The 144,179-nt window shown below is 46.6% G+C and overlaps 1 protein-coding gene across 2 annotated transcripts; it reads left to right on the top strand.

The window, feature by feature from the left end:
* The first annotated feature begins 62,966 nt into the window (after window positions 1–62,966).
* Window positions 62,967–105,464, top strand: Wscd1 (WSC domain containing 1). Of its 2 annotated transcripts, none has more exons than XM_078042715.1 (9): window positions 62,967–63,056; window positions 73,350–74,051; window positions 80,795–80,909; window positions 82,401–82,585; window positions 84,786–84,907; window positions 97,523–97,682; window positions 98,565–98,729; window positions 101,774–101,974; window positions 104,457–105,464. In XM_078042715.1, the coding sequence occupies exons 2-9, from the start codon at window positions 73,634–73,636 to the stop codon at window positions 104,807–104,809; spliced, it is 1,719 nt and encodes a 572-aa protein (XP_077898841.1). In that variant the 5' UTR covers window positions 62,967–63,056; window positions 73,350–73,633; the 3' UTR covers window positions 104,810–105,464. The 2 variants fall into 2 exon arrangements, with proteins under 2 accessions (XP_077898841.1, XP_077898840.1); XM_078042714.1 differs by lacking the exon at window positions 62,967–63,056 and adding an exon at window positions 64,165–64,450.
* The last annotated feature ends 38,715 nt before the right edge of the window (window positions 105,465–144,179 follow it).

Raw genomic sequence — 144,179 nt, 5'->3', positions numbered from 1 at the left:
TGAGGTGTTCCTCCAAAGGAGTCTGAAAGAAGGACTGGATTTTCAAAAGTAGAGGCAGAGGGAGGGGCGTTTCGGGCAGACAGAATAGCTCATGAAATGGGCCAACTTTCTGATTTCAGGATTCAGAAGAGCAAGTTTCAGAATGTGGTCTAGAGCTCCCGGGAGTCTTGAAAGGCAAGGGGACCCATGAAGTAAAAATGATTTCCCTAACAATAGTGATATGTCATTTGCCTTTTCCACGGTGAGATATTTGTAGTGCTGTTGCTATAGCAAAGGGGGGGGGTGAGATTGCTTAGTAGGAATCAAGGCAGAGGCAACAAACTGTACAGTCCTCATTGTATTTGTCACTTCCAAACACAGGCAGGGAAAAGCATCAATGACATGTATGGATGTTTTAAATTCGTTGTGAATCTCGTTAGCTCTTGAATCTTAAAAAACGCATCTCTTAATATTCTGTGGAATGAAATGAGAGGTATATCTAAAGCCCTTCTGCTACTTACCAAAGTACAATAGTTTTCTCAAGGAAAAGCCCTTGTGTGATTGTTTGAAGCCCCTTTTCCATGGAAGAACATTTTTACTTGAGACAATGACTGATAGTCAAACTATGATCAGTCAAACTTGAGTATGTTTCATTTGCTTATTGAGATTTGCTAATTTCAAGAGAAACAACTGACAGTGTTTGTTGTCAAGGATAAAAATCAAGTTTTTAAATGAAAATTAGGAATTTGTTGATCTTATAACTGCCATAATGAGCCAAATAATTCTCACTATTTAAAGACTTATTTGATGAAATCTGTGGTGATATTAACAAATGTAAATTTTTGATACTGTATAACGGAATGTGTCAACATTGGAAAGATCTGCAGAGCTCAGTGGACCAATATTTTCCCACTGCATGAGGTTTCAAATGATGCATGAAAAGATACATCCAAAGTTCAAGAGAGGCCAATTACTTTAATGCAACAGAATATAAAAATGTTCATTGATACACTTTCAGATTCTATATTGTGTCTGCCTTTAAGAAGGCTGATAACATCAAAGAAGAATGCCCCTGGTTATCTTTAGATATCATTAAAATATTCTCTTTTCCATCTACATATGTATGGTGATGAATGCACTTAAATCATACATATGATTCATATTGACCTCCCTAAGAGGTCTATAAGGTAAATAGTGGTTTACAGTTTGCCTTTTTCTTATTTTAAATTTACTGTCATTCTTCGACCTGGAACATATAGGAGGGTCCTAGAGAATCTACTGTGTTCACAACTGTAATTGCGTTTGAAATGATAAAACATCCATCCAAACAGCAAGTCAGCCAAAGTCTGGATACTTCTATTGCAACCCAACTTCGATAAAGGGAACTGTCAGCAAGGACTGATGGGTCAAGCATCCTGAGGAAGCTAGAGTTAAATCTTGAAAGACAACAAGGTATGAGTAAAGAATAATTGCTTGGTGCGTGTTCAATCTAAAATAAAGGCTTGGAGGGTAGGGAAGATCTAAAGGACTGAGTTTAGCCTAAGATGATGATCCTCAAAGTATAGTTTCTCTACTAACAGCACCAGTCAGTCGGGATTTGTTAGAAGTGAAGATTCTTAGAGGCTACCACAGACCTACTGTTACAGTTTGGATCTATAATGTCTCCCAGGGCAGCAGTGTTGAGAGGTGGGGCCTTTGGAAGGTGATTGGATAATGAAGACTTTAACTTCATCAAAGTATTAATCCATTGATGGGTTCATAATTTAATGGGTTATTAGTGGGCAGGAGAAACTTAGGCTGTTAGGCCTAGTTGGAGTAAATAGGTCACTGGAGCATTCTCTTAAAGGGTGTATCTTGTCTCCTCCCACCTTTGGCCACCATCAGGTGATTAGTTTTACTCCACTATACCCTTCCACCATGATGTTCTGACCAACCACAGGCCTGGAAACAATGCAGCCAAGTGACCATGGGATGAAACCTTTGAAACCATGAGCCCAAATAAATCTTTCCCCCTTTAAAATTGATTTTTCTCAAGTATTTTGTCACAGTCATGGAAAGCCGACTAACAGCCCCATTGAATCAGAAATTCAGAAACTCTGAGGTGGATCCCAGTGATTTACATATTGACAAAGTCTCCAGGTGATCCTGATGTACAGTCAACTTTGAGACTGACAAATATGAAGAGTTTGGACTTCATGCATAAGGCATTGAGAGGTTACATTGAGTAAAATGATGAAATAATGTTATCATAGTTGGAGAAGAGGAATCCTGAGAAGGAGATAGGGCACCTGTTCTCCCCACCCATTTGAGCCATATGAACAGCAAAAAGGGAGCAAGGACAATAGTTAAGCCAGCATGTATAGTTGCTTCTCCATAATTATAGAGGCAGTTTAATGCTCCTGTTCTAGAATGATACTGAGGCCCAGAACGGTCATGTAAACATCCCCCAAATTAAATGGTGCATGGGTGCTGGAAGAGTCTGGATTCAAACCCAGGCAGTCTGGCTGCAGAGTGTGATCTCTTAAAAGTAGGTTGTCCTTCCTCTCCTTCACCCAGAATCTACAGAAACAAGTAGTGGGGCATTTCAGGCAAAGGGAACAGCATTTGCAAAGGAAGGGTGTGTCATGGAGGGTGGCTGGTCACCATGCCTGGGACATAGAGTGTGCAGAGAAAGTGGCATGAGAAAAAGCTTTCCCATGCCAAAGGACTTTGTTCTTTGCTAAAGGGCTTGAAATGTGCACTGGGGGAAGTGTTTACAGTTGGTCAGTGACATGGTCAAGGAGAAGTCCACTTTGGGCACAACATTGCAGATGGAGAGAGGGTAGACAGACCAGTGAAATATGATGAAAGAGTAGAAATGAGGAACGAGAATAACAGAAGAGAAAGAAAAATACTTAGGTAGTTGAATCAGTGAAGGACTGGAAATGGGAAGTGGGGAGGTAAAGGGGACTTGTAGGTGACCCTCAGGTTTGGTTGACACTAGGTGTCATTTGTGGGGAAGGGGTTTATGGAGGCGCAACAGGATGTTTCGCAAGGACATATGAACTTTTTATTTTATTAATTATTTTTGAGATGAGGTTTCACTCAGGGAGGAAGGAAAGGACAGGCAGACAGTACTGTTTTCAAATCACCTACCTGCAAATCACCATCTTATATGTTGCCCTGGCTAGTCTCAAACTCATGGGCTCAAGTGACCCCCCACCTCAGCTTCCCCATTAAATGGGACTACAGGAACCTAATACCAGGTCTGACTATAAAATTTATTTTTTAAAATTAATTAATTAATTAATTAATTTAGTGGTGCTGGGGATTGAACCCAGGGCCTTTATGCAGAGAAGGCAAGCACTCTACCAACTGAGCTATTTCCCCAGCCCCTATAAAGTGTACTTTTAAACTCAGATTTATTGAAAGTAAAATTACATGCAGTAAAATTCATATTTTTTTGCTGATCTTTGACAAATGTATACAGTTATGTAACCACTGCTGTCATCATCAAGATATAGCATGCTTTCATTACCCCCTAAAGCGCTCTCCCACTCCGTTCATAGTCAATGTCCCATGCCATTTATAGCCCTGGTGACCACTGATGTGATTTTCTGTCTCTAGAGTTTGCACTTTCCCAGATTGTAAAAAAATTAGTAATACAGTATGTAGCCTGTTGTGAGTTGCTTATTTCCATGGAATAACATTTCAACATTCTTCATGTGGCTTCATGTATCTGATTTTGTTCCTTCCATTTGTTGGGTAGTATTTCATTATATGGATGTACTACAATTTATTTATCTAGTTAACTACTGATTGATGTCTTTATTGCTTTTGGGTTTTAGCTGTCATAAACAAAGCTGCTGTGAATATTCATATGTACATCTCTGTGTGAATGGATTTCCATTTCCTTGGGTTAAGTGCATAGAAGTGGTATCACTAGGTCAAATGGTAAAGGTATGTTTAACATCCTAAGAAACCACCAAAAATTGTCATACAAAAGTGATTGTACCATTTTGCACCGCCACCTGTAATAGGTGAGCATTCCAGTTGCTCTGAATCCTTACTAGCTCTTGCTATTGTGTTTTTTTAAAACTGTTTGAACTTGCATTTCTGCATAACTAATGATGTTCAGCAACTCTTCATCTATATATCTTCTTTGGTAAAAGTATGAATCTGTTGCTCATATTGTATTGCTTGTTTTCATCCTTTTGAGTTGCTACAGTTCTTTATACATTCTAGATACAAATCCTTTATTAGATAGACGTCATACAAACATCCTTACCAGAATAAGACTTGTCTTTAAAATTTCTTAGCAATGTATTTCAAAGTCCAGGAGTTTTAAAAAATTTTTATGAAATTCTACTTATCAATATTTTTCTTTTATGGTTTGTGCTTTTTGTAGTCTAACAAATCTTTTCTTAACACAAAGTCCCAAAGGATTTTTCCTATGTTTTCTTCCAGGAGTTTTAAAGTGTTAGCTTTCAACTTTAGATCTATAATCCATGTCAAGCTCATATTTGTTTATGGCATATTAGAATTGGAGTTCATTATTTTGCATACAGAAGTTCAATATTTCTAACATTGCTTGTTGGAAAGAATATTCTCTCTCTTCTGCATTTCCTTGGTAGCTTCATTGGAAATCAGTGGATCTTGTCTCTCTGTGTGGATTTTCTATTCCTACTGAGATGATCGTATTCCATTTTCTTTTTCAGTTTGCTATTATATTTTACAGCTGGTTGAGTCTTGACGCAATCTTGAATTCCTGGGATAATCCCCACCTGATTGTGCCACATTATCCTTTAATGTGCTTTTGATTTTATTTGCTAATATTTTATTAAAGATTTTTGCATCTATGTACACAAAGGACATTGCTCTATAGTTTTCTCATAATTTCTTTGCCTGGTTTAAGTGTTAGGGTAATGCTGGCCTCGTAAACTGACTTAGAAAGTTTTTTTTTCTATTTTCTGGTGAGAAAAAAGAGAGAATATACATTTGTGTTCTCTGATTCTATTATTCAGGTTATATATGTCTTTACTGATGATCTGTCTACATGTTCTACTGATCACTAAATAAGTGGTCCAGTTCCAGTTGTAACCGTGGATTTGTCTCTATCTCCTTGTCATTTGATCAGTTTTTGCTTTATTTATTTTAAAGATCTGTTGTTAAGTGCATATACCTTAAAAGTTGCTATTTTTTTATTGTATTTCTCATCATCTTTGTTATTCTTGTTCTGAGGTCTACTTGGTTTGATGTTGAAACAATCACTTCAGTTTTCTTTTTATTCATTTTCATGTGAGATATCTTTTCTCATTCTTTTTTTAAAAATTTATGACTTCTTATATAATGTGTTTCTGTAGATAGCACAGAGTTGGTTCTTGCCTTTTGTTCATCATAGATAAATTTTCTGTTTTGAATTGGTGGCTTAGGACATTTATATTTAATTCAACTATTATTAATCTCATTTGATTTAATAGACCCATTTATTGCTTTTCTTTTTTTTTCCTTTTAAAAAACACCCGAGTTTATCCTAAAAAATATCTTACACTTCAGATTTCATTTCAGCCTGAAAACTAGCGCATGGGGGATGTGGGATGCCTGATATGAAAAAGGGGACAGGATGGCATTTGAGCCCAAGGTGATGTTTCACCTGCTAAGCAGCTCTATCTTCAGATAACAGGCTTGACTCGGATCCTGCTTTGATACAATCAATAACCTTTTGTAAAGATTCCTTAGAACTTGAAACCTGCTGTGGCTGGGAGATAACTATTGATGGAGGAAGATCCATTTCCCCACCAATGGTGTTGACACTTTAGAAACAGTGCCCAGAATGCTGGGTGCCAATAAGGGTGTCTGGGGCTCAGTAGGCATGCTGCATTCCCTCTGAAATACTGCTCGAGGCTCAGGGGGAGTGGAAGAAACAAGTGCTCTTGGACATTTTTTCATAATTCATTTTTTATCCCCCTGTTGCTTTATATGTAACATCTTTTTAAAAATAATTGTCTCAGGGTTGGTAACACATACCTTTAACGTACCACATTCTTCCTTCATATAATATTATACTACTTCCTATGTAGGGTAAGAATCTTAGAACTCAGCATACTTCCATTTTCTTGCTTCTCTATTGGTCCCATATCTTACATATTTTGTTTCTACATATCCTCTAAACACCAAATATTTTAGTGTTTTTTTTCTTCATGGATTCTATTATATTTTAAAGCCATTTAAAAATCTTTTTTTTTTTTTTTGGTGGTAGGGGTACCAGGGATTGAACCCAGGGGTACTCAACCACTGAGCCATATTTCCAGCTCTATTTTGTATTTTACTTAGAGACACTGAGTTGCTTAGCACCTTGCTTTTGCTGAGCCTGGCTTTGAACTTGTGATCCTCCTGCCTCAGCCTCCTAAGCCTCTGAGATTAAAGGTATGTGCCACTCTGCCCAGCTAAAAATCATTTTTAAAATATCTTTTACACTTACTTATACTTTACACTTTTTAATGTACTTCATTTCTTTGTATAGACCCAAATTTCCATCTGGTATTACATTTCTCAAGAGTTCCTGTTAACATTTCTTGCAGCGCATACCCACAAGTAATGCACTCTTTCAGCTTTTGTTTGTCTGAAAAAAATCTCTATTTTAACCTTGATTTCTAAAATATATTTTTGCTTGGTGTAGAGTTCTAGATTGACAGTATTTTTTTTCTTTCAATACTTTTTAAATGTCACTCCATTTTCTTCTGGCTCATATCATTTTTTTCCAAGAAAATCTGCTGAATTCTTAGGCATTTTTTTCTGTATGTAATGTTTCTCCTTTTTTTTTGCCTCTAAGTAAGTACCTTCAGGATTTTATTTTTGCCTTTGATTTTTAGATTTTCAGCAATTTAACTATGACACATCTATGGGTGTATGTCTGTGTATGTGTTGTAATTTATTCTGCTTGAGATTCTTTGAACTTCTTAGATCTATAATGTTTTAGTCAGCTTTTTCACTGCTGTGACTAAAAAAAAAAATCCAACAAGAACAATTGTACAGGAGGGAACGATTATTTGGGGGCTCACAGTTTCAGAGATCTTAGTCCATGAAAGAACATTCCATTCCTTGGGGCTCATGGTGAGGCAGGACAAGATGGCGGAAGAGTGTGTCGGAGGCAAGCAGCTCAAGTGGTGATCAGGAAGCAGAGAGAGACTCCACCTGTCAGATACAAAAATACATCCCCCAAAGCCACACCCCCCATGCCCACCTCCTCCAGCCACACCCTACCCACCTTCAGTTACCACTCAGTTAATCCCTATTTTGGGATTAAGTCACTGTTTGAGTTAAGGCTATCGCAACCCAATCATTTCTCCTCTGAACCTTCTTGCATTGTGTCACCTGTGAGCTTTTGGGGGGACACCTCAAATCCAGACCATAACATATAGTTTGCTGTATTTCATTAATTTTTGGAAAAAATTTTAGTCATTATCCCTCTAGTAGTTCTTTCCCATTTTCTTTTTTTTTCTTCTTCTTCTTGGACTTCAACCACATATATACTAAACTATTTTAAATCATCTCACAGCTCTTGAAAGATCTCTTTCATTTTTCACTGTGAGTTTCAGTTTGGATAATTTCTATAGACGTGTTCAAATTCACCAATTCTCCCTCGTCTGTATCCACTCTACTAATACACTCACTGAAGGGATTCTTCACCTCTGACATTTTATTGTTGTGTTTGTAGCATTTTAATTTTTCCATTTTTTAAAATAGGTTCCATTCCTCTGCTGAAATTCTCTGTCAGTTTCTGTATCTTCTCCACCTTTACCTATTAAATGCTATATCATCTGAGTCCCTGGGAGTCCCAGTCTGATATTTCCAACATCAATATCATTTCTGAGTCTGCTGTTGCTTTCTCTTTCTTTGGACCATAAATGGGTTTTTCTTCTTTCTTTATATGTCACAATTTTTATTGAAGGTCAGACAATGTGTGCTGAAGAATTGACTGAGGTCAATGAATTTTACTCCTGCGAACTGAGCGCAAAATTCTTCTTCCACCAGAGTCTCAAGGTTGGGGCTGAGTTAATCTAAGGAGGGATTGATCTGGATTGAGGATTTTTGTTGATAATCTTCCTTTCAGAGCATCGCAAGCTCTACATCTCCCCAGAGGTGGTCTAGTGTTATCTGATACTTGGGATTTCTTGGTCTTCCTGCTTCACTCTCAGCTTCCAGCAGATCCTACACACCTGTCCCTAAGAAGAGGACGATCCCAAATCTGTTCCAGCAGCCCTTCACTGCTGCAGTGCTCATATCTCATGATGGTATGGGGACTTTTCTCTCTGCTCCTTGTCCATCGTTAGACTTAGGTGGACCTTATGCACATGGGCAACAACCTTGCCCCCTCCTCTGTGACAACTAAACACTCTTTGAGAGTGAGCCCCTTTCTTCTTCCAGCAGTTGCTTATAGTGCAAGATCCTGGGACTAAAAGCATTAGGAAACCCCTTCCCCAAGGGCAGAAAAGTTTTGCTGCTGCCGGTCCCTCTGGCTCCCACTTCTCTCCCCAGAGTGTCCTTGCTTCAACCCCAGAAAAGGGAGTCTTTTCTATTCCTCCTCCCAGCGTCTTAAGGTTTTTGCCTTGGCGGAGAAAAGTTTGAGGAAATAAAAGCATTTTGGGGTCGAAAACTGTGGTAGTTTGGGTCTTGAATGTCCCCAGAGGCCTAAATGTTGAAGACTTTGTCCCCAGTCTGTAGCATTATTGGGAACTGGTAGAACCTTTTAGACCCAGTGGAAGGTTTTGATCATTGAGAACATGCCCTTGAACCCCAACCCTTTCTCTTCCTTCCACATCTGCTGTGAGCTGAGCAGTTTTGCTCCATGTGTTCCCCACCATGATGTTCTGCGTTACCACGGGCCTCAAGACAATGGGACCAACAAACCATGGACTGAAACCAGGAGGTAAAATAAACTTTTCACTCTATAAGTTGATTATCTCAGGTATTTCATCACAGTGATGAAATGCTAACACAGCAACCCACCTCCAACTGAGCATGCTTGCCTGGCTACTGATTTTAGCCTCTAGTTTCTTGCACTGCTTCTGGTCTGTCTCATAAGTACACAGCTGAGATCTCTGGAAAAGATCTTGCAAATAAGTGATCTTTGTATCGGGAGACCCCCCCCCCATTTTCTATACTGTCATGCTAGCCTACAGTCGGTCTTTAGGGATTCATTACAGTTTAGCTAATTTCTTCTTACCTACTTTTATGGTGGTCATACCTTTTCCTATCGCTTTGCCAAAAGTGAAGCATTTCCTGTGACCCCCTTGCTCCCCAAAGAGGTTGGTCACACTTCAGGATTCAGTTCACTCGACTGCCTTGTAAACCTAGCTTACTGATGAGCTTCCTGATGGGCTCAGACAAAGTTGTGATTTTTGTAGATTATCTGGCTTTTTTTTTTCTTTCTCATAGTTAAGATAGCAATGGCATTTCTGTACCCAAAATGGAAATGGAACTCCCTGTACGCATTAAGTCTGAAGTGATTTGGGGACATTCAAGTGAACATGTGCGGGAGACAGTTGAATATATGAGTTTGGAAAGCAAAAAAGAGGAACTTGTTCCAGTTTGTCTATTGTTGCATAACAAACTACCCCAAAATATTGTAGCCTAAAGCAACGTTTATTTTGCTCATGAATCTGCAGTTTAGACAGAGTTTGGTGAGAAAGACTTGTCTATGCTCCATGTAGCATCAGCTAGGTTGGCCGAGATGGATTTCCAGGATGGCTCATTCACTCTCTGAGCTGGCAAGTTGGCCCCGGCTGCGAGCTGGGATCTCCGCTAGGCCTGAGAATGGAGCAGAGGGGTCTCCGCTCCTGTCCACGTGAGCCTCTCCTCATGGGTCTCTATTAAGAATGTGTGCATCCCTTTGTAGCATGTTGGTAAATTCCAGAGATGAGTATCCCAAAAGAATTATGTGCAAATTGTATTGTCGTATTGGACTTGCCCTGGGAATTCACATAGCAACAAACCCTCCTTGATTTATGGGGCAGACATAGATCTCATCTCTGATTGAGAAGAGTGTCAAAAATGAATACAAGAAGAATGTGTGGGATTGGAGTTATTGATGGGCCACTTATGGGAAATATAATCTGCCTCACAACCAGGATTTAGAAATAGTCTGCTGCTGTCTAGATCATCTATTAGGAAAACTTGGGATCATCTTTGGTTCACATGAGAGAAATTTGGGGATGAAATGCTATCAGTTTTCAATCAGGTTTCAAAGCTATCAGTTTTCTGCTTTCATGAAGGTGATCTTGAACCCCAAAAGGTTGATGTGAAAAGGTGGTAAAGCATACTGGTACCAGAGGTATTTTGCATGGGTTTGAATCTCACCCCCACAGCTTCTTATCTTTTTTTGGCGACATTAAATAACCTCTCTAACCTTGTTGTCTCCATATTTAAAGTGAGGATAATAGCTCCTACTTCTTAGAACTTTTATAAGCATCAAATGAGACAAGTCATGATAAAAGTGTTAGCACAGTGCCTGGCATACAGTCAGGGCTTAATGTATGTTATTTGTATACACTAATATATAATAACAGAGATTGAATCTTGATTCAAAGAGGCTGTGATATATAAGTACTGGCCAACATAGGAACTTTCCAATAAAGTTTCAACACCTTTGAGGTTTGAATAAAAATACAGGAATACGTATTTCTTGGCTAGTATTAAATTGGCATTGAACTTGGCATTTTGTGAGCATCTTCTATATTTCAGCCTTGAAGTTCATCCTCTCATTAACAGTTATAGCAATGCAGGTGAAAGACACAGATATTCAAGGAAGTTAAGAAATCTGCCCATAGGCTCGCAGTCCAGGAAGAGGTGAGCAGGAATTAAAGCCCCTGGTCACAGAAGACCTCTGACTTAGTAGGCAAACCTTTCCCCTAACCTGGAGAGGACCTGCTGAAAAGAAAAGAAGATAACACACCTGAGGTGGTTTTCTCTAGAAATTTCTACCTGTCATTAATTATCTCTCTTAATGCTTCAGGTTTGCACCTTCAACTGAGAAATGCGAGAGTATCCCAAGTTATCACTTTTATTAAAAATGATCAAAAGTATCCAGCAATGTTTAATGAGATTCTTAGGAGAGACAATTACCAAGGCATTCAAAGCTGAGAATAATTCATTATATACTAATGATAAAAGCAGAATCTGCCTTAATAAAAAGTTTATAACTTCCAGCCCTAAAGTGCTAGACTCCACGTCTCTTACATTTTTTTTGCTGTGAGCTTTGAAAGCAGAAAAGAGTGTGTAGCCCCACTTTTGGGGTTGAGGTACAGCGGAGAAACTGGCCAGCGAGTGGGGATGTATGTGAGTGGGATTTGATTTCCTAAAAGGTCTCAGTTTTTTCTATAGAACTAGAAGGCAGTCCTTTAATCCTCTTACGGCTCTTGGAAGAGCGATCACTCACATTGTACATAGTTTTTGGGTTTTTTTTTCCTTTCTTCTCTGACTGTCCCTTGTATGCAAGGAACAAGACAGGGCAGTGGGCAGAATGTAGGGCAGAGGGTAGGGACCTGGGTTAGAATCCCATCTGGACCACTGAACTCTGAAGAGCTCCAGGTTCCTTATCTCATATTAGCCTTCCCAGAGTGGGTATAAGGATCGATGGTGTTAATAGCCAGGCACCAGGGTGTTTTTCTATTCAGAAGTACCCCGGAGAGTGGGACCTTCTTCAGGGTAGAAAGGGGCAGGAAATAACAAAGAGACTGGTGCTAGCAGAATCTGGCTCTGTCTGCCTGCTCTTCCTGTCATTATACAGACACTGGCGATTTCCATGATCATGGGGCTGATCATTCAGGCTCCATGCTCAAAGAGTTGCAGGGTAGATGAAGTCGGGAGGTATCCGTGAACTTGCAGTGATCATTGTTGCAATGGACACTGTTTTAATGGGCAAAGGGACCTGTCGAGTTTAAGTTCTGACCACAGGAACATGGGAGCTGTGTGTGAATATCCACAGTGTCTGGCTCCACCATAGGCCAGCTCCAGCTCCATCTGGAGGGAGGGGTAGTCTGGGATGCCTAGGCCCAAGGCCCATATCAAAATGCACATGTGGAGCCAAGCTTTGGCTTAGATATCGCCTCACTGTATGATCCTGAGTCGGTCATTTGACTTCTAGGAATCTATCTTCTCACCTATAAATTTGACTTATGATCAAAATCTCAAGAACAATAAAAAAGCTAATGTGTAATTACGAACATGGAACTATCTGGTAAGGCAGAACACATGTAGGCCATTGCCTCGTAAAGGGCACCAGTGAAATTGTTGGCTGCACCCTTTTCCCATAATTCCCCTTGCTTATGGCCACCATTTTGTATAAACCAGCATTGCCACCTTGGCTACAGTTGACCTGGCCCTGATTCAACCAGTACCAGCTACAGTCCTTTCTACAGTGTCCACTCCCCTGGTTAGCACAGTTAGCCCAGGGTTGGCCACTGAAGTGAGGTCCCTTTTCTAGGAATTGGGACAACATCCCATCCTGGTTTTAGTTACCCCTAGAGTTGAATTTAACCCAGCAGTTATAGAGACTTGAGTTCTGTCTTGTGGTTTGGGGACAGAAAAAAAAAAAAAAGGAGTATGAATAGACAGAAGTACAGAGGAGAGATGGGGGAGAGTCTGGCAGGCAGTGTCCTTTTCCCTGCTCTGTAGGGGGCCCTGAGGCCCTCATGCCATTCCACTGTTCTGTGATCATCCCTGTGTTCTTTTATGGACTCTTTTTTGACTCAAGCACAAATGGGTCTTGATTTACATCAAGGAAAAATCCTATTTTGGGATTGGCTAACATCACTTAGCATTATATTCTCCATCCATTTACCTGCAAATGCCATGATTTTATTCTCTTTTATTGCTGAGTAGAGGTGAAATGATTCGAATATGATAGCTGTAACCTAATAGTAGTTAATCCACGCATATGGATTAACTGGGCAGTAACTGCAGGCAGGTAGATTGTGGCAGGAGGAGGCCTTCCTTGGGGTTTATATTTTGTCCCTGATAAGAAGAGATCTCTCTGTTTCCTGGTTGCCATGTCTTGGGCTGCTATCCTGTACCATGCCCCTCCACCAGATGTTCTGCCTCATCTCAGGTCCAGAGCTATGGAGCTTGCCAACTATGAACTAAACCCATGACACCCTGAGCCAAAATAAACTTTTCCTTCTCTAGGTTGTCTTGGTGGGTCTTTTGGTTACAGTGATGCAAAGCTGGCTAAAATGGAAGGAAAATTGAAAGGAAATTGTCCCCCGAATCCCTAGCACCAAGAGGATACCTGCAGGACTCCTATAGAACCAGACCTACAACCACCAACTGAAGTTGCTATGCATATGCATACCTCTTGATTTTCTGCCTTGTTTCTTTCCCTGTATAATCCTGGAGCTGTTGTCAGTATGGGGGAAGACAACTTTCTAGAACAGCTGGCTTTCTAATTTGACTAAACCAAAAACAAACTTTTTTTCCTGCTTCACCACCACTTCTCTCTTCGCTAATTGGATTCAAGAGGTGAGTGGTAGTCAGACGTGATACCCCCAGAGTCAAGCATCTGGCCTAAGACTCCAACAATAATCCTTTATTCAAAACACATAGGACCCATTTCTGATTTTGAACTTTTTCAGATTTTGAAACATTTGCATAGACTACTGTTGGGCATCCCTACTCTGAAAATTTGAAATCCTAAAGGCATTGATGCTCAAAAAAAAAAAAGTCTCAGATTTTGGAGCATGTTAGATTTTAAGCCTTTGGATTAGGGATGATCCACCTGTATTTGCTTTTTCCTTATCTTTGACATCCTGTATCTAGGTGTAATTCACTTTTTAAAAAGAACTTCTATCAATCTCTGGACCTTTCAATCTGAGGATTCATGTCTTTCATCAGTTATAGAGCATTCTTCCATGTTCTGCTGTGTGCATCGTTTACTACCTAACCTTTGTTGTGAACTACATCGCACATATAGAAAAGTTTACAAAACAAAACAGTAGAGCCTCATAATTTATCACAAACCATCACAAGTTTATCACCATGTAACCACCACGCAGAAATAGGACATGGCTAGCAACACCTCCAGAAACTGTTCTCAAGTGTCCTCCCACCAAAATTAATTACCATTTGACTTTTATGGTAAACACTTCTTAGATTTTTCTTATGGTTTGAACATTAAAAAAATGCATTGCCAAATGCTGAGATTTAATTTTATCTATTTTTCATGTGGGTCTTTATTTTTGTTTTCCCCAAACAATCTTTTATTCAACAATCTGTCATTCTTTAAAATCAATTAATCCAGGAGCATTTGTATCTTTTATTTTCCTTGCAAACATTTTTTTTCCACAATATTAGTATGGTAATTATTTTTTCTAAGGGCCATTCAGCTTTTTAAAGTAAGCTTTTTATTATAAAATTGTTTGGGATTTACAGAACAATTGCAAAGACAGCACAGAGTGTTCCTGAATATCCCACACTCTGATTCTGCTATTACTGACATCTTGCATTATTACGGTACATTTGCTACAATGCATAAATCAATATTGATATACTTTTATTCACCAAATTCCCTATTTCATTTAGATTTTATTCATTCGTACCAAATGTTCTTTTTATGTTCTAGGATCCTATCCAGAATACCACCTTACACTTGGTTTTGTTTCCTTGGGTCCCTCTATGACAGTTTCATAGACTTTCCTTGTTTCTGGTGACCTTGACAGTCTTGAAGAATTCTGATCAGATATTTTGTAGAGTCTCCTTCAATTTGAGTTTGTCTGATGTTTTTCTCAAAATTAGATTATAATTATGTGCTTGGGGAAGGAAGTCTACAGTGATAAAACCATTCTCCTCAAAATCATCTTGTTACCAGAAGTCCAGGGAGTTCGCAGAGAGGGGGACCTCAACTGAGGACAAGTGTGATCCTTGGAATACATGACAGAAAATAATTTCAGCATGAGCCAGTTAGTGACACAAGACAAATTGGTTTAGGAAAACAGATACACATTCAAAGGAGACTGCTTGCCATCTTGAGAATGAAATTGGTATAAAGCAAGGGCTGTACATTCCAGAGAGAAGGTGGGCCATCTCCAGAGACAGACAGCATGTGTTTGATGTGGAGTGTCAATACTTATAGGGGAAGAGTTGCTGGGGGATGGACTAGAGGTGGAGCCAGAGCAGAATCACACAATTTTGGCCTCAGTTTTTCCAGCACTTTCCCATTGCCCTTCTGACACATTTTGCAGACAGACATGGGTCAAAGGTGCAGACCAAGGGTGCAGGCTAAGGACAGGGACTGGGTGGCTCAGGGACACTTGTTTTGCATTTCAAAGGTTCTTGGGCATTTCCCACACTCCAGTGGCTCATGGTGCTTCTCTTTTGAGACTCAGTCTATCTTTCCTTTCCTGTATCCCCAAATTCCTGTCTCAATATCAAAGCTGCATGTTATCGACCTTATACATCAAACATATTATCCTCAATCACCTGGCTTCAGGTGGTATGTGTTGGGTTTCTGTGCTGTGAATCATTTTTTTTAAACTGCCCTATGTTAGTATTGTTCTTGTTTTAGTCAGGTTTTTCATCACTGTGATCAAAAAAAAAAAAACCTGACAAGAACAACCTAGAGAATAAAAAGTTTATTTGGGGCTCACAGTTTAAGAAGTCTCAGTCCATTGATGGACTCTATTGCTCTGGGCCCAAGGTGAGACAGAACACCATGATGAAGTATGTGGAGAGGAAAGCAGCCATCAGGAAATGAAGAGAGAACCCTACTTATCAGGGTAAACCCTAAAGGCACGCCCCCATGACCCACCTCCTCCAGCTACACCCTACCCGTCTAGAGTTACCACCCAGTGATTCCATATCCATGGATTCATCGACCTATTAGGTTATAACTGTCATAATTGAATTATTTTACCTCTGAATGTTCTTGCAATGTCTCACATGAACTTTGGGGAGGGGACACTTCACATTCAAACCATGACAGTACTCCTTGGAATGAAGCCTATATATTTGCTGTTTAGACTTAAGGATGAGGAGCTGTGATCCACTTTCTTGAGGGCAGGGTATCGACATAAATTATCCGGAATTTTTCTGCCTGAGAGATTTGTCTTTTCACCATTGATTTGGTGAAAGAGTATCCGATCATTTGTTCCTATCAGTATGGACTCATAGAGATTTGTTTCATGCTTTGAGGTTTAATCCAGTACTAGTTTATTGTGTGGCTAAGAATTTCTCTGCTTTCTCTCAGGTTGCTCCTCTATCCCCCCGTCATGTCCCCCTCTTTGTGTGTGTGTCTTGAACATCTCCTCACTTTGACACCACAAGATGCTCCAGACTCATATATTTCTTATTCTAAGTCTACAATCAACCACTTCTCTAAAAAGTCCTTTTTCTATCATTTGAGAATACTAGTACAAACCAAGACCTGGATACTGGTTGTGTTAATTGTTAGTAGGATATATAGTGGTCCCCACCTTATCCAAGGTCTTGGTCTTTATGGTCTTATTTACCAGATCTAAAAATAGTACATGGAAAAATCCAGAAATAAAAAAGTTTGAAAGTTTTAAATTGTGCACTGTTCTGAGTAGGGTGATCCCATGCCATCCTGCCTGGGATGTGAGTCATCTAGTGTACCCATAAACACACATATGTGCATACATAATACTGTGTGAGTGAGTGCATGTTCACATAAATTATAGTATATTATGATTATTCTGTTTTTATCACTATTGTTGTTAATCTCTTATTATGCCTAATTTATAAATTAAATTATATATAATTATATACAATATGTACTGCTTAATTTATAAATTAAGGTATATATATAATTAATATGTAATATAATTTTGTATATATATATATAATTATATGTAATATAATTATATATATATATATATATATATATATGTATATATACACACACACACACATACATATACATATGCATAGATATTTGCAGTTCCAGAAACCCATTGAGGTTCTTGGAACATATTCCCCAGGATAAGAGACGCTAATGTGGTTGCTTCTGGCCCTCTCAGCTAAGAGAACAATAAAAGTTCTTTGTGTATACTAAGCCACCTATAAATATTTGTGTGTCAACCTTTGTATCTCGATTATGCTAAGCGTGAATCCACACGGATGTCTACAGTGCTCATCCATCACCACATGGGTTGTTCTGACTTCCTCCTCTTGCTTATCTGTAACCTCCCACTCTCACAGTGAAAGACCTGACTCCTGCCATCCACTAACTTGATTGCTCGATTTCAATAAATATGCATGGAGGTTTCAGAATTGACACCCCATGGGAAATGACTTTATTCAATGGAGTACTGTTTAAAGTTTCTTTGGCCTCCCCTCTTACAGACTCATTCTGAAGGTGACTTAGGTCAGCACCTCTCCCCACATCTCCGTCAGTGGGGTTGTTGTACACATTTGTACTGTAATTCAATTCTTCTGTCACCTCTTGCATTCTGAGATCTTTAAACTTCTTAAGTCTCTCTGTCTGTCTTGCTTGCTTTCTTTTTCCTTTCCTTTGTATACATTAATAGTTTTAATTTGTGCAGAGTTTTGTGTGTTCATCATTAGAGTATTATATAGAACTATTCACTGCCTCTAAAAATTCTCTTGTGTTTCCCCTATTCGATTCTCCTTCACTCTTCCCCAACTTCCTGCTGACCATCGATCTTGATTTACTGTCTCTAGTTTTGCCTTTCTGGGAATGCCATGTACAGATGCTTCTCAACTCATGATGGGATTACAATAAACACATTATAAATGGAAACTATTGAAAATTGAAAATGCATTTAATATACCCAACCATCACAGTTTATTCTGACCCAGCTCTAATGTGCTCAGAATACTTCCTTTAGCTCACAATTGAGCAAAATCATCCACCTCTCAGTGGAAAGAGCTAAGTATGCGAATATAGACTAACCCATATAACATACATATTCAAAATCATTTCTGCATCCATGTTCATATATTAAATGAACAAGTTTTGTACCGTCTGATTCTAATCCAATATCTACCCTCACTGCCTTGCTTATTTGTAACTTTCTCTGACCAGGAGAAACCTTGCCTCCATGATCTTGCTGTTGATTGGATGAAGTTTGCAAGCAAAGTTAAAGGAAACAAGATATGAAGGAGCACAAGCAATCTGAGTCTCCTTACATAAGTTCAAAATGAGTAAAAACAACCTCCGTCTGAAACTGGGTGATGGATACATAACTGCATTTATCAAAACCCATAGGTCTTTATATCATACAAAATGAACTTTAATGTATACAAAAGTTTTGAAATTTTTCACCAGGGTTCCAGGGGATCCCAGAATAAAGTGTAGTCTCTAACAAATGAATCTGGGTTATTAACTGTTGATTAACTTATTTGTTCAATCCTAGGTGCATTTAATGTAGACTCGGCATTGTTAACTCTTGTCCCTGTGAGAAACAAATTTACCAACTGTAATGCAATCCTAAGGGCTTCTTTCTTTTGTTTTTAGCCTTACACCTTTCAATGAAAACCATTTTCTGACATTTCTTAGGTCATCTCACACCACTCAAACCCTTTGATTTGTTAATGCCCTACATTTGTAACCCAGATTCATTTGTTGGAGACCACACTTTATTCTGGGATCCCCTGGCACCCTGGTGAAAAATTTCAAAAACTTTTGTATACATTAAAGTTCATTTTGTATGATATAAAGTCCTGTGGGTTTTGCTAAATGCACATTATGTATCCATCACCCAGTTTCAGACGGAGGTTGTTTTTACCCATTTTTGAACTTATGTAAGGAGACTTAGATTGCTTATGAGCCTTCATATCTTGTTTCCTTTAACTTTGCTTGCAAACTTCATCCAAGCAGTGTTGTGTAATTATAGTTTTTTTTTCTTATAATTGTCTACAACAGCCCGTTATTTGAACATATCCCTATTTATTCATTATACTTCAGGGGGACATTTGGGCTGTTTCCAATTGGGGGCTTTTAAGGAAAATACAGCTATGAACATTCTTGTATATTTGGGGTGAATATATGTGACCACCTTTTGTTTCCTGAGGATTTTCCCTCTTGTGAATTCTGTGTTTTAAAAAAATTATATTATATTTGTCTAAGTATTTGTAGATGGAAGGATTCTGCATCACTTTGGTCCATCATCTTCCAGAGCTGAAAGTTTCTCCTGGGTCTTTATAAAAGTTTTCTGATCTAGAGGTACTATTATTCCTATTTCATCGATTAAGACATTAAGGTCAGGAAGAGGAATCGCTTTGCCCAGGTTCTTCCTAGTGAGTGCTACAGCCGAGAATCTGTCCAGTTAGCTGTCTCCTAAACCCAGGATTTCCCTTGTCTTTCCAAGCCACAGATTCTGCACCTGTGACCCCAAGCTGTGACCTAAATTTTAAAAATGTCTCCCCCTTCCTCTTAAACTGATCACCTTATAATTCTGCATGGCTGGGGCTTACAAGCTTTTGTGTGACTCTAGGTGGCTTTTCTATGCCTTTGATATTTCACCTAGAGCCTGGGAATTGGAAAAGAGGAAAATGGAAATAGGAAGACTAAGATGATACTGGGCCATCATTCCATGCTTTCCCTACCCCAGGGAATGAAGTCAAGCCCACATTCTAGCACCTGCTGCTTTTCCACAAGGAGTAGTGAGTGCCACTCTTTTTCCAGCCCAAGGGACCCAAGATCCAAATCCTCTTAATCTCCTCCTTTAATGGCATCCTTTAATGTTTTCCTACATTTTGCTGGAAAGTCTGTTGGTAAAGAGGACAACTCCAAGAATGTCTCCAGGGTTGTGTGCCTTTGGTAGACAAAACACAGACTTTACTCAGGAGGGCCCCCCTTTATTCTCTGTGGCCATTACAGAGGGTGGGGCATTTCTGCCAGTCTTTACCTTTCCAGAATTAGAAAGCCATGTCCTCTTCCTGGTCCAAGACTTTAAGAGAGCAGGGATTTGGTGATTATAGGTAATTATGGGATATAGGTGTGAATATCCTATTTTCCAACATCCAAACGGTCTTACCACCCATCAATAACTCTTGTATTATTTTTCAAGCTATGATTATATTATTGGCTGTAAAATGGTGATTTTGAGCATCAGATTTTAAGAGATCTGAGATGAGGAGGCTAAGGTTCAATGAGGCTGAGCGAGAGATCCATGCTTGCAGTCTTCTGACTCAGGGTCCATACTGTTTCCATTTCTCCCTGTTCCAAATAATTCTGCACCTCAAGTCCTTCACCTGTGAACCAGGGGGCAGGGCAGGATCCCTGCATGGTCAGATGCCAGGACACTGAAATCCTCAGCATCCTGCTTGTCTAGGGGAGGGCTGTGAAGGTCTAAACCTCCTCAGGGACTCAGGCTCCTACAAAGAGACAGTGAGAGAAGGAAGGGATGAAGGAGGATGTAGGGCTGATGAGTGACATCCATGACACACATAGCTGTTGGCCATGGTCTCTGAATCTCCACCTGGGTTGGTAAATCAGAATTTGTCATCACAGCTAGTACCTTTGGTCACTTTGAATATCTCAGCCATTACCTTTCCACACACAGGTGTCCTCTTTCCCCAAGGGACTTGTTTTGCACCTAAACATCCTTCAAGGAAGGATCTCAATACATTGGTGCGCATATGTGCCATGCTACTAGTAGTTTGTTACTAACAATAAATCACTGGTATTTGCAAGTGATTGTATCTGTTAAAAAAAAAAAGAAAAAGAAAAAAATTAGACAGGATTCAAGGTTATCCCTAGAATAGTTTCATTTGCTTTCAAGAAAGACGTGCTTTCTTATGTGGAAAGTGGTGAAGTTTGGGCTGTGTGACGGAAATTGCACCTGAGAATTTGTGTCTTGAGTTTCATGGGGGAAGATGGCTAGGAACTGCCATCTCTGTGGATAGCACCTGGATATGTTATATTTTTCTCCCCCCTGGATGCTGATGATCAGTGTTCAGAAACCTCCAGGGTATTAACTGCTAAAAGATTCTGGGAGAATGCTGGTAAGGAAGACCCTCAAGTACACAGAGGAGACAGCTAAGGCAGCAGGAGGGCACTTTGATGGATGAGCTGCAGGCTTGGGGGTCTGAAAAATTGAAAGACTGTGGCCTGAATGAAAAAAGCTGTGCAATGTTCACAGCCTTCACAATCAATCTTCACAAGCATCTGGGGTCAGGCATGACTCTCTCTGGAGTTTTTGAATTACCAGGCTGTTCAGCTTCATGAGGCAAAGTTCGAGGTTAGAGCGATTGGCCATCTTGGTTGGTCCTGGGACCAAGAACTGAAAGTTTTGACTCTTGGGAAATCCCTTAGTCCAAAGCCACCCAGGATGGTTGTATACTGGAGCTATTATATTTGGTCAATCAGGGCCAACTTCCAATTTTGGTCCCACAGGGAAGTATGTCCCAGTGGGACAAAAGATCGCTCGTATGCAATCCAGTCCACACTTCACAGGAATGATATATGGAAGGTTTCTCAGAAAGCACAGAACCTTTAGCAAAATGCCTTACAGTCTAACCTGGGACTTCTGGGTTTTTTTTTTTTTGTTTTTTTCCTGTGGAAGCGGTCTTATTAAGTTCACTGATTTCTCCAAACCTAGTGGCTCTTTGTCATCATCCCAGGTCATTCAACAGTCACATAGGAAACCCAAAGGAATAAGTCTATAAAATAGTTGATAGAATCCATGAGGGCATTTTGCAAGGAAGTGTATTGAAGATCAATAGAAAGCAATTGTATTTCAATATGCTAGCAATAAACAACTATGAAAATGAGTTTTAAAATAACATTAATCAATAACTCACAAAATGTCTCAAAAATAGCCAGAAATAAATTCTAATTAAAAATGTGTAAGATGGGCAGGCACGGTACCACCTGTCTGTGATCCTGGCTACTAAGGAGGCTGAGTCAGTAGAATCACAATTGTTTAGTCAATCTTGTTTTAAAAATAAAAAATAAAAGGGTTGGGGGTGCATAGCTCTGTGGTAGAGTGCCATAGGCTCTTTTCCAAATAAATAAACGATGTGTAAGACAGCAATGTCTAACATTAGAGATTCTCTCTCTCTTTTTTTAAAAACTTCTTTCTGCATTTTTATTGGTGCATTATAGTTGTACATCTTGATGGGATTTGTTTTTACATATTCATATGTGCACACAGAATAACAGTATAATTTGGCCAATATTACTCCTCAGCACTTATCCCCTTAACATCAGAGATTTTTTTAAACTTGAATATGTATGAATTACCTGGAGAGTTTATTAAAACACAGATTGCTAGGCCTCAAGCCCAGAGTTTCTGATTCAGTGGGTTTGGTGTAGGGCCAGAGAAATCTCACATCTAACAAATTGTCAGGTGATCCTGGTGCAGTGGACCACACTTTGAAAACCTCTGCTCAACCCTGAAAACTACAAAACATGCACCTGAGTCTTTCTAAGTGCTCAGTCCTTGAAAGTCTTTCTGCCCTTTGTTCTCAAAACGGTACATACTCCTCTATCCAACTCAGCTCACTCTCAGTCTCTTTCCCCTTCATCTTGCTGATTTTCTCATTTTCTGTCCATCACTCAAATTTGGAGCCCCTGAGGTCTCCATCCGTGGTTCTCATCTCCCCAGGAATATACCCACACCCCTGATGGCTCCTAAATCTCTAGCCTAGGTTTCTCCCAGGAGTTCTAGATGGTTATATCTCCTCCTGCTCCTTGGACACCTCCACCCTGGATGCTCTGCCTGGCCAAAGCTAAATCACTGCTTTCTCTCTAAACCTATTTCTTCTCTCTCCTTTAAAAAAAAATTTTTCCAAAAAGAATAAATTCCTGATCTACCTGACTACCCAAATAAGAAACTGGGGCATCATCCCTGATACCTACTTTCCCCCCATTTCCTCCTTCATTTTTAGGGAATTTGCCTGGGTAGGCCGCAGGGGGACTGGCTACCCTCTACCCACTGCACTGATACTTTTCCCCATGTTGAAGGGGAGGGTGATAATTAATCACAACTCTGAGAATACATATATATAAGAAACCCTGTAAAGATCAAGATACACTATTAACTTTGTTACCAACCCAGGTACATTGATGAACTCACCCTGAAATTAGCCCCAAATATAGCATTCAAGTTCTTTTCTCCTGCATTGTATTTGCCCACCCAGTGAAGGACGGAATATCTGGATCATCTGGACTCCGCCAGGCATGTGTCGGTTGGTGGGTGTAGAAATCCCCACCTCTGAGCCGACTGCATGGGAGGCTGTGGTGTGTTTGAAAAGCTGGGCAATTGCTTGCACAGTAGTTTTTCTGTATACTCATCTCTCCAATCAGATAAGATTTTCCTCTTCTCAGGGGAAGGGGTTGGAAAGAAGGATGGGAAATGTTCTTCTGATACTGTCTCATCCTGGAAATGGAATAGAAAACTCCTTCTTTCCGGAGAAACAGGAGAAAGGAGCAATAAGCCTCCCACCTTACAAAAGCCCTGGGTATTCTTGAATGAGTCACGGTCCTGAGGCTTTGAGCCTCAGTTTCTCCAACTGTAAAGGTCTTTAGAACAAAGGCTGATGAAGGTCCTTCAAGCTTTCAAATTTGATTAAATCCTATGAATATGGAAAGGCTATGCTCCTACAGGTTTTCCAGCTGAGAGCCTGCAGGTAATTTGTCATTTAATTACTCCATGAGAAGTTGGCAGCCCAGCCCTCTCTGGGGGCCCAGAGGATGCTACTGCAAAGATCAGTGTGGCTTGCATCCTACATGGATGAAAAATGAAAGAATCCAGAGTATAATGCAATGCAGCAGATAACAGACACAAAAAGACTTAGGACTGGGGATGTAGCTCAGTGGCAGAGCGCTTGCCTAGCATGATAAGGGTTCTGGGTTCCATCCTCAGAACCACACTCACACACGCACACACACCAAAGGAATTGTGTTCCACTCATTTCTTTATACCTTACATATATGTTGAGCCCCCTGAATAGATCCACCCTGGATGTTCGGCAGCTTCTTGAGACTGTGTGGCCAAAGCTCAGCCCTCGACCTTCTCACCAAACCTACTTCTCTCTACTGTCTATTTTTTCAAAAAGAGCGACGTTCCCATACACCTTGTGACCAAACAAGAAACTGGGGCACCATCTCTGACACCTACTCTTCTCCATTTCCTCCTTCATCTTTAGTGAATTTATTAAAGGTTTTTGACTATTATGAAAAGACTAATGAATAATCTTGTATGAGGCTTTGTGTGACCTATGTTTTTATTTCTCTCATATAAACGCCTACCAGTGACACAGGTCCATGGGACAGGTCGATGTACATTGAACTATTAAAAGAAAGGGTCAGTTTCCCACTGCAGCTCCTTGTCCTTTGTAGACAGGACTATCTCTGTGCTTCAGAAATAACTGGACAGACACACATTTAGAATGCAGCATTCTCTACATAACGGCTCCCTTGATCTCAGGCACCGGTGACTAAACCCCGGAAAATGTCAAAACAAATCTAAAATTAGGTCTCTTTGCAACCTGCACATCCAGCTGTTATGCTTAGCACCAAACCTCCCCTTCCTCAAGGAAACTTAACTCCATGAATATGAAAAGGAATTGGTGTTGCACCCTTGAAGATTGCCTCGACTCAAGCTTCAGTCCCTGCAGAGAGACCCATCATGTAGAACCACATTCAAGTTCAAGTTCAGCCAGTTAGTTCTGAGCTGATCCTTTCAGCTAAAGCCTGGACTCTGAAGCTCTGGTGAAGGGAACAGTGAGGGGAGAGAGACAGAGGAAGAGAGAGAGCCTCTCTTGCTAGTCTGAGTTTTCTGCACACCTGTTTTTATATATCATGTTTATTGGGTTCTTATCCAGTCTCCTTAGATGCCATCTCCATTTTGTAAATAGGGATTTGCAAGTGGAAGTCTGGAGAGAGAAGTGGTTCTGTTCCTGGTTGCCCAGGGAGTTCTGACTTCATCGCTGCACCAACCCATCTCTCTGAGGTTGTTCTGCTTATGTGGACCCTGACTTCTCAGGGTTTGGTAACTGCTAGACCTGAAGCCCAGATCCTGCCCCTAATTATCCCTTGAACATCAGTGCTTCTGTCCTTACCTAAGAGCAAGACCAAGTGGTTGAGGGAGTTTCTTTGCAATGGCAACACAGTAAAAAGGCCCTTCAGGAAACTCCAGTTGGAGACAGTGCTAAATGCAGCACCGGTGATCAATGTCTCCTTTGGCTGTGGTCCCTCAGTGAGAAACAACTCTGATATCACCTAGAATCTCCTTACTCCCAGCCTGGAGGATGTTCCAGAAATCTAGATTCCCCTGAGCCCCAGATAGATAGATATTCTAGAAATCTAGATTCCCCTAATCCCCAGGAGGCAAGTTCTGGCATCTAAGACCTAGTCTCTCTGTGTCCTTCTGGAAATAACAAAAGCCTTTTGGCTGTGACCCGGAGCACAGATGGACCAGCCCTAAGCCTGGTCCAGAATGATGAAGCAGGAGATTGAGCTCATTCGCCCTTGATAGAATAGTTCTGTGTGGAGGTGGCTGAGGCAGGGTCTGCTGAGTGGCTCCTGAGTCTTAAACTGGAGAATATCCACCTCCTGTTGGTATGTTCCCAGTTATCCAGGTATGAGCTTTTCTTCAACCACCTTGACAAGGAAGGGCAGGAGAGGGGAAGGTCAAGATGCCTCTGTGACTTCCTGGAGGGAAGTTCTATCAAAGATGTGCATGTCCAGACAGAGAATGTCTTTCCTTGGTATTATGTCTCCCTGGAGTGCTGATGGAGTTTCACCCACCCCTTTCATTCTTGCCCTTTCTCTTCCTCTATACACAGGATGGTATCAGCTGGGTTGGTGTCAGCTGGAATCCTTTCTTGGTTATTGATGTCATGCGCTAGTCAATTACTTCAAGAAGTCTGTTCAAGGTCAGGGATTGACCGGATAACCTTGGGCAAGCCCCAGCCCCTCACGGCCCCAGCTCCACCTGGTTCTGTGTAACTCAGTGGATTGCGGCAAGACTTCAGTTAGGCCACATGCACGATTGGTGAGGCTTCTCACCTTTGGGAGGAATCTTTGTTGGAGAGAAAAGAGCCCCGAGGGGTCAATTATTAGTGCGCACAGTGAATGTACCCAAGGTCATGGATTTCAGTCAGAAAAGAGCCAATTAGGTTTAGGTCAGTCAACTCTGTGGCCTAACTCCAAGCCGACGGAGCCCTGACTCTGGCCCTTCTGAACCTTGATCCTGACTCTAGAACTAGGAATGAAAGTCAAAGGGAACCTGGTTGATATCAAATGGAGACTCTGACGAGCTCTTTGTAACCTGCCTGGCTCTGAGTATCCCCGTGGACCAAGTCGTATCTATGACTTCCCAGTGTCTGCCTCCCAAGGTAATTTTATTTTATCCTTTAAGTGAAACCTTGTCATGCATTAGAGTCAGGAAATTACAACCTTCACTGAGCAGCTTCTGTGCTGAAAGGAAGCCAAGGAAGCCAGGTAATGTGATGAACTGAGGCCAAGAAAGCGGCATTAATGCAGCTGGTCATGAAAGTCATATGAACGCAGCCAGCTGTCACCGAGACCCACCCCTGGGGCTGTGCAAAGGGTGTTCACATTAGTCCAGGGACTGGCTCCCAAAAGGTGTGCTTTTCACACTCGGCCTTCTCTGGTTCCTGGAATGGGGAGTTTTAAGGAGCCACCCACAGCAGCAAAGGTAGCTGCTTAAAGGAAATGACCATGAGGGCTGGACACTTCAATGACCTCAGGGGTTGGGCAGGCCCTGATGATCCAAAGGGCACTCAGAATTGGGGCTGCTCTTCAGGTAGACGGTGTGGTCCCTTGGCCAGTGACATTGCCAAAGAAATTACAAATGCCCATGGTCCACAGTTAGACCTCTGTGTGCTAAGGTGGGGGATGTTGGGGAAACTTTTCAGCTCTAGGGTTTTGAATGTGTAATGTGGACTCTATGGAAAATAATAATAAATAAATGAATGCATAAGCAGACATTGTATAGACAGCAAGATAGCTGCCCTGGGAACTGTTTGGGAGCCAAAGAAGCAGTGGTGGAGGTGAGGAGGGGCCTGTGTTTCAGAGGCCTGTCCGTTGGGGCCCAGACTGGTTCTTCTAGACCCAAGGCTTTTTGATTTGCCTGTCTTTGTTCTTTGCCTGTGTTTTTGCTTCCTAAAGAAGCAGGAAGAATCTAAGATCCATGGTTGGGGTCTGAAAAAAGATGGAGTCAGAAAAATAAAACCTATCTAGCCCCTTCTTGGTGCCGGTGGGGAAACTGAGGCCAAGAACCTGACAGGAGTTTTTCATTCAGAAAAGTAATACTCAAAGAAGAAGTAGGAAATAACAGGGAGACTTGTGGACTGAATCAGGAAGCCTTTGACAGACAGAGAGACAGAGAGAGAATGCAAGCATGGCACATGCGTGTTTTGGCATAATGTTGAGAAATATCCAGCACTGAGACTCACAGGGAGAGTGGGTCAACGGGTGAAGCAAAGATATCACAAAATCTGTATGCGCTTCCCAGTTGGCTTCACTTTTCTGGATTCCAATTCTAGACATTACTTCGTGATAGAAAGTCATCAGATCAGACCCAATAAACTCCAGTCCTCTATTGATTTTTTTTTTCTCCTCTTCAGCAGCCGCTGTGTTTTGACTACAGTGTGGGGAAACATTTAACTAAGGAAGCAGAAAACAAGAAACAACACCCTCATCTCCCAAGGCAATAAAATCATCATCAATTCACCGGGACGAATATGGGTTTGTTTTTTTTTTTCCTCGCCAAAGAACAAGTTATTAAGGATTTGCTGTGGGTATCAGCCAGCTAATAGTCTGGCTGACAATTTCATCTCCTAGAATTTAGAGGAAAAGATAGAAGAACTACACCCCCTTCCCCATCTCTCCCTTTCCAGCCCACCCCTAAGTAACCTCCACCTGATGGGTGTTTTGTACCAATTTCACAATGCATGGAGACCTTCTTTTTTCTACTCCTTTCTTGTTGGTCGTGCCTCCAGATTAAAATAATAATAATAATAATAATAATAATAATAAGTATATTCTCTGTTTTTAAAGATTATTTTATTGAAGTACAACATATATTCAGAAAAATATACCAATTACAGGTTGATGGTCTGCTAAGGTTTCTTACAATGACTTTATCCATATAAGCTCTATCGGGATCAGGAAGTAGAACACTGTCAGCCCCTGGGACACCCACTTATCTCCTCTCCCTGTCAGTCTTTCCTACTGGCAATTATTATCCTGACTCCCAACACCAGCAGGTAGTTTTGTCTAAATTTTGGTTTTTATATAGCACATGAAATATGTGCTTTTGTGAGTCTGGCTTTTTGTTCGATGTTGCTGTTCGTGGGGGTCATTTGTGCTGTGAGTTTCCAGTTGCTTGTTTATTTTCATGGTTGTTTAATATTTTACGCTACCAATTGGCTACCATTTGTTTGCCCATCTTATTTGAAAGGACATCTGAGAGTGTCTTTCCCTGTTTTTGTTTTATCACAAGTAATATTGCTAAGGACATTCTTGTGCATGTCTTTTATGGCCATAGGTGGGCTTTTCTGTTAATTCTGTGTCCAGGACTAGAATTGCTGGGTGCAGTGTGTGAAGCGTGTCAACTTTAGATAGAAACTCTTTTCTCCCAGGAAAGACATGGAATGAATCTGACATGATTTTTCCTTCCATTTTCGTACATGAAAATAACACAGTGAATCCCACCCCCATGTACATCGGTAAGAATGGAGTCCGAACCTGAATTAGATACAGTTCGTGCTTGTATAATTATATCAAAATGGATTCTGCTATCATGTATAACTAAAAAGAACCAACAAATTTTTAAAAAGATAAAAATAAAGAAATTCTTTCCCAGAGTTGTTGTATGAATTTACATTCCTACAACCCAGTAAGAGAGCTCCAATTTCTACATTTTTTGTCAGCCCCCAGAAGCATTCTGTATTTTAGGCTGTCATGAGGATCTCATTGTGGTTTTAATGTGTGTTTCTCTGATTACCAATGATTTTGAACATGCTTTCATAGTTTATTGGCCATTTAAACATCCTTTTATGTAAAGTGCTGTTCAAATATTTCGCCTAGTTTTTTGTGATCATATTAATTTGCAGGTGTTCTAAGTATATTCTATTAGTCTTTTGTCACTAACCTGCGTTGAGAATACCTTTTCCTACCTTATCTTGCCATTATCTTTTATTCTTTTAATGGTGTCAGTTGATAAACACCATTATTATTAATTTCATTAACCTTAATGCAGTACAATTGATCATTTTCTTTTATGTTTACCGCTTTCGTGAACTGTTTTATATCCTAAGGTCATAAAGATAGTTTCCTTTATTATTTCCCAAGTGCTTTATTGTTATCCGCCCATATTTAAATATATAACCCAGATAGAATTTATTTTGGTGTGTGGTGTAGGATAAGGCAAAGATCAGCATTCATTTTCCCCACATGGATACCCATCATTGACCTGTTATTGGTTAATAAGAAGATTGTCCTTATCCCACTACTGAACATTGCTGTCATTGATACAAATCACTTGTTTGTGAACACATGCACACACAGACATACACATGTGCACATGGATATGTGGGTAATTTTATGGATTTTCTGTTTCTTATTCTTGTACTAATACTATACTGTCTTAATTATTATAGCTTTATAAAATGTTCATATATCAATAATCTTGGAATCTGTAGGGATTGTCTTGGGTGCTCTCAGTCCTTTTTAATTCTACATAAATTTTAGAGTTATCAATATGTACATACTCACAGTACCTTTTGGGATTTTTGTTGGTATTACATTCAATTTATAGATCACTGTGGGGAGAATTGACATCTTTATAATATTGTATCTTCTAGTTCATACGTATGCCCCTACATCTACTTAGGTCTTCTCTAATTGACCTCTGTAGTGTTTTACAGTTTTTAAAGTAGAGATCTTGCACATCTTCTCTTAGATTTATTTCTAAGTATTTGATTTTTAATGCTATTTTAAATGGTATATTTACATTTTCCCTGTTTATTGTTGTCATATAAAAGCATAATTAATTTTTACATATTGATCTGGCTAAATTCACACATTTATTCCATTAATTTATATGTGTTTCTTTTAGAATTTCTATGTATGCACTCATGTTATTGGTGAAAAACAACAATTGGGACCAGCTGTGGTGGTGTACACCTATAATTCCAGCAACTCAGGAGGCTGAGGCAGGAAGATTGCAAGTTCAAAGCCAGCCTCAGCAACTTAGCTAGGCCTTAAGCAACTTAGTGAGAACATGCCTCAAGATAAAAAATTTAAAAATAACTGGGGATGTGGCTTAGTGGTTAAGCACCCCTGGGTTTTTATTCCCTGCTACCAATAAAAGAAAAGAATAATTTAGTATTTTTCTTTCTAACCTTAACATTCAAAAAAATTCTTTCCTTATTGCATTGGCTAGGACCTCTAATACAATGCAGAATAGAACTGTTCATAGCAAACTACCTATAAACTCTTGGGAAAACTAACCTTTTTATAATTAAGTATAATATTTGCTTATCAGATTAAGCAAGTTTTTTTCAATGTTGAATTCTCTATAGGTTTTTAATCATAAATGGATGTTGAATTTTATCATATGCATTTTGCATTTATTGAGATAATTGTCTAACTTTTCTTCTATGTTCTTTTAATGGGGCGATGTGAACCTGGGTTTCAAGCATTTAAAGCCCGGTTTATTTCTGATAGTCATTGCTCCTTTAGTGGGGTCCTTTGGAGTCCCCATATGTAAGTTTGTGAGACTTCTGAGGCTCCACTTCTTTGCATGAAACCACTGAAAGTTCTTCACCAAATATTGGCTATTTTAGACAATGCTTTGATGAGTTATTTTCTTTTGCCTTTGTTGTTTTGCACATGTGATTTGTCTCTTGGGGATAAACTCCCAAATATGGGATTTGCTGATTCCAATTATTATAACTCTTGAAAGTCCCAATTTTCTCTCACCAATATTTATATAAGTACTCTTTATGGATCCTAGGTAAGATTCCAGCACATTCCATCAAAAGAACTCCAGAGAACCCCATACCCATGGCGAAAGGGCAAGACTTCAGGCCTTAGGGAGATACTAGGGGATGAGACTCAGTCATGGGGACAAGCAGAGCAACAACTTGAGTCAACACAGCACAAGATTAAACAACACTAGAATGCCCCTCCTTCTTTCCATTGTGAACTCATGAAAGTCTAATTGAAATAACTAAAAACAGAATAAATTTAGAATAAAATCCAGCTGTCAAATTTGGTTTTGTGTCTCTAACAGTGTGTCATTTCCCCTAACTTCATCAGCTTATTTAGTTTCTCGACCGCTACCTGGACATAAACACTGATGCTTGTTTCTATGAATAATTTAAAAGGAAACTCCAGCGTGGTTAGCAGCAATCAGCTCCTCATCAGCTTCCCGGATGATGCCTCCTCCTTTCTCCTGCCCTTCCTAGACTCAAGAGAGGTCACCTGCATCTGGACTGTGGCTTCAGTAAATGATGAGAATCTGACTCTTGGTGATTGATGAAGGTGAAGTGAAGTTGCTGCAGCTGGTATTTATCAAAATGACCTTCCATTAGAATCCTTGAGAGTACAGGGTTGACTCAGTGAGCCCCCCTGGTTATTGAGAGTTGTCCGTGGGCTGTGTGTGGACTGTGTGATGCATCGTAGCCTAGTGAGGGGATGAGTTTGACATTGGGAACTTCCTGTGGTACCTCCACAGGGATGGACCACCTGATGCAGGTGAACTTCCCCCTCAAGCTCTGCCAAAGATCCCACACAACACCTGAGATGGGTGTGACCTACCAAGATGCCAATCAGCCTGCCAACTACAAAATATCATGAAGCAAGACTCCTTATCCCTTGAAACCATATCCCTGCCTTTAATGTACCCTCTTTTGGGAGAAATGAATTACAGTAGAGGGTGTACCCTCTTAAGTAAACCACTAGAACCATTTCCCCTTTGTCTGCTTCCAGCTCTTTTTTTAAAAAATTTTTTTAGTTGTTAGCAGACCTTTATTTTATTTATTTATATGCAGTGTTGAGGATTGAACCCAGTGCCTTACACATGCTAGGCAAGCGCTCTACCACTGAGCCACAACTCCAGCCCACTGCTTCCAGCTCTTACATGGACTGGATATATCAGGGGCTCCGCTTTTGTAAATATATTTCTGACGATTTATGCTTTGTTCTTCATTAATTATTTTAGACTTTAAGTTTTCAGGGTGGCTTACACCCTCCTCGGCAGGAAGAAGAACCCCCCCACAATGAGACATTGGCTGCCACCCCATTACCTGGTATCAAAAGGAGGTCTTCTATTCTCATGTTAACATAGTCTTTATTCATAGAAGGATCCTGTCCAGAAGGCTAATATGCAGGGCTGCCTTATGCACGGCTCCAGTGGACACCATTCCAATATACAATCCAATGGATTTGTACAGCCTGATAGAAGAGATCTGCATATGCATCCTCGAGTAAGCTACTGGGAATAACTTGTGATCTGCTGGGCGTGGAAATATTAATTGCATCAATGGATTGAAGATGGTTAGAAAAGGGGACCAAGATCTCAACTTAAGCTAGGCATAGTTTGAGGACTAGAATGAGGGCTAGGTAAAGCCCACCTGAGAGTGAAGGGAGATTTCAAGTCTGGACAGCTTAATATGACTCTGAAGAAGATGGTGATCCTTCTGGTTATCAAAAGATGTCAAGGTATTCTAGACTGTCTTCAGAGTGCTCGGGTAGTAGCCATCATGTTGGAAGGGTTATGAGAACAGGAGTCCAGTCATAGAGTCCAGTCCCCAGGGGAAGCAGAAGACAGAGCCAAGACCTGAATCCCTGCATGGATTCTTCAAGTAGCTTGTAGGCAGAGGGGACAAGGCAGTCACTGAACTGTGGGGTAAGCTTGTCCTGACTCTCAAGATCACCAGAATCAGCTCTAGGGCTTTAGGTCAGAGCAAGATCAACATTCCCTGAACTCCTGATTCAAGATCCATCCTTGGATTAGAACAGAGCTGAACCCTGGATAGGATGGGAGTAGACCTGGCCATATGGGAGCAGGGAGGTGGCTCCTAGGTGGGTTTCAATCTTGACAGGAGTCCTGAAATCAGACTCTAGAGGCCATGTTTGAATGTACAGATACTCTCCTGGAAGGCAGCACATTCTTGGGTGGACTTTTTGATTTCTACCTGAAATGTGGGAAATGTGGTTCCTTGGTACATCACTGGTCTTGGAATCACACTGACTATGTTTATATTTTGAGCTCAGACCTATTCAGAAAAATTGTACTGAGTGCCTACCACAAAGCAGTGGGAAAAAATACAAAATATGTAAAAGCAAGAGGTAATCACCATTCAGGTTTGATGTAGCTACTCCTCAATGACATGCTCTGCAAATCCACTGCTGAACCTCCAACTGGAGGGGGGGCAAGTCAGGCCCCAGAGGGGACTCGCAGAGTCACTCTTCTGTGCTTCCGTGTGCATAAAGGCTGTCAAAGCACCTGCTCCAATAGGGGCTCTAAATCACTGTGAGAAGGTGGATGAGCATCAGGGCTCTGACAGAGGCAGCTCAAAATAACTAGAGCAGAGTTCAGGGATGGTAAATGGTTGGAGAGTTGGGGGTGGAACGGAAAAAGCTGGATTCACAGAGTGTGTGTACATTAGCCTCTGCCTTCTCCAGCTCTGTGGCTCCCCGTGGGGACACCTCCAACTCACAGACTCACTGCCCTCTGTTGTCTGTGCCACCCTAGCTAGTGAGTCAGCATCCCTACAGTTCCATACAGTAGCACATAGTCGTCAAGCGAGGCTTCATGCCAGGAGATGGCTGTCCTGGGGACACAGAGCAACCTGATGCTCCTGCCCTCAGGTTGCCCACAGCCTGGTGGACTAGGAGCCCTCACCTCACCAGACTCCACCTCCACCTCCACCAGGAGCTTCTGCGGAGCCAGGGCATCCTATCCTGTCTTGCAGGTGAACCCCAGCAAACACCTACCCAAGCAGCCACTGCCTCCTCCCAGGTCTCACCATGTGCATTGAGTTTCCTGATTTAATCTCCAGGCCCTTCTCTGGGACAGGCTCTTGCTGTGAACTCTGTTCACTGGCCAAACCTTCTTAGCACCATTGGCCTCCAGGTGGGGGAACTGAAGAGGACCTGGTGAGTGGCAGACAAGCCTTCGTGAGGGGCTTTGGCCAGGTACAAGATGCAGAAGAGACAGGCTCCCCTTCTTCCATCCATTGTCCCCTATTTGCTGGTACCAGAAACATAGAGAATTCTTCACATATTGTCCTTATATACTCATGGCAGGGAAGTTAGGTCAAAGCAAATCTGTAATAAAGTAGGAAGTGTTAAAAAGAGAATGCTGGGGTTCAGGGAGTCTCCTTAACTTCAGGAAGTCAGAGATAGGCTCTACAAATCAAGTTAACATTGAAGTTGGGTTTGGAAGGAAGAGTAGGAGTTCTCCAAATGACAAAGGAATCCAGGAAGATCCTCTATGGCAGTTGGCATGAGGGATGGACTGGCAGCAGAAACGTGAGCAGGCAGGGGATGACAAAGTAGCTGATGTGAGGGTCCAGGTTGGAGATGCCTTGAGGTCTGACAGAAGTGTGTGAAGGAGGCGGTGGATACCAGCCCAGGGCCTGTGGGATTCCCGGAGCTTGGCAAAGCCTGGGCAGATGCCAACCTGAAGATTGCACAGGCTTCCCCAAATTGATGCAGAGCCAGGAGGCCTGTGGCCCCCTGTGAATCCCCAGTGTGGGCAGGTGGGGTGTTCAGGCATTTGGAGGACTCTTAGCTGGTGGGAGGGCACTTTGTAAGTGATCTTAAGTGACTAAGTGCATCCCTTATTAAGAGGGACTGTGACGCCTCTGTCTGCTGGCTGTGAGTTTGTTTGTCTGAATCCCCTCTCCTCCCCCAAATGGGACATAACACCCAACTGCAATTATTTTTAAAATGCTAAATTGGCTTCTTTTCTCTTGGAAAATGGCCCTTGATTCAGTTAATCCCTAACCGGGAGAAGCAGTTAGACATCTGATTGGAAGAGCCGTTGAGGGAGAGATGGCTGCTCCCCTTGAGTCTTCACTATAATCCAATTAAACCAACATCTATCAAGTGCCCATCATGAGCATGATGTGGGGCAGAGAGCTGCAGACTCCCCAGTGTGGGAAACCCCTCTGTGCCCTGCAGGAGCTCACCATCTAGCAGGAAGGCAGGAGTGAATGAATAAGCGAATGCATGGCTTGGGTACTGGGGAGGTTGAACAGAGCACCCGGAGACTTGGAGGAACAGCTCTGGAAGCGATGGCTTTTGGAGACTGTAGAAGGGCTGGGCCTTGAGGGAAGGCCCAGGTCTGGGTGGAGTGATCTGGGAAGAAAAGCTTCCAGGCAGAGAGAACAGCTTGATCAAAGGGTTAGGAGTGTGAAGGAAAAAGCACGGGTAGATTGGTGTTGCACAGTGTCACTCACCTTGTCCAAGGTTTGTTTGCAAAAATTTCCTTCAGCTGTGCCCATTTAATCCTCATGACAGGTCTGTATGTTGGTATCACCAGACCCACTTTATGGAGGCAGCAACTGAGGCTTAGAGAAGCAAGAGGTGAAAAGAGCAGCTGCCCTTTGTGGAGCACTGAGTACATGGTACATTCTGCTGAGCACTTTGCGTGTGGCGTCTCATGTAATTTGATTCCTACAGGAAGCGTATGGATTGAGCATTTTTATCCGTATTTTGTGATGAGGGAACTGAGGCTCCGACAGGTGAATTGGTAGCAGAACCAAGGTACTAACTCAGGCCATCTGGCTCCAAGATCGTACTCCCTTTAAAATTCTGCATTAGGAGGGCTGAGGCTGGGAGATGGTTAAGGCCAAATGATGAGGGACTGCTGAGGCTACCGGAGGGCTAAGGTTTTATCCTAGAATGACCGAGCATCTTTGGGCTCGTGAAAGGCATAAAACACAGTTGGAGCTGATCTGACCACAATGTGGCGTGTAGACCACAGGTCTGCTCTGAGGACACGTGGTTATCAGAGCACTGGCTGTCTCTCTTCTACCTCTCTACCACTTTCCAGGTGTCCTGAGTCCCTCTCATTGCTCTGTATCTCCTTAACTTCTTCTAGCATCCTAAGTGATTTCCATGGCTGACATGGTGGGATGGAGTGGCTAACAGTGGCAGCCTGGATTCCCTGATCCGTGCCAGCTCTCCTTACCTCCCTACCCTGTTAGGCCCTAGAGTAGCTCTCCTTTGGGAATATCAGACATCAGGGCCTTAAAACTCCATACCACAAATCTTTTTTTTTAATTTATTTTTTTTAAAGAGAGAGTGAGAGAGGAGAGAGAGAATTTTTAATATTTATTTTTTTTAGTTCTCGGCGGACACAACATCTTTGTTGGTATGTGGTGCTGAGGATCGAACCCGGGCTGCACGCTTGCCAGGCGACCGCGCTACCGCTTCAGCCACATCCCCAGCCCTCCAGACCACAAATCTATTTCTCTCATCTTTCCACCAAACCCTCCCTCTTCCTCCCTATTTGCCCCAAGTGACAAATGAAAGAAAAGAATATATTCCCCTTTCATGCCTTTTAGTGTTAAAAACAAGCAATGCGCAACATCAAATATCTAGAATGTTCATTAGAGGTACTTCATAGTGCCAAAAAGAAAATGTCAGGGAAAGGGGACAAGAAATGTCATGAAGGAGGAGGGCTGCAATTTTAGGGAGGAGAGAGGGAGACTTGAACAGACACTGAATGAAAGGAGCTGAGTCACAGGGACACCAGTCAGGGGGAGCAGTGATTGCAGGAATTCAAGGGGGTACATGCTAGAGTTTCCAGGAAGAGCTGAGGGCCAGGGTGACAGAGGGAGAGAGCAGAGGAGTGGGAAGTTGAGGTCAGAGGCCCAAGGCGGACCAGGATTACCAATCCCAGAAGGCCCTGTAAGGCTTGTCTTCTACTCTGACTTACTTTGATGGGACTCATTGGAGGGATTTGAGCAGAAGAGTAACATGTTCTGACTTACGTTTAAAAAGAATCACTCTGGTCACCATGGAAAGTAGCCTGCAGGCAAGAACCAGTTCAGTGGCTCTTGCAGTAATACAGGGCGAGGTTTGGGTGGCTTAGTTTGGACCAGGTGTGGAGGCACAGAGGGTGGTGAGAAGTGTAAGATCCCAGACCTACTTTGAGAGTAGAGTTGCATGCACTGGCTGATAGCTTTGATGTGAGAGGTAAGAGGAAGGGAAGAGTCAAGGATGGCACAGAGATATTTGGTTGGAGCATATGGGACATGGGGTTGTCATTAAGGGAGACCAGAGTGGCTGCAGCAGGAGCTGGCCTGGAGGCGGAGCCTACTGAACACATAGATGGCGGAAGATGTTGATTGGTCAGATGGGATGCTCCTGGACTCTCTCTCTCTTACTTCTTCTGCTTGCACAGTCTACCAAAATGCCCCACATGCTGTTCCCTCTGCATGCAGAGCTCTTCCCAGCCCTTTCCTCCTCTAGTAGCCTGCCCAGTCCTTGCTGAGGCAGTGGATCCTCCCCCAACTACCCCAGCCAGGTAAGTGGGTTATCTTTGAAAGCCCTTTATTCATTCTTAACATCCCCTGTCTCATTGATTTATAAGTTCTCTCTGTCCCTATTTGTCTCTCAAGACACGGAGCTCTTCAAGGAGGCATGCCTAATCTGTCTTTGGCGGCGGTGGAGGGATGCTTAGTATGGTGTAAAAGTCAAGAATAAAGGCTACAGAGTCAAATGAACTTGTGTTGGAAGCTGAGATTTGATAACTTTGTGGCTGTGATCATTGGAGGCAATTTTCTCAACTGCAATGAGACTCAGTTTCCTCATCTGTAAAACAGGGATTGTCTTCGTCTGTTTCACGTGGCTATGACAGAATACCTGTGACTGGGTGATGTATAAAAAATAAATTTTTATTGTCTCACAGTTCTGGAAATGAGAAATCTAAGATCCGGTCTCTGGCAACTGGTGTGGACCTTCTGACTGCATACTCACATGGCGGAAGGTGGAAGGGCCAGAGAGAGCAAATCCACCACCACAAGCCCTTTGTATAGGGATGTTAATCTATTCATGAGGACAGAGTCTCATGACTTGAACACTTCTTAAATGCCCTACCTCCCAACACTTGGGCTGCTGATATGGATCTAGAATGGTCCTCCAAAGGCCCATGTGTCAAAGGCTTGGTCACCAGCCATGCTGCTATTTGGAGGTGGTGGAACCTTTTATAGGTGAGTCCTAGTGGAAGGAAGCCAGTTGACTGGGGGCATGCTCTTCAAGGGGATATTGGGACCCTGGCTCCTTCCTCTCCCTTTTGACTTACCAGCTGCCAAGAGATGATTAGCTTTACTCTATCTTGTGCTCCTCGCCATGATGTCAGTCCCCCAGATAACAGAGCCAACCAGCTGAAGACTAAAACCTCTGAAACCACGAGGCAAAACAAACCTTTCCTTCATCTAAGTTGACAGTCTCAGGTATTTTGTCACAGTGATAGAAAGCTAAGTAAAATGGTTTCATTGAGAATTCTTTTCCCAGCACATGAACTTGAGGAGGAACATTCAGATCACAAGAGTAGCTTTGTCCTAGGTTGTCTTGAGGAATAAGTGAATTAATACACATAAAGTGCTCAGTGCTGGGCTTGGCATATATTAAGACGTCTGTCAATGCTAACATAACTTGATAATGAGTGTTCTTTAGGCAGATTCTCGAGGGGCCAGTTTGGAGGGTTGGTTGGAGGCCAGGGAGTCCAGTGAGAGAAGAGCTAAGTCATCATCCAGGTGAAATGGGTGAAGCCAGAACTGAGCAGGGGGAGGGCAGGTGGCAGGAGTGGCTGTTCTTGGAGTAGAATAAGAGGACTTGGTGACACTGATCATAAGAGGTCAAGAAAGACAGGAATCCTAAATGACCTAGCTCTATATGAGTGCTTCCCATGATGCCAGTTCTAAGATTCTAAGCAGCCACGCTTTCTCTCTTGGCCAAAGTCACTGCAGGCTGAGATTCCCATGCTGCAAAGCCCCAGGAGGCTTGACCTTTTGGCAGCATTGACAGCATCGACCAGCCAAGTTAGACCCTCACAGCAGCAGGATGACAGGGCAAAAGGCCACCATGGCAGGTCTGGTCCAGCAAGTTTCTCCCCAAGAGAATGTTACTCCTGGATAAAGCAGCTCAGTGGGTGCCAACTTTGACCTGAGTAGGCACCCATGGGTGTGTGGACAAAAAGCCTGTCCTTAACTGCACAGCAGGGGGAAATGCACTTTAAGGGACAGTAGCCCTCAGATTTCTGGTCTAGACCTTCTTCTGACTGCATATTGACTTTCCAAGTGACCTCACCCACTCTCCTTCCCATACCCCTTCAGCACACCCTGTCGCCCAGGGTGCTCCAACCTTGGTCTCAACAGCCCTTTCTCCAAAGTTTTTCTGAGACTGGGCTCAAAGCTTGGCGGGGCTATCCAGAGCAAGAAAGGAAGAGCCAGAGGTGGCATGGCAGTGCCCCTGGATGGCACCCTGTAGTCACCGGACAAAGCCAAGGTGGGTTGAATGTGGGAACTGCTGGTGGGAGGGGCAGGAGCTGCCTCTCCTTCTTGAGCACTTTACCCAGCCAAGGCGCTGACAGATTGGACACTTCTGTCTCCTCAGTGTGTTGGAAGCCATGAGCGTCCTGCAGAGCTGCATGACATGGCTCTTCAGGGACTTCCCTCCCCATTTCTGTCCCTAGAACACGCTTGAGCCTTTGTCTGAGCTTGGACACCTTCTTTCCTCTCCTCGATCGTCCAAGGACTCATTCACCTTAAAACAGTCGAGACACAAATGTCCTCCATGCAGATTCTAAACTTAGTAGGATAAAGGGTCAACCTGGCCATTTTGGCAGGGACGGAGATAGGTTAAATCATGGAGGGACCCTTAAGGCTTTATCTCTCCCTGGACAAGATGAAGCCTGGTAGACCCCAGTTCCAACATCTTGGCTTTGGCATTTACTTCCCCTCCTTTGTCCTCCTCTGTCTTTGAGTCTGAACTCTGACAGGCCAAAGGAAGAAATGACGATGGGGGCGGGCATGTTGGCAGGAGGTAATTCTGCTGGCCATCCAGGAGAGCTGCTTGCAGCCGGCCTTCTCATTATTAACTAGAACGACCCTAACAACACGCCCATCCACTTATGAGCACTTGGTGGCTTATAATGAACTTCCATAATCATTCCTTCATTTGATATTTGCAAGAGACACAGCAAGGAATTAATTAGTTAATCCATGCATTCATTCAGTTATAGAATCCTTATTAGAAGCAAGACAGGTACTTGGAAGTTAGCTTAGTATCATTAGCCCCCTTTCAGTCAGGAAACTGGGGGCCCAAAGAGGAAAAGATCTCACCTCTAACCCCATTGCTGGAAAGTCATGAGTACTGGGACTGTGAACTCATTCATCTCTGCTCAGTGCCCCGGGGCTCAGCTGCAGAGCTGAATCTAGCTGGTGCTGCCCACAAGGAGCTCACAGTCTCCTGATACTCCTGGACTAGGGAGCTGAATCAGTTTGGAGGAGATTCATGGGACAAAACCGGCCACCCATAAGAAGAGGACTGTGACTGCCCTCGTTATATTTGTTGCCGCAATTACATTCCCTGATTAGATACACTACAGGGATCTCTGGGCTCCATACCTGATGCTTCCAGCCAATGAGCCACTTGGAAAAAGAATGATCTGACACATAACGTAGGCAGTAGAGGGGATGTGGGCTCAAGGTTATGAATTGGAGGGAAAAGGTTCCCCTTGGAGCAGATTTCAGACCTTCCTGTTGACTTTTATTCCTGATTTGAGGAAAGGTTTCTGTTGCAAAAAGATTTAGCTCCAAGATATAATAAAACTGCACGCTTAAAAATTCAGCGAACCTTGGACCATCCAAACATGAAAGAAAAGAGAACTTTCTGATAAAGTAACAATAATCCTGCTTGGAAGACAGTTACCATGGTTACCCCCAAAGTCTCTGGGGCCGTTTTTTTCATTTGGCAAGAGATGGTAGATGTTTTCCAGGGTGAACCTAATGGGCCAAGATGGCCTGCAGGGGGTGGTGAATCCTGGGGCCCAGATCCAATACTCCCTTGGCAGCTCAAGAAAGAACAGGTCACCCCATGGAGGGCCTGATACTCTGGGGAGGGTTTTCTCCATTCATCTCTCGAGGGATTGGGGCAAATTGAGCTCACATGCCTGCAGTCATTTGGTAGCCACCATTGAGGCAGCTCTGCTTACCCAGTGCTGAGCAGACACTGACAGACACATGCTTCACATGCCTTATTCCCTTTGACCCTCACAACAACTTTTTGAAGAAGGTACCATTCTCTTGGGGGGAGAGGTACTGAGGATTGAATCCTGGGGTGTTTTATCACTGAGCTACATACCCATACATCCTCAGTCTCCCCCCTTTTTTTTTTCTTGAGAGAGGGTCTTGCTAAATTGCATCATCTGGCATTGAACTTGTGATCCTCCTGCCTTAGCATCCTAAGTATCTGAGATTATAGGCGTGCACCACCATTCCCTGCTGAAGGAGGTACCATTCTTATGTTCCAGATGAGGCCATTGAGGCAGGGAAGTTAAGATACTAGTTAAATCTCACAGAAAATGGTGGAGCTGGAATTCCAACCCAAATCATCAGGACTCCAAAGTCCAGGGGATGAGGCGTGGACCTCACTTTTCAACCAAAGGGAATAGGAACATTGCGGGTAACCCTTCCTCTGCCTCGCCTCACCCCAGTAGCATCCTATTGCGTTTCCTTCTCTTAAGGTGATGCTGAGCATTATTCTCCAACCGGTGACACCTCTCTCCCTTACCTGGCCTTCATAAACACCTCAAGATGAGCTGCCAAATGTCCCCTGCTCCATGCCTGATGTTCCCACCCAGTGAGCTTCCTGGGAAAAGTGTGATCTCTTCAATCAGCGGCAGAAGGGGATGTGAGTTCAGGCAGCTGTTGGCTCTCCTGTCTGATAGACCATCAGGTGTCCCCCTGGGGTGGTGGGCAAGACAGGACAGGTGGGGATTTTTCTTGCTATGCCCACCCTCTCCATCCCACTGGGCCTGAGCGCTCTCCACACATTCCACTGAGAGCAGAGGATCAGGTCCTTTCCAGCCTGTGTCTTCCATGTCCTGGGCCCCTTGTACATAAATACTTTCCAGCCATCATCCATCCAGGCAGCATACCTGTGTCCAGGCCCTATGAGGGTCAGGCCCTATGCCAGTCCTGGGAACACCAAGACAAAGGAACATCCCTGTCTTCAAGTTTCCCACCGTCTGGAGAAAGAGCATTCCAAGGCCCTCATAGATTTACTCTGTGATACAGTGAGTCACAGGATGTCTTGGGGACTCAGAATCCATGAACTAATTTTACCTGGGAGGTTAAGAGAGCGTGTGACCTTTGAGTGAGGGGAGAGGGTGGTGCAGGGATAACATGGCAAAGCAAACTCAAAGCTTCTGCCTTTAGAAGCACTTGCTTGTGAGGTTGGCCCTGGGCTAGAACTTGGCTTTTGAAATATTCCCCAACTCATTTTGCCTGGACTGTTATATGGAGCGCACGTTTTCCTTCAGGGAACCCGAAATTATGGTAGTTTCTAGGCCAAGAAAATGTAAATGATCAGCCCCCAATAAAACCCCTAAAATTCTAGTTTGAAGCAGGCTTCTCTGGGCAGAAACACAGCCCACCTAGGGCTGTATATTCACTCTTAGAGAAAGGAGGGCTGTTCAGCATGCCCCTCCCTCTGTGTGCCATGGGAGAGAGAGCATAGGAAGCCTGAGCCTGGATTTCTCCAGGGTCCCCCTTCCTCTATAGATACACTATAGCTACGAGGACATCTATATGTTGATGAACTTGAAAAAGTTCGGAGGAGGAAAAGGGTCCGAGTGCTAGACAACGGGTGTGGATTTTATCTTAAGAGCAACAGGAGGTGCTGAGTATAGTTAGAAAGCAGTCAAGGATATTTCTGTTCCAAAGATCACCCTGGGGGCTGGGAAGCTATGGAGGAGGCGCTACTGCAGAGGTCACCTGTGTGAGCCGGCTGTTCCCGTCAGCTTCCTGATCTTCCTGCTCCCTGCCTTTCTCCACTTCCAACTGACCGTTAACTCTAAGGGACTTGCTCAGTTCATTCTGATGGGGACAACTGTGCATTCTCTTGTTCCCATCCACAGGCACCAAAGACTACTGGTCTAGCCCAGTTGTATTTGTGTCCACCACCCCTGAGCAATGCCCACAGTGGTCTGTGTGGTCTAGCCTGGTAGTTTCCAATGGAGGTGGTTTTGCCATGTTAAAGAAATATTTAGCTGGGTGCAGTGGTGCATGCCTGAAATTGGGAGGCTGAGGCAGGAGGATCTCAAGTTCAAACCCAGCCTCAGCAATTTAATGAGATCTTAAACAGCTCAGTGAGACCCAGTCTCTAATAAAATATATATATAAAAAAAGGGCTGGGGATGTGGCTTGGTGGTTAGGTGCTCCTGGGTTCAATCCCTGGTATGGAGAAAGAAAAAAAAAAGGAGACATTTAAATATCTGAAAACATTTTTGTGGTCACAACTAGGGGCAGGATACTACTGGCATCTGGTGGGTGAATGTCAGGATGCTGCTTATCACCCACAATGCACGGGAGCATTCCCCACTACACACGGTTTTGGGGCCCCAAGTGTCAGGAGTGGCCACGCTGGGGGGCCATCTTTCAGGTCAGCACGGGGCCGTACCACTTTTACCTTGTTGGAAACGCTGCACCGTTTCATGCTGTCCACTGACACCACCAACCACACGTCGCCATGGAGCCCTTGAAATGTGGCCAGTTGTGACTGAGGAACTAAAGTTTCAAGTTTATTTCACTCTAATTAATTTAATTTTAATCTTAAATAGCCCTGTGTAGTTGGCGAATGGCTGCTGTGTCCAGCAGAGCACATCTCTATTCTCCGCAGGCCACAGAGATTGTTCCTCAGGATAATCTCCTTCATTTACTGGCTCCAGCTCCAGTGTTTCCTCCAGGGCACATTCCCTGGGAAGAGGGGTTCATAAAGGGGGGATTCTGGCTATAGCCACCTCCAGCCAGACAAACCCATAACCCAGGCTTGGAGCCTGAGCCCAGCTCACTACCTTCCCTAGAGGAGGGGTCTCCTGGGACCAGAGCCAGGACCATCTCAAACTGTGTCACTGAACCCCAGATGCAAGGATTGGGATCTTAAAACATTCTTTTCCCCAAGAGGCCTCCAACTTGCCCACTTTCCTCTCGGTCACCAGCTCTGGAATATTGGGAGGCACAGCCATGGTCAAATCTCAGAAAAGTCCCTCTGTCCCTTCTTTTTAGAACAGTGAGCTCTGTGTGGTCCCTAATTCTATTGCTCTGGGGGTTCCTTTCAGTAACTCTTTCCAAAAAGGAGGAAATCTGCTCGAAGATGACTTGATGTCCTTCTACAGGCAGAGAAGCTGTTGACAAATCCAAACAACAGCTCCTCTGGCTTAAAAGAAGCAAACAAACAAAAACCCAAGAAATTAAGTCCTGTGTAACCAGACACAAACCTTAGAGAAGTCCTGATAAGGTCTGTACGTCAACCATGGCCGTAGCATGAAACAGATACACATCACGGGTTTTCATAAATGAGAGTGGAATTATGGAGGACAAACCTTCCCAACAAAGGTATGGTAAGGTTTCAAATATTATTCCTATTTTAGAATCGAAGAAAGTGAAGCACAGAAAGTACAATAGTTAATTTGAATTGTCAACTTGATTGAATTAAGAGATGCAGAAGATTAGGAGGATTCGGGGTGGGCCAATGAGGGTGTGTCTAGGAATGATTGGCGTGTGGAATAGCGAACTGAAGTAAAGACCCTCCCCAAAGTGTGGGGCAGCACTGTCCAATAGGCTGGAGGCTTGGATGGAATAAAAATTGGAAGAGGGTTGGGATTGTGGCTCAGCGGTAGAGCACTTGCTTAGCACGGTGGGGATCTGGGTTTGATCCTCAGAACCACATAAAAATAAAGACATTGTGTTGTGTCCATCTACACCTAAAAAATAAATTTAAAAAAATTGGAAGAAAAAGGAAGCAGCAGCAGATGCAAGCTCAATTCTTTTTGAAGGGGTTCTTGATTGCTGCTGGGATTGCCCGAGGATATCAGACTCTCTCTCCTTCACTCTTCCAAAGCGGACTCTGCCAAAGATTCTCCGGGGAGGTTCCAGAAGCCTTCAGTCTTGGACTGGAATTGCATTGTTGATTCCCCTTGTTCTGAGGCTTGGGCATCCCGGAATGCACAGCTACTGAATGCACAGCAATGGTCACCCTGCAGGTGGCCATTGTGGACTATCTAGCTTTTGGTTGTGTAAACCAATCTAATAAATCCCCATACCTTCCATTCCCAATGGAAGGTATGGGGATTTATTAGATTGGTTTATTGAGAACCCTGACTAATGCAGAGAGGCTAAGCCACAACCCAAAGTAACACAGCAAGTACATGATAGAATTAAGATCTGAACTCAAATCTATCAGGCTCTAAATCCTACTCTTAACACCTGTGGAAAGGTGTGGTCCCATTGGTCAGGCAGGATGGCAGGGAAATCTCCTGAGGTCACTTGTCCAAGGAGGTCTCCTAGATTTTCTGGAGACCTAGACAGGTTGGGATGTGGAATCCCAGCATCCTGCAAACACCAAAGAAGGGATGAAACAGACCTTCTCCCTCCCAGTTCTGCTTGGGAAGCCAGCTGTGCCTCTAATTGGCTTCAGGGAGAAAGATGTGGTTGGGGGATGGCTATTTACTTCACAGTGGGAAACATACATTCTGATTTGCTTGATCAAAACTTAGTCTGGAGCTCTGGGGGCCTGTTTGGGGAGGGGGTGGAGACTTGGAAGCTGGCAAGCATAGGTACTGGGCTGGGGTGCCTGGGGAACAGCTTATCTTTGAAGTGTTTGCAGAGCCTCCTAATTAAAGGACAGGCCCACAAAAAAGCAAGTTGAAAAATGTTAGCGAATTAGAATCTGGATGCTGCAAATCTCCATATTGAAAATTAATCCCTTTTCTGGTTTAAAGATGATGTACTTGGGTATTCTCTTAGATGCATGTGGCTTTACCACTGTTATCCAATCAGGCTCTTCAGAGTGAAAGTTCGTGTCCTGGAACAAGCCAGGATGGATGGTCAATGTGGGGCAGATGTCTGCCAGCGACTAGCCCACACCCTGACAGACATCAGTAATCAATCACAGCACTGTTTCCTGTGGAGTCTAAACAAAGCTTTAGGATTATTTTTAGAGCAGGTCTCAAGGCAGCCACTGTGGATTGAATCAAATTGAAACATAAAGTGAATTGATATTCCACTCTTGCACTAAAAGTCGGGTGTGATCTGCAGGCCTTGTAAATGTGGCTTATAGGACAGGTCAATCTTGTTTAAAGTAAGCACATGGGTCCAAAGCCATTGTCTCAAAAACTTTTATGATGTTAGGGTGGACCCAATGGAAGAGTGGGGTGAATTCACAGTCCAGGAACCAGAGAGACTCCAGTCCAGTGTGTCCTTTTGGCTGTATCCTATAGTCTCTCTTATCTTAGTGATTGATTAAGCCTTAGTGATTGATGAAGCCTCTCCTTGATCAGCTCCAATAATGGGGAGCTCATTACCTTATCAGGTGGATCATACCTTTTTTTGAAGAGCCCTCAATAGTGTAGGTTATGGAACCAGCAGGTCCTGAGATTGCAATCTGGCTTGGGCTGTTATACCTGTGACTTTGAGAAAGCCACACCATCTCTCATGTATCAAGTATGGGAATGGTGCCTGCTTCAGGCAAGCGTAAATGTAACTGAGTACACGTCGAACAACTTGCTCCACGTTCAACAGCATGCCCCAAACGTGGTTGGTGCACAAAGCATCTGGGTTTTCATTTTTCAACTGTGCCAAAATTTGCCTTACCAAATCTTCCTCCGTAAGTTCCTGGGGAATTCCAGAATATATCTGCTTCTTCCTCCCCATGACAACCTGACAGATGTTTAAAGACACATTTGAAGACAGAGTGTCACATCTCTTCCACTTCTTTCAACATGGACAGCAATCTTTTACCTAATGCTCTCCTCCTCTATACTTGCTCTTAACATGTGGGCCCAACTCTTGGATAATCCCTGACCACAACCAGTCATGACTGTCATCTTCCTCATCCTGAACCTTAGGCGGGTATTCATTCATTCACTCATTTATTCTCACACACTCAATTCACTTCAATATTTCTCTGAGTCCCTATTGGGTAACAGACCCTTTTGCTTGGAATAGAGAAGACAATAAAGAACCCAACATGACCCCTGTCCCTCACTGATTCATTCACAAATGGTTCTTTTAATTCATTGATTGAACAAATATTTCATTGTGTCAAGCCCTCTGACACGGGTTGTAGATGCAGCAGAAAATAAGGCCGGATGCTTCTCATTCATTCAACCAGTATTTATTTATTTATTGAGCATCTAAGTCAGCTAAGAAGTCAGACAAAAAGAGGCAGCTGGCTAAATATTATGACATTCAGGCTTACTCTCCATCAATATTATATGTTTCTGATCCTTTTTTTTTTTTACTTAAAAGATTATTATAATGCGTCAGGTGAAAAAATAAAGGGGAAACAAGAGAATGAACCAGTAGAGCAAACTGCATATGTAAAGGTCCTGGGGCAGGAAAGACAGGATACATTGGAGGCCCCAAGGGATGGTTAGTCTATATTTGGAGCACAGGCTAAGGGACAAGTGAGAGATGGGATTGGAGAGGAAGCCAGGGCTGTCGGGAAAACAAGGATTCTAAGAAAGAAATCAATATAACCAACCTTTCATTCTAGAAGGACTTCTCTGATATATGGAAGAACAAACTGGGAAAGGGAGCAGAACAGAGACAAGGAGACAGGTGAGGAGGCTATTGCTAGGGTCCAGGAGAGAGAGAACTGGCTTAGACCAGGGTGTCCAGAGTGGTGGACGGATCTGAAGTTTATTTAGCAGTAAATTGGAATCAAAGGACTTGGCGGGTGTTTCCATGTGTGAGAGGGACAAACAGGGGAGAGAATGATGTCCCAGTTTGTGGTTGGAGCAGCTGGGCCAACAGAGTTTCCAACTACTGGTTCCCAGGAGGAGGGAGTCTCTCTGGGCACATGTGGTCTTTGTCCATCTTTCCACACACTTAAGAAGAATAACTGTGTGTTCTCTGCTGGGCTTTGACCTTCACCTTGGGGTCAAGTCTAACTTCAAAGGGCGAACGTTCTCTGCTCCTCCAAGCTGCGTCCCTGGGGCAGGCCCTCCACAGGGGAAGCCTGTTGCAGTCTGGCACTGCCTGCAATACGCTGCCAGGTTTGGGGTTCAGCGCCAGTAAGCCACTGGTCTTTCAGGCCTAACGTCACATCTTCCACCTGGTGTCCAGCAGACCTAAACCTGATATTTCGGCCTTTATTTTTACCTTTTTTCTTTTATCACAACTTGTTCAAAACCTGGGAGGAAGACTAGGGTACCATTTACTAGGGATCTCCTTATAATTTCTCAAAATTTGATGTATTAAGGAATAAAAAAAAATTAGAAATCAGGAAGGCAAATCTGCCCATGGAATCATTTTGGGGTGGCTAGAGTCTCTGCCTGTGACCCTGGTATCTTAGGTTTCCATTTCTGTAACAAAATACCTGAGATAATCAAATGAAAGGAGAAAAGGTTCATTTGGGCTCATGGTTTCAGCGGCATCAGTCCATCATCAGTTAGCCTTATTGTTTGGGGACCAAAGCAGTTCACCTTATGGTGGCTGGGAGGTGAAGAAAGAAAGAGGAGGCACTGGGGTCCCAATACTTCCCTCAAGGACATGATCCCATAGGGCAGGAAGACTTCCACCAGGGCCCCACCTCTTAGCAATTCTACTACCTCGAAACAGCACCATAGGCTGGGGAGCAAGCCTTCAACACCTGGACCCTTGGGGGGGACACTTATTCAATCCTGGGTGGGGCATTTTTTACTCAGCTCAGGCCTCCTGGGTTTTTCATTGTGGTATGATTGTCTTCCAGCAGTTCTGGTGTGGGCAGGAAGATTGCACCCTGGTCTGAGTGCTATGTTGACCTTGAAGGGTGCCTGGAACTTTTAAAACCTTCAGCAAAAATCAGGGTCTCTGAGAAGCCCCCTTTCCAATAAATAGCACCCCCTATTTGCAACCTGAGCTTTGCAATGAACAAAAAAATAAAGATCAAGGTGCAGAAATCTTGCACCACTGCCTTAAGCCAGGCTGAAGGACCTACCTACGTGCGGTCTGCTAGCTGGACCCCAGCAGGCCATCCTCCTGTAGGGATGCAGCAGCATAAGGCCCATTCCCTATAGCCAGCTCACTCTGGAGAGGACGGAGGGACAGAGAGACCAGAGGGAGCTTTGGAAAAGCCTTCTGCTTAGAAACCAGGAAAGGGGAGAATGCATTCCCTTCTAGCACCATTCTTGGAGATGGGGACTTGGAAAGAGAAACATTAAGCTGTGTTTATAGAAGCCAGACAATCCACAGAGCACTTTGTGACAGCTCTAAATTCAATAGTTGATTGGGTTACTTAGTCTGAGGAGACCTGACCAGACTCACCTTTTCCTCTCTTTTGCATTCTCTCCCAGCCCTATTCTGCTCTGCAAAGGAGCTAGGAAGGAGTCCGCACAGTTCAGTAGGTGCCCATTGCTCTGAGAATCCCTTAGGTACTGAGACCCCTTGACCACCACATGTCCTGAGCTCATGGGGTCACCAGTTCAGGAGCAGCTTCTGTTATTTTCTTTGGTATTAAGGCCCAAGTAAATAATTCAGCAGCGTTTCTGCTCCTCCAGCACGTCCGGCAGCAGCAATTAGCTGAGGTTCTGCTGGGATCGCCTTGTTTCCAGTTACCCCTTGACCTCTGATGCTAGTGGATTTAATTCTGCTCCTTTAATAATTTCTGAGAGTGTGAATTCTGTCGAGTGAGCAGGTTGCCTCTTGCAGAAATCAACTTAAATCCTGAAGCAACGCACTGCATATTCAGGAAGACCAAGTCCTGGTTTGTTTGGGGGACAAGCAGGAGTTGCTTTGGATGCAAGTTGAGAAACCCAGGAAAAGCCATGCCTCCTCAGTGTGTGGGCTTGTGGGCTCTCCAGCACCCTTAAGATGAATTGCTACCTCTAGGCTTTTGGTACTAAGGTTTCCTTCGGTGGATGTGTGTGTATGTGTGTGTGTGTGTGTGTGTGTGTGTACCAGGGATTACACCTAGGGGTGCTTAACCACTGAGCCACATCCCCAGCCATTTTTTATATTTTGTTTAGAGACAGGGTCTCACTGAATGGCTTAGGGCCTTGCTAAGTTGCTGAGTCTGGCCTTGAACTCGCCATCCTCCCTCCATTGCCTCCAGAGCTGCTGCGATTCGTGGCGTGCAGCTGTGCCCAGCCTCCTCCAGTGGATTATTGAAGGGAAGAGACTAGCTGGGAGACCACATAGGGCTCAAACTTGGAAATGCAAGCCCCTTTTCTATTGTTCATTCCTTCCTTTATTCAACAACGATTTATATTCTGGTCACTGGACCAAGTACTGTAGGAAGCCAAGATGAGAACTGTGTGGTTCTTTAGGGGAAGAGAGACATGTGTGGTAAGCAGGTACAGAGAAATTGAGCCAAGCTAGAGTGTCAGGTTATCCCGTAGCTCAGGTGCCACTACACCCCAGGGTACCTGAACCTGGAGGAATGGATTAGGCCTCTGTCTGCAGAACTTGGGAACCGAATCAAGAAATGCTTGACTTCCCAGCATCTGGAACCATAAAGGTAAAGTTAGAAGGCTGTGGGGTGAGCTCACCTTGTGATTTAGTTCTCCATCTGAAAAATGGGGGGGAGAGAGAGAGAGAGAGAGAGAGAGAGAGAGAGAGAGAGAGAGAGAGAGAGAGATAAATGCCAATGCCTAAATAAAAGCAAAAGGGAATGGGAGAAGTTGGCATGGCCTGCATTTCCAGAGCTTTTCCAAGTTTATATTGCAGGCTTTTTAGAGGCCCGGTGTATTTTTTGTCCCTGGGGTTCTGTGAGACACCCCTTCCATAGCCAGGCCCTCTTTTCTTGCCTAAGCTAGCTTGAGTGAGTTCCTAACACTTGCATACAAAAGTGATTTTAAACTATTATGACAGACAGTTGTGACATACTGGTGTAATTGTAATTCTGACAGGAGAGGGTGCTGTGGGGCACAGACTAGGGGGGTGCGACTTCAGGTGAAGGTTTCATGCCACCTAGGAAAGGCTTCACAAGGGGCCAACATGAGATCACAGCAAATTAGGACTAACAGCAGTGACCTACATCATCGTCTTCTCCCTATGCTGGGCATTCTCATACTTGCTGTGTGCTTATCTCTCATTTAGTTTTTGTAGCAACCTAACAATACAGACAAGGAGGATCCCATTTTTCAGATGGGAAAACCAACAGTTGATTGTCCAGCGTCAGAAATGATGGAGTTTGAAATTGGAACTCTGGACTCCGGCATTTTTCAAGTCCTCCTCCCTTGCCCACTGTGCCCCTCACCAAGGTCTACCAAATGGATAAGGGTCAGCAGGGCGGGGCTGGGGCTGCCATTTCATATAAAATAAACAGCATATGCCAAAAAAGGTAAAGAGGAGGAGAATGAGAGTATCTGGGTATGAACAGCTATGTGATCCATGACCCAGCATAAAATGAGAATGTGAGGTCTCTTATTCATTAATTATTAAGAATTTTGCAATGATAATAGTAGGACACTAAACCAGGTGTGGATCTCTCTGGATACCAGGACATGTAAGCCTGCAAATGTCCCATCACCATGAAAACAGCCATAAGTTTGGGCCACCATCACCATGGTTTCCTGCCTGGGGTTCAAGAGGGAGCGTGGTGGGTATTCAGGACACACATGCCTTTTTTTTTTTGCAAAGCTTAAAGTTTGAATTTAATCCTATAGGGGTTGGGTAGCCACTGAAAGATTTTAAGAAACCTAGATCTAACCTAGGATTGTGGTTACATATAAAAGATGATTATAAGCATGCACAGGAGATGGGTGGCCGTCATTATTCCCCTAGGGAATTCCAACAGGGGTTTAACACAGCGTGCTTGGGACCTCTTGACCATTGAGAGGATCTGGCCAAGGATGTTCAGAGGCTACAATGGGAAAATCCTCACTGAGGGGATGTTGAATCCATTAACACAGTATTTTTTAAAAAAATGTCTCAGCTGGAGGAAAATATTTAAATAGAAGTCATTAGCGAGCATATATTTGAAGCCAACAGTGCCTAATAAGTCAAAATTGCTTTCCCTAAAAATGAAACCTATTGAAGACTTTCAGCTCCCCCCTTTCTGAAGTGCTCAATTAGGATCAGGAAAAAAAGAAAAGGAAAAAAAAAAAAAAACCCATCGCTCTTCCTAGATTGAAACTGTTGAGCGGCAGGAGTGCTTTCTGGTTAGGCATTGTCCAACCACAGTGATACAAATCAGCCCTTTAGGATAATTTATGTCTGGGAGAGGAGTTTGGAAATGGGTCCGCTTGGAGCTAAAAGCATCGTAAATAAGCTGGGCTGAGAGACTCTGCCGACGGCAGCCGGGAGCTATAGAGTGGTCGCCCAGCTGCCCCCACCAGACACAGAGAGCCTGCTGCCTCCTGGGCTGCGTGGATTGGGAGATGGCCGTGGGGGGCAGTCCTAGATGGTCCACCAACCTGATCTCTGGGAGACCCTCAACCTCAGAGAGGGGCAAGGACCTGGCCGCTGTCCTGCAGTGGAGCCAAGGCCAAGTCAGCACGAGGGCCACTCTTCTTGACTACTGACCGTACTACTAATCTCTCGTTGGGCCAGGAGTTGAGCTGAGGAGGGAAAGGCCAGTTTCAGAGGATCCAAAGACATTTTTGTAAGTACAAGGTCATGTCCCTCAGGATAATGATGAAAACAAACACCTAAACCAAAATGCATGCGTGTGTATGTGTGTACGCGCGTGCACACTCTACATGTGCACATGGATGCACCTGTGTGTGTGCATGTGTGTCGGTGGATGTTCAAACCACTGAACAGCCTCAGCGTGTATGTGTGCATTTATGTGTGTTCATACATGTGCACGTGACCTCGTATAGGTATGTGTGCCTGTGTGTGTGCTAGTATGTGAATATGTGTGTGCTTATATGTGTCTGTGTTTGGATTGGGAACCATCTAACTCAGTCTGGGGGAGTCAGAGAATGTCATCCAGGGACTGAGGGTAATGTTTTCAGCAAAGCGGACAAAATATAGATGGTGAATTTGATTGGATGTGGCAGGGCCTGGGGAGGGAGTTTGTACCTAATCTTGTGGGGTCTTGAAGAATCAAAAGAAATGGGGTGACTCGGGGAGATGCCTTAAGTGCCAACATACAAGATGAAAGGATTTTTCTCAAAATTTTTTCCCTCTGGAACGATTCCTTCCCAAGTCTGTCATGTAACAAGCAGGCCAGTGGGCAGATGACTTCAAAAAGTGATGCAGTAGCCTGAAACCCCCTCAATCTGTTGGTGAAAATAAAAGGAGACCAAGAAATTGAACACAGATGGAGTAATTCATTATTCCTGGGAGTCTGACCCCATAATCGTCAGATGTTATTGTAAGCAAACCTTTTAAAGGTTATCTTAAAAAAGCAATAAACAGGGTTATTTATTCCGAGGAGACATTCCTCAAGGTGGGTAAAGAGGTGCTTGTGGTTTGCCTGCAGAGGAACCAGCTCTGTCTTTATGGAAGATAAATCGTGGTTCTGATGAGATGTGGAGGATGGGCCTGGGTAACGGGGAGCTGTGACTGGACCCAGGGGCCTGGGGTTCAGGATCCAGGAGTCAGCTGAACCTGTAGGCGTGGGGAAGGACAATAGGGATAAGTGGGGGTAGGAGTGTCACAGGGCTCACAGAGGCAGAGAGGAGACTTGGGGGCAAAGCCTCACTTGTCTCAGGTGGATCCCACAGAGACAAGGGTGTCGCTGAATGCCGCCTTCACTTGGAGCCAGTTCTGTCTGCCTGGAAATCGAGGTGACAGAGACTTAGTGACTCCTGGCACTTGCTGTCACTTCCCATTTTTCTGCTCCTCACAGCTTGGTTGGAACTGCATGGAGGTTGGTCAGAGAGCCTGATGCACACCTGAGCCCTGTCATCCCTCAGGTGTGAGGAACCAAGAGGGGTGCAAGGCCCCACAATCCAGGCTTTTGTTAGCTAGGAGGGGGGACAGGAGGATAGGCAGGTGCTGATACTGCTTCCTCACCAGGGGACCCAAAGGGGGAAATAAGTAACCCCAGCTATTTGTTCCAAACTCAGCCTGAGATTCTGAGGATCAAACTCCGAGAGAAAAGTTAAAACATACTTCTCCATGCTCCCCAGCGCTGGTTGCTATGGCAACAGGCAGGCAGGCCCCTGAGTGATGGTCAGGATCCACCACCCTCCCTTGTCCAGCTCATAGCTCCTGTCCATTGGTGAAAGACTTTCAGTGGCCCTTAGGGTTTCCTAACATGCCTCCAGCCTTCTGTCCCACTCCTGTGCCACTGAAGAGGACTCCTCCCCTCCCCTAAGCATTCCAAGTGTGATTTCTCTCGAGACTTGGCTGAAACATCCCAGACCTTCCTCACCCCAGAGCGGTCTTCTCCATCCACTCCTGAATTCTTCTTCAAAGTGTTCTTAAACTCTACTCCTAGTCCTCTACATCACATTATGGGCTCTTCTGAGCTGCCTGCCCTGAGGAAAGTGTGGTATGCAGGGCCCTTCTGAAGGTATGGACAATTTCTGTGCCCCCGGGGTTTCCTGCCTGCCCTCCACCACAGTCCTCACCCACTAACCTCCCCCGAAATTCTCCATTCTGGCAGGCACTCAAATGCTGTGTCTCCCAGGTGCAGGGGATATGTCCCCGTGCACACATAATCCCAGACAGGGACAGAGCAGATGAATAAAGAGAGAAGGGACCCTGAACCATGGGCCACATGTTTCCTGAGCCATGCCCTTGGAAAGCAGCTAAGTTGCAGGCAGTGAGAACATCATGAAGGGACATAAGGAGAGCTGTTTGAGACCACATCCATGATGTCAGACAGGCTAGGGCTGGGCTGGAAGAGCAGGGCTGTGGGGGACAGTCTGGACCAGTTGAGAGGTGGTCAGGATGGAAGAGAAGAGAGCCATCTGAACAGAATTTAGGGGTGTGGAGTGGTTGAGGGTTTGCAATGAGGTGGGCTGAGGTGAGAGAGAGGGAAATCCAAAGACCAACAACACCCACATGTCTAGCTCAGGTCCTTGATGGATGGGAGAACCCAGGGAGGTAGGATCCTGGGCAGAAGATGCTCAGGGATGGGAAAGGGAGATATGTTGTCGGGTGACTGACAAACGCTCAGAAGCCATCTGGGGCTGAAAAGACATCTGGGGCTGAAGTCAGAGATCAAACAGAGAAGAGGCAGGATCTAGAGAAGGAGAACAAGAATAAACGAGGCCTGGGGACAGAACTTCCATTTGGTTTAAGGTGTGGGACAGGAAAAGGAGGAGGCTGTGAGTGAGATAGTGAGCTGAGAGGAGGAGGGAAGGCAAGGAGATTGGAGGCTTCTGGGGCTGTAGAGTGAGGGAATGGACCACAGAGGTGGGTCAGATAGGGACGGAGAGGTGGCCTCTGAAATTGGCAGTCAGGACGTTGTCGCTGACATCTGGGAGGAGCTCTTTCAAGCAAGTGGTGCAGGTGAGGGGCAGACTTGGAGGTAGTGGAAGAAATGAAGGCGGCCAGAGCATGACTAGATGTTGCAGATGAGGAGGAAGAGGAGTGGGGGCTCACATGGACAGATGTACTGGTGGAAGGCCTCCATAATGTGGAGATGCAAGGAAGAGCAGGGGTCAGGGGAAAGGAGGGACAGATTGTGACACAAATGGCTGGACAGAGGAAGGAGGGAAGAAGCAGGGTCTGGAATGTCTGGGAAAGATTCTTTTTGGATGGGGAGAGGGACACAGGAAGTCTAAAGACACAGACAGTCCTAAGGTGAGGGGTGAGGAGGGTTATGAACGCGTCAGCCTCATCAGTGAAATTGGAGACTTGGGAGAGCAATTCTCTAGAGGTGGGGGTTAGGAGGCACAGGGAAGAGGATCATTGGAGAGAGAGGTAGGAGGTGCTTGGCCTGCAGCTGCACTGATGTGTGGACACACTGTGCGCAGAACTCAAAATAGAACTAGACCTATGAGGTTGGATGAAGCTGATGGGCATCTGGAAGGCTCTCTGCTCAGGGCAGACTCCAAATACCCAACTGAAGAGCCAGGGACATTCTGGGAAATCTAGGTGCTATTTGAAGCTCAGAGACAAGGCATGTTGAAGGACAGGGCCATGCTCCTGCCACTCCTTTTGATATCCCAGCATTTTCTGCCAAAAGCTGTGAGGTGGGTGCTCAGGGTACACAAGAGGAACGTTGCTCTCTTGGGTGGGCTGTGGAAGAGCAGGTGAGATAGGGGCCTTTAAGAAGTTGGCAGTGTCAAAAGAGGATCTTTAAATCCTGTGTGGAACACCCCTCTGGGTGTCTCCAATCAGCCCACCATTAAGAAATCAGTGTTCCCCTTGAATGCAGGCAGGGGAACCTGTGGCTTGCTTCTTACCAGGAAAATAGGCAAATATGATAAGATGCCATTCCTGTGAATGTAGCCCTGTTGCAGGGAACTGTGGATGACTTCTAGGAACTGAAGGTGGCCTCCCAGTCACTAATTAGTAAGGAACCAGGGTGTCAGTCATCCAGCTGAATGGAAATGAGTTCTGCAAAAAAATCCAAATCAGCTTGGAACTGATTCTTCCCAGTGGAGACTCCACATGAGAAAGCAGCTCTGCTGATCTTCACCTGCAGCCGGATGAGTCCCTGAGCAGAAGACCCAGTTAAGCTATGCCCAGAATTCTGGTGTATACAGGGACTCAGATAATAAATGTGAATCATTTTAAGCCACTAAGATTGTGGTAATTTCTTATGCAGTAACAGGAAATGAATATGATACCCCAGTATTCACCTATCCATTCACCCAGAAGTCTACCCATCCATGTGTCACCCATTTTCTCCTTTATCTCCTCATTCATCCATCCACACTTGCTTCTTTGCTATCAAACCAGTCTTTAATTCAATCAATCGATAGTTATTGAGGATCTGCTGGCTGCAGACTGTCTTTTAGGTGCTGGGTATCAGCAACTGTGAAGACCAACAAGCTTCCTGTTTTCTCAGCACACGGTCTATATATTCACACCTGCTCTTACCCATCCAGCCCCTGGGTACCTACTGCCCCTTATGCCCATCTGCACAAAACCTGGTCCTTTCATCCACCTCTTATCATCCATTTGCTTGTATACTGATCCTTCCAGAAGGCAGAAGACCCCCATATGGAAGTATGACTTCTAAAGGGTTCCATGCACTTGGCCAGCAGACATTTGTCAGGAATCTACTGGTTCTATGCTGAATATTGGAGGGAAATTTGTAGCGGAAAAAAAAAATCACATGAAGGCACCCAGGTGAGTAGGATTTTTTCCCCTATACAAAAACGCCTTATTTTCTGATAAGTGTTCAGAAAACGCTGTACTTCCATTGGGACAGCAGCTCAGGGCTGCCATGGAGGACTTAGGCTTCCTTGTGCTTTGTGCTCTGCCCCTTGAGGGTTAGCTTGTCACCTTATGATCCCAAAGTGACATAAAGAATAAGACAGCTGAATTTAGGTGCCCTGATGGAGACCCTCAGAAAGAAAGGGTAAGGAAAAGAATTAGAATGGACTAAAACTGTTTTTCTTACTTAAAAGCATTTCTAAACAAAGGATCAATTTGCCTTGAAAAGAACATTTATGGCACATTTATTGTGCACACTGACACCAATGTGCTGTTTTTGTCGTAAGGGAGGGGGGAGTGGCTTTTAAATGGATGAACCTTTCCATCTAGGGTGAAGGGGCAGGTGGAGGCTGAGGGAAAGCCAACCATCTCTCAAAGTAACCCTTCCTGTGCCCTCAAGACCCCTAGGATGAGGAACAGCCCAGGTAAAAATGAGCGGCCCTTGTGTACCAAGTGCGCCTCTGGTAATCTTTCAGAAGCACATTTAAACTTGCCACTGACTTTTTTCCAGAATTTTCTTTCAACCACCAGCCATCGGCCAGCCCCCATTCTGTTGGAATTTCTACCACGGCAGCTTCTCCCCCACCCTCTGCCTTTCCTTGGGATATCAACCAGCTCTCCCTCCCTGGAGGTCAGCCAATGGGTCTCACTCCCTGAGAGACAGCATCTGTAGTCACGTGATGCTACCAGTTTCAAAAAGTCCTCTAGTTTTCGCCTACTGGACATTCTATCTTGCCAGTGCTTCTTGAGACTGTCAAAGTCATGAAAAGCAAGGGAAGAAATAAGAAGCCTCCACAGACCAGAAGAGACACACCTTCTGTCTAGAGTGTAATTAACGGCAGTGTACCAATATCAGCCAATGTCTTGGTTTTGACAAAAGTACCATAAGATGTTACCCATGGGGAAAACTAATGAGAATGCTGTTCTCTTTGCAACTTTAAGTTTATTCCAACGTGAAAAGTTTATTTAAGTGAACCCATGCTTGTATAAATGCTATGTATACACTTGAGGTTCTCCCGTAGCTCGATTTAGATGACTTTCAAGTTCAAGGTCTTGGATGAGTGACGAACAGAGAAATTCATAAAAATGGGGCAAAGATGAGGTGCTTTGCCCTCATCTGTGTCTGCCAGCTGGTGCACACAGGTTGGCAGAGGGAACATAGCAGGGGCCACTTCCACCGTCCCTCTGCACCATGGCTTACTTGCCCCCCTCACCCCTTCCCACCGATGGCTGATTCCACGGGCTTCACATCTACCTCAACCCAGTTCTGCACACTTGGCCGTTCTTCAAAGCTTTCTGTTCCTCAGTCCCAGCCAACTGCCAAGTTGGTGCCAATGGCAGTGGTGGGGGATCGGGCAGTTACAATTCCCAGTACAACAACCCTTATTCTAGCCACCTGCCATGTCAGACCCTATGCCAGGGCTAGATCATGGTTATTGTTTATTACAATCTCTGTGCTAGAAACAATGCCCTGGAAATGAAACACTTTCCCTATTTTGCAAGGATGTGAGAAATGACATCTTAGCATTCTTTTTATTAGTTGCTCAAGACAATACAATGATCTTGACATATCATACATTTGATTCAAATGGGGTATGAATTCTCATTTTTCCACGTGTACAGATTGCAAGCATTTTACCCACAGTAGAACTTCTTCCAAAACGGGACTCCATCCTCTCAAGCCCTGCTTTATTGGCTGAGCTTATGTAACATTCTAAATCCTTCGTTGTCATTTCAATAACATTCACAGCATCTTCACCACGGTAGGTCCTGTCTCAAGAAACCACTATCTTTGTTCATCCCTAAGAAGCAGCTCCTCATCTGTTCAAGTTTTATCATGAGATTGCAGCAATTCAGTCACACCTTCTAATTCTTGCTATTTCCACCAAATCTGCAGTTACTTCCTCCACTGAAGTCTTGAACCCCTCTCAAAATCACCCATGAGGGTTGGAATCAACTTCTCCCAAACTCTTTTGTTAGTGTTAATATTTTGACCTTTTCCCCCTGAATCACAAATGTTCTTTGTGATATCTAGAATAGCAAATCTATTCCAGAAGGTTTTCAATTCACTTTGCCCAGATCCATCAGAGGAATCACTATCTATGGTGGGGCTATAGTCTTACAAAAAAAGTGTTTGTTAAATAATAAGACTTGAAAGTTGAACCTTGATTCATGGACTGCAGAATGGACCTTGTATTAGCAGGCAGGAAAAGCAAAACAAGACCAAAAACTCCCCAAACCCAAACAAACAAAAACAAAACTACCTCTGGGAGAAATGGCATAATTTGCCCAACCAGAGAAACAGACTGGACCCCCAAAGCACTTTCCTCTTATTCTCCTGCCTCCCTTAAACAAGCTCTTCCAGGGTGATCAAACTGGCCATTTGACAAAGAGGTAAACCAGGATTATGGTAAGTAAATTTTGCATGAGGCCACACAGCATAGCTAGGTTTGGTTAAAAAAGAAACTCAGATTTCTTCACTGTTTCCCCCCGGCCCCCCCACCACCTTATACCTCTGCCTCTAAATTCCTAATACTTTCTGAGTGCCTCTGGCCCATGCTTCTGGAGTCCAGCCGCTCCCAGATCAGTCGAGTGCTCAGGGAATTTCTGCTATCCCAGGTAGGTACAGATTCTCTGCTCTGCTTCACACCTCCCCCCATCATCACCTTGGTGTCTGCAGGCCCAGCTCAGCAGGGGGTTGCAATTACCATCTGTGTCACTGGCATCTTTACAGAGGCATATTTAAGTCGCTGCAGCACTCACAGGAGAGAGCAAGTAAATACACAGCCCAGCAAAGCGCTGAACCCAGCCTCAGGTCTGACTGCATGGAGCAGACATCAAAGAGTTCACAGCACTCTGGAAAAAATGCAAAGGAAGAAAGAGGAAACTGCTTCTCCCCTTCTGAGACGCTGCCAAAGGTTCTCTTGGTCTCTGAATGATGGATGCTCAGATGACACACAGAGTGAAAAGTAACCTCCCAGAATATTCTAGGATGGTCAAGTCTGTGTTACCCTGCAGGACAGGGTAGTAGAGGAGCAGCAGCCAAGAGCTGTGTGGGTAAAGATGGAGGTGCTCAGATGCAGCCCTACTCTGCATGCTGATGGGCCATGTACTTCTTCACCCCACCACAAGTCCCTGGCAGAGGGGATAGGGCAATACCGTGCAGTGAAACCCACACTGTCCCTCAGGGTCTCCCTTGTGGCCGATAGAATCCTATGGACAATAAGATGATGGCTCCATACAACAGGGATCTATTTTGTGACCAGAGCAAGAGCAAGCAGATTTTGGAGTTCTTGAAAAGAAACATGGGATCCATTGGGAACCTGTCTGGGTTCATTAAAAATATTTCATGCTAGACACATTGCATCTTAAAAATCAATTATTTATTTAATAAATGTTTAGTGAGCATGCCTATGTGCCAAGAATAAGCTTAGCACTAAGGATATAGCTCTAAATGAGATGGAAAGTTCTCTGGCTATGTGGGGGCTCAGAGGACTGAGGAGGAGAAGACAGACAATAAACCAGATTATGCACAAGGTGCTGGTGGGGGGGACAAATATCATGAGGACTGAGAACTGGACAGCAGGGTGGGTGCTGTAGCTGGAATGTCAGGGAAGGCCTCTTGGGGAGGTGGCATTTAGAGAAAGAGAAGGTACCCTGAGCCTAGTGGATCAGCATTGGGATGAATCCCTCTTCCCTAGCAATGGTGATAGGTAAGAGGACTTTGCAGTGTATGAGACATCTGGATTTCAGCAAAGCCTTTGGAAGAACCCCTCCATGGAATATTGACTAAAATACGTGCTTGCTCTGTGGCAGATGCTGTTTTATTTATGCACTCATCAGCTCAGACTTTGGGTCTGTTTTATGACCAGTTCTCTACCCTGGGAACTCCTTAAGGGTTCTGATTCTTCCCATCAAGAGTCTCCTGTGTTTGTGGCAAAATATGACACACAGTGGGTGCTTGCTCAGTGAATAGATGGAAGGATGGCTGGAAGAAAGTAAGGAAGGAAAGAAGGAAGGAAGGAAGGAAGGAAGGAAGGAAGGAAGGAAGGAAGGAAGGCAAGCAGGCGGGCCAGCAGGTGATCTGAAGTTAGGAGATAGTGTAAATTCTTGAGATCCAATGATCAAGGTCCACCAAGAGATGAGATCATGAAGTCAAGAGCCAAACAGAGACAGATGTGAGGTAATATCAGACCATCTGATTCTTAGACCCAGACTTGCCGGGAGGGGTACCTTACCCATTTGTAACTGGACATACATCAGCACCATGGTGGGACCACTGTAGAAGCCCTGGTGACATTAGAATCTCTTCCCACAAGTGCTTTTGGGATATGGACAGGGGTAATATGCAAATGACTACCAATGGTCCTGGCTATCTGGAGAAGAGATGGGGTCAGGGATTGGTGTGGCTTGGGAGCAACTCTGTTATCAGGCCTGGCCCTGACACCCTCACACCCTGTTACCTGTCACCATTGCTAGGGAAGAGGGATTCATCCCAATGCTGAAATGCTCCTGACCATTTTGACACCTAAGCTGCTTTTCCTTTCTCAATACCCCATGGGTCCCTTCATGTGTCTCCTCTCTCAACATGCCTCCTTATAGTCAGCAGGTACACCTACCTGTCTTCCACACAGAGGTCTGTGCAGGTGCTTCACTGGAGGACTTTGCAATGCAGGTGCAGTGAGACATGAGTTTCTGTCCTTGAGACTTCTCTCTTTCCCTGGTGGCAAACCCATGGACTCCTCAGCTTGAGTCCTATGGCCCAGGTAGCTGTCCAAGGTGGTCTCCTCGCCCAAATAGCAGCTGTGGGGCTGCATCTGACCTCCCAGAGAAACTGGGCTTCAGTTCCCCTGGGCTGTCTTTGATGCAAGCCTTGGGCCATCATCTAACTTTGGGTGTCAAGAGTTTCATCTGTTAAGTGGATACACCAAGACAGTTTATTGGGAGTTTTAAGTGGAACAATGGGAATAAAATGGCCAGGGCTGGCTTCATAGGCATGAGACTTTGCAAGGCACAGGAGACTGCAGTTTCATCTCTTGAAATTCATGATAATTTTTGAACATGGAGCCCACATTTTTATTTTGCACTGGGCCCTGCAAATTATGTAGCTGGTCATAGAGAGGGCTTTGAAAACCCAAAAAGTGTTGTAAAGCACAGTTAGTGTTATTGATTACAGTGATACAAATTTGTCTGTAAAGGATATGGATACTTATGGTGGGGAGGGGTGTGTACATTTCTGCAAGCCTGGAATGTTGGGATAGCATAGAATTTGTCACTGTGTCCTCACCCAGGTCCTCCAAAGACTCCAGAAAACCTTCATTCCCAGGCCATGGACACTGTTCTAATTCTGGATTTGGCTTGATTAGCTGTGCAAACTTCAGCAGTCTCTTCCCTCTCTGGATGTCACTGATCTGCACCAAGCCAGCTCCCACTAGTCCCATCTAATCCTCTCCTGCTGCCCTGCACCTGTTGAAAGCCTGCTCTAAGCCTGGCTGAGCAGCTCTGCCCCTAGTGGGAGTTGGAGGCATGAAACTCCCTTTCAGGAAGCCAGAGTTAAGAGCCACGCCACCTGCTTCTCCACCTCTACTGTCCTCAGACTCTGGGAGCGTCTTAACAGCCCGCCCTGGGTGAGATCTGGGCCCACTGGTATAGCTGGTGCTGTGACTTGAGGATTCTGGGGAGCCATGGGGGACTCCTTAATGGGGGTAATTCCTTAAGAGTGGATCCAGCCTTTATCTGAAGAGAAGGTTGCCTAAGAACTATGGGAGTGTTCCACATCTGTCCGTATGTGTGTGTCTGTGAGGCAATGCCCAGTATGTCCCTCTATACAAGTGCATCTGCTAATGGACTCCATTCAGTGTGCGGCATTGCTTCTGTGGGTAACTATATCAAGGAGTGAGTGGGTCTGTCACTGTGTGTCAGTGTGGGGCAGAGTAATAATAAGCTAATGGCAGAGCCCTGAATGCATAGGCAGATGGTGTCAGTGATTTGTCTGTGGGGCTATCATTCTGTGTGGGACTGTTTCAGATTCTGTGGGTGGGTGTGTTGTAACATGTGCTTGTTTCTGAGTGTTCGTGTGGGTCTGTGCCGGTGTCTATGCCTGTAGATGTGGTGATCAGTATCCAGCTCTGCATGGGACAGTGATCCAGCTTGTGCCTGACTCTGTGTATTTGTAAGAGATCGCTACAAACTGCGTGATTCTATGTGTGTGTGCACGCCTGTTACAGTGTCCTAGCTTGTTTCTGTGTGAGTAGAGCAGAGCCCAGAGTGTGTGCGTATGTGTGAGTGTGGGTGTCAGTGTATCTATCTGTGAAGCCGTGATTCAGTGTGTATTTGTATCCGATGGTGTGTGTCTGTCACCGTGTCTGCATCTGAGTGAGTTGTGGGGGCGTGCTCCTCTGGGTGACGGTGCACAGTGTGTTTGTGTGTGTGTGTGTGTGTGTCGTGTGAGCACCATGATGTGTGTATTAGATCCAACAGAGGCTCCGACGCAAGGCTGTGGCTGAGTGTGTATATATCAGTGAGTGTCAGGGTCTTTGCTTGGCAGTGGCGTGTGTGGCTCGCAGCGTGTGCGTATGTCGCGGGCCAGGGCAGGTGTGGACCCCCGCCCGCGAAACAGAGACCCCTCCAGCGAGCTGAGCGGCGGGCACAAGCGCCGGCGCCTCTAGGACCCGGCGGCGGCCGGCCGCTGTCCCCGGGCCGCGCGAGTGAGCATGTGCAGAGCCGGGCGCCCGCTCGCCCGCTCGCCGCCCGCCGCCCGCTCAGCGCCCGCAACCAGCTCCGCGCCCGCACGCCCGCTCCGTCGCCCGCTCCGCCGCGGCTTAGCCGGGACAGCCGCAGCTCCGGATTGCTGAGCGGCGGGGCCGTGCCGGGAGAAGTCGGTCAGCTTGCAGCGGGCGCCGGGGGCGTGCGGGCGCCGGGGGCGCCTCTGCTCCGGGCACTGCGGGGCTGCGGGCTCCGCGCCCCGGGAGGCGGGCGCGTGGCCGGCGGTGCGGACGCCCCAGCCGGCGGCGATCGCGGGGTGAGTCCTGTCTCCCAGGTGCCTCAGCCGGGACCCCCGCGCGGGCTGCAAGTCGGATTTCCCCCAGCCGTGGGCAAACAAGTTTTTGTAGCCCGGACTGGGAGCGCGCCGGGGCTGCACCTGCTCGGGCTTCGGGGCGGGTTTTCGCAGGGTGCCTTTCCGGGGGGCTGGGGAGCGGGAGCGTGTGCGTGTGTGGGGAGCGCTTGGAAACAATCGGGCTGAGCTGGTGGTGCTTTAGCCAGTTGCACAAGCCAGGTCCCCCGCCAGGGTCCGGAGAGACCGTCCGTTTCCCAGGAGGGCTCCGCGGTTCGGGCCCAGGGAGGGGGCAAGGGCAAGATTTGGGGTGCGCACTGTCTCCCTCCTAGTCGGGGACGTTCAGCAGAAGCAGCTCCCTCTCGTTCCGCTACCAAGCCAGGCTTCCGGTCAGCGGAGGTTCCCCCCCCCCTGCCCCCAGCCCCGTTTCTTGGTGAACTTGAACAGAGACTGAAGCAAAGGCAAAAATCAATCGAAACGTATGTATTTTGTCCCGAAAATTACCCAGCAGAGAGCTTTGCATCTTCCTAGGTGTGGACGGAGACTCACGACTGGACGCTGTTTATTCCGTTTTTCTTTGATACTCAGAAGCATCCCTGGTTTGGATCACCTGTCTCAGGATAACCCCGATGACTGCTTTACTTGAGCATATGAGCCCCACAGAAGATACCTGGTCGTGGCTGGCTCACTGGCGGGGAGGTGGGGGCAGGGACTGGGACCTCTGGCCTTTCTTCTGACTCCTAGGAGGGCTGATGTAGGGGTTTCGACCCCAAAGCCCTGCCCTGTGATCCAGTCTCTGATCATTCTTGGGGTCCCAGATGCTCCCAAATGGACAGACTCAGGACTCCACCGTACTTCTGTGACCCTAGATGCTAGCAACCCTCCTGTTGCTGGAAGAGGGAGGCATTTGGGCCAACCCATGTTGGGACCCATGGTTGGGATCAGGAGTAGGGGCATTTTCTCCAGAGAATTACTGGGTTATCCGACACAGGAAGTGAGGGCTAGTGGGTAGTTAAAGAATTAGAGGAGGCCTCAAGCTGGCTGGCCCTGCTCTGACTGCAGCCTCCCACTACTTGGCTGCAAGTGCTAGAGGAGGGCAGGGGGAAGGTTTCTTTGGGGTACGAAGACATTTATTTCTCCTAAGCATGCTCCCCACCACCACCACCACCACCACCACACAGTCAGCATGGCCCGTGGCAATTGTGTGGAGAAGGTGCTTTGAGGGCTGCAAGAGCTCAGGGTTTCTGTAAAGAAGAGCAGGACCTTTCCAGAGTGCAGTGGCTGAAGCTAATGTGGCAGGCCACCAGGCTGGTGGGCTGAGCCTGACTGCCTCATCTTACCCACCAGAAACCCCTTGGCCCTCATCTGATCAGAAGTGAAGAGAAGCCTAGATTGAGCAGAAGGCTGGTCTCACCAGGCAGAGGGGATGTTATGGGTCACCAGTTGGCCTCCTGTTAAGCCTGAGTCTCCAGCCCAGCTGGTTCAGCCCAGGCACTGCAGAGCAAGTCAGTGCTTCACAGAGCTGGGTTCCTTGTAGAGTCAGCTTAAAAATGTGACTGAGAGCCTCCAAATTCAGAGCCTCCAGGCCCAGACAGAGTCTAGCCTCTCAAGAAGGTGTATTTCTCTTTGTGGACATTCTCATCTGGCTTCGACCCTGGTCAGTCTTGTTGAGATCAGATCCTCTCCCTGGAGCTTCAATGAGTTCAAGTCCAAGGACTTTGGGGCAGCTCCGAGTTTATGCCTTTAGGGATTTATCCATAAAATGTGAGTGGTAATCCTGAGAAATAGCAGGGCCAGAGCTGGGTCCTAATATCAGGGGCCAGGCTGGGCTAGAGGCTGTCGCTGCTCATTTGGGGAAGGAGTGAGTGAGCATGGCCTTCCACTATCTTCTCCCTGGGCCTCATAGTTTCACCTTCTCATTGCTTCCCCTAATCTTTCCTCCTCTCGGCTTTTATAATCACCATGTTGATTTATGGCCTACAAAATTATCACAGGTGTGCCACTTTGAGGGGAATGTGGTCAGGGAGAAGCTCTACTTTTACACACCATCTCCTTGCATGACTGTGAGAAGTGTGTGAAGGAATGAGCTGGATTTATTTTGTAAGCCATACAATACGGTGCACCTCTTGGTGGGTGTTGAGACCTCCTTCCCTCCATTTGGCTTCCCTTTCCTTAGAAAGTCCTGGGGATGTGAGCCCCCTTGGCATGAGGGGATAGGGGGCTTCTGAGGACAGGAATGCCCAGGGTTTCTTGGCCCCCATTCAACAGCACAAGCCCCTATCCCAGAGGTGAGAATGGAGCCAGAGAAGAGCAAGCCTGACTTTGACTCAGTGTTCCACTCCCTGGTCCATATTGACCCAAGTCACTCAAAACCCGTTTACCTGCTACCCTCCGAGCTAGACAGTCTTTAAGGATTCACCACCAGGTGGAAGAAATGAATAAACACAAATGAATAAATTAAGATACTATTAAAGGAATAGTTCAGCAATAGTTCAGAAGAGATTATGATTGCTGGTTTGAAGAGTGGACTGGACTCCAAATCAATCAACCCAAACAGGGAAACAAATGCCAGTCCCCAGCCCCCATAACCATTGTCAGCCCCTAGCACGGTGCTTGGAAGTCTCCCCATCTGGTATTGAGCAAATGAAGGCCCTATGATCCAGCAGATCATACCACACACTTGGAATCGGAAAACTTGAGTTCAGTCTAGCAAAAGCTGTTTCTTTGTTTCAATTAATTGGTTTGCTTTCTGTCTCAGATTCTGCATCTATATAATGGGGATCCTAATTCGTAACATAATAACTTTGTAAGTTTATAGGAGGATTACTCATTTACTGTTCTGCTCATTCACTCAACGCACTTGATAGTACATGAAAGTGCCTTGCGCTCTTTAGTGTGGTATAAAATATTTATTATTTATATGAACTTCAGCGGTAGGTTTACTGAAGGGGTTTTCCAAGTTGGCATTAAACGTTTGGGCCTTACTATAATTTATTTTTATGTTTTTATTATTTGTGATTGACAAAGCATAACTGTATACACTAAGGGGGGGGTGCAACTTGATGTTTGATACCTATACAACATGAGGAGTGGTTACACTTATTGACTATTATGTTTTGCATCTTTTTAAAGCAACATTTTAAAAAATTTTGAACCCTTTCTTTTTAAGTTTTAAAGTTCAGAAGATCAAAGATTTGCCTCTTCAAAGACAGGGACCCCACGCCATTTCCGTTTCCTAGAACTTGTCCCTTTCCAGGGTCCAGCAGGTTTATATTTAATAGGTTCCTTGTTCCTTTTCTCAGCCTTTAAGACCCAGGGGTGTGGACCCTGGAGTGAGGGCTTCATACACAGAGGACAGAGGCACCTCTGTGTCTGCAAGGATCTGGGCAGGATGGGGAGGAAGTTGGGATGACAGCAGGAAGCCTAACTCAAGGGAGAACACAAAACCCAGGCACACGGCAGTATCCAGCTCACCATCAGCACTGGGGAATGGCTCTGCTCTGGGGACCAGGGGAGCCTCATGGAAGAGGTGGCATGGGGGCTGAGCCTTGGTGGCTAGAAAGCATTTCAGAGCTCTGAGATGAGGCACAGTCAGAGGTGGCTATAGGGAGAGCATGCTTAAAAGGGCTTGAAGCTTCTCAGGGAGGGAGCAGGAGCCTAGAGCAGGTGGGACTCAGAAAATCTGGGTCCCAGGGAGGAAGAGGTTGGGGGGAGGCAGGTGGTACCTGGCCAGGGACACAACACTGGTTGGGACACAGGGTTCTAGAAGGAATAGTCAGGGAAGGGCACTGAATACTGGGCTAAGGAGCTTAGATTTGTTCATTCAAGCCCGGGGCACCCACTATAGGCAGTAGCAGTATGATCTTTACATCAGAAAGATCATTTTCTTAGGCTGCTGGAAGGGGACAGTCTCTTAGAGAGGAGACGAGGTCTGATGACAGGCAGTGAGCTTGAGCAGGTGCTGAGGCAGGGGATGGAGAGGGGAAAGTAACCAAGGGCCCCTGAACCCAGCTGGAGGCTCCCATACATGGCTTTCCTGAGGTCCCAAGGCTGAAGACTCCCTGGCTGCTGGTCACTGAGGCTGGGGGCTCTGAGCTGTTGGGACATAGGTGCCCATTTTCTTGTGTGGAGAACAACAGGCTGGGCCATGTTCTTTGTCTTCAGTGTCCCTGTCCTGCTCAGAGCTCTGGGTCTTAAGAGCTCTGAGCATTGCTGCAGTGGCCACCATGGCTGAGATCCTTCGGGGGGAGTGGGGGTGTCAGGAGTTTCATCTCTGGGCAGACAGTTGAAAGGAGAGGTGGTCACATGCCTGAACTCCAGTGGCCACTGGTCAGCCAGCTGCAGAGACTGACTCTTGTGCTGTCTTCTCTTCCTGCTGCCACCCCTCGGTCTCTAACTCCCAGCTTAACTGGGAGGTAGGTATCCCCAACACCTGTCCCTCACCTCCTCCTTCTTGGGGCTCAGGAAGGAGACCCACTTGCTCTAGGCTCCTTCTCACTCCTTGAGGCTTCCAGAAACTCCTCTGTTTGAGTATTCTCTCATTCCTAAGAGGGAACTCAGGGTGTCCCTCCTTAGGCCATGCTTGAGTGACCTGAGACCTCTAGAAGACACTAATGGGATGGCAAGTGTGCATTTTCGTCCATTCTGGATGTCCCTTCCCAGCGGGGCTGAGCCTCAGGCAGTGGGGGGAGTTGGAGAGAACCCACCAACCTCCTACTGAAGCACTTTGCATGGTTACAAACGGGAGTGCACCTGGAAGGCAGGCCTTGGGGAAGAAGGATAGAGACTTCCAGAAGAGGGGAGAAACTCTGAGGCTGTCTCTCAGCCAGGCCCAGAAGGCTGGAACACTTACCCACATGGCTGTGTCTGGAAGGTTTGGCTCAGGAGATGCCATGTGTCGCATCATCTCCAGGAGCTTTGGCCTGGCATGATTTCAAAAAGGTGCTGACGGAGGCACACTAAACTCCTTTCAAGAATAAATCTTGCCTGGGCAAAGCCAGGACCGAGGGGGAGAAAACAGGCAGGGAGCTCAGTGGTAGCCAGGTGGGTTCTGGGAGTGGGTGGGCTGGGCCTCTAGGCTGGCCCTGCATGACTGCCCTTAGGCCCTGAGCTTCACCTGGTTGACATTCAGGGACAGATCTGAGCTCTCAAATGTGGGGAAGCAGAGCCTCTGTCTTGGCAAGCGGCAGGGAGGAAATGAGATGGTGCCGGTGAAGTACACAACCCATGTAGCCTATTTATTAATGCTGCAAGGGCTTCCTAAGTGATGGCATTGAGAAATAAAGCGGTTGCTAACGGCAGTCTTAGCTGAGATCAGCTTCAAGCTAGAGTGGGATATCGGGCCCATCTCAGGGAGCAGGGGGCTAACAAGGAGATTGCCTGCTACTTGAGACTGATTCTGCCGGTGTGTTATAGGCCTGTCCTCCAATGCTCCTTGTTTGCCTTTTTTTTTTTTTTTGGTACCAGGGATTGAACTCAGGGGCACTTGACCACTGAGCCACATCCCCAGCCCTATTTTGTATTTTATTTAGAGACAAGGTCTCACTGAATCGCTTAGCATCTCACCATTGCTGGGGCTGGCTTTGAACTCGTGATCCTCCTGTCTCAGTCTCGCGAGCCACTGAGATTGCAGGCATGTGCCACCAAGCCTGGCCTTGTTCCCCTCTTTTGCATTCATAACCAGAGCATTGCATAGTCTGTAGGTAACAGAAGTGTCATATCCACTCCCCTCCTTCAGTCCCATAGCAATACCCCATTGAACAAATAAGAAGCCTGAGGCCCTGTCCTGGGCAATGATTTGCCCATGGTAGATGTGCTCCCCCGGAGGGCCCGCTGGCTCTGGGATGCACTGGGCACCGCCGATAGCCTCCCAGGCCCGATGCAGACAGGCAGTGGCCAGACACTTGCCCAGGTATCTGCTGGTTTCACTGTGGCTCACCTGTGAGCCCCCTCTTTGGAAGTAAGTCACTCAACCAACATTTACCATCACTGCCCTGCTAGCTGTGAGTTGGGGTTTGGGGGTACGGAGGTCTATTGGGCATGATCCGTGTCCGAAGGGGCTGTATCCCTGTGGAGAGGTGAGCGTGGCAGAGTGAGGGACCATTGGCAAATATTGTCGGTCAAGGATGGCTGAAGTCTGGGGTAAGGGAACAAGTTTCTGATGCTTTGGGCAGAACATCTTCATAGCCCACCTTTAGCAAGCACCCTGTCCACCTCATAGTGCCCAGAAGCCTCTTCCCCAGGCCAGGGGGAGACCCTGTGGAGTTGGGGAGTGCCAGGGAAGGCATTGTAGGGTCTTGGGGAACTGAGTGAGAGTGAATCCTGATGAGTTCTGGGGCCCCACAGCACCCCGGTCCTACTTAGTGCCCTGTATCCAAATCCTACCTCTAAAATGCACGTGCAGTTCATGCCGTACCTGGCCTTCAGAATTGGAATCGTAGAATCATTGCCCACTTTTCTGCTCCATTGCCCCAGGAACTTCCTCTCCACGCACGGCCAAGGTACCACCTCTCGCCTTTTATTTTAGTTGTGTGGGATTTTTCAGTGATCCCAACCTCCTTTCACCAGAACCTTTTGCAAACACATCTGGAAAGCCCTGTCTGTGGCATTATATCAGATAAAAGGCTCAGGTACTCTAGTTCATATGCATGTGACCTCAACTCTGCAAAGTTGCGTCCTTTGATGACCCACGCAACATTCCATCTCTCCCACCTTTCAGCCTTCATCTCTGGCTCTGGGTAGGTGGAATGTGAGCTTAGACTGCTCCAGGATCCTACAGGAATAGGTTTCTGGTAGTCTCTCCATTCATCTGGCTTCTTGCTTAGTATAAAAATTGTATTCATAAACAGGATCACTGAGCAGTTACACTGTGCCAGGCTTCTGGCTGGGGACCAGAGTTACAAAAATAAATAGGAGATGGCTTTCCATCACTGAGGTTGATGGAAAAACACAGGAACAATGCTAATTGTCACAGGATGGTGAGTACTGGGATAGGGGTCAGCACAGGCTGTGAGAAGACCAAAGAAATTCTACCGGTAGGTGGGTGATGGGCAGGGAAAGCTGCTTGGAGGAGGTGACTTCTGGGATGATCCCTGGGAAAATGCAGGGATTCTCCAGACATAGAGGGAAGAGAAAACAGGCGGCATGTGCAAAGGCACTGGGGCTCGGTGTGCTGTGGCTACTGAGTCTCTGCTGGAAGGTGATTGGGTGTGTGTGTGTGATGGGGAAGCGGAAGTGGAAGAAAAAGGCTTGGCAGAAGATGAGGCTGGACAGGCTGGATCACGAAGGGGGCCTTGTATGTCATGCTAAGGAGCTTGGAGTTTATCCTCAAAGCCTCGGGGAGCTATTGAAAGGGGTTTTAAGCAGGGGAGTGCCATGATGAGATTTGCGAGTTAGGAGGATCACCCTGGCGGCCTTGTGGAAGATGGATTGGAGGGGCCAAAGCTGGAGGCAGAGAGATCAGTCAGGATTTGGGGGGATTTTCTCTCTGGTTTTACAAATCTGACGAGAGAGACTGGGTGGGGTAGGCCTGGCAGATGCACCAGCTTACAGAGAAAGGAAAGGCTCTGGGGCCATGGGAATGGCTTCCTGACTCAGGGCTGATCCACCTCCATTTGCTGATTACCCGGATCTGGGGGCCCTCACCACTCCATCAGGAAGGGCCAGGCTGGTCTGGGCCCCTTTGAAGTTTCCCTGAGCCCCCAGCCTCCAGGGGCCTGGAATGCAGGCCTTGGAGCCCAGACAATGTCTCTCTGCTCACACCGGCTGACTGTCCCAGGCACACAGACAGGCCATTGAGGGGCCCTGGCGGACCTGGCAGGAGTCCCAGGCCACGTTAGTTATGGGCAGTGGCTTAGTCAGGCTTCTGGGGGCCTTTCTTCTGAGACAAGCCTGTCCTTGTGCTAAGGGCCTTCCTCACATGCAGCCCAGCCTGGCTGGGCAGCTGCAGAGCCCTCGGCCAACCCTAACAGAGCACTTCAGAGGCACCGCTGAGGGAATCAAAGCCCTTCGGGAGTGCCCGCGTCCCTGGGAGTGGAAGGCACCATGGAGGGCTGCTCAAAGGCCCCTCCACCTTCTCCACACCCCGTGCTCTGGCCTCTGGTGCTGTCCCCGCCCTTTGGCCCTGGAAGGAAGCCAACTGAAACACACTCCCTCCCCTGGGCCCCCTTTTTTGTGAAAGGCAGTGACCAGCTCTGCAGGAGCTCTTCCAGAACATAGTTCACAGTCCCATCGCACCCCTGGAAGTCAGCTGAATGCATGCATGTATCGAGTACCTGCTGTATGCACCTACCCAGGCTAGGTGCACTTTATATGATAGTGACTCATCACAGGTTGGACCGTGGAGTAGTTGAGGGGATAGGATCTGAATAGAGACTGATCAAAGGCTTGGTGCTTGTGTTTGCCGACTGTGTGACTTTAGGAAAATTGCTCTGCTCTATTTGCCCATTTCCTCACCTGTAAAGTGAGGATGTTACAATATCCCCTCTATTGGATGGATGCAAGGTTAAATGAGATAATGCACAATGAATTTTGCCGAGTGCTTGGCATGTAAGGACTCAGTAAAAAGCCGCTGTTGTGTTTCCTCCTGCTGTTTATTGCTACTGCTATTATCTCTGGATCTTCACTGCTCCTCAAGAGCAGAGTGTATCCCCATTTCACAGAGGAGGAAGCTGAGACCCAGAGAGATTAAGCAATCACACAGCTGGCCAGTGGCAGAGCTGAGGTCTGAACCCCTCTGTCCAGGGTTTCTGCCATACCCACAGTCCTTTTGATAAGTCAATCCCAGGGTTGGGGGTATCCTGGACCCCAGGGAAGGTGGTGGCAGATCCTCCTATTGCATCTAAGTGCCCTTTCTCCATTTTTCCAGGTTTTCAAGCCAGGAGAGGAGGGTTGGTAGCGTTTAGCGATGGGGAAGACGGTGCCATCCGCACAGAAGCTGCAGCCTCGGGGCCCTGTGGCTGCTGGAGATAAATGATGGCGCCATTTGAACACCTGCTGGAAATGGTGCAGAAACCGTAGCCCCAGGAGAGCACGGGCAGGTGCTGGGAGCCAGGATGCGAGGATGACGCCTCCGGAGGCTCCAGCCTCCCTCCTGCCCGCGCGCTAGGAGCCGTCCCCAGGCCCCAGCCGGGAGCCCAGCTGCCCAGGGGCATGGCCAAACCTTTCTTCCGACTCCAGAAGTTTCTCCGCAGAACACAGTTCCTGCTCTTCTTCCTCACGGCTGCCTACTTGATGACCGGCAGTCTGCTGCTCCTGCAGCGGGCCCGAGTGGCCCTCCCACCGGGCCCCCGGGCGCCCGGCACCCTGCAGGCCCTGCCGGTGGCCACCGTGGCGCTGGGCGTGGGCTTGCCCGACGGCAGAGCCCTGCGCGATCCCCGTGTCAGCCCGGATCCGCTGCTCCACGAGGACGCGCTGCGGAGTCCCCTGGCTCGGTCGCCGCCGGTCCCCCTGCGCTGGCCCCGGAGGAACCGCAACACCGAGCTGCGCCAGCTGCGGCGCCGCTGGTTTCACCACCAGGGGTCGCCCACCCTGGGCCCCGAGGCCCCCAGGCCAGCCGCACTCAGCAGAGGTAGGTGCTCAGCCGAGAATCTTGGGGGGCCCCTCCCAGGAGCCCTGCTCAGGCTCCCAGGTTTGATGTTCCCTTTCTCTGTCGCTAAGGCAGCTGGAGAAATAGGTCCTACCGGCTTATGGGCTTCCCAGATCCCTCCTTTACTCCTGCAGAGCCCGAGACAGAGAGGAGCTGTGATGTGAAGTCCTTTAGCATTTCACTCACTCACCAGCCCGGATTTCATAGGGCTCAAGGTCGAGATGGGTGAACCCAAAGCTCCAACTCTCGGTTCAGAATAACTTTCTGTATTGGCTCAGTTGTACCTTGCTGGGTGACCTTGGGCAGATCAACTTAACCTCTCTGGATCCCCCTTGAAATGGAGATAGACACCCACCCCAGGTTTATTGTGAGGATTGCTTGTGTTAGTATAGAGCAGCAGGTCCCACGCCCATTTTGATACATGCTTCAGCCAAGAGCCACTAAGAGAGGGGGCCCAGTATATCCTTTGGCCCTCTCACTCGCAGCTTTTGCTATTTAGTAAAACTAATTTATATAGTGTTTCCTGTGCATCTGTATATCTACTATGTATAGATACTAGAATTATCTCTAAATGTTCTGATGAAGAAATTGAGGCACAGAGAAGATCATTAAGTTACCAAGGTCATCCTCTTTGCTTAGGTTCCCTGGAAGCAAACCCTGAGACCGGGATTCAGATGCACACAGTAGATTTGGGGTGTGATCCCAGCAAACACTAGTGGGAGAGTGGGAAAGAGACCAAGAAGAGAAGCAGCCATAAAGGTGCATTATCGAGCAGGTTACTACTGGGCAACCAGAGCTTGACCAGCTCGGAAGGGTCTGGAGTCAGAATATATCACACAGCTCCTGGTGACCTGGAAGCAGCAGGCCTGAGAGACAGGGGAGGCACAGCAGGATTGGCCATGGTTACAAGGCTGGGTTTCCCACCTGGAGACACTGAGTTATGCAGATTGTCTGTGCAGGGCTCAGTCAATTGTTGGGTGCTTGGTGAGTACCCAGTAAGTGCTGAAGTTGCTCTTGAATGGGGACTGGGCTCAGTCAGTTCCTCAGCATCCCTGTCACCTCCTCATTTGGTCCTGTGCCCTAAGTCACAAGAAGAACTGCTTTCTTGAGTGTAAAAGGTGTAGTTGGAACATTGGGTCCTATATGGAAACGTGTAGAAGGAGATAGGTCAGGGTGGGCACCAAATCTGAGTTAGGAGAGCTATGAGTGCCAGGCCTTGGAGTTAAGCTGTATTCTTGTGGGGGGGTGGTGGTGGTGGTGGTGCTGGGATCTGAGGATGGTGAGAAGAGTCCAAGGAAGAGAAAGGAGCCCAAGCTTCTCTTGCCTTAGGAAGATGATTCTGGTAGCCCCAAAGAATAAAAACTAGAGGAAAGACGTTTTCTCAGAAATCATCTAGTTCCTAGTCCTTGCTATAGGATTTCTTCACATTAGAAGAAAGAAATAGCTGATGGTTTCTCATTAGCTTATTTTGCAAACAGGTGTGCTTTCTGTAAACTCACCCAAACACACCAAGAGACTGTCTCTATGCAGTTTTCACTGATGCAAATTGTTTAGACTAAGGTGTAAATGACCCACAGAAGGCAACATAGACTTCTCGAGAGGAAGTCATGATAAAAGCACAAGTTTGGGGTTTTTTTTTTTTTTTTTTGAGAGAGAGAGAGAGAGAGAAAGAGAGAGAATTTTTTTAAAAAAATATTTATTTTTTAGTTTTCGGCAGACACAACATCTTTGTATGTGGTGCTGAGGATCGAACCTGGGCCTCACGCATGCCAGGCGAGCGCGTTACTGCTTGAGCCACATCCCCAGCCCCAAGAGCACAAGTTATGAAAATAGACCTGGGTTCCTTTCTTGGTATTGCCATCTATTGACCCTGCAAATTGGCCTTAATTCCTCTTTTCATTTCTCACTGTTCTCACTGAGGATCTGCTATATGGATCTACACATGTGTTTGTTTTTTTAAAGAGAGAGAGAGAATTTTTTGATATTTGTTTTTCAGTTTTCGGTGGTCACAACATCTTTTTTATTTTATGTGGTGCTGAGGATCGAATCCAGTGCCCCATGCATGCCAGGCGAGCGTGTTATCGCTTGAGCCACATCCCGAGCCCTACACATGTGTTTTTCACTGTGCCCTTGAGAGGCCAGTCTGGTGGTGGAATCAGACTTGTGCCCAAGTGATTACTGCACAGCATGACCCAGGTATGATAGAGGCATGGCAAAGGGCTTGCAGACTCATTAGACAAAAGTGACCTCTAGCCTGGTGTGGTGGCATACAACTGGAATCCTAGTAACTAAGGGAGGCTGAGGCAGGAGGATCACAAGTTCAAAGCCATCCTCAGCAACTTAACCAGAGCCTGTCTCAAAAAAAAAAAAAAAAAAAAAAAAAAAAAGGTCTGAGAATGTGGCTCAGTGGTTAAATGCCCCTGGGTTTAATTCCTGGTGCATATTGACCATCAGAAAAGAGGACTCAGGGTGACCAGCTGTGACCCTGAGTATAGAATATGTATACCCAAGAGAACCAATAAGCATCCTTTAACTTACTTCTAGTAATAAAAGCTGAAGAAATTGTGCCTAGGTATAAGCAGGACTGATATTCAACTGTTATCTAACAGCATGGTCTTATTGAGAGCTAAAAAAAATTGAAATACTTCCATACCTATTGATAGTTACTGCCCAGAGCCTCTGGGGTGCCCTCTGTACTCTGGCTGCTTCCCCAGTGACCATCAAACCTCCTCATTATTCAGCAAAGAAAGGATTAATTCCTGGGACCACAGGGGGTATTCGGAATCCAGTTCCAGCAGGATGGTGACAATTTTGAATGGTCTGCCCCAACCATGGGTTGTTAAATATTTTGAATATGCCCCACAGTTTCAGGACGAATTTGCTCTCCCTGCAGAATAACAAACTCGTCTCTGTTGTCCCTTGGCGGGAGGTCTTCAGTGAAAGCAGGGGAAGCCAGAGCACTGGCCCCAAGGCTCTCTGGGAGCCCCTCCTGCTCCCTTCCCGTTGTAGGGCTCGGGAGGGCCTGCAGAGCCAGGCCGGCCTCACTCATGGAGAGTGGCCACAGTGCAGCCCTCTGGACAGCTGCTGGGGCCACAGACAAAGCAAGCATCTCTTTGCGGCCTGGGCATCCCGCCATCCTCCTGAAAGGGGATCCTGCAAGGCGCGGAAGCTGCAGGAGGCTCCATCAATCACTGAGCATTTCATTATACCTTGGACAACATCCATAATGGAATAAAATGTCAGTAAGTTTACTGGGGGAAAAAATAGTAACTTCTCCATAGCCAGTTTGTTTTTTATTGATAGTAATTTCCAAAGACATTCCAATATCTCCAAAGCCATCGTTAATAGCCTCACGGCTTGTCCATTTTGATGTGCAAATGAACAGATGCAGAGTCACAGACAATAATGCATCGCCTCCATTTCAGCCGAAAGTAATAAATCCGCAGCAGGATGGGTCCCAGCGCATCCCTTGAAAGTTCTCTTCTTTCCTGCACATTCTCGCCTCTGTCGGCGAGTTAGAGAGAACATTTGTGGTGTTTCGGGGATGGAAGAGCTCACCTGCTCTTCACAAATCAGAGTGGCCATCTGCATCTGAGGCCCGGGGCTTCCTCTCCACGTTGATCAGGTCCGTAACCGGCCAGCTGGTAACTGCTAGCCACTCCTTGTTTGAAGAAGAACTGGAGTCTGACTGCTGGGAACCAGATTTTCCCCCCTCCTCTTTTAATGGCATGCTCATTATTTGGCTAATATTTACGGATCCATTGTCACGCTAGGTCCCAGGTTAGAGGGGAGGATCAGAATGATAATAGCTGTTGCTTACTTGAACATCTGTCAAGTACCAGGCACAGCTCTATACAGGCATACATCTGTTTTCTCATTTAATTTAATCATAGCCTTCTGATGGTGCCCTCACCGTTTTCATGGCAAAGAATATGAGTTTCAGGAAAGTAAAATCATTGAGAAATTTTCATGATTAATAATGATCTAGAAACCTGGGTAGTTCCTGTGTCAGGCCTTGCATTTGACCCTTCATGTGTGTTATCTTCTGCAGTCTTCAAAACCAGCCTGTGGAATTGGCACCCCATGCCTATTTTACAGATGGGAAAGCTGAGATTCAGAGAGGGGGAAGCTGCACATCCCAGGTCACACAGCCAGGTCGTGGTGGAGCAGGGATTTGAACCTAAGTCAACCCGTTGCCCAAGGCTGTTTCCATCCGGTTGCCCAAAAACCTTGGAACCTCAGCCTTGGAAGGTCTTGAGACGGGCCACTTTTAAAACCTTGTGGCTAATGTCCCAGCTACAGTGATAAATGTTTAACATTCCCTGAGCTCATGTTTTGGATTTTTAATTGAAAGCTTTAATGGACATTTTTCTTTGCTGGGCAACACATCAAAAATTTCTCAGATACGAGCTTTCTTTTGCTAAGTAGGTGGGCAGAGGAGGGAAATTCATGCGCACCGTCCTGGGAGAAAGTTCTCTGCAGTGAAGCATGATGGTTGCAATCATCCTGAGGCTGATAGAACAGAGAAGCTTGTGGGGCCTGGGTCTCAGGGAAGCAGGCAGTGCCCGGTGGTGCCAGGGGATGGCCTGCTGGGAGTGACCGCGGGAGGCCAGGAGGGCTTGGAAGATGGCCAGACACTTTGGCAGACATTGAAGATGCCTGTCAGCTTCTTCCTCAGCCCTGTGTCCTCTGACCCTAAGGCTCTTGGAGTCCTGGCGTGGTGAGGAGTGCAGTCTTCTCTCGTCTTGGTCATTCTCTGCTTCCTCTCTCTTAAACTAGAGCCTCAAGAATTGCACCTTGGTGCCGTCAGCAGGACCATCCCTCCCTGGATCTGAGCTCTCAGCTCCTGTTCTTGCACCCATAGGGAACATCATGGGTTTTTAGGAACTGTAACCCACTGTTCAGAGTTGGATGTTGATGTTGACACTGGGCCTAACCTTGCTGAGTCAGGGTGGGTCACCAGCGAGGGTAAAGGTCTGGCCCCAGCCCTCCAGGAGGGCTGCCTCAGTAGAGAAGACCCACAGACTTGCAAGATGGTGAAGGGCAACAGTTAATGACAAGAACTTGGCTAACCGATGAGTTTTCCAGGTATAACTTGTAAGAATCCAAAGAAGAGACATGTTGCCGTGGGCTGGAATAAGCAGGTGTGTGACCTTGGTCTTCAGGACAGGCAGGGAGAACAGGGTGGATGTGTCAGGGGAGCAGCGATGGAGTGCGGCAGGAGAATTGAGCTTGAACAAGGGGAGGCGGTGAGGGTGGGTGTCTATCCATTTGACAGTTGGGGAAACTGAGGCCCAGTTGAAGTGATTCAGCCAGATCAGAGATGGACAGAAAAACCACTTTGGGCTTCAGGCCTCAAGCATGAGGTTGGTGGACCCATTTCTCCAGATCACTTAGCACAGGGCTCCTGAGTCCCTGCTTTGGACTAGCTCCTTGGCCAAGAATAAAAATGAGTCTCTCCTGCTCTCGGGGAGCCCATGAAGCAGTAGACCATCAGGACTTTCCATCGGGAAGCCAGCAGGCTACTGAGAGGCCTTGGGTGTGCAGCTTCCGGAGAGCCTCATTCCCTGGAGGTGGTGGTGCCCGCTGCCAGTGGCACGGGAGAGGAGCAAGATGCAGGAAGAGGTGCAGCTTCACAGGTGCCCCATCCAGATCTCAGCACAGCTATTGTGGGTGTGCATTCACAGCTTGGGGACCGTGCGATGGGTGTTTGCAAACTCCCAGCATTCTGTTTCTTCAAAACACAGTGGTGTGCATGACATTTACCTGCCCAGTGCTGCGTTTGCATGGTGTTTGTGATCACTGTGTTGCTCGGTGTGTCTCTGGGAGCTTCTCCTTCCCTTAGGGGAAGAGAATAGGCAGTCACAGACTCCCACCCAATGGTGGAGCTGTCCCCCAGTGTCCCCTCATGAAGCTGTCCCCCAGTGTCCCCATCCATGAATGTGCTGGCGTGACCAGAGAAGGCTCTGTGGTCAGTTGGTCCCATTGATTGCCACATAGGACACCTATCTTATTACCCCCTTAACAGATGCTGCTTGCACCAGCAGAGGACAGTGGATTTGTTGTTGTTTTTTTTTTTTTTAATTTCTTGGCCTGTTGGAAAGCTCTTCCTTATGTAACCTGACATCAGATTTTCCCGGAGTCCCGTCTTCTCTCTGGCCTCACATGGAAGCAGCAAAACTTTCTCTTGAGACCTTGTGGAGGCAGAGGGGCCTCTCTGAGCCTAGAGAGATTAAGGAGGAGGAGGAGGGGGTATTGGCCATGGGAAGTCATTAAATTATCCAGTTACATTGCAAGTCAATAATTTTTAAAAAGTTTAATGAGATGGAAATGCTCACTACCCTGATTTATACGATACGTCCTATATGTCTATTGAATTATCACGCTGTAATGTATAATTAAAATCATAATAATGAATAAAAACAAATCCACATGTGAGTATTTCAGTGTAGTGGATAACGCAGTAGTCAGCATGAGCCTGGCTCCTCACAGGGCTGCCCTGGTGGACAGTGGGCTGTTTACTAAAGAGGGGCAGGCAGTGAACAAGACGGAGCTGTCCAGATGCCCACTTTTGGCTCCTGCACTGAGCGGGCATTGGGCTGCAGCCCTCACCCTCTGCTCTTCCCTGACTGAGCCTGGCAGGGCTAGAGACTCCTTGGCTTTTCCTAAGCCTGAGCCCCACGGTTTGGACCCCTCCCTCCCTGATCTTATCCTCCCTCCCACAGGAACTTACCTTGGCTGCTTCCGTGACGAAGGCCAGGAGAGAACTCTGAAAGGGGTAGTGTTTTATGACTTGAGGAAGATGACCGTCACCCACTGCCAGGACGCATGCGCTGAGCGGTAAGTGCTGGGACCCTGTGCTGTTGAGTCCCCTGGATAAGGTCAGAAAAGAGTCCCAGAAGAGTGATGCCGTGGCTGCCAATATATTTAGGCCTCAATTGATGAGATCAGATCCCCATCATCCAGAACAAAGGTGCTGGGCCAATGTCCAGAGACCTGCTTTCTAATCCAGCTGTGCCAGGGACTTGCTGTGTGACTTTGGTGAGATTTTTTTTTCCTTCCATGAGCCTCCGTTTACCCACCTTTTAAAAATAAAATGAGACGTTTTAATCTAGATTTCTCCAAGGACCTTTCCAGCTCCATTAGCAAAAGTGTTTCTATTTTGCGTTTATAACAAGTTTTGCTTTTTCGGATACTGCCAGCTCTCTTAATACTTAGCAGACATTTGTCATGTGCCAAGCGAGGGTCCACTGTGCATGTGTGCGTGTGCATGAGTAGAGGACAGGCAAGGCAGCATGAGAGGACGCTGTCATCTATTTCTATGGCCTTAGATCCTCTTACAATCTTGATGTCACCTAGAGCCCCACAATGCCCTATCAGGTAGCAAATTAATTTGTCCCCTTTTTCACCTGGAGAAACTGAGGCTGAGGAAAGGCAGGACAAGACCCTCCTGCCTTGCATGCACTTTGCAGCTTAGATAAAGCTGAAACTGAAGATGGCAGCATCTCATTTTAGTTTCTTAACAGTGAAAGAAACTGAGACTTGGAGGTAGGAAGTGATGTTCAGCATCTCAGAGCTACTAAGTGGCCAAACGAGGACTAGATGCTTCTGTCTGGATTTTTAGTCTGGGGCTTTTTTTTTATACCAGGATCCACTGAAAGGGGAGTTTGAAAACACTTACCACTTTCTGTAGTTGCAATCCCATGTGAAACTTAATACATTCCATTTCCCATCTCTTTTTGTTTACAGCTGCAATTACAACGGGGAGAAAGTAGGTAGAGAAATGACCGGAGCCAAGGGCTGGGCAGACGGCCCCTTTATAATATGACAAGCGGCAGGTGCTTTTGGCCTGGGACACACTTAAAATTTTTTGAGTTGTGCAACTGTAACATTGCTAGCTTGACATTGTCTGCAGTGAGAGTATTTACACCACAGAAATGGGCAAGCACTCCATATCAGGGCTCTCCCTGTCCCCTGCTGAGAACTGGGTTCCCAGCCCATGGCTGATCCAGCCCCATGTATCTCTTTATAACATGAGGTCACTAAAGCTCAGGGCTGAGGACAGAACAATGGGGCTAATCACTTATTACAAAGGGAAAATGGTCCCCTAGACTTACCTAGATGACTTTTAATTCTGGATGAACACTGACTCCTAAGGCCAGCCACAGGCTGTGGGCCATCCCCCCTGCCTCCTCACCCAGACCTAACCTCGGCTTCACGTCCAACCCTTATCCTGGCTCAAGGCCCAGCTGTGGATGCCTGACCCGGACCTTTCTGCACTTAGGGCTCTGAGCCAAGGTCTGGACTCATCCAGTCTCCGTCTCCCTGCAGGTCCTACATGTACGCAGGCTTGGAGGCCGGTGCGGACTGTTACTGCGGGAACCGGCTGCCAGCCCTGCGCGTCGGGCTAAAGGAGTGCAACCAGGAGTGCAAGGGGGAGAAGGGCACCGTGTGCGGGGCTGTGGACCGGCTCTCCGTGTATCGTGTGGACGCATTGCTGTCCAGCTCCAGGAAGCGTGAGTGTGCCCGCCTCTCCCTGAACTGTGCATGCTCCACATGCTCAGGTGTCCCCTACCTGTAGCCTCTCAACCTCACTATGTGGGACAGATCCTGTGTCTTCCCTTCTCTCTCATCTTCATTATATGGTGCTATGTCATGGTAGGTTGCAGGGCCCATGGAAGACTCAACTGCTTGAGTTCCGTGACTGAGACATGCCTTGCAGGAGGGAAGGATTAGGAGGCCTAGATATGCCTCACACATGCTGTGTGACCTTAGACAGCCCCCTTACCCTCTCTTGGTTCTATCTATGTTGTAAACTGCCACTGAGGAGACCTAGATTTCTAGCAATAGGAAGAACAGAGAATCTGAAAGTTCCCTAGCTAGAAAACATCTGGAAATGTTGGGTAAGTTTAGCCAATATCATTTTAAATGGACAGCTTCACTAGCAGGAAAGTAAGGCGATCCATGGGTCCACAAAGAAGAGGAAATGAAGAACCACGGTGGTCGGAGGAGGGGATGATGTTGTGTAGCCCTGGGTCTCAGGGCCCTGGGTCATCAGTCTTGGTAAACCTAAAGTCTAGGTTTTTCCTGTTTAAGCAGAGCAGGAAAATGAGGCCTTGGTCCTATCATTCAACAGGAGAGTGGATTAAAACCTCTGCATCAAGTGGAACTCAATTTCAATGAAGTATAAAGCAGTGGAAATTTCAATGAAAAAATAATTAATAATAAGTCACCCACCAGTTCAGGGAGATAGAAAGGAAGCTTCTCTATTTTGATTTGAACTTCAGTTGAAATTCAACTTTTTCTACAAATTAGTCCTTATGCATTTTTACAAGTTCTGGGATTCAAATTTATACTGTGTGTTCCTAAAAATTCTAAAAGTTGGTTCTGGGATGCGTGGAGTATCTGGCAGAGACAAATGCAAAATCAAGAGAGAGAGAGAGAGAGAGAGAGAGAGAGAGAGAGAGCGAGCTGGACCATCACTCAGAGTTCCCACAGGTAAATTCTCAATGAAGATGAATTTACAATTCAAAATTACAGAACTCAAGAGAAAATAATCAACCATAAGGTAGAATAAGCTGATAACTCCAAACAAGAATTTCAAGGAGAGTGCTGTCAATTAGAGATGACACCTGAGGGGCCCCAATTAGATAAATTTGAAACTCAAGGTTGTCCTTATTACAAGATGATGGGCCTCAGATTTACTTAACCAGATTACAAAAGGTTCCTCTATAAAATATAACAGGGTTGTGCACATTCACGTGTGCTGGGGGTGATTCTTTTTTTTTTTTTTTTGGTACCAGGGATTGAACTCAGGAGCACTCAACCACTGAGCCACACACACCCCCAGCCCTATTTGGTATTTTATTTAGAGACGGGGTCTCACTGAGTTGCTTAGGGCCTCACTAAGTTGCTGAGGCTGGCTTTGAACTTGAGAGGCAGAGCCGCCTGGTAGAGAGACTGAGCCCTGGGAGACCTTTTGTTCAAGGGAGTGTGGGATGAGAAACAGGATGTTTCCTAGAGAAACTCTGATGAGTTTGGAAGAAATAAGAACAGTTGGTGCCGGAACATTCCAGAAGGTTTGTTCAGCACCAAGGGAGCCAACAAGGGAGCTGGGCTTTTCCACCAGAAGGTCTAGAGAACAACTTGGCAGGAAGCTTCCTTGGTGACACAGGTGTTAGGAGTATTCCTAGAATTCGGGTGGGAGTTCAAGATCAGAGGGAGGCAAAACTTGCTCAGAAGCAGAGAAGCCTTGTGGTCCCAGCAGCACAGCAGGATTGCAAACTTCCAAGTCTACTTTTCTTTTTAATGCCTATATTCAGAGGGCATAGAGTTTTCCAGAATATCAGCTTCTCAGGTCACCTGTCATGGACTCCGACACATAGTATTTGCCCAATCCAGGAAAGAAAGGAGAGAAGAAAGGAAAGACAGAGGGACACCATCTGCAGAGATCTGGTAGAAGCAAACCCTGAGCTTAGCAATTTCAGCCAAATGGTCCCTTGTCAGTGACCCTGGACGACCAAGGTCCTATGCCTGGTTTCCTTCAGGATCTTGACTGCACCCTCTCCAGGTCTGTCTCTCTGCCTGACTTGAGTTCTGCCCCTCCTGAGCATGTCTACACCTTTCTCAAGATCCAAAGTCATCATTTGCCCTTGTGACAGGCACCAGCACCCGTGGACACCATTTCTCACCACAAACCCATTTCCTTCCTCTCAGGGCGGACTGCTACCTACCGAGGGTGCTTCCGACTGCCAGAGAATGTCACGCAAACCTTCCCCACCTCCCTGGTGGAGGCCAATGTGACCGTGGAGATGTGCTCAGGATTTTGTTCCCAGAAAGTAAGATCTGTGATAATCTCTCAGCCCTTTAAGGATCCAGCATGTGTGGTGGTCTGCGGAGAAAGGGCAGGTGCCTGTGCTGAGCTGCCCTTGTCTGCGCTGGCCCAGGTGGGAGGGTACAGGAGGGAGGCAGACCAGCCACCTGATGCACAGAGGATGCCAGTTGTTTGAGGCCAGGTAGGGAATTGTCGGTGAAGGCTATAAAGCTGGAAGGAATGCGCCTTTCTGGATGCGAGCTCTGCACAAGTGTCAGGTGTTGAATTGACTTGGTTTGGATGCGTGAAGATGCTGGCTTGGGACTTGGGGATAGATGATGGATTTTCTGTTGTTTGCACTGATGATGTTGGGCTGCAAATCTGACTGCAGGGGTCATGGTCACACCTGCTCCTTTGGTTGGATCCAGACTGTGGAATGGAGGGTGATTCTGCTAGCACTGGGCCAAGCACCCAAGGTCACTGTGCCCACTTTGCATGCTAGCTCAGGAGTAGAAGGAGTTGAACAAGGGCATAGGGGGCTTGCAAAAGGCAGGGCCAGAAGTGTGTGACAAAAGGCTGGGAGACCCAGCAGACAGTGTCCAGGGAACAATGAGGTCTTGAGATGGGGTCCGGGCCTACCTGGGTGTGCTGGGTTTCAGTAGTCTTGACAGGACTGTGGTACTTAACTACATAATAGAACAGGACTAAGGAGAGAAGAAGGCTGGGTTGGGCGACTTTCTCATTGCTGCCACCAAAAGACCTGATGAGAACAACGTAGAGGAGGGAAAGTCTATTTGGGGCTCCTGATTTCAGAGGTCTCAGTCCATAGATGGCCAACTCCATAGCTCTGGGCCCAAAGTGAGACAGCACAGCATGGAGCAGAGGCATGGTGGAGGAAGGGGGTTCAAGGAGGCAGAGAGAGGGCTTTGCTCACCAGGGACAAAATAAAAGCCCCAAGGGCATGGCCTAGTGACCTACCTTCTCCAGCTCCACCTGACCTGCCTACAGCTGCCCTGGGTTAACCCATATCGATGTATTGATCCTCTGATAAGGTTACAACTCTCATACAATCATTTCACCTCTGAACATTCTTGCACGTGAGCTTTGGGGGACACCTCATATCCAAACCTCACAAGGGCCTTCACTATGACGATGATGGTGACAATGATGATCAAGAGAAGGGGACATTTACTGATCACGTATTTCATGCCAGGTACCATCCCAAGCACTTTATGTGGCTAACTCCTTTACTCCTTCTAAGAATCCTATGGGGTGAGGACTGAGGTCAGCTCCATTTTGCAGGTGAGGAAACTGAGGCAGAGAGCCCGAGTAGTCTGCTCAAGGTCACCCAGCCAGTAAGTGGTGGAGCCCGGGCTTGACGTCAGCCAGCTCCTCCGTCAGCTGATGGTTCAGTAGGTACAGGGGAGGGGCTTCAGTGAAGTAGATGTCCTCAGGCCTATATGAGCACATCCTCTGCTGCACCCCACCCCCACATGCCCTGGGAGCTGCCTTCTTCCTGCTTCCTGTGTTCCTCAGTTGCCTGGAGAGCTTTCCTCCGAGGCTGCATGGAGAACAAAGCTTCCACTGGGGCTTCTTTCTTGCCCGAGTGCATCCTTTGAAGCAGCTCTACTGAGTCACTAGCATTTCCAAAGCCACTGCCGAGGATGCCTTGGGGATCAGAGTCTGAAGGTCACAATGCACCCAGCCCTGCACCCAGGCAGTTTATTGATTTGCAGACATCTGGCCTGCAGACCTGTGGAGGCAGACCTCTGGGGGAGGCAATCGGGATGCATGCTCAGCTGTCAGCTCCTGTCTGTACCCTCAGGGGAACAAACCACCCCCTCAAGGTGAACCTCACATCTGCAGTTCTGAGTAGTTCCCCAGAGAGAATCCTCCACTGGGATCAAGGAGCTGGTCACACAGGCTGAGGCTGGCTCCCTCCATCAGCAGCCCTGCAGGGCTCCTGCTGAGGGCTGGGTGCTGGGCATGAGTCATCTGCCTCAGTCCTCCCAGGGGCTCTGCCAGGGAGACATTCTCCTTTCTGTTTGCTGCCAGAGGCAGCACAGGCTTGCAAGGTGGGAGTGTCCACACCCAGGCACCGAGCAGCTAGCTTCACAGCCCTGTCTCCTGACACCAGGGCCTCACTGCCACTCTGAATAAGTGGCAGAAAATATGAGAAGAAACAGGAGATGGAATGGGCTGTCGCCATGGCTGTGTGCCCTGAGCACTTCAGATGGCTCTGAGTGGATAATCTGTTCACATGTAACACAATGAAAAGATACCAGAGGGCCTGGCGGGAAGCTCCTGACTCCTGAGTCCTTCCGCTCACGTCCATCCTCCCAGGCAGCCTACAGCTGTCTGCTTTCCGAGACGGAATATTCAAGCAATTGCATCCTCTTCAATGTCATTACGAACCCCCCGGATGGTATAGAGCCCCGCACACGATTCTGCACCAAACCCGTTCCACTGGACTATCCATCTTCAGGATGGTTCCATATCAGCAGAGAAAGTGATTTCTCAATCTTCTTTTTTTCCTCATTACACAGATGGCCTATAATTTATTTAACCCATCCCTGCCTGTTCAACATTTAGGTGATTTCTAGTCTTTTGCTCTTACAAACAACACAGCATTGGCTATCCTGGGGTCATTTTGTCTGAGTGAATCTGTAAGGAAAAAAAAAAAACAACCCTAGGAGTGTTCAAGAATGTGTCTTTCATTGTAGTCAGAGTTGCCAGGTTGCCCTTAGCAAAGGTTATACTAACTGTATCTCCCTTCTGGTGATGAGCGAGGAGAACCGTGCCACCCTGGTAACCCTCATCTAGGGGAAGGGTGGATTCCAATCCTAGGCAGATGCCCCAGGGGCACCACGGATTGGCCAGCCCGAGAAGGTTCTGCCTTGTGGTCACAGGCAAGAATTTCAAGATCTAGAACTCTTCAACTTCTATTTTCAGCCTTCCTTCCTATTTACTGGCACAAATCCAGGTTGCTACAACTTCACAGCGGAGCCTGTGCCAAAAGATACCCGCAGGCTCTTGGGGATCTTAAGCCATTTGAGACCTTAGCACCTTGTCCAGTTCCCCTTCGTGATACCTTTCAAGAACGAGTTACCTGCTCAGCTCTGGCACATGTGTCTGGGAATCATTCTGGTCAGACCGTAGGGAAAGGCATCTCCAAAGAGGCCTGTGCCCTCCGTGCCTGCAGCATTGGATTCCATGTGACAGCGTCTCCCTCATCCGGCCCATCTGTATTGTCGGATGGGAGGGTGGGTGTTTCCTCGGGTCCCATTGTTTAGAGCTGCAGGATTTTGCAGCTGTAGGAAGAGTCACTATTTCCAGTTTGAGAGTTGAAAGCCCGTCTTAGTAAACGCATGTGGAGTGAAATTTGGCAAAACACATACGCTGATATTTATAGTGGGTGAAGCCAGATGCTGGGTGCCCACAGAGTCTAGTGATCAGTGATCACTGGCCCCACTCATCACACCCAGCTCATGTCTGAGGAGGGGCTGGGATGGGAACTCGGGGGACTCACTCCTGGCAGAGCAAGGCCAGTGCTTGAAGCAGGTGAAGGAAGCTGAGAGGGAGGCTTAGAAGGGAGGAGGATGGCCCCTTTTAGGGAGGTTGGAGCTGGAGCAGTTGGGCAAGGTCAGCAGGTTGCGTGAGTGGAGCAGGGAGTGCCTTGTGAGAGGTGGCACCTGTGGAGCAGGATCAAGGTGGCAGGGAAGCTGCCCAGTCCTGCCAGAGTGGAGGGCTACCGGGGGGGTGGCGTGAAACGAAGGGTGGGGACAAGTTGCAGAGAACTTGAGATGTCTGCTTTAAAGTTCAGACTTTTTTTCAGGGGGGGAGTTCCTGAGGGTGTGGCAGGGAAGGAGTCATAAGACCCACATGACACTGCACAGCTGCCGGAAGGTTATTCTGGAACACGGAGAGGGGTAGAGCTGATGAAGGAGGGAGTCGATCGGAGAGATGCTGCAGGAGCAGAATCCACGTGAGACGTGGGCATCAGCTGGGGGGATGAGGAGGCATGTGGGGGGTGGGGGGAAACATCTGGCCAGAGGAGAAGGGGAGTTTCCCGTGGATCCCTTTGGAAGGCAGCATTCCTTAGAGAGCCCTTGACAAAGCGGCCACAGAAGTCAACCGATGACCTGGCTATAAAGGGAGGGATTCCAGGAAGGGCATGAATGGTACCCAGATATCGTGCATCCCACGACAATGACCGCTGTCCCAGCAGTGTCAGCCTTTGGTTCCCAGACCAGCTATCCCTGCTCCCTTGTCTAGCCTTTGGATGTTGCTATAACTTAGACTCGAGCCTTCTGGGCTGGCAGCCCCTGAGCCCTGCAGATTCCTGGTGGGGGCTTTGCTTTACCCTAGGCAGGGTGGAGGAAAGACTGACATTTCAGGTTGGAGAATTCTTTGTTTCAGGATCTGCCTGTGCATTAGAGGATACTTAAACAGTCTCCCTAGCCCCTGCCCACCAGATACCAACTGCAACTCTCCTCTCACTTGTGACAATTTTAGACTCCAGACTTTGGCTAAGGGCCCTGGGGTGGGGAAATCGCCCCTGGTGGAGACCCATGGCTTGCTTGAAGGTGTTGGTTAGCAATGCCCAGGCCTGGCCCACTTTCCCCCAGGTTTGAATTCTACCTCTAGCCTTGAGGTCTGGGGATATGAAAGCAATTGGAAATTCACCTGACCTTGGTCTCCTGAACATCGAGGGTGGTGAAAGCGGTGCATTCTGGGATGTCTGGGGTGCTTTCCTGTTCTGAAGGCCAAGCCCTCTTCTCCAGGAAGGCCGGGGGGTACGGAGGCTGCAGGGCAGTCCCCGTGGAAGCTTTATCTCATGCTCATTTGGCCAAAAAAGCAGGCTCCGATACCCTGTGAGGTGGGAATGGCTAAATTATGCCAGGGTCATACCGTGGTCTATAATAGAGCCATTGAAAATGTTTTCCAAAGACTCGAGTGAGGGAAAATGTTCACAGCAGAATGTTCGGTGGGGGTAGGGGAGGGGACCAGAAGCTTAATTGGGGCCAGCTGGGTAGAAGTGCTGCTGGGTGTGACAGATGTAGAGGTGGGGCTTGGCAGCAGGAGAAGAGGGGGAGTCCTCCTTGCAGCACCCCCACTTTAGAGCTGCCCTCTGAAGCTTCTTTGTGCCCCCCCCATAAAAATCTCTACTCTGTTTTTTGCTTGTGGGTGAAAATGGATTTGGGGAGCTCCAGGAGTGCAGTTGAACAAAAAAAAAAAAAAAAAGAAGAACATTTGGGGCAATATTAGCATCTTAATGATCTGATTCTCTGCCAGCGAGAGGGACTGGACCCGTGTAACGTGTTTTTAAAGCCTCCTGAAATGATCCTGCCTAATTTCCGGTGGTGATCATATTGAGGTGGGAGGAGACCTGCTCACCCTCTTTCGCCTTCAAGATCCTATCAGCTCCTTCGTTGGTATGCAAAGTTCGAATGAGGCAGAGGGGCAGGTAGATATTTGCATTGCTACCAGTTCCGATCGGGGGTCATTGATTTTGAAGCCTGATATTTGTCCACAAGCAAACGCATAGACCATTTTTGGGAGTGAGCATTCCAAAATGGGGCTGATAGGTGAAATCTCACACCCTTTGCAGACAGATCACCAAGGAGGGAGGCTTCACCAGCTAGTATACCTTGGGACCTGAGCTTTGTTCTCAGTGGCTGTGCTGACAAAGGAAGGAGGGTGGGTAGAAAGGGGAATCACATTTTTCTTTTACCTTCTTTTAGCCACTTCTTTTGATGTCTAGGTTTGCTTGCAGAATATTAATCACCTGGATGGTTTCCCATTGACATTTCTTAAGGGCTTTTTCTTTGGCCATTTAATGGTGGTGCTAACAGGGCCACCTGTGAACTGGAAAGGCACGCACTCATGTGGAGCCTGCTTGTTCTCTGCTAGGTAGCTGCTCTCACTAAGTCCACATAGATCTGGGCAGATGCAATCCATCCTGGTTAGATGCTTGGTCTCTGTGGATGGGCACCCTATCTCACATCTTTGCCCAGGGTGGGGTTTTCAGAACTGGTACCTTGATATGAAGAGTCTTCCCTTGTCCAAAGACTGTCTCGCCAATAGGTGGCTGAAGTAATACTTTGGAAGAGTCCATAGAGAAGCTGTCAATATTGAACCTTGTGTGTGCTTTTAAGAACACAGGTTTGTGTTTTGCAATATCTGTTTTAGAAAATTTGGAAGCATAAAAATAAAAATAAAATTCATCCGTAACTTTACCACCTCAGAGAAAACAGCTAACATTTTACAGCCTTTGGGTCTTTTATTGTAGGTATAGTGTAGGGAATTTGTGTTATGGACATTGACTCTTCCCTCCTTACATCTGTTCCCTTTTCTTTGTGTTTTATGTCCTGGACATTTTTTTATGTTTTCATGCTTTGCCTCCCATGACTGCATGCATTCCACTCTCTCCTGGTGGACACTGAGTTCACTTCCTCTTTTCTTTTCCTTTCCTTTTTAAAATGCTCATTATTTATTATTTCCTTGGACTGTGCTAGCAGATATGGAATCGTTGGGACTCAGGATATGTACGTTTTTAGGTGTGTGCTTCTCAGACTTCTGATACATTTTTTGGAGTACGTCTCTTAGCTTCACCCTTCAGTTGATAGAAAGGAGGATTTGGACTTGTAGTATTCTGGGTTCATATCCCTGCCCTGAACCTTGGTTTTTCTCATCTGCTAGGTGGGACTGTCAGAGGTGAAACTGCCTCACCAGATTAGGATAAGGACTCTGTAATTTGTGTTCTTGAGTGTCTCTTGAGTAACAAGTGTTCCAGATGTGGATCATGATGATTGCTATCATTCAACTTCCCCTGGTTCTTTTGCTCTATGGGGGGGATGTTTGAGAAACTGCCTAAGATGCAGAGCTGGTCCTTTCCCAGGTTGGTGGAAACCCAGGTGCCCTGGGATCTCGATGGTGGGATGGGTCCATCACAGTGTTTTTGCGGACTTTTGTCTGATGGATGGGTGGCTTTGCTGGGAAGGTGTTCCCTGGAAGTGGGATTGGCAGGTCAGCTGGGGGGTGGGGGTGGGGGGAGTTCAGGTTTTCAGAAAGCTACCCACCCAAGGGGACAATCCCATATGGTACCTGGAGACTCTAACCTTTGCCCCAAACCTTCATACTTAACCTTTTCTCCAAATCCAAAGGACAGATGGCTCAGTATCTGTTTAGAGTGAGGCTGGACACATGGAAGGGGAGTCAGCTCTTGACATGGAGAAGAGAAGACACTGGGGTTGTGAGGGCGAAGCTTCTGGCCCCGTGCATTTAATCTCCCCCAGACTCAGACCGTCCAAGTTGCTCAGTATCTACTGTATGAAAAGTACCCGAGAGCATTTCAATGCTCAAATCCCTCTTCGGAATGGAGATATCAATTCAGCCCACCTAAATTTAAAAGCACGCCTGCGTTCCCCAGAGCCCTCATCGCTGAACCCTGCCCCTTTTATAGATGATAAAACCAAGGCTCAGAGATACCCAGTGGACTTTTTTGGAGACCACATACGGGATTCAGACCTGAGGTTCCTGATGGCAAGCCTTGGGCTGTCTCCACCTCCCAGAGCCGCCTCTCAGAGCCCCACAGCCCTGATGTCAGTCACAACATCACTGGATGCGTTTTCCTTCAACCTGTCATTTTCCTGACAGCAGGAGTCCGCTCGGCATCCCTCATCCCTGCAGCTACCCTTGCAGACATCTTCTTTCCTTCCCACATCTTAAATGTTCAGAGCTGCCTCTGGAATGAAGCGAAGGCCCCGGAGATGAGAGACGGGCTCACAGATTTCTCTGGGAATCCTCCACCCTGCTCTCCTTGGTTCACCCCCAAGGAGTCAAGTCACGGTGATTGGGCAAAGCACGGGTCTCGGAATCCAGGAGGCTGACTCTGTGCCCACTCACCTGACAGACTGGAGATCTCGGGCTATGGGTCACCTGCCTTTTTTGCTTCCATTTCCCCTCTGCGCTCTCTCAAATCTCTATAATTCTGCACAGTTTGGGAGATCCTGAGAACGGTGCTCAGAGAAGGATGGAGTTGCAGGAGGCAAGGCCTGGTCAGGCCTGCTGGGACCCTGGCTCCATGTGTGCTGGAATGTCCACTCCTTGATCCCTTGGCCATGGGCTAAGCTTTTGCATGTGCATCCTCACCATCTACAGAGCCCAGCCTTTGCTGTTTCAAGACCTGGCTCCAAGCCGAAAGCCCACCCTCCTGTCAGGCTCAGATGCAGACCCCCCAAAACCCCCAGCTGAGCTCCCATCCTGCCCCCTGCCCTGCCTCCAGCCGCAGGTGCAATATCAAGGTGTGTCTCTGCCCTGCCCAGGATGGGCGAGGTGCTTCCATTGAATCCCCTTCTTGGGTTTGTTTGAAACCACCCCACACCTGCTTTCTTTATCTGCCTTTCTTTCTCCGAATCCTCTTCTCCTCCTCTCTGCCCTTTCTCTCCTCACTGAAGCTTGGAATGGTGGCGGGGTAGGGGGGGAATGTAAGTTGGCAGAGAGATAAGATTCATCAATATTTAATTTTTATGGAAATCATGTCCTAGAAATCCCCAAGGGGCTGAAAATTGTTCTGTGTTTTCAGAATCCAGTGATGTTGCTGAAGCGGTTATGTTGTAAATAAAACCACATTACTGTCTGCAGTTCTCCCGCCGCTCTGCAAACACCCGGAAACTTGACAGTTTAATCCACTCAGGGAAGCAAAAAAAAGGTTCGGGTCACTGGTGGGGGCAGCTCATTCTGCAGCCCTGGGATATAAGATTGTGAGGCATCAGCGTTGGCAGTGCTGGTGCTGCTGGGGAGGGAGACGGAGCCCATGTGCGCACAGCGGATTTCCCATGCCTGCCTCTGAACGGGAATCCCAAGACAGCACAGCCCCCAACCCCAAGGTTCCTGAGCTTGGGGAGGCTTTGCTTAGCAGTAGCAGGATTTTTGTCTCCTCCTTCACACCCAGTGAGGCTATTGGCATTAGTGTTTGAGGTGGTTGGAATGGCGTTTGAGGGGCTTGGGATCTGGAAAGGAGTTCGATCATCCATCCATCCATCCATCCATCCATCCATCCATCCATTTATCTATCAATTCATCCATATATCTATCCATCCATATATCTATCCATCCATCCATCTATTCATCCATCCATCCATTCATCCATCCATCCATCTGTCCATTCATCTATCCATTCATCCATCTATCTATCCATCCATCCATCCATCTATCCTCCATCTATCCATCCATCCATCTATTCATCTATCAATCTATTCAATAAAAAATTTATTCATCTATCCATTCATCCATCCATCCATCTATCCATCCATCCATCTATCCATCCATTCATCTATTCATCCATCCATCCATCCATCATCCATCCATCTATCCATCCATTCATCTATTCATCCATCCATCCATTCATCCATCCATCCATTCATCCATCCATCCATTCATCTATCTATCCATACATCCATCTGTCCATTCGTTCATTCATTCATGCATTCATACATCAAACATTTATTGAGTATCTGCCACAGGAGAGACACTACTTTAGGTGCTGAAGATATAGCAAAGCATACAAAGCTCACAAGAAACCCTTCCCTGCTTGCATCCTCCTGGGTAGAGGCAGGCAGTCAACCAGATAAATATGTAAAGTACATAGTATGTTGTGTTGATAAGCTCAGGAAAGAAAAATGAGGCAAGCTTCGTAGGTGTTTACCCATGAGAAATGAAAACATCTATCCACTAAAAGCCTTGTACGAGGATATTTAATGCAGCTTTATTCACAATAGCTAGAAGCTGGAAACAGCCCAGATGTCCATCAACAAGTGGATGAATCAACAAACTGTCCTGTCTACACATAGAATACTATGTGCCAATGAAAAGGACCCATCTACAGACACGTAAAAAAAACAGGGATGAATTTGACAAATATTTTTCCGAATGAAAGAAGCCAGACACACAAAAATAGGAACTGAGTGATTCTATTTGTATGATGTTTTAGAACAGGTCAGTGGTGATAGAAATCAGAGGAGTGGTTGCTTTGGATGAGAGAGGGATGAGGGCAAAGGGGCAGAGGACCCTCTGGTGTGATGGACATGCTGCCGGTCTTGGTGTGTATTCACCAAAACTGATTAAGCGCTACACCAGGGGGGTTATTTAACAAAATTAGAAAGCAGAGCACGGGTATGTTGAGGAAGATGGGAGGGGCACTGCAACTTGTAAAGGAGTGGCGCTGAGACAGTGACTTGAAGATGGTGAGGGGGAGAGAGCCACAAGGGTATCTGGAGAACATTCCAAGAGGATAGAACAGCAAATGCAAATGTCCTGAGGTAGGAGCCGGAACAGAGTGGTCAGGAACAACAGGAAGGCCATTGTCTGAGTGTGTACAGGCTGCTGTGACACAGGGTGGCTTAAATGACACACATTTACCCTCAGAGATCTGGAAGCTGAGACTCCAAGATGGAGGTGTCAGAAGGTTTCTCCTGAGACCTCTCTCGGCCTGCAGGTGGTCGATTCCCAGTGGGTCTTCAGATAGTTGTCCCTAGGTCTGTGTGCTGTCTGTCTTAACCTCCTCTCTGCACGAGGACACCAGTCATCTTGCATTAGGGCCCCTCCTAATGGCTTCGTCTTAATTATCTCCATTAAAGCTCATCTTTTCAATAAGGTCATATTTTGAGGTACTGGGGTTAGAGCTTCAGGGCTTGAATTTGGGGGACACAGTTCCACTCATTATAGTTAATATGAATGGAAGTGGAGGGTGGGGCACAGCCAGGCCCCTGTGTGAGCTCTCAAGTTGCACCTTGGGAGCTGGGCTGCTGGTTTCTCCCTGGGCATGAGGTGTCCATGTGGGACAAGGTGTTGTTGTTGTTGTTGTTTTGGGGGTTTTTTGACTGGTTTTTGTTTGGGGTACTAGCCATCAACCCCAGGGCCCGTGCATGCCAGGCAGGCCTCCACCACTGAGCTCCATTCCCAGCTCTCAACGAGGTCTCTGTGAGAGGGGTCAGAGGTCACCCTTCTTGAGATCTCTTTTCCTGAATTCACATCACAGTGGACACTTGCTTCCAGCAAAGCCAGCCAGGGTTCTGGTTGAGGGTCAGGTCCCAGATGGCGCTTTCCGTTGGGAAGGAAGTAGCCGTGGAATCTAGCTGCGGAGACGTGGGGCTCCATGGCCTCTTGTACTCTCCCCGCGAGCGCAGAGGCCTCCTTGGTTTAAGGAAGGGTGAGGGACGTGGGGGACCTTTCCCAGGGGCTGCCGGGCCTGGGAGAGGATCCAACCTGGGGTTCAAGAAGCACTGGGCAGCATTTCCTCCCACTGCCCGGGGGCTCTGCCTGGCCATCCCTGTCTGCATCTTCACTGTTGTCTTACGGGAGTGCTGAGATCCTCAGCTTTAGCAAGCCGTGCATAGTAAATGCTATCGATTTTCTTTTATTTATTTATTTATGAGATTTCTCGCTGTGGGCAAAAAAATAAATAAAAAGGTTTGTGCAGCGATTCCCTCGGCGGTGAGCAGTTCCCTCCACCCACTGCCTTCCTCCCTTGCACACGCTCACGGACGGCTCCCTCATCCCTCCACGCTCCAGGGGACCCAGCATCTCTGGTGGAAAGACACAGGAAGGAGTGGAGATGAAACGGGGTTAAATGTCCCTACCCAGTGCCTGGTGCATAGTAGGTGCTCAAACAAAAAAAAATAGGCGGAAAAGGTGGGTAGATGCATTTTTGAGTGAGCTGTGGCAGGTGCCCAAAGGGGTGAGGCTGAGGATGGTTCATTCCTCGGTGAAGCAGCTCCTGTGGACCAGGCCCAGTGCTGGGTAGTTTGTACCTGTCTCGTCTAGCCATCACCATATACCTACAAGATGGATTTGATGACCTTTTCTCAATGGTGAGATTCAGAGAGGTTCAGTTTCTTACCCAAGTTACCCAGCAAGTGTGTAAGTAGCTTTCCAGTCTTCAGGAACCAGCCCACTCCACTGGATGGTGCAGCCACACCAAATTGGAACCAGAACCCCCTGAGAGACTGCCAGGAGCTGGCTGGGTCTCCACAGGGAGGCATTTCCTCTCTCCTAACCCAGAAGGGTCCCTCCTTTTTCAGGAAACCCCCCATCACATGGGGGGCCACCTTGGACAAGGAACAAGGACTGTGTTTCCCCACCTGTTCCATCTTTGAAAACAATGACTATGTGGAAATATGTCCCCACTCTGCAGTGGGACATCAAGCCCAAGGGTTGGCTTCAGTCTCTTTCTGGGAAATGACAGGCCAAGGTGTGACTGCGACCCCTGAGCTCATGTGAAGCCCCCTCTCTGCATTGCCCTTCCCCTGCCCACACCCCTGGCAAACTCCTCTCAAAGCTCACTTCCTGGCCCTGCTTCCTGCTTCCTGCCCTTTGCCCACCTCTCTGCCTGAGTGCCACTGACACCGTGCTGACGGGTGCCTGTCACCCACTCAGAGATCCTAGAGGGCAGAAGTCACGTCTTGTTGAGTTTGTCTCCCTGGATTTGAGCACAGAACCTGCTCATGGAAGGAGAACAGTCACCCCTGTTGGCCAAGGCATCAGGCGGTCCCCACATCTGTCCCACCTGGAGCCTGAGCTGCGGGAAGGCGGGACCCTTGTGTTCACCCCAGTTCCTCCTCTTCTCCTTCCCCGGCAGGAGTTCCCCTTGGCTGTCCTCCGGGGCTGGGAATGCTACTGTGCTTACCCCACCCCACAGTTCAATCTGCGGGATGCTGCGGACAGCTCGCTGTGTGGCCAGGTCCCCGAGGCGCAGAGGCTGGCGGGTTACTGCGAGGTCTACCAGACGCCCGTGCAAGGTGAGATCCGCAGCCATCACTGGGTGTGGTGGCTTTGGGTCTGGGATGGGGAGAGTTCCCAGGATTGGAGATGCCGACCATCCCCCCCGGAACTGGGTGGGGAAGGTGTGTGTGTTGAGTCTCCACCATCTGAGCCAGTAAGAGATGGACACCAGGGCTCAGTTTCAGGAACCCCTGTTCCTTTATCTGAGTCTCTCTGGAGATGATGGGGTAACAGGAGGATGAGAAGAGTGGGGAAGAAGGGCAGGCCCAGAGGGACATCAATGGCAGGTGGTGGGCTTGGGGGGCTTGGGGAGAAGAGAGCTCCATCTCTAAGGCCTCTAGACCCTGGTATCCTCCTTGGTGTGAGCATCACATCTGCCCTAGCTGACTTTAAGAACTGAGAGGGGACAAGCAGGTGGAGAGGAAGATTCCCAACTTCTGGGGCACCAGCTCAGACTAGCACAGCCCTGAGGGCCTGAGGGTCTGGGGACTTTCTCCTGGCCATGTCACGTGCTAGAAAAGGAAGATGAGCTCCAAAGAATTGCTCGCCTTCAATGAGGCCAGCCCTGGTTCCCTGTGGTCTGTGACATGGCTCAGCCCGGCTAGACCTCCTGTCCACCTCAGCTATTAGAATCTGGAGTCATCTGGGCAATGCTACAAGCCAGAGTTTGGCTGTGGCCGTAGACATGAAGTGGGGTGAAAGTCGATAGAGCAGCCTTGTCATGGGGCTTTCTTCGTCCAGCTACAGACCTGTACACCCCAGGTTCAGGTGGCAAATGCCTTCACCTCACTGGGTCCTGGTTTTCCCATCTGTTAAATGGAAATCTTGGACCATCAGTTCTCATCCTGGGGAATCTGGCATGGAGGGGAGTAACCCTGTGATGACTTCTGGACTTTCAGATACTCGGTGCACGGACAGGAGGTTCCTGCCCAACAAATCCAAGGTGTTTGTGGCTTTGTCCAGCTTCCCAGGAGCCGGGAACACGTGGGCCAGGCACCTGATCGAGCACGCCACCGGCTTCTATACAGGGAGCTACTACTTTGACGGGACCCTCTACAACAAAGGCAAGTTGAAGCTGCAGGGAGGGGCAAAGGAGCTCCCAGAGGTTAGACTGTCCCCTTCTGGGGCATGAGAGCGGTGCCTGTCAACCTTGAGCATACATGGGAATCGCCTGACTGCCTTGGAATACAGATTCCTGGACCACACCCCAGAGTTTGATTCAGTTTGTCTGGGTAGAGGCCTGGGAATGTGCATTTCTAACCAGCTTCCAGGGGAGGCTCATGCCGCCAGTCGTGGGACCACTTAGGGCGGAACTTCATGAGACAGATTCAAAGGGTCAGACGCGCAGTTTGGATTCCCTCTCTATAAACATTTTTTGAATTTCCCTTTTTTTTTTTTTTTTTTAGGCAAGGGGTAGCTCATCAAAATGCAATTTTCTTTAAATAGGTCCAAAAATCTCGAAGAGTTTTATGATTTCTAATCTTTTCCTTGTAGAAATAAGAGGCCTCATTATGCCAAGTAAATTAACTTAAATGGTTCAAGACTGTGTGCTGTTTAGGAATGAAGAGCCTCAGACAAGTCAAGTGGCATCTAAATTCGGCAAAATGTATTTATCTGTTGTCAAGTGTTATGGCATTTTTGCTGGGTTTCTTAACCAGAATTTGGTTTAGGGAAAAAGATGATGACTGTCAGTAACCTCCTAGAGAAACAGAAACATCCTGAGCTTAGCAGAAGGTTCTGGAATCATAACAATCTCTCTGGTTGGGGAAAAGCCACAATTGCCCCTGTCATCCAGCCCCAGGAGTGCTAGGACCCCCTGCAGATGGGGGAGGAAGTGGTCAGATAAGTTTGTGGTCCTTCCCACTCTGGCCTGTCACCTCTGCTCAGGCTGCTGTTACCTGAGTGTTCCTCTAGAAGGCCTCCCCTTACGGAAGCACCGTATGTTTTGGTCTCCCTATGACTGTCTGACCCAGAGACTGGAATAGCGAGCCACGAGGATTGGTGAGATATTGAGTCGAACATACTTTAGAGATACCCAGTGGATTTTTGAGCCTTTTAGGACTGGATGTGGCCGCTGACCTCAGAGCACTGAGTGATGACACGCACACATTCAGAATTCACAAGACAGCACCGAATGCCCGAATCCCCACCTGTTGTGGCAAGTGAATGTGGTCTGAGCTACAAGGCAGAATAGCTGCTGATGGAATGGGCTAAAGCACCAAGGAAGGAACCCAGGGTCTCAGGATTGTCAGAAACTCAAGCTTATTTAGCTGGTGTTTTGATGCTTCCTTTTGTGGCATTTCCCAGCTACTTTGAGAAAACAAATCAAAGCAAAGGCTCTTGCCGTTTGACCCAAGGCAGCGATGAGTTTTGTGGTGAGCCACATGGGCCGTGTATGTGATCTCTGTGCATTTGAGGGGACTGGACTGACGTGGCTGCTCTGACTGGGCTGTGCGACACGTGTGTCCTTTTCGCTCTCTCTACCTATGATCCCACCCAGCGGCTGAGATGGGTGTGGCTTTCCAAGATGTCAGTCAATCTGATGACTGCAAGACATCATCAGGCCACCCCCTGAAACCCAGTTCCTTGCCTTATTTGGGTGGAACTTTCTCTAGTGTCTTTCCCCCAATAAAGAGGGTTTCAGGCATGCTCTCTCTCTCTCTCTCTTTGCCTGCCTCTCTTGCCTCCTTTATGGAAGCTGAGGTCGAAGAACCATCACTGAACCCCCCAAAAGGTATTTTCTGTCTCTGTGTGGTTAGTTAGTAGCCAGCCCAGTTCCCCTGGAGTGACCCTGACTGATTCAGTCGAGTGTCGCGGCAGAGTTGGAAACATGCGTTGGGTTTCATGGGTAAACCTAGACTTCCAAATTCAGGAGATTTACATTTCCCCAGCATCAGAGAAACCTCTGCTGCTTACTGTAGACTTAAGGGCTTCCCAGCCATTTATGAAGAAGGTGCAGATGGAAGGACTCATTTCGTTTCTGAGAGCCCAAGATAAGTTCAGGTGAGATCTTTCTAGGAATCCTTCTATGACATCCTGCTCCTTGATCTCCCCTTCTCCCCTACTCTTTATTATCCCCATAAGTCCTTATGCTCTGTGCTTGGGCCATTTCACCTACTAAAGTGTAAGCTAAAAGGCAGGGGCTGTCCTATCCCTATATCATAGAGGGAAAGGCCAACACAGTGGGCATACCACAGCCCTCAGGGAATCATGTGACCCTCTGTGGGTGGACGGGTAGAGTCTTGTTTTCTCAGCCAGTTTTCATTCAGTCTCTGAGCACTCAAGTGGCCCCAGAGAGGTTGGTCAATGGGAGTTAAGTCTCCATTTCTAGAAACTGAGCCTTGGGTTCTTCTGGGCCAGGCTCAAACACTGTGGACGAGACCTTGACCAGACCTGCTTTGAGTCCTAAGCTGAAGAATCTCCTTACATCTAAGGCTGGACCTTGTTACAGGCTCTGGCATAATGTCAGAGGGTGGGACGACAGTTGCTCAAAGCAGTTAAGCCTGATGGCATTCCTGCCCCGACTCTGGGGAGGTGGATGGAAGCTGAGGGCCTCACAGAGACATACAAAGGCACGTGGTGAGAGCCATGGCACTGGTTTCATGTGCTGTGTGATCTTGGGTTCATCATATACCCACTCTGAGCCTAAATCTCTTCATCCAGCTCTGCCTGCAGCTATGATTAACTCAAAAGGCTATTTACAAGGCTCATGTGAAGTTATCTCCAGGAAAAGCCCCATATGTATGTGTGCATCTGAGAGTCCATAAGGGTACGTGGTTAGGCCTTCTGCCTCCTGACCCCTGGGGGCTACAGGAGGTGACTTGCTTTATTTCTTAAGCAGATATCATCCTTCTCGACTCTTAAACACCTCCTGCTCCCTCCTTCCCTGGGATAGGGCTACTCCTGTGGATTCCTTTCCTATTCCCATCTATAGGTCCTTTCCGGGTCCCCTGCCGTGCCACCCATGGTCCTCTCTTGCCCCTGATGCTGACTTTCCCTCAGAAAGGCCTTTCCCTGCATCAGACCTTTGCCGCCATGTACCTACGGCGCCCCCTGGGGGAGCAGAGGTGCCTCTCTCTACCTGTGCTCTCGCGCTTCTCCTGGGCAGGGTTCAAGGGTGAGAAGGACCACTGGCGGAGCCGGCGCACCATCTGCGTGAAGACCCACGAGAGTGGAAAGAGGGAGATTGAGATGTTCGACTCAGCCATCCTGCTCATCCGAAATCCCTACAGGTCTCTGGTGGCCGAATTCAACAGGAAATGTGCCGGGCACCTGGGCTACGCACCTGACCGCAACTGGAAGAGCAAAGGTAAGTGGTTGCTCAGGTAGAGGGGTCTCAAAGGTATGGACAGGATGCCCATAGGGATTCAGGATCAGTACATACAGTCCTGAGGGCTTGTTGCTGCTGTGCCTGGCTTGAGCTGGCCACCTCTCTGTCCCCTCTGAGCCTGCTCAGTTCATACATCCCAGTGTTTTTATATGGATACCAACTGGACATCCAAGAATCTCTGCCCACTCTGAGCGGGTAGTGGGGTAATCTGCACCCCTTTTCTATCCCTACTCATATTCTGAAGACTCACACAGAGCTGGAAGAAGAACATTGGCTTTGGATCCACCTGGGCCTGATCTGTGCCCTCCTCTGCGTTCAGGACCAGGGTCCTCCATTATAAAATGAGGCCAAGACCCACAGCTCATGGGGATTCGGTGATCAGTGAGATAAAGAGCATGCCCATTCTGTGGTCAGTGTTCAGCATGCCACTCGCCTCCTATACTGTCCCCCATGACTCTTCACAGTGTCCTAGAGGGGAATAGCCACCCATGTGACTTTCCAGATGAGCCCTGAAAATGTGGCTAAGGGACTTGACCAGCAGACCTGGGTGGTGGGTGGCAGAGACGGGTCACAAGCCCTGAATCTTCGTCAGCTGGGGCTGCCACGACAGTACCACAGGCTGGATAGCCAAAACAACAGTTCTGGAGACCAGAAGTCCAAAGCCAGAGTGCCTGCCCATTCAGTGCCTGGTGAGGCCACTCTTCCTGGCTTGTGGAGAGCCACCGCCTCCCTATGTCCTCACAGTGCCGAGAGGGAAGCTCTCTGGAGGCTCATTACGGGGACTCCATCCTCATGACCTCATCTAACCCAAATCACCTCCCAAAGCCCATCTTCAAATACCATCATATGAGGGATGAAGGCTTTAACATGTGATTTTGGGGAAACTACAAACTTTCTGTCCCTGGCACCCAGATTCAGAATGACTTGTTTTTCATGGAGTCAGTCTGCCAACTCAGAGTTTCTGAAATTGTACTATTCCAGGCCCTGGGGCCCAGGCTGAAGGGATTAGGATCTCTTCCGTGCCTTGAGGGACTTTCCAGATGAGCCCTGAAAATGTCCGGCTTTTGACATTGAAGAGTAGAGATGCCGGTCTGATGGTTAAATGATGCAAATGTCGTCAGAAATGAAACTGGCGATCCTACAGGCTGAGCCTGGATCCCTCCTCTGCCTCTTGCAAACCGTTTGACCCTAGGCAAGCGACGTACCTTCTCTTCAGAACTGTTTTCCCATCTAGAAACTAGGTTAGACCCTATATCATAGGGTCATAGGGAAAAAATGAGAGAAAGTAAGCTCCAGAATTCGAGGTGTATCAGTAACCCAATTATGGAAATTATTTTTGTCATGATGAAATTTGTATCCTCGCCCCTCCTCCCTCCAAAAAATTAATTTCTTAATTTTCTGGAAAAGGGCATCTCATCGAATAAATCATCTGAAGAAGTTTGAGGCCACTTCCTTCTGTGGTGTCATTGTATATGCTACTTTCCCAGCGGGGTCACGGGTTCAAATTTTGGCAAACAAATTCACAAGACACCATACGCATCCATCAAGTACCACATTAACCTAGTTTCACAGGCGGACCCCACACAGGACACAGAGCTGCATCTCACCCGGAGGCCCAGCAGCTTCCCAATGCTGCTCAGTCACAAAAAAGGGTCTTTCTTTTTTTTAAATTTTTTTTTTAGTTGTAGATGAACACAATACCTTTATTTCATGTATTTATTTTACGTGGTGCTGAGGATCGAACCTAGTGCCTCAAACTCGCTAGGCAAGTGCTCTATCACTGAGCCGCAACCCCAGCCCCCCAGTCTTTCTTCATGGGGGATCCTGGCAAGTTGGCCCTAGGTAGTGGGCAGTAGAAAAAACCTGGTTACCTGTTTCTCCTTGAGGTTGGATGTGCAGAACATCCAAAGACAGGCCAAGGTGTTTGTGGTTCATCTGAACAGAGATGCCCTGCTTGGGTTCCCCATCAGTCTTTTTTTTTTTTTTTTTTTTTTTTAGTTATACACAACAGTAGAAGGTATTTTGATGTATACATAAAAGGAATGTTGTTGCTGTGTCATGATGACCTGAGACCTGAGGGTCCACCCACATCCCTCCCTATCCAGATACAGTCCCTGAAGTCAAAGAGCTCATAGTACAATAGAAGAGATAACTAGTTCTTGGCACACAGCAGGCCACATTTGTCTTCACTTGGTATGTTTCCAAGGAAACGCTGCTGGGCGAAGGCAGACTCAAGGTCACTATCCCTCAGGCAGACCTGGGACTCCTTCCTCAGAGCCCAGTTTGATATTCACCCTTTATTCACGCAAGATCACCGAAGGATCTTGCTCCCACAGGGACCCAGGAAGGTGGGCCCTGGGCAGTGGGCAGTGGAAAATCCTGGCCACTTCTCTCTCTTGAGTGGGGTCAGCTACCCCTGGCAGGGCAGCTCCTGACTGTGTCCCTTCTGTGCCCATCCTAGAGTGGCCAGACTTTGTGAACAGCTACGCCTCGTGGTGGTCCTCGCATGTCCTGGACTGGCTCAAGTATGGGAAGCGGCTGCTGGTGGTGCATTATGAGGAGCTACGGCGCAGCCTGGTACCCACGCTGCGGGAGATGGTGGCCTTCCTCAACGTGTCCGTCAGTGAGGAGCGGCTGCTCTGTGTGGAGAACAACAAGGAGGGCAGCTTCCGGAGGCGTGGACGGCGCCCTCAGGACCCAGAGCCCTTCACCCCCGAGATGAAGGACTTGATCAATGGCTACATCCGGACAGTAGACCAGGCCCTGCGTGATCACAACTGGGCGGGGCTGCCCAGGGAGTATGTGCCCAGATGATAGGCCTTGGCCCCAGCTACCTGCTGCTGAGAATAGACTGTCACCCCTCGGGGCTCACCACTGCTCTGAGGCCCAGGCTGGAGGACCCCTGGGACACATGGCTGCTTGTGCAGCCAGCAGGGAGGCCCAATTGGGTGCTGCCCTCCATGCAGGGAGACCTGGACACAGCATCTGTCCAGACACACCTCACAAGACAGACAAAAAATGGGACACATTGCAAGCCAGACACTTTTGTTCTCAGACACACACAGACATGACGCTCACAGTGCCTGTTTGGATGTGACCGAACCACCCGCACAAGGTGCGCCAGACACCCCCAGCCTGGCAGATGCAGCCAGAGATGTGTACACAGATGTGATGTGCCAGGGTGTGTGCCACCAGAGGTCGTCTGTTTGTCTCGCACACCCATGTGCACATACATGCATCCTGGCCTCTAAGAAGCCTAGGCTTCCTGTGTGCAGCCCCAGCACTGACTTGCCTGCCAGGCCCTGGACTGTGGAACGCCAGGAGGGCCAGGTATTAGTGCTCTGAGCAGCATGGACCATGGGGATGGAGGTGGACCTACAGGTCATTGCTGTTGGGCCGTGGAGACCTGACCACATGTCTGACATCTCATAAACGTGTGTGCTGTGACTACCAGGCACCGCCAACTGTAGCTCTGCCTCTCTCTGCTCTGTGGGTGGGCTGGCGGCACTGTGAGTAGGGTAGATCCCACCCCTTCCCCTGGCCAGGGCACACGCTGACCTCAGGCAGCTGCAACAGCTCCTGAGCTGCCACCCGCTTCCAGTTCACCCAAATCAGTGCACCTTGGAGTCTTGGAGTGGGGCCCTCTTGCCCGTCTTCCACGGTCTCTGGGGAAGCTGGGGATTCATCCTGCCCCAGAAAGCAGGTTGTGAGTGCCAGGGGGCAGGGCAGGGCAGGGATGAGCCTCTAAGGGAGCCTGAGATCAGGGGGTTCATGTGCCAACAAGAGGGGGCTGGGGGCAGGCATGGGGACTTCAGGGGTGTATCTTGGGGACCCCTGGAACTGATTACCCACATGTTTTGACAAACTCCTGCTCTCTCTGGGGATCATAAGGATGGTGTGCTATGTGACCTTTGGAGGAGAGGCTGTGGCACAGCTTCTGCCTGAGCCCTGGTGGCAGAGCCCTCCCTGTCACTCATTCCCCCCTGACACTTCCTGTCACTGTTGCATTGTGACAGCATCTTCACCACACCCTCTGTCTGTTTCTGTGAGGCTGACATTGTTCCCACTTGTTCATCCGTTTCCTCCAAAGGGAAAGGAAGTCAGACACACTGACGCCTGCTGTGTGCTGTCCACCAGGGAAGGCGGAGGCCAAAGGCCCCTCTTGCCTCCTACCGCCCATCTCACTATCTAATGGGGCAGAGGAGGCCCTGCCACAAGAGAACAGAGCACTGTCACAGAGGAGCACGTGTGCTGTGTGACTCAGAGAGGACTCAGCCCTTGTACCCAGGGTCTTTGGGGAGTGCCTCGTAGCTGCTTTGAAGTGTCTTGAGGAATCTGTAGGAATTATCCCCACAAAGGACAGGGGAAGGGCCCACTAGGCAGAGAGCAGCAGCTACAAAGGCTCAGGGGCTGGAGGTGGGGCACTCTGTCCTCAGTCACTCAGTGTTCTACCCTGCCAGCCTGAGACCAGAGTGCTGCTGATGCTAATGACCTGCGTGGCTCACCCTCTGCCACATGTCTTGGGCTTAGGAGAGGTTGGTGACTGGGTGCAAGACACTGGGTGGTCCATGTGCCGGCAGGAATGTGGAGATGGGATTGCACTCTGGCCTTGGCAGGGAGAGGAGCCTGGGTGGGCCTATCCTGGGAAAGCCATAGGGGAGGCCTCCCTTAGCCAGAGCCAAGCTGCATCAAGAGAAGGTTCAGGATGAGGAGTTTGGGAGCACTGGGCACTGGAGCACTCCAAATCTTTGTTCCCTGGCCCCCGCTGTCTCCAAGTAAGAACAAGCCAGGGTACAGGACCCAGGGGAGCTGCCCTTCCGGCCATCAGGGGGGCTTGAGGCATCCTGGTAGCCTCCAGGTCTTTCCCGATGCCAGGCTGTTCTTGGTCCTCTGTCAGCATCACTCAGTTTATCTGAATATTTGGAACAGCAAGGTCATTCATTATTGGCTCAGGATGGCTCTGCCCATCGGTTCTGTGAGGGTTCCTCCTGAGGTTGTTTCCCTTGGGTTGCAGGAGGAGTTGAGGCCCACAGGACTTTCCTTGCTGCCTGGGCCCATGTGCATCCCAGAGCAAACCTGGAGTCTCACAAAAAGGAATAGGCTTAGCATCAGACTGCTGAGGAATAAGAATGCTGGCCTCCTCCCAAGGTGGGCTTCCTGACTCAGGCCTTCATCTCCCATGTCATCCAGAAGACTGAATCCATGGAGGCTGGGAAGGGCAAAGATGGAGTGAGAATACTTAACTGGGCCTGTAGCCAGGGCATGACCCTTTGTGTTTCTCCTACCATCACAGGAGTCTGGGACGAGCAAAGGCCCCAGAAGTTTCTCCTGAGTTAGTACATTCACTGTTGCCATATGCCCCAAAGCATCATCTGCTTTCAGGTGGCATGCCACCAGCTTGCATGGCCTGTGGTAGATGGTGCACACAGCTAGTAGTACAGGTGAGTAGAGCAATGATGTCTGGGTCCATCCAGTTCACACTGAATCACTCCAAATAGCAAAGCACCTGACACTTGATAGATGATGCTTCTGGATGTTGGATGAACAAGGAAGCACAGAGACTCTGCGGCAGCTGCTGGTCCTCAGTAGCCTTCATCCTAAGTATAACTCATTAACAGGATGGGGGATTTGCTCATCCTTTTGGGAAAGTTCATTTGACTCCAAGTTAAGTCTGATCTACAGCCCAATAAAGAAGACACGGTCCCAACCAGCCAAGGGTAAAAGCTGACCTGTTTATTGGGCAGAAGTGTGGCAAATGCATCAGGATCCAATTAGAACAGAAGAGAAAAATACTGACTTCAGATTCTATCTTCAACAGCAAAGCTATGGAGCGACACAAACCTGTGTTAAAACATGTAATTTTCATGGATTTTATCTCCTGTTGTGGATCAATTTGGAAAAACCAAAATATATAATTTTAAAAAACTAAAACACATTCTGATAATCCCAGTGATGTGTAAATGAGGGAGAAGAATAGACAGACTCCCAAATCCTGGGAAGAAAGCTGCTTAATTATGTGAGCATCTTATAATGAAGCTTCTTGCAGCTAAAATTAGATTTTGAGTGCATGAATATGCGATAATGTTTGCACATCAGAATGCAGTTTTTCCTCTTAAAAGTAGCAAGAGCTACTTGGTTCTGAGGAGGCCTCACAGGGGGAGAAGGAAGTGTTGAAGATGACCCTTATGATAGTAAGAATCCTTGGGGCCCAGGTTTGATTTCTTCTGACCTGGAAACTTAGTGAAGGCGTTTGAAACTCAGTGATTCCAAAGACATTCATGAGGGTTAGGGAGAAATCAGTTGGTCTGACCTCACACTGGTCCTCAATCATGGGTGCACTGGCCTGAACAAGAGAAAAGTGGGGTGGGAATAGCAGAGAGTCTGTGATGGCCAGACTGGGTTGTGCTTCTCAGCTCTGCTGCCATCTTGAACAAGTCCATCTCTGTTCCATTTCAGTCTCTGACCCACAAACCGAGAGATATGATAGATATTGGTTGCATCCCCAGTATCCATTCCCCATTTCCTCGTTTATGCTGGGGCCCCATGTCATCTGGTAGAGCTGTCTCTTTGGGGGAGGAACACTTGACTTAGGATAAGCCAACAGCACATTCCTTTTCCCGGGCTGAAGAACAGGTCCAGATGTGAGCTAAGTCTGTGCCACCAGAGGGAATTCTAAGATGTTTCTGGGAATGTTGGGTAGCAACCTACTGGATGGGAAGAAGGAAGCATGGGTTGAAATGGTGCCATGGTGAGGAATCACTCTCAGCCTGAAGCTGGCAGTACAGGAGGAGAGTCCAAGAAGCGGAAATAAACCAGTCCTTGGTGACCCTGTTCACGTCCAGGGTCAAACCTTGCTTGAGAGTGGCCCTATCTCTGGACTTTTTTGATACATGATCCAATAAAGTCTCTTTATTGTTTGAGTGGGGTTGAGTGGGCTTCTGTGGTTCACAACCCAGAGCAATGTACAAAGAGCTGGGATTGAAAAGCCCTGAAGCATTGACTTTCTGTCTCTGTAGCTAATGTAGGTAACACCTGGAACTCAGACGGCCGGTAGGACTGGGAGGTTACTTTCACAGGAATGGAGCTGGGTGTGAAGTGCTCAATAAAAAGCCGTGCTCAGTCAGCCCAGACGTGTCAGACTTTTAAGTCAGTATGTGGATGTCACCCCAGATACCCTCAGGAAATAATTCCTCTGGGTGCTCAGCCCCGATCATCACTTGTCTCATCCGATCTTTATCCACCCAAGGGTGAGGTTATTATTTGATCATTGTCTTTGCTTGACAGAGGAGAGGACTGGGATGCCAAGCTTTCATGGTTATTCCAGTATGGCCCTTTCATGGAGGATACATGGTGGTATTGGAAGGAGTTTGATATGCTTCTTGGACTGGGGGTGAAGAGTTGTAGGGGATAGCAGAGACTGATGGCAGCAGATCAGCAACAAACTGCCTTCTGAGGAGGGCGGTTATAGTGAACCACACAACTTTGATTTTTGTTTTGAATGGAACATGCAAGCTTGGGGGCAGAGTCGAATTGTCACCGGAGGAGAGCTGATGTGGTGCCACCAAGGAGTCCCGTCCTGTCTTTCCCTCTCTAACCCCACTGGGTGGCAGAAATTGGAGGAACAAAGAGAGTTAGTGATGTGGGGTCCCTATCTTCAAGGTCTCATTGGATTGACTGTCATGTTGTATGCCAGGTGGAGGTCTGTGCAATATAGAGAGATCGATGAGGATCCCAGGACATCTGTGTAAGTGTATTTGCCAGTTACAGCAATTGTGGCTGAAGATCGCCAACCGTGGCTCCTCTAGAGAACTTCAAGGGTTCAGGAACATTGTAGAAAAACTCAGGCCTCTGCCATGGGAAATATGAGCAGATCCACCTTAAATTGTAAACAAGATTGCTTCTCTAGTATGAAGAAACTTGATATTAATCAAAAGTGAAAAGAATTTCAGCAAAACCACAAACTGAATGAATTAACTTTCCAGGGTATCTTCAGTATCTGAGACATCTTTTTTTCCCCCCATATTTAGGTATCATGGTGACAAATCCATACCTTAAAGGTGTGGCCCCTGATGATCAGTGAACAGTCAATAGTGTCCCTATGGGTCACAGAGTTCCATGGTATGATCATTCCACACGTGTCTCGGTGAGGTAGACATTATTATTTCCACTGGGAGAGAAGAGAACGTTTAGTTTTTGAGATTGAGTTGGCCAAAGTTTAGCACTTTATTTTACAGATTATAAAAACGAGACTCAGCATGGAGAGGGTCTTGTACAAGGTGATGCTCTAAGAATGAGTGATGGAGCTAGGACTGGAATATTGGCTCTATTAGACCACCTGATTGTCCCTGTCACTATGCATCCCTGTAACTCTTCACAAAGTTGCTAGAAATGAGACAAATGTGAATGTTCAGCTCATTTGGAAATGACCCCATAAATTTCACTGCTAATTCTTTGCCTAAATACTTTTTGGTGGGCCCTTGAATTCACTTTTTTTTTTTAAGAGAGAAAGACAGAGAATTTTCTAGTATTTATTTTTTAGTTTTTGATGGACACAACATCTTTATTTTATTTTTATGTGGTGCTGAGGATCCAACCCAGCGCCCCGCGCATGCCAGGCGAGCGCACTACCGCTTGAGTCACATCCTCAGCCCCCGAGTTCACTTTTAAAGGTCATTTATCAAGCATCCTCAGTACTTGGAATCCTGATCAGAAGTGAAGTCAAAGAGACAGACCATAGCTTGCAGTTAGTCCGCTTTCTGTTACTGAGACAAAACACGAGATGACCTTTAAAAAGGAAAGGTTTATTTTGACTCATGGTTTTGGAAGTTTCAGTCTATGGTAGGTTGGACCTGTTGCTCCGGGGACTATGATGAAGTGGCACACCATGGCAGAGGTGTGTGGCAGAACAAGCCCTTTCATCTCATAGCCAGGAATGAAAGAGAAGGAGAAGGACTCGGGTGCTAATAGCCCCCTCTGAAGTCAGGCCCACAATGACCAGAAGACCCCACTTCTTATAGTTTCCACCACCTCCCAACAGTGCTGTGGGCTGGAGTTGAGGGGAAACTTATCCAAATAATTGTACTTTTCCAGAGTTTTCATCCTGAGTCACAAACATCACAGGTGGCCTAAAGTCCTATCATTCCAAGATATTAGGAGGCAAACATCTCTGATGGAGCTGAGTCCAAGAGCATGTGTATGTTTCCAGGTGCACTGGCAGTCTGGTGTGAGCTCCAGTTGCCAACAGACAAATGCCCTTTGAATCAGATGCCAGCCAGCCAAAACATTACAAGGGACCAGAGCCCAGTCACCTGGCCTTTGGAATTAAGTCACTTGGATATCTAACCTTCCCACAGTCAACTGTGGAATATGGCATAGTAATCCACTCCCACTCTTGGAAGGCAGAGCACATATTTGGTGTGTTGGAGGAGATCGAGGAGAGCAGAGAAGTAGAACAAAGTGCAGATACTTCTCCAGCGTTCAGCCAACCAATTGTGCCGTGGCATTGCCAAAGGTTGGAATGATACCTTACCAGAATCACCTGCACTCGTTTTCTCTTGCTGCATAACAAATGAGCACATACTGAACAACTTAAAACAACCTCCAGTTTCCACATAGAGGCTCTTTTCTCATACTTTCCATCTCTCAATCCCATTGTTCTGGGTTCTGAGAGAATTTTTCACTTTGATAGTCAAGTATCATAATTTGCTCTTTGCTGTGTACATTCCAGTCTCCAACCCATATTTTTATTTCTATAATGATATATATATTTTTTATTCCTGAGACTGCTAGTAGATTTTTTGTAACAATCAGAACTTGTTTCATAAGTACATACCCTTCCTTATCTCTCCAAGGTTCCTGAATATTCTTCTGTTAATGTTCTGTGCTGCTTGCTCTGTTAACTCAGTTTCCTTGAGTGTAAATTTTTCCCTTTGTTGATTCTGCCATCTCTTCTATGTTTTGAATGCTTTAAATTAAAAAAAAAAGATGACTGTATATTGATGAAAGGTGAGGAAAATTATACAGGTGTCAATCATCCCAGCTGTCTTAAATAGGGTGCCTTAATTAATAACCAAGTTAATTATCCTGGGCCACTCCATGCTCCCAAATTCTGTCAACTCTCTGCAGAAGGCAGCGATATTTCTGAGGCAGAATTCCCACCTGTGTCCTTGGTACTGGCTTTCTCCTAATTTTGCTCAGTTTGGGGTTCACTCTAGTGCCCCCTACCCCCTCGTTTCCAAGCATGATTATGTCATTGTATAGATTTGATTCAGGGTACAAAGGGAGTACTTGCCTTACCTACCATCATGAAAAACACATCCTTGGTGATTAACCTATCACAAGGTCTTTGTGCATAAAAACCAGATCTTCAATGCTCTCAATGCTGGATTAGAGCAAGAAGAACTGGATTCTCTTCTGGAAGTGTAACTTACTAGGTGACCTTAGGCAAGTGTCCCTCCCTGATCTCAATTTCTTCACAAAAAAAAAAAGAAAGAAAGAAAGAAAAGAAAAAGAAAAAAAAATTAAAATAAGAATTGTCTGAATCCTCATCTGGCTTGGTCATTCTAAAATATCACTGATCTCATCCACATAATCCCATGAAAAGGAATGGTTATTGTACCTTCTCCAAATAGGCCCTCAACAATGATATCAGAGCAGACAGAATTTCATGTCACAAAGATTGGTTTCCCAGTATTGATTATGTTTTCCCATCTCCTGAATGAATAGTGTCCTGAGCAAAAGAAAAAGCCCTGAAAATATTTTTGTTGTTCTTTTCATCCTTGGTCATTTAAAAAAATCAATGAACAATTTCCCAATATTTTTATCTGCTTGAAAAACTATATTTATACATTTCCTTCATTAGAATTTTAAATCAGTGGAGGCAGAGATAGTAAGGTGTTGCTTATCTGGGTAAATAGTTACTAAGGTTGGGGCTGGTGTACTGGAGGCATAAGAAAGGTCAGCAAAATAGGAGAGTTGGAGAACTCCAAATCGCCTGGCTTTTAAAGTTTTCCAAGAAAATAATATTATCCTGGGACATAAATACCATGCTTTTTCTATTTAGGAAATGTAGCTGAAGACACTTGGTTGTGTTTTTCCATCAGCTGTTTATCGACTAGCTCAGGGACTGAGTTCAGCTATAACTGTTTGGTGCCGCAGGTACATAAGGTGAAGAAATATGGCAGCCACCAAATTCTCCTGGAGAATTGTTCTGAGCCACCACTCCAGTTCTTAGTCAACCATCTGCTCCCAACCCTTGGAGAAGAACAGGATACAAATTGGCAGGATATCTGTCAAAATCCCTGTTTGTGGATGTTCAGAACAATAGTTTAGTGTTGCAATCCAAACCTTGGCTTATATCAGAGTCTCTACTGTAGATGGGCACTGTTCTGATCTGCCCTGGGTTAAGGATGGGAAAAACAGATTCTCTACCTCCCCTGGCTCTGTAGCTCCTTACCTAAAGCTAATTATTAAGTCTATAGTGAAATTTGTTGTTTGTTTTAACATAAACCTTCCTTCTGTATTAGGCTCAAAAGTGAAACAGAGACCCCACTCCCAGGTTTGGTGCAGAAAGAGCCTTGCTTTCTGTGTGATGGAGCAAGGGTGAGAACACAGAGACACTGCAAGAAACCTACCTACTGGTCAGCCTGGGGCCTCCCACCCGAGGAGCATCAAACATTCTCAAACCACTTATGTGTAACAAGTTCTCCTACAATTAAAAGAAACATTTATTAACTGAGAGTTTCTGTAGGTAGAGTCCAGGCACAGGGCCCACCAGCTCAGGGACTCTTCTCAGGCTGCGGTCAAGGAGTTGGGCTGGGCAGCTGCAGTCTCATTGGAAAGCTTGACTTGGGGACACTGACTCCCAGGTTCATGTCACAGAGCTGCAGGATCCTATTCCTGGTGGGCTATTGGCCTGAGGTCCTTATCTCTTGCTGGCTGTTGGTCAGAAGCCACCCTCAGTGCCTTGCCATCTGGGTCTCTCCACAGGACATCTCCCAACATGGCAGCTTGCCTCATCGAACTGAGCAAATGCCAAGAGCTAGAGAGAGTGTCAGCGAGATAGAAGTCACAGGCTTTTGTAACCTAATCTTGGAAGTGATGTCACTGTTGTGTTTGTTGGTAGCAAGTCACTCAGTCCAGCCCACATCCAGAGGAGGGCGTGAATCAAGATGAATCCTCAAAGGCGGGGGGGGGGGGGCATCAGGAATTTTCCTAGCTGCCTTCCATATACCCATTGAGGGTCTCTTCTGCTAGAGTTGCCATCTACCCTGCAGCTAGCGGCTGCACTCCCCCAGCCTGCGCGCAGCCACATCACAGCCTTCCTCGTCCCCAGCAAAGCTTCTCCAGACCTGTAGTGCACTGGACTTCCGCCTGCATCATTGCCAGTCTCCTTTCTGACAATGGTGGCCCTCAGTTCTTCACACCAAGAGCGCTGTTCTGGTCCCCACATGCAGCCTGTTGAACAACCAGCAAGGTAGGAAAACTCTGGCCAGATATCCTAATGGAACGGCTCACTCCATGACTCACCCAAGAAACCTGTTCTTCACAGAATCCTTTATTCCCTCCTATGCCCAGGCTTTCCCTGTTCCATGGCCACATTAACCTCCATCAGATAATTAAGGGCTTGGCTTACCATGAGAGACCTTAAATGTCACCTTTCTGCCACCCAATAAGTCTTCAAATGACATAGACTCTAATGAGATGTTCAAATATAGAAAACGGAACGACTCCTTGCTTTCACTGTGACATTTATTCAGCTGGAGTGAACTGTCTACACCACTACATTACTTACAATTTCTACCTGACCTTGGGTGGTGAAGTGTAATCTTTAAGGATACTATCCATTTAATCTCACTCGCCTTGTTAGCATTTAATTAATATGACAAATTTCCAGATGTACAAAGGATGTTAGGATTAGAATTCAATTTTCCCCTCAAACGGCCAGTAGCCAAGGGCAGTGAGGCCATCTCTGGCACCGTTGAGCTGGGAAGTCACCCGGACCTGGTGCTGCTTCCCTTCCCTCGAAGCACTGAGCAGGGATCATTCCAACTTTTGCTCCACAGGGAACAGCCAGGTCCTCTGCCAAGACCTGTTCTCCCACCGACTCTCTCTCCTTGACCCCTCTCTTAGAGGTCTGAGTTTTGCTTTGCTGCTCAAGGTCAATCTAAGGCTTGGGGCTACAAAGAGAATCTTCTATGCACTGGATGCCAGCCAGCAAACTCTCAGTCTGACTGACCTGTAGACGCCATATGCAAAATGTTTTATGCAGATTTTCAGTTTCAAAAAAAAAAAAAAAAACAACAGATGGAAATAAACCAGAGATCTCCTCATCTATAGTTATATTCTGCTTTCCCAGAATGTAATTTACTCTCCCATTTTCCCAGAGATGCCCTATTTTGATATCTCTAGCTCATTCTAATCCCATAAGTCACTCAACCAGACCAGTCCCTAGGTGTAGAGAATATTGCAACTCCAAGGAATGGAAAGAACATCCAACCTGGGATCAGGGAGACTCGGGGTCCACAACCACTAACTGGCTGTGCATCTTTGGAAGACACCATCTCCTCCCTGAGAACTGTCACTCAAACATGGTAGTGGAGCTGACACCTGAATATGACCTCATGACTTTTTCTCGCTGGCTAGAGATCAATGGACCACTGGAGTCCCATGACCTAAGCCGAGGCAGTACGAATCTGAATCTCTCTTTTGGTCACTGGGATTTGAGCCTGAGAGCTCCTGACCTGTCTGCCGGGTGTTTGGAATGAAGACATGTGAATGAGGGGCCCATGGAGCAGGCACATGGGCATGCTGAGGTCTCTGCAGAGAGCAACAGATGGCCTCACTGTGCTGAGAAAAGGAGGACCAAGCGGTAAATAATCCAGAGAGAATGAGACAGTGTTTGTCAATATGAATGTTATAAGGACAACCACAATCTAAGAGGAAAGTTCTGCACCTGATCAAATCAGTTCCCTCAGTTGTCTATGCTATCTTCTGGCCCCTTTTCAGGCTCATTTACTTTTTAACCTACATAAGTGAATAAATGACTTTCACTCTTTTTTGACATGATACATCATGATTGTTTTCCCATTTTTCCAGTCTTTTTTTTACATAATTTTCCTCAATTTCTTTCCTTTTTCTACTTTCCTTTCCAGGCCCCTGATATTGAATGGCTATAAAAAGTAGAGTACGATCATTTTTTTTTTCTTTTTTTGTAAAAAAAAAAAAAGTGATCATACAATGCACAGACTTTTTTCTTTGTAGTTGTTTGTTTTTAAATGTCTTTATGGTAAATGATGCACTATATTCATCTCTTTAGAAGGCAGCATAATATTATCCAGTAGGGACCTCTAAAATGGGAAAATATACCCCACTGCACAAGGAAAAATATATTCAAGTGTCTATCTCTGTTTATCTCATCTTTTAAAAATTTATATTATTTATTTATCTTATGCTTAAGATATTAATACATGCAAATAAATATCTGTATTTTGAAGGGAGATGTTATTATTAAGTGAGCAATCAAAAGTGCCTAGAGACCACTAGTCCACAAACTCAGGAAACAATTTATTCATACATTTTCCTTTTAATGAAGATCCAGGATATTTCTAGATGCTAAAACAAGCATCCCTACAAACTATGACACAACAAGCATCACTCTACATGGACATTTATAATATTTCGTGTTTTGAATTCTATAGGATAGATTTCCAGAAGTAAAATTTCTGATTCAAAGGGCATGCATAGTTTTAATGTTAATCAATATTTCTGATCTGCTCTCCAAAGCATCTGTAGCAATTCACATTTCCACCAGCAAAGAAAATATGAGTCTCATTGAAATTCATATTTCCATGAAATATGAATGCTTATTCTTCTGCATCTTTACAGACTTCAGGAGTTATTACTCTTTTCAATTTTTTCCAATCCAACAGAAGGGTTGGAAAATGGCATGCAATTTGAAAGCATCTTTAAGAGTATCTTCATCTATGAGAAGGGGCATTGGACAAAGTGACCTCCCTTCTAGCTAAAGTATTCATGATTCTCTAATTGCCTGTTTCTGAGCTCACCTGTTAGAAGGTGTGAGTTAGTCCCCCTTCACCACGTGTTTGTGAATCTCAGAGACATCTTGGGAAAATCTGCTTGAAACTTTAACAAATCCAGGGCTAGAAAGAAAGTTGAATGTGGTCCAGAAGATCATCTTGCCAATACTGTTCAGCTTGTAAGAAACATTGAGGCCAAATCCCTGTGATTTCATCCAGAACAAATAATAAAAAATAGTATGCAAAATCTCTAGGATGAGCATATTCATAGTAAATATTTTAAGATCAATGGCTGCATGAGATGCATTTTCCTTAGAGGTTCACTTTTTTCAAAGAGCTTTGTATTAAAAGTGCTAGTTCAATAAATATTCATGGGGAAATTCATTGATGTGTTTTACACTTAGAGCTAAAATTTCAAAGGTCCTGGAAAAAAAAAAAAGATGCATGATACATTTCTTACCCTGTTAGGAGAAGTGGTAAAAACATGATCTGCTTGGGTTTTATCACTATAAATCCTCCCAGGAAGGGATCTGCGTGTTTTTTTTTTCTTTTCATTCCCACTCTCTTCTAGCTCATCCTGGGACAAATCACAGCCTGGTCAGGACACAATTTTGGCAATAAGTACTGAGCGGGGAAGGGGAGATGTGAGGTTAGGAAGGTTTATGTACTGAGCCTTTTTAAAGTCTCCAGAGCTGTCCCCAACAGTTACCATTTAACAAGCACTTCCTGCCTGATATGTACTCTCTCCCTAGAGCCATGTGATATAGGCGCCATTATGATTTCTATTTTGCAGATAAGAAAACCAGGCTTCCAAAAAGGTAAAGCTGTTTTCCCCCAAGATCACACAGGTATAGTTCAGAGAGAGACAGATTGAAAACCAAGCCCATCTAGCTCCAGTTCACTCCATTATTAGTCCCTATGCACCAATCTACAATTCCCCAGGTCTCTAGGTACTCACTGCAAAGTTTGGAGAAATCTTGGTGTGGTGCTGAATGCTTTCTCCGTTGTCTCCCCTGCTTCGTGCCTACTCTGGTCATGAAGCATCCCACAGTCCCTGTGACATCATTCTTCTTGGCCCTTTTGCCTGTGGCAGGAAACAAATCCACACAGGCAAAAAGAATTGGAGATCTGGCCACTTATTCCTGCCAATATTTCTCCGTCTTGAGTAAACGTATTTATTTTTAGAATGGCAAGTTTTTACCCTTGGCCATGGTCAGATCCAATTGTTTCCTTGCTTAAGATGCTGAAATCACTTCCAGGGACAGAAGAATAAAACCCAAAGCATTTGGCTTGGCTTTCAGGGCCCTCTGCATCCTGCCCATACAACCCTCTTTTCCATGGCTGTAATCCTCCATTTATGCTTCAGTCACTGTATATGATAGCTCTTTCATCTGCTTGGAATGTCTTTTTCCCTCTCTGACTATTCGAGTCTTAAATAGCCTTCAAGGCCAATTTGGATGGGCCTACCTCCTCTAGGGAGTCTTTGCTATTCTCCCAGGCAGAATTGATGGGCTTCTCCTCTTAAATCCCCACAGTTCCATCTCCTCATCCTTCTGCTGGGAGCCATCTTTGGTGATTCTTCCTATCTACCTTTGTGACTGGACTGTGATGTGAGCTCCTTATAGCAGGGGGCTGTGTCACGCTCCTTTTTCTACAGCATCCCACTTGTTAATTGTCTCCAAGTAGTAGCAACAGGGACATCAACCTCAGTAATAATAGTGAACATTCATGGAGGACTTAAAAAGCGATTTTACTCAATCCCCAGAAGAATCTCATGAGGCAGATTAACAGATAAGGAAATGGGTTTTCTGAGAAACCCAGAAAAATGGCAATTCCCAACCTAACCACGCTGACCCACTGGCTTTATATGGTGCCCATTAAATGTCTATTGAATGAAAGAGTAAACACATTAATAATTAAATGAGTAGTAAGGGGGGGGAAAGTCATGTGGTTCCAGAAAAATCATCCAGTCCATTGACTAAAATTAGTCCAATGACTCAAATAAAGCGTTCCCTAGAATCCAAGCAATGATAGCTTTCTCTTCCACCAGTCAGTGGTTGCCTTCTCCCTCTCAGGAAAACTCGCATGGCATACTTATGATAGAAGCCACACCAATGGGTGTCCTTCTGGACACACTTCCAAGAGATGCAAAACACCATTCAGGGTCCAGGACAAACTCTGACTACCCTCAGGAGGACAGGGCCTTAGAACTGCACCCAGGCCAGTGCAGGTAGGTGACCAGACTCATTTATACCTCCTCACGTAGTTCTCTGGGGCAAACACTAATCCTAAGGCTGCCACTTAGTGCTAGAGAGCAGAACAGGCAGGAGAAAGCCAAGTGGATGTAGGAAACAAGAGAAAGGGTGGAGAGTGAGCAGGCCACGGTAGGTGGACACAGGCTTCAGGAGTCACAGGTACAGACAGAACTGAGGGCATGGAAGAGAAAATGGAAGCGATTCAGCCCTAACCAAGTGTCTCTGTCCCAGAGAAGCTATGGTGCTGGGAGAGCAGATGTGCTAATTCAGGGAAAGGACACATCACCTGGGCCTCAGCCAGAGACAAACAGACAGGGTGCTGCCCACCCACCTGCTGGTGGTCACCCAGCCTTCCCAGTATTCTGAAGAGGGAGAGAGCCCTGCAGCATCCCCAAGATCCCTTCTTCCCTCTTGCCCCTCCTAGAGAAGATTTAGGGACATAGGAAAACAGGGACACTCAGGGGCACCACACACATAAACACACTTTCTTAAACATACATAAACATTCATACATGTACAAAACTTCACATGCACACTCACACTTACGTACACATGCTTTTATCTCACACCTAAAGACATAAACACATTTGTTCCCACATTTCCCAAACACATAAACCTGTACACACACACACACATATATATACTATACATGAATATACACAAGTGTGTAAATGTGTATGCACATACAGAAAAGGAGACACAATTTCTACCTTACACATACACATACGGACACATGAACACGCACACAGGCCGCATGGACACATACATAATCATACATGTATGCACACATACTTACACACTCCACATTCTTGACAGTTTGTCAGGCTTCCAAAGCACAAGTAAATGGATGGATTTCATTTCTGGAGAGAAACCAGCATGTTCCAAAGGTCACTGAACTAGGTTCTTCCCTCTGAGGGGCTGCTAATTAGCTCCTTAATCCTAATTTTCATTTTTGATGGCTTGCTGGCCTGGCACATGATAGGAAAGTTGACCTTGAGGCCAGCAGTCAGTGAGGGGCCAGAGAAAAGAGTTACATGGCCAAAAAGGGCATGAAGGAAAAGAAAATGCATTTCATGCAGAGGATTTAATTTTCAGTTAGAAAAATTGAAATAATCTCCTAAAGTGTTTTTGGAAATACATGAAAGTATTTTTCTTTTTGAACTCAAGAGACAGCTCTAGAGCTGTTAACTATCTCGTGGAGTGTTCGAGAATCTGGTCCTCTCTCCAAAAAAGCTGAGAACCAGTGGCAGTGGGGTCTGAAGTGTCTGCCAAAATCTCAAAGCATAGGATGGAGAAGTTTCATCCAATTCAACTGAATTCACCCATCTGGTCATCTGTCCATCCATCCATCCATCCACCCATCCATTTATCCATTATCCATCTAACCATTCATTCACACATACAGCCTCTGTTCATTCATTCATGTAGTTACCATTTATTATCCTTTGGCCTAGCCTTGGGGTCCAGGTCCCCTGAAAGGACTTCCAGCATCCTCTGGATTATCCATGAAAAGGGAGGGCTACAGGCTCATCCTTTCCTAATTCAAATACAAACCAGAGGATAAAGCCTCTCAGGTGTGAAACTCCCTAAACTTGAGAATAATGCAGCAGTTAGCACTGGGCCTGGCCCAGCCAGACTGTCTGGAAAGACCTGCTGATTCAGGATTTACTGGTGCCCCATGTTTTAATGCCCTCAACAAAACTCCACACTTTCTGTCTTTGAAAGTCTTTCATGATGGAAGCCAGACTGAACGATTATGTAAGAGTGCTTTTTTGCGACAAGTTTATGGGTGTACTCTGAAAGAAGCAAACATATGCCTATTAAGCATGGGGAGAATTATCAGCGAATGCTTTTAAATGACCAATAAAAATGAAATTATCATTGCTCATTGTTTTTTATGGATCATAATGTGGGTTTTTTTTTCCTTATAGAAATATCTAACAAACTCCTTTCCTAGACGCAGGCCCTAATTACATAGTTAGCACACAGTAATACATGCAAGTGGGTTCTCGCCTGTCGTAATTCATCTTCATAAATGTAATTGGCCCAATGAAAGGGACCACAAAATAATTCTGTAAAGAAGAGATGGATTCAATTTAAAAAAAAAAAAGGTTTTTACTCTTCTCTTTTCCTATCTATGGGATAGGAATTTTTAAGAACATATCAGATTTCCCCCCCACCGGGGGGGGAAAATCCCTATCCCAATTCCTTGCTCCACGATTTATTGATTTATTGAGACCTTGCTCTAGTCAAACCCATTGGCAAAACACTGGAGGAAATCAAAACTTGAAACAAACTCCCCACTGCATGGAAATGGCAATCAATTAAGGAAGTAGGTCTATAAGCAGTAGGCAGAAATGGGAATGGGGGGTGATACAAGGTCAACAGCAAGAGATGCAGAGCAGGGCTAAGAGAGTTCAGAGGTGATGTGGTTGCTTCCTGCTGGGGAATCCGGGAAGGCATGATGGGAGAAGTGGAATCTGAGCTTAACTGTGAAGTATGAAGGGATGGGTGGTGTGTAGGAAGGTAAATGGTCACTTTGAGGAGCTGAAGCAGAAGTGGGCTCACTCAGACTGACATGGCAATGATTTTGGCATGGTGCGGACAAGGGAAAGATGGAGTGGATAAAAGTTGAAGGTTGCTATGAAGTAGGGGAAACATTTAAAAAATTTTTTTAGCTCAAGGCTGAGCATGCCTTCCCTTCTACCTATACAATAAAGATGAATGGACACAATCAGTGTGGCCAGACCCTGTGCTGGGGCTATGTAGAGATCCAGGTGATTTAGGCTTCCAGCCTACCCCCCAGCTACCCAGAAGGGAAGGGAAGAAATGATGATGTGGCCAACACTGGCTTGAACTTATCTCTGTACTTATTATCGGGGGATGGAGGGGGTCACTGTTTCAATGTGGCTGTCCGTCCCAGATGAGCTCACCATCCCTCGTCTCTATCGCAGCAGGCATCATTTGCAGGAGGCTCTAGTTGCTTCCAAGGCAAAGACTTTGGGACCATTTACTGCCAAATACTTCTTTTTTTTTTTTTCTCTAACTCAGTCACCAGCATTTTCCTTCTTGAAATTCTGAATGAGCCTAGAAAAGATGCTGAGAAGAACTGCTCAGGGAGGCAGGAGGGGAATGCAAATGAGGATCACAAAGCAGAATCCAAGAGAACGGGAAAATTCAGGAAGAAAGTAGGTGACAGTGTCACAAGCTATAGACAATTAAAATAAGAGAAGGTTTGGGAAGTGTCCATTGGATTTGGCATGGAGAAAACCATTACTGGCTGGATGAGAGCCAGAGGGCAGAGGTCAGGGGCAATAGTACAGGAATGAGTGGGGCTAGAGAGGCTGAGCCACACAGCGCGTGCACGGACTTAGTCAATGCCCGCGGTCCACACCTCTGCTTAATGTTTTTGGTCTTTATTCTCATTAACAGACCTAATAACTCTTAGGAAATTATATCAGCTTTTTACATTGGACAAGTTTTGTGATGGCTTGGACCAAGTCTACCATGGTGTTTCCCAACCTTTCATGGGACACATAGTCCAACTCAGTCACCTAGACGCAGAGTACTTTCCTTCTCTCTTTACCCTGCAATGTCTGCTTATTCTCTCTGCTTATCTCATTTTTCTGTCCCCGCCTTTTTATCTCTATGGCTTTCTTTGTGGTTGACTGAAATTTTGTTTCCAATTCTTAACTGCTTTTTTTTTTTTTTTTGGTATTGGGGATTGAACTCAGAGACATTCAACCCCTGAGCCACATCCCCAGCTCTACTTTTGTATTTTATTTATAGACAGGGTCTCACTGACTGCTTAGCAGCCTTTCTTTTGCTTTTGCTGAGACTGGCTTTGAACTCACGATCCTCCTGTCTCACTCAGCCTCTGGAGCCACTAGGATTACAGGCATGTGCTACCTCTCGCAGCTCTTCACTGCTTTTAATAGGATTTTACTTGCATGCCCTTTCCATGGTCCAGTGGTCTAAAGAGGATCCTTTCCTCCTCCTTGACTTTTGGGTTGACTGTAGGACTTGTTTGAGCTAATGAGATGTTAGTGAATCGATGCAATCAGAGATTTCAAAGGTTCTTGTGTAATTGAATTTTCTCTTTCTATACTCTGGTAATCCACCATGAGATTATGTGCCAGGGAGATGCTGCTTCTTCAGACTGGGTCCCAGAAGAAACATGTGAATAGACCCAAGTCTGTCCTGTAGCCTGGAGCCCTGTCAGCCAACCTGTAGTATGAAGCAAATCCACCCAGCTGAGCCCAGCTAGATCAGCCATACTGAAAACACTAAAAAAGCCAAGCCCAGCTAGATCAGCTATACTGTAAACCATTTTTTTTAAAAAAAAGGCATACTTATTTTAAGCCACTGAGTTTGGGGTTGGTTTTTTGGGTAGCATTTCTGCAGAATCAGCAGAATCAGCTAACTAATCCATCTTGCTTCTTCAAGTACTTGAAACCTAGCAAGACCAACTATTAATACAGAGTTAGAGAACTTCAACCATCATTACAAATAAGGAAAACCTTCCCTTCAAGGTTTTAAAATACTTATTCCAGAAGGTTTATTTCTTCTTCCACTCATTTGTTCATATATTCAACAAATGACTACTTGTGTTAAATCTTAGCAAAGGCACTGGGGCCAGGTAAGGGGTAGTTATATTTTTGAAAGAGATACATTTCACCCCTTTCCATGACAGTGAAAGCCATATACACAAATATTTACACCCCAAGATACCTGCCATATTTCTTACCCTAAAGCAAGCCAAGTGGAGATAAAATGATCATTCTTGCAAAAGCCCTTGTTTATACTTAAAAGCAATTATCTGTGAGTATGTTAAAAAAAATCTATAGTAATTATGAGCTTGTCTTTTTCTTTTGCACAGATCACATCAGCCAGTGAAGAAGTGCAATGCAAGACAGTCTTACCATATGTCAATATCAAATACATTTTCCTTTAAAGTGTGCTTTGTGCATCCTTCTGGAAGATGGGGAACGAAATGCACTTGTAAACAGGCAGAAATGATTCACAGGATCGTGATTGCTTTTCATCAGCTGCATCAATTATATACAGCAATGGGACTTGGTGAAATACATTTACAACTTGCTAAAAACACTCCTTGAAACAATTCAGACCTTGTTAAATCCTGGTGTGCTCAGCCGAGCATGGCTAGGCTAGCAATCGGCAGAACTTAGTCCAAGCTGACTTAACGCCAAGAGGAATGGCATGCTGGGCAGATTCCTTCTGATCTCTCTTTCCATTGTCATGAGACAAAGGACCAGGAAGAATAGATTTTCATTAGAATTTTTATAAAGCATTCAAATCAATCATCAAACCAATTGACCACATTATCCCAGGTGATAGAGACATAGGGATATAAGTAAAACAATAAATAAATGGTCCTGCCCTCAGGTCTCATAGGAGATACAGATAAACATGCCATTCCCAGCTCCTCTATCTACTAAGGATGTATACTTTATGTGCAAGTACTTAACGTATCGGTCTCTCATGTATCCCATCCGTATTCCATTAATAATAACTATAACAAATGACTGCTGAGAGAGCTAGATAAATTAATACATGATATGGCAGACCTCACTGGTTGTCCGCTCAATATCCACATATTCCATTAGAGTGCAATGCACCCTGACAAAGTACTCACTTTCCCAGACTCCCTTGCTGTGAGAGCTGGTCACATGTCTCAGATCTAGCCATTGAAAAGTAGATGGAACTCTTGGTGAGCTCATCATTTCCTGAATAAAAGGACATAGTTTTACAAAAGACACCTCTTTTATCATCTCTCCAGAAACACTTCTATGGAAGAGCCAGCCAACTTGAGACTGTGAGGGTGAAGCTTGGGACAATGAAGCAGGTAACTGGAAGGAGCTTGATTTTCAAATGACATCCTTGGGCACCTGCATAAACTTCATTTAATCCCAACTCTTTGTCTTGGGAGGAATAGCTCTTACATAAGCCACATTCCTCCTTAAACTACTCTTTGTGTTTCTGTACTATACAGGAAAACACATGCATAACCCAAAACAAGCAAAGTGGCTGGAGTAGAGGAGGAATTTAATAAATGCCATTGATGTCACAACATTTAGTCACAACATTGATGCTGTGACCAAAGTGGCATGATGAGAGAAACACAGGGGACCATCAGACCCCTGAGGAGGATGTCTAAGCCTTACTACATGTGGAAACCTCTTGGAGAAGGAGAGCACTGAGACAGAAATATGGAAGGTTAGGCAGGGGTGCTGTTAATTCTAATGTTGAAGTCTTTTAAAATAATTTCTTTTTTTTGTCTGACCTGTCTTCCCATTCCACAGACCCTCAACCTAGAATGTTCCAACCTTTAGTCTTGCCCAAGCCATCTTTCATTCTTGTTTCCAGAGAAGGTTTTCTCAACAAAGCATGACATGTCTCACCGGTGAATGAAAACATCCTAAGAGTGACCCTTCTTTTACACAGGGCCTCTGAAAGTGTCCATCAGAGATCCTGTAAGAACAAACCTGTGTCTCCAAGGAGGCTGTTGCAAGACCTGAAAAGCTAAAAGATATATTTGATCTTTTATGCTAAAAAGTATCATAGCATTTTTGTGTGTTTTTATTTTATGACATATTCTTAATTGGTTTTTACGTGAAAATGTTTTACTTACTTCCTAATGGATTTAATTCGCATCTGGGAAGATTTGCTATCTTTAGTCAGCAGTTCTGAGTCCCCTCTCCATCCAGAGCGTGTGCCAGAGCTCCCTGTTCCTACATGGAGATGGCACCTATTTGGCCTGGGACACCTCCTTGCTTTCTCCAGCCCAATTTCTCTTCACTTAGCATCTTTTATTCCTGGCCATCTGTCCAAATTCTCTGCTTGTACCTGTGTTATGGAGCCTACCATGGCACAGTTGGAGCCATACAGTCTGCAGTCTCTGATTAAATTGTGAATCTTTCAAGGGCCGGGGTTGAATTTGATTCAGTTTTCCATTTATTATTATGTAACAAATTACCCCCAAACTTAAAAGCTTTAAAAGTTGTCATTCTATTTTGTTCATGAAGAATTCAGGAAGAGATCCACTGAGCAATCTCGCCTGCAGTTTGCAGTCAAATATCAGCTAGGGCTACAGTCTAGGAAGTGCAAGGTGGCTCCCTCACCTGGCTGGCAGGGAATGCTGGCTGTCAACTGGAACATCTATGTGCATCCTGTCTTATCAGGCTTCCTCGGGTTGTTCCCTCAGAACAAGTCTCCCAAGAGAACCAGGAGGAAGCTCTGTGGCCTTATCTGAGCCAGCCTCAGAAGTCACATGGTCTCACATCCAATCACATCTTGTTGGTTGTAAGGGAGTCCACATAGATTCAAGGAGTGGGGAGTTAGACTCCATTTCTTGCTGCTCACATTATAGAAGGGCATGTGGGGCGGAAGCAATTATTGACACTCTCTGGAAAACACTGCCTAGCCTAGTGAGCATTGCAGCATTTATCCCGGTGTATGGTGAATGAATGGGATCCACGAGTCCTCCAAACTGCCACCGTTCCCAGGATAAGATTTTTCACGTGGAAGGGGAGTGAAATCCCATTCTCCTTTCTAAAACCCTTTCCAGCACTCATTCTGTCTCTTTCTACCTGAAGATGACAGTTGAAGCCAAGAGATCAAAAGAGCAAGAGGGAGGGAGAGACAGGGGTGAGGGAAGGGAGCTGGAAGATTTCTAATTCTTGGGAAGACGAAAAATAAAATATCTCCTTGGTTTCTTCTACTGCCACCAAGCTTCAGTTTTTCTTCCCCACTCCCAAAAGGAAATGGAATGGTTGGAATTCATTTGGAACATGAATTAATGGCCAAATTAAAAAATGCAAATCAAGCTGGGTTCCCCCACTGGAACCATCTCTGTCCCCCTCACTCAGAGCCTCCATCTTCCACCTCCCCATTAGGGCAAAGAGGGCTTTTTGGACAGCTCATCTCTTTAAGCCTCTGCTGCAGTTAAACTCTATGATTTCCTACAGAGCCACCCCCACCCAACCTAGCACAGCGTTGGCCTCCCGGGGAGAGGCAGCCTGTCATTCAGAGAACTCTCCTTCTCCAAAATCTAATATCCCCTCATCTCCCATTACGAGTTCAGTTATGGGAGCCTTCATAGCAGGTGTCATTAAATAGACATTAAGACCCAACAGGGCATGTTTTACGGGACCATTACCATATGCCTGATGTTTGCTGTGACAAATGGAGATCCAGCCAACCACGCTATGTGATAATGGGCCGGGAAACACCCCCTGGGGTGAGGTAATGTGATTAGAAGATGAAGCTCTCATTGTTTAACGCCATCCATTGGAAGGGGACTGATTCCTCTTTGCTGACTTGCCTTAAAGTCGGGTTTCACCCTCTTCTTCCTGGGTTCATCAGGTACTCGGGCAAGGGGAGTTGGAGACTATCTGGCCCGCTGTGGCCAGATTGAGCATGTTTTAAGAAAGTTTGCAATGTAATTCAAGGACCAAACTGTCTCAGTTCCCCTCAAGATGATTGGACTTTGGGAGGCAGAGGCAAAACAGCAAAAGTGAGAGAATTCCCTTCTACCCATTTCCCTGATATTATAACATCTTGCATAATCTTGCCAAAACAGAGACATTGATATTGGTGCCATACGATTAACTAAACTAGAGACTTTTATTTATATCTCTCATGTTCTTTTCTGTTCCGTGGCCAAATTCAGGAAACCACTGCTGTGTTTGGAGAGATTATTTTTGAAACCTGGACAGTCAAAATCAAATCCAGAACACCTTGGGTTTGCAATTGATTTTTAGTATGGGTTTTGCATTATTTCCTCCCTGAGGTCCCCTGTGGCTTATCCTGTTCCACAGGAAAGTTTTCCATTGGGTCCCTGAGTTGTGAAGCCTATAGGCATTGCCAAGGCTCTGGAGGGGAGAAGAGCACAGTGTGTTCTCTAAGAATCATGTCTCCCTCAGGGTCCTCAGAGTGGATGGTGTTCCACTGAACTGACTCCCAGGTACCTTGCAGACTCCACCTCTCTCCTTTGCTCTGAGTCTCAGTCCTGAGAGGTGAGGTCCGGCAACCTGGCAATCTCAGTGCCTTAGGGGGCACTGAAGGATGTATCTCCCTCGTGCATGATGGTCAAGGAGGTTTATCTACCACCTTGCTCCATACCCTCCTCCCCTGAGACTCAAGTTCATGGGACAGTCACTTTTTGGAGTATTATATGCATGAAAGACAACTCTTGAGGGGCTTGTACCAGCAGTTAAATGCTCCAGCCCCAAACTAAAGCACATTATACATGTTCAAACTCCTTGACTGAAATGAATCTCAGAGCTGTGCCTAATTAAAAGGAATCAGGAAGTGCAATCCTCCCATGAAACCAAAAGCACAGAGAATTGAATTGTTGGGCAAAGAGCAATGATGACGACCTCTTTCAAGGATCCAAGGATGGTATGGAAAGGCAGACCTGCACACCTGTTTCCCCAAATGCGGGCTGGGTGACTTTGGGCTCTGAAGAGTTTATATGCCACTTGGGGTTCCAGAGATGCTCACAAGGTTGGTGGGACACTGGGCTAGGGCAGACAGGAAGAGGCAGGGCAGAGATAGAAACCAAAACCAAAACCAAACCAAAAACCCACATTAGCCCCTTCCCTCAGATGCTCTGCCTGAAGCAAGTGCAGAGAAACAGAACCAAATAATCAGGACCCAAAGCTCTGATACAATCCATTCTGTCATTCTGCTAGGAGAGAGGATAGCTACACCATTTATGCAATTTCTTCTACAATTATCCAAGTCCCTATCATGTGTGCTCCTAGGGTCACTTAAGATTGAGGAGCCACCTGCTTGATGCTTTTACATTTAAAATCCCATTTAATGATGTAGGCATTGGTGCCTGTAGTGAGTCAAACGGTGACCCCCCAGGAAGGTATGTACACAGCCCAACCCCCCATAGCCTGTGAAAGTGACCTTGTTTAGAACAAAAAAAATAATAATTAATTAAAAATAATCTTGGCAGATGCAATTAAATTAAGAATCTCAACATGAGATTATCCTGGATTATCCCTAAATCCACGACAAGGGTCCAGGAAACAGAAGAGCCAATCCATACACCCAGAGAAGTCTGTATGAAGACAAGGAAGAGACTGAAGCTCTATAGCTACCAGTCCAGGAATGCCAGGAAAACCAGGAACGGGAGGAGGTAAGGAACAAACTCTTCTCCGGAGTCTGGAGGGGGCGGGGTGCAGCCCTGCAGGCCCCTGGATATTAGAGTTCTGCCTTCAGAACTGCAAGAGCATAAATGCATGTTGTTTTAAGCCTTGGGGTTTGTGGTAAATGGTATGGCAGCCCCCCCAAAAAAACCAAATACAGAACCCCTAACAAGCAGTTGAGAAAACTGAGTCACCGGCATCTTTGAGTATCTTGTCAAACTCATGTAGACAAGAACTATTGGGGCCTGGACTTGGAACTTGGTCTGGGTGGCTCCAAAGTATGGGCTCTCTGAGGCAGTGTGGGGAAGTAGCTAGAACTACTAGAACTACTCAGTGTCTGGAACCAGGCTTTCTGGGTTCTAATCCCAGCTCTGCCACTCAGGAGCTGTGTGACTCGGGGCAGATTTCTCAACCTCTCAAGTCTCGGTAAAAGACGTTAAAGATAGCACTTTCCACCAGACTTGTTCTGAGTTGAAGGCAGGGAGGAGCGAAGCAAGGAAGACAACTCCAAACAGAGCCAAATAGCACAAGCGCAGAACAGCCACAAAGCGATTGTTCCCTGGGCTCCTCCTTATCACACGCTCCACCCTGTCCCTTTCCAGTTCAACACCCTTGACTTTTGGGAATGGAGAGTTCTAGGCTTGGGGGGCTGTCCCCTGCTCTGCAGGATTGTAACACCTCCGTTCTCCTTTCACTAGATGTTGGCAGCAACCCTCCCTCCCGTCATGACAATCAAAAGCAACAATCAAAATCTCCAGATGTTGTCAAATGTCCCTTGGGGGATAAAATGACCCTGGGTTGAGGACACTTAGAGAGTGCCAGGCCCTGGGGTCTCGGGACCTCTTTACTGAGCATTGTGTCTTCCATCTGGGTTTGGGTGAAAGTTCAGTTTTCACACCTGAAGTTGGTTCTGAAGCTGTCAGCAAATGTCCCTTGGCAAAGGGCTTAGAGACCCAGTCCATTCCTCTTTCTCCTTCCTGTGTACATGACTAGGCCTAGGAAATGCTGGTGGGATGGCCAGAAGGTGGGGAACAGATGGGCTGAAGGGGGAAGGGCAGGATGGAGCAGCCCAGGACACATCAATTAACAACCTTAGAGCTCTCTGTAGGGAGGGGCAATTCCTGGGACAGGTTACCTTAGCCACAGGTTGGAGCAGGGGGAGGTTCTTCATAAGGGTGGAAGAAGGGCTTAACATTTCAATCCCTCAGGGGACAGTCTCCAACTTCCCAGACTCACTCAAAATTGGCCTCCTTGATCCAACCTGACTCGATTTACCTATCTATACCAACTGCCTGTCTAATTCTGGCTTCAGATGGACAAAATACTTCTAGTTTATTTATTTGTTTTTATATGATGCTGAGGCTCGAACCCAGTGCATCACAAGTGCTAGGCTGAGCCACAACCCCGGCCCAAGACGTTTATTTTGGAGTCCTGGCTCTGTTAGCAGAGATTAGTAGAGTGCCAGGCACGATTGTATTATTTTCACTCTTATTATTACCCCTGTCTGGTGAGCTGACCCGTAAAGGGGCACAAAAGGGAAGCATCTAATCCTGATGACTGCAAAGGCCCCAAATTAAATGAGGACTTGTTTGATGGCCGCCATCAAAGACAACATATGTGACCAGGAAAGGGTGGGAGCCTGGTGTGAGTAGTGTAATTTAAAGGACCATCTTGTGTAGTGTAATTTAAAGGACCGTCTTTGCCAAGGCAGAAGGAAATGGTGAGAGATTTACGTTGATGTGACAAAGGTTCCCGAAAGCTGCAGTTCTCCCACAGCCTGAAATGATGATATTTGCTGTTGGCAGACGTAGCTGAATTGGAAAAAGAGAGACCGCACTTGCGGACTGTCACTTCATTTTATTCTTTTGTGGCTGCCATCCAAAGGGCTCAAGTGAGAACCCCCGGTGGAGGTGGCTTCCAGGATCATCCCCTCCTCTGCTCCCTCCTCTCAGGCTTTTATTCCCTCAGCTGTCAAAGGCCTAAAGAAGGAGGGGGGGGGAGAGTAAAGGCCTTGGAGTCAGGAAGCCTCTGTTTGCACCCTGGTTCTGCAACAGGAGACATCATTTGCTACGTATTTATTCCACAGCCACAGGAATTATCTTGTCAAATCTTCAGGATTGCACTCTGAGGGAGGTGCTCTGATTATTTCTATTTACAAAAGAGACAGAAGCTTAGGCAGGTAAGATAATTTGCCTAAAGCCAAGCAGCTCATCAGAGCCACCTTAAAGGATGACATTTACATTATAGACCAATTTTTATGACAACGAGCAGTGGGTGCAAGGTTTCCAGGCCCTGGGCAAGTTCTGGAGTAACCAGTCCTTCATAAACCCATGTAGACTCTCAAACCCAGGTCTCCGCTTCTCTAAGGAATACACACACTCCCTGGTGTACTCAGGAGTGTGGCTGCACCAGGTTCTGTCTGCAACCCAGACATTCCTGGAGGTTGCTCTTCTCATTGTCTTGGCTTTGATGGCTCAGTCCAATGCAAACCCCGACTTTGAATCTACTCTTATTGCTTTAATGGAATGGGAGGCTGGAACTAGGTCAAGTCCACACTGGTGTCCCCTGGATAAGGAGCCTGAGGGCTGTCTGTGTATTGGAAGTTAAGTCTTGACTCTTAATCTGATGATGTCTTACCTTGGGTTCTCCAAAATTCACAGCCAAAGAAGAGGCTGACGTGCAAGCATTTTGTTGAGGGCTGTAATCCTGGAGGTGCAGAAGTGAGGTCATTTTTGTTTTTATTTTGTATAAATGTTACCTATGAGCAGATAACAGCCCCATAGCCATTGGGAGGCAGAACCAAATCTTAAAACTCAGATCTGCTCATTGCAAACCCCAAGGCAAACCTTGAATTCAACTGCCCCCTTAACCATTCATAGAGGTGAGGGTAACAGGCACACAGGCTCCTGATCCTATTTTTCAGGGACCCAGGCATACAAACATCAACAGGTCTGGGAAGAGGGAACCCCCAGGAACAAGGTGCAGACGGTGGAAAGGAAAGAACACAGTACTAGGGTTGTAGACAGCAGCAGGGAGCTGGGCTGGGCGGGGCTGCTGGGCTGGGCGGGGCTGCTGGGATGGGCGGGGCTTGTGGGGGGAACTTGTGGAGTGGGGGGGGCTTGTGGGCTGGGAGGGGCGGGGCTTGTGTAGTTTGGCCGGGAAGGTATGCAGAGTTCTTGGAAGGAGTGTATCCCAAGAGGCAGGAAAGCACTGAAGTTCTTCTCCTCTGATCCTGTGGGACCCAGGCAAACTCAGTCCTAAAGAAGTCTCTAGACCAGTATTTCTGGTGCCCCTTGCCTGCCCCCTCAACCATCTCTTAAAACTATCTGAACACACTCAATGGAGTTCCCACCCTCGTTCTCATCCCTCTATGCCTTCTTGCTCCTGGCTTCATCTTACCTGATGATCACCTGCTTCTTTCACTTCTGGGCATGGACTGGATCTGCTCTCCCCTACCTCTCAGAGGCCTCTGGAGGATTTTACCCATTCCCTCCTGGTAGCCTGTCTACCCTGGCCAGACCCTGGGGCCCTCACTCCTGCACAGCCAAGAGATTCAGGAACTTGCAGCAATTCCTACATAAGGAAGGTTCTCATTCCTTCAGGACAGACCCATACTCATTCCCACCAGACCCAGGTCCAACTCTGACCCTGACCTCCACCTTGATCTTTGAGTCTTAGGCCTGTCCCAGATTGAGTCCAACACTCATCCCAGGTTAATTCTTAATTCTACCCCCAAATGTAGCTTTGCCCCAGACGGAGTTCCAACCCCTCTTCCATCCTGAGCCCCAAGCACAATCCCAGATTGTCCCCAACCTAAGCCAGCCCATAAGTGCAAAATTTTAGTTTTAATAAGAAAACTGACCAAGTAAGTGATTGGTCTAACTCAGTGCACCTCAGGAGTTTGGCTTTCCTATCACATGCCTGAGTGAGCCAGCTTATCAAAAGCACCAGGGAGGCCATACAAAGGCCACCCCACTGGGCCTAAGGGCAATTGGTTACTCACCAGCTAAGGCATCTTAGACTGCCATAAGAGGCACTTTTCCTGGCATCAGTTTGTTATAACTCTTCTGCAACCTGCACCTGGGAGTCCACCATACACTGTGGGAAAATGCGGGTTTCACATTTGGGGGTACTTGGGGAATGATCTCCATGTCCCGAAAGGACTATCTTTTCCTCAATGCTGCAAGGGTGCTGGGCCTTCCACAGACCACCCAGCTGCAGGTGGTGTATGTTTGAACAAGGTTCTTACAAGCCCCGGCCCTGCTCCCAGCAGCCGACCTAGTTTCATTTCAGTTCTCTTAAAAGAAAACCTTATCCCAGTTTACTCTGTGGAGTCTGACAAATGTGTTTCTTTATTAGGGTGAACCCAGCCCTTGGAGGCAGCAGAGCAGGTCACGTGCTGGCAAGGTTGCCATGGAAATTATTCACTTTTATTGAATTATTCATTTGCATCGTCCACCTAGAATGTCCCCCCACCACCACCAGGCTCACAGCTGTGACAGACAGACACTTGGACAGAGAGGCGTGGGGCTGACAGTCCTCCACACATTAGCAGCTCTGCCTGAGAGCTGGCCGGTGACAGAGACAAAGCAGAGAACCCTGGGCAGAGATACTGGATTGCCTCCTGCCTCAGTTACAGAGCACAGCGGTTCTCCACGGACAGTGTACAGACCCTGGCGTCAGAATGCCAGGGTTTGTGTCTCCTTCTCCCCCATTTTCTCCTCTGTAAAGTGGAAGTAGAAAGGTGTCTACTTAACAGAATTATTCTTGCATTTCAGACTTAAAAATACATAAAATGAGCCGGGCTCGGTGGCACATGGCTGTAATCCCAGCCGCTTAGGAGGCTGAGGCAGGAGGATCGCGAGTTCAAAGCCAGCCTCAGCAACAGTGAGGCACTAAGCAACTCAGTGAGACCCTGAGTATTTCATATTTTATTCTACGGCTAGGGGTGTGGCTCAGTGGTCGAGTGTCCCTGAGTTCAATCCCCAGAATGAATAAATAAATAAATAAATAAAATGCTAATAATAACTTAGGCCCTTTTGAGATGGTCTCTGTTTCCCCTGTATATCAAATGAAGGCTCAAGACCAAACACTCTCCATGGAAGCTTCAAGCTCTGATAGTCCCTGCTGTTGACAGTGGAGCCAATGGCATCTTCTTGCCTGAGCTTGTCACCTTCTCAGGGACACAGAATCCATGTCCTTCGGGAGTCCTCACCCTCTTCCCAGCAGCTGTCACAGGTCGTGGTAGTAAAGTCAGTCTGTGTTGAAAACCTGAAGACACCCAGTTTCAAATTCAAAGTCAGGTGAAGGATTGACCCTCCTGGCTAAGGGGGATATCGCTGCAGCACCACCAGGTCATTGTTCCTAAAATCATCACCATCCCTCTCTGTAGCCTGCAGGGATCATGGTGATGTGCTGGCATGCCCTTTGACAGATTCTCAATAGAGAGAGAAAAAAATCATTAACAATGTGATGTTTTTGTTATTGAAATATTTTTTGGTATATTCCAAAATACTAAAAGTATTCCAACCTGAAACCAATTTGTTAAGTGACAAAGTCAACAAATGTGTAAAGATAGAGAGAGAGGCATGTTATCACAGACGTGTCAGACATCACTTAAATGCCAATTATAGGGAGTGGCCATACACACAGCTAGCTCCTTCCCAATAATTTACCATGTAGACCCAAAGAAGAGAGAGTTAGATATAAACTTGGTTACAGGCTGAGATGCACAAGACATACAGGACGAAGTAAAAAGAGATTCAAAATACCCAGTGCTGTGGAATTTCATTTAAATAGAACCTATAAATATAAAGATATGTCTCAGAGGTCTAAGGACAGACTATAGCTTCAGATGGAGAAACGGTTGCTTTGAACCCCTCCCCCACCCTCCATGAATTTCTAAAGGATTTTGGTTGATGTGTCCACAAGGAGATTCTCGATCACCCTCTGCCTTCCTCTCGCCCCTTTCTTCCACTGAGTGAGCTCAAGGTCAAGATTGTTTTACTGTCCCATGTAGGTAGCTATGTCAGTTCCACACCCTGACAACCCAGATAGAGAGTCGACCCTCTCCTTAACGTCCCCCTGGCCCGGATTACTCATAAGAGGTCTGTGCATGCCATGAACATTGCCAAAGGCTTCTAGAAGCCTGTTGAAGCCTTTTCATGGCAACACAGCAAGGAACTTGAAACTCCAATAATTAGGTGCCCGTGTTTCTCTGAAGTACCTTGGCCACTCCCCTGCCCTTGCTTGGCCTCCTGCTGACCTACCTGAGTTTTGGTCTTTTATTTTTCTTTCTATTTTCAGCTCTATTGCTCTCCCTCTAGCTCTTGATTGGCCCTGGGAGCTCCATGCTCTTCTCACTTTATAAAGCGGAGCAATTCAGCCCTGCTTCTGCCCCACCCCCAGATTCCTATCTAGGCCACCCTTGCATGTGTTCAAACCCATCCAAGGGCTCAGGGTCAGCTCCCAAGGGGCCACTGACTAAACAAAACTTCCTTAGAGAGCAGCTGGGAGAGCAAACAGCAATCTCTCTCTCTCTCTCTCCCTCTCCCTCCCTTTCTCTCTCTCTCTCTCTCTCTCTCTCTCTCTCTCTCTCTCTCTCTCTCACACACACACACACACACACACACACACACACACCAAGAATAATCAGTCTGGAATTATGTTCATCAAAATGTTAGCAGTGGTTATTTCTGAGTAAAGATAATTTGGGTTATTTTTGTTTTCTTCTTTATATATTTTTGTAGTACTTGAATTTTCTAAAATGGGCATGCGTTAGCTTTCCAGTCTGAGCATCGAGAAGCAGGGAGCCAGCGATTTTCATTTGGGGAAGACAATGTCCTCTGAGATGCAGACTCTCAGGTCAAGGGCGCACCACCATGGCCCCTCCCTCCCGGTCCCTGTGCACACTTACCAAGCACCCGCTTGCCCCACAGCATCACCAGACCTCAGTCCCCACTCCCGATTTGACTCATCTCAGCACCTCCTGCCACCCTAGTCTGCAGTGCCAAGCCCAAGCCCAGCAAGGGTTCCACCCAAAGTGACTTCCCAGCCCCTCTGCTCATAGGACCTTAGCAAGGGACCAGAGAGCCATGGAGTCCTGGGGCCTTTTAAGAGCCCCTTTCCCTACCTATTTTGGCAGAAATGATTGAACCGAGCTACACGTGGCATGACTATTGAGCAGGACTCCATATCATATGTCATGTTGAGAACAGAGCCCGGATCCCTGGAGAGGAAGTTCACCCCTACAAGAAAGGAGGAGGAGCACCAGAAGGCTCAGGGAGCACTCTCAGTTCCAAATCCTAACCTTTGTGCACGTGTATGGTATTGCTACTGTGGCAGTAGTAGCATCCCTTGGATAACATGTCATCACTGTTGTTGAAGTAACCAGAGACTGATAAAGTTGCTTCTGTTGCCCAGAAACTCATCAAAGAAAAAGTCCACCTATGGTCTAGAAGAGGGGATGCAGGACCAAAGATCAGTAGTGAGACTTGAAATTCAGGGCAGCAAGCTTCAGATTCCCCGGCTGCACTGTCCCCAATCTGGCCTGGATTTTTGCCCAGTGGACTGTCTGAGGCCAAAATAAATCACATAATGAGCATAGGATTTTAAGTCCATCTCCTGTGATGCTTGGCCCTGAGCCATCTGTCATGGGCACTCACTACCATTTTGTCAAATGCAGCTCTTCTAGAGTGACTTCCCTCTTTTTAGAATCACCATTCATCGAGCCCTCTATGGAGCAGGCACCGTGCCATGTGCCTTACTTATGTCACAGCCCATTAAACCATCCCACAAGGGCTGCAAGGTAAGTGTTATTGCCCATTTTTTATAGATGAGGAAACTGCATCCCACAGAGATTAACGTAAGTAACTAGCCAAAGGTCCCACAGTCCATTAGTCAGCTATTGTGGCAATAATGCTGTGTAACAAATAATCCACCAGCTCAGGAGATGACAACAAGCATTTACTTCTCACTGACAGCTATGGCTCCTATGGGCTTGGTGCCAGGCTATGAGTTGGTTCATTGCAAAGAGTCTCTTCATTCTCCTGGGACAATGGTTACCCAATTCATTCCTCTGAAGGCAGGTGGCAGAGAGCAAGATTCCAAGCCAAGACATGCAAATCCATAATCGTCTGTTGGTCAGGACCCACATGAATGGGGAAGGGAAATAAATTTCACCTCTTCTATTGAGAGGACTTATAAGGTAACATTGCAAAAGGGCACAGATGCATCATTTTAATACCAGGGGCAAAGAAATGGGAACGAGAATACAATGTACATACATCGCTAGAGGAGAGGAGAAAACCAGGATCAAACCTGATCCTTCTGATGCTAAAACCCACTGTGACCTCACTTCCCTCCCTCTGTCTCCTCTGTGGGTGTACAAACCAAGCTCAAGGCTCAGACTGTTGATGGTAGGGATGGAGAAACCTGAAAGAGTTAGCAGACTTGGATGCTTGGTCTTTCTCAGGGTGCCCTTAGTTGCTCTGGGAAAAAGATTGGATGAGGAGCCAGGGATGGGGAGACCACCCTTCATCAGGGTCAGATTCAGCAACAACACTTGCTCCTTGGCCACCAGGGTCATGCAAACTCTTCACTCATCTCCAGTTTCTGGAATGATCATGGCCCAACACCTGGGACAGAATACCTTCTACAGATGAGGTCAGTGATCCTCACATTATTTTATGAAGTGCACCACCAACCTCTGATAAGTGGACTCCAATACCTGGAACTCTACTGGGGGACACTACCGCCAACATGTATTTACCTTCAATGCCTGGGGCTCAACGTATCCTAAACTGAACATGACCCAACCACAGAGAATAAGCCAGCATCCTGGATGAAGGAAGAATGTGATGTTCTGAGTTCTGGTCTCAGCACTGAAGCTCATCTCTGGGTCTCAAATTTCCTATCAGTAAGATGGACTTAGGCCACTGTGTTTGTCCAAGCGCCTTCCCTGCTGGGCAGTTCCCAGTCCCAAGAGGCCAGCACACTGTGGTAATATTCTAGACTCAGTATGTTGGCTCTGTGCTGCCTTATGTCATGCTCCAACTTCATCTGTCCTCATCAATGGCCAGAGCCCACAGTCTTCTATTTTAGGAAGAAAAAAGAGCAATGAGGAGGGACAGTGTCTGTGGGAAGGGGGCCTCATCATTATTTCCTGTCTTCCAGGCTGGAAGCAGGGCTGAGTCTGGATGTGAGTTGTCTAGTCCTGGGGCTTCCCTAAGAATCCCACATCTGTCTTGAATTGGAGAATTCTTGAGGGAAACCCCTAGATGTGTGGGTCTGGAAGGTGAAGCAAGCCGTGGCAGAGAAGGAACATGTGTAGCTCTTGCTACCGAGCAGGAGCCAAGACCCAGAGCCCCGAGTCAGAATCAGCATTGAACGAGATCCCCAGATGATTCGTGCACTGTACAGTTGGAGAAGCCCCTCTGCCTGTAGCACAGAGAGGCAGAGGGGCTAGAAACTTATATCCACTCAGGGGCAAGCCCTTCACCCAGAGGTACCAGAACTTGCAGTTCTTTGAAGCCCTTGCTGCGTCTCAGTAATTTTTTTTTTTTCAATCCTAGGCCAAAACAAAAATCAAAACTGTGAGTTCCTTTTATTAAGTAGTATGGTCCTAGTATGGTCCAAAGAGCTAACTAGTATTTATACCCTAACAACTTTGCCACTGTTTGTGAATACGATGCCTAAGAACTAAAGCAGAAAATAACATGTTGATTTCACTCGCAAATAACCACAATTACTTATTGATGGGTGCTTGTGCCTATTGGGCATTTGTGCAACTCTTCAATTGTGGGAATCAGATTGGACACCACCACCCTCATTTCCTGGTCCCCATCGATTTCTGTTAGGTGCTTGATTTTGATCCTAGCTGCTGCTTAACACCCAGCCTCACAAAGATTTGACATTATTCAAAGGAATGTAGGACAATCGGATGTCGAACTAGCCGGAGGGTAGGGTCTGGAAGCTGTTGCGGTGTTTTCTTCAAAAAGTGAAGCTATCCCACGACAGCTGGGGTACCTTGGCAAACAGTTTGGGAACATGGCTGCCCCCTAACAGGACAACTGTGAGCACAACCTCTACTGTCTATTGGTGGACTGAGCCACAGTGACACCCTGAGGGATCTTGACTCAGGGTGGTACTACTACTTGGCCACCTTCCTTTATTTTCTCTTTCTATCCTAATCTCACTTCTCCATTCTCCTCTTAGTTTTTCTTGGGAACACTTCCTGATAAACCTCCTTCACAAACCACCTGTGAGATGGGAAAGGTGAGAGGATTTCAGACGCTCTCTGGGTTTCTCCCCGGGGAGAATGCCACCAACAACCATCCCGAGAGGAAGTCGGGGTTGGGTATGGGGGGAATGATGGGGAATTCGTGTTCCCACATACTGGTTCAAACCCTGAAATCTCAGTTATAAAAAGAAGGGAGAAAGTTGAGTAGGCACTTTTCCACCCACTTTTTTTTTTTTTTAAAAAAAGGTTTTGTTTAAATGTACACTTGGAGCGCTGTTCCCAGCTTCATTAACCCCCCTAATAATTATACTAATTACTGCACGCTCTCTGCATAAGGATGTGTTTGGAAGCCCAGCTCGACTTCAGATGGCAGACAATGTGTCCCTGCCTCTCGGAGTGTTGCTGTTACACCCTGAAATGTTTTAGGCAAACAGAGGCAGCACCTGTGGAATGTCATGGCTGGGGGGTGGGCAGCCTGAGCAGCAGGCAGGCGCTCACAGCTCACAGCTGCAGGCCACACTCCACTGAACCCAGGCACCAAAGCTTTGGTTTTTTTTTTCTGAAAGGGGCCAGAGAAGGAGTGGAGACTGCCATACTCCCAGGACCCACAGCAGTCAGGGGCTGCATCTGCTGCCTTCCCACTTAGCATGGCATCTAATCCTCTCTTGAGGTTTATTATCTTCAATTTACAGACAGGAAATCTAAGGCTCAACTCCTTTATTCATTCAATGCATATATATTGTCTTAATCCATTCATTCTCTGTTGCTATGACAGAGCATCACAGACAAGGCAATTTATAAAGAAAAGTAATTTATTTCTCCTGGTGTAAGAGGTTGGGAAATCCAAGGTCCAAGGGCTGCTTCTGGTACATCTGAACATGACAAAAGTGTCACATGGCTAGAGAGTGCCCAGGATGCCAAACTCCCTTTTATAACAATCCACCGTTCTAATAACTAACCCACTCCCAGGTAAGAACTAAATCTGTCATGAGGGTGAGCCCTCATGAACTAATCATCTCTTGAAGGTCCCCCTTCCCAACACCCTCACAGTGGTGGCTAAATCTCAGCAGGTGTTTTAGAGGAGGCACTCAAACCATAGAGCATACTGAGCACCTACTATGTGCCAATCACTTGGAAGCTCTGGGAGCAGAGCAGTAAGCAAAATGAAGCTCAACCCCTCTCCTCCCTCACTTCTAGTGGAGACAGGTAATTGATAGGTAAGGTCAGGAATTAATAAAAGCAATGAAGGAAAGGTGGAGGGGGACAGGAAAGCAAGGCCTGGGGTGTGCTTCATGTAAGGTGGCTGGGGAAGTCCTGCAGAGGCCTGAATGAATGGATCAAGGGGACCAGGAAGTAGTGGGGGGGGTGGAAGGTGGGGGTGCTGTTGGGTGAAAACAGGTACCAGGAAGAAGCTGCAGTGAGTATTAGAATCCGGCAGGAGGTGGCTGCTAGTTGGGTTGGCAGCACAAAGCGGGGCCACTGTGACGGGAGCAGGGAGAGCTAGGGGAGTTGGAGGACAGAGAGGAGTGCGACCCAGGAGATTGGAGTTTATTCTAAATGTGGTGAAAAGTCATTGGAGGACCCTGCCCCAAGGTTACACAGCCATAAAAGGCTGGGATAAACTTGAGCCCAAGGCTGCACATATCCAAGTCCTGTGTTCCCAGGTGGCCTTGCCAATCTGTTCTCATGGCAATGGCTATAGAGATTTGGAAATTATTTCCTGCTTTGTAGTTCATGCTCTGTGGGACCTGTGCTCCTCCCTATTAAGATGGGAAAAATTCCTCCTCTAGTGCCTCTTCCACCTCCCCCTACCATGACCCACATTCCTAGAACACGGCTTGCAAAGGTGGCCACTAGCATTTCTTCCCCATCCCCACTGCAGCGTGCTACTTCTTCTATCAATAGATAGAGCCAGTTTCCTCCCAGGAGGGCTTGGGCTTTTGCTTTGTCCAACCAAGTAGAAGTGACCCTATGCCAGTGGCAAGCCAAGGCCTCTAGCATTCTGGAAGCCTCCACCTATGTCCTTGTGGAACCCCAAACTTCCGTGGAAAGGAGTCCAGCTTCATTTCTGGGGGATCACTTGGGGAAGGCTCTGCCAGGCTGGCTGAGGTGTCAGATGTGCAAGTGGGAAGCCACGTTGGAACTTGAAGGACCAGTTGTGTCAAGCCCAGACAGCACCGTGTGCAGCAAACAGAGATACAAGCTGTTCCCACCGAGCTCTGCCCAAATCGCAGATAAAATGGTTGCCATGTTAAGCTACTGAATACTGGGGTCGATTGTGGCAGAGCCACAGAGAACCCAAACAGCCTGTTCTGTCTGTCCTCATAGTGTGTATTTGTCTACATGAATCTGTCCGTCTCAGGGTCCATCCTAGTAACTACATTTTTTTTTCTTCTCTGAACACCCAATGCTCTGGCACTTGAAGCTCTTAAGGACCTGGGAAGAGACTGCTCTTCCAGGGCCAGCCAATTCTTAGGGATAGAAAAGTCTTTTTCCGTACACCAGCCAACAAATCCAGAGTCCATAAGCCTTCAACCATGACCTTACCTAACTCTCGCACCCCAAGCCAATATTTCTTGGCTTGCCTTTGATCATCCCAGGACCAGGGACCAGGCAACTGGAAATACCCCTCATAGCCCAGAGCCCACTGGAATTATTCAAACTATCCAACTAAGCTGTTTCCTTGTCCTGACTTGTATTTCCACATAGAAACCCCAGTAATTCTGTAGCCTGTGCTTTTGACTTGCTTCTTCTGCCTCCTGACCAGTGCTCATGCATCCCTGCTTGCCTTGATACCCTCTTATTTCTGGGGGAACCACCAACAACATTCACATTTTCCTCCAATGGAACTGACCTCTTTGTATTGTTGCTCGGTCACCTTTATACATTAACACCCAGGCACAGAACACGCCCTTTTAATTGGGGCGAAGGAAAATGTCAGTGATCACTCCTCTCCAAAAGGGTTAATAGTCCCAAGAGGAAAAGGGACAAGCAGTAGCCTCCTGTTTGGGAGTAGGGAGACTTCGGAAGAAAAGCTGGATGGACATGAGCCATGATTCACGGGCAGGGGTGCTTCAGTGCCTGGGCTGGCATCCCGGAGCTCAATCCAGAGCCCAGACTGAGCTAAGAAGGGGGGAGGGAGACATATGCATATGGAGAGAGACAGGCCAAAGTGAGGGCTATAGGGGGTTAGCTTCTGATTTTTTCCCATGTTTGGGCCAAGGCAATTTAAACAAGGCTTTGCTCCTGCCAGTCACACAGAGCCGGGGAGGCCCAGTTAGACCAGGGAATTCTAATGAGCTTGTTTGGTAGACTCTGCATCCGGGCTTGGCAGGGAAGCCTGGCTCTCTCACCCAGCAATACCCCCAGGGTCATGGTGAGGATGTGGGCTTGGTGGGGGCCACTACGGAAGGCAAGCACAGGGTACCTTTTGCCAGCTGGCACAAGGAGTCTCTCTGGTTGGGAACAGGTTAGAAGATCTGCCCCTCTAGGCAGGTGCAGCCTCTTGAGTGTGGTATTTGCTTCAGAGGAAAGAGTAGTGCTAGATAGAGCCTGGCTTGCTCAGGCCCCTCCACGGCATCTTTGTGTAGGACTTTGCGGTTACACCTGGCATCCTTGCTTTGCCCCAGACTCGGGTCAATCAAAAGCGATCTCCAAGGACCAAAAGCGAGAATGCATTGGAGCACTTCAGATAAACAACTTGGGGAGATCTTGGCAAATGTAGGGGAGTTTGACAGGTCAATGCAAATGTGGGGGCATGTTGGCACCTGCGGAGGAGCTACAAGTGGCCTGGGGAGGAAGCCCTTCTCATCCCCTTCAACCCACTACTCTCTCCCTCTGTGTCCTGGTGAGACATGTTCCCCTTCAAAATGAAAGCTTCGGGGAGTGGAGGTCTAGACTCTGCCTCCAGGAGAAGCCATTATCCTGCCCCTCCACCAAGGTCTCCACTTGGAGATCCGCCAAGAGATAGCCACAACCTGAGGCACAGGCAGACCTACATCTGTTCCTTGGTAGCAGAATCTGCTTTCCTCTCTAGCCTCTGGCTCCCTTTGCTCTGCAACCGCACAAGGCCGAGCCTCCATCGGAGGAAGAATGATTGAAAGGGAACAACTCCAGGTAAATTCTGGAGTTCTTTTCCGTACCCCAGCAAAACATGGACAGCTGGGGAGGGGCAGGGAGTGCAGCCAGCTCCCTCCCCTCAGTAATGCCCTCCGTGATGAATTCCACGCCAGAAAAAATAAATAAATCTAAGGGCGTGTTTCCCCTGGAGGATCGGCAGCGACAAAATTGCAATGAATGAGAATGTTTCTGGGTTATGTGTTGGAAAATTAGCACAGGCTTGCATTAATTGAAATTCAGTTCTTTATGTATATCAATTCCCTTTGATCCTTCTGGGATTCACGGCAGCAAGAAAGACACCGAGCAACAGATTAATCCAAGTGTTGTCAGCGACAATGATAAATTGAGGTT

The sequence above is a fragment of the Ictidomys tridecemlineatus genome, chromosome 3, assembly GCF_052094955.1.
Source record: "Ictidomys tridecemlineatus isolate mIctTri1 chromosome 3, mIctTri1.hap1, whole genome shotgun sequence".
Lineage (NCBI taxonomy): Eukaryota > Metazoa > Chordata > Mammalia > Rodentia > Sciuridae > Ictidomys > Ictidomys tridecemlineatus.
Note: the sequence above shows the minus strand (reverse complement) of the source record. Positions and strands in the feature narration are given on the sequence as shown.

Coding starts and splice junctions, on each gene's coding strand:
- Wscd1 (XM_078042715.1), top strand. CDS start 73,634: ATGGCCAAACCTTTCTTCCGACTCCAGAAGTTTCTCCGCAGAACACAG. Junction 80,910..82,400: donor CAGGACGCATGCGCTGAGCG/GTAAGTGCTGGG, acceptor GTCTCCCTGCAG/GTCCTACATGTACGCAGGCT. Junction 98,730..101,773: donor CGGGACCCTCTACAACAAAG/GCAAGTTGAAGC, acceptor TCTCCTGGGCAG/GGTTCAAGGGTGAGAAGGAC.